Consider the following 117,504-nt stretch of genomic DNA (forward strand, 5'->3'; position numbering starts at 1 on the left):
GCACGAGCGAGGGGCACGAACCACTCGCGGGCGAGGGGCACGAACCACTCGCGGGCGAGGGGCCCGAGCCACTCACGGGCGAGGGGCATGAACCACTCACGGGCGAGGGGCCCAAGGCACGAGCGAGGGGCCCGAACCACTCACGGGCGAGGGGCCCAAGGCACGAGCGAGGGGCACGAACCACTCGCGGGCGAGGGGCACGAGCCACTCACGGGCGAGGGGCACGAACCACTCTAAGCTTGGTCGCCAGGACCTAGATATAAATATGAAAATGATTCTCTTCTCAGTGAAGATGCTTGTCCACATCTGATCCTCCTGCAGATGGAAATACTGGGCTGGACTGTCCTCCCTGCGTCATCCACTGTTACTCAGTCACCAACCAGGAGGAGGCGCACTAGCAGGTGGACACTCCTAGTTTCTCCACACCGTCCAGCACTGCTCTGCGTGGCACTGTGTCCTGAACAAAGCAGAGCCACTTTGCAGGCAGCTATTTGACCGTGAGAATCACCTCCACAGTCTACAGATGGAGGGCAGTTATACTCCAACTTGGCGACCACCCAGTTTGAGAAATCATGTGACTTAAAAGGATGAACCCCTAATATCAACTCAACGATCTCAGCTCTGAGGCAGCACACTGCACCCAAACACCACACAACCCACAGAAATACCCGGTCACTGACAGGTCGTCAGTCTGACCGCCCCCAAACCCAAACCAGCCGTTCCCCCGTGAATCTGCTCCTTGCCACAGAACGATGGAGGAAGATGCCAGCTCCTACCATCTTCCAACTCCTCCAGGATGTCCAGAGTGGATGACCACACATATCTCTCTGGGATGAGACCATCGAGCTCCTCCAGTGCCGGCAAGCTCTCCAGCTCGTACGCTCCCCGTTTCTTCCAGTAAAGGAACATTTTACACAGGTGCTGCAACAATTCCCAAAGAGCGTTCCCAATCAGCCCTCAGCTCCGGCAGACACAGATCGAGGGCTCAGTCCTCCCCGACACACAGGCTGACTGTCGCACCGTCCTGCTGTCCCACCACACGAGCTATGCAAGCAGCACCGATCCACGGCCTGGAGGCTCCTTCACTTGGACAAGGAGCTGCATTCATCTGCTTAAAGAGTAGGACTGTGGGATTGCTGAGGGTGGCACTCCGAAAAGACTGGCCACTGTGGCACTGGCTCAAACAAAGAGGCTTTCTTCATCTTTGACAAATCGTCTTAAAAAATGGCCACTTTATAGTTTAGGAAGAAACAGGGGAGGGTTTAACTTTTCACCCTCATTAGTATTGATTTTATTTATTGCAAAGATTCAGTGCATTCTACAGCTGGACCAGCTCGGCAGCAGCTGACACGAGAGCTTGGTGTTGGAGCAATGGGTCCAGCTCAGAGAGGCACGTCGGGAGAGAGTGAGAGCCCAGCCTCTCGAGCAGGCTCAGGGCAAACAGCACAGGAGGAGGCGCACTAGCAGATAGACACGGCACAATCGCACAGAGAGAGGGAACACTCTCCCCACTGACTCAGAGAAGCACAGAGAGAGGCCAGAGATTATCATTCTCGTGTTCACAGAAACTGTACTAATGACCGCGATTCAGTGACATCGCAAACATTTGGGGATGGGGAACGGAGGGAGGGGGCGTGGGTGGGGACGGAGGTGGGGAGCGGGGGTGGGGAGGGAGGGGGGGCGGGGGGTGGGGAGGGAGGGGGGGCGGGTGGTGGGGAGGGAGGGGGGGGGCGGGGGTGGGGAGGGGGGGGCGGGGTGGAGACGGAGGGGGGGTGGGGACGGAGGGAGGGGGTGGGGACGGAGGTGAGGGGGCGGGGGTGGGGAGGGAGAGGGGGGGCGGGGGTGGGGACGGAGGGAGGGGGCGGGGGTGGGGAGGGAGGGGGGGTGGGGACGGAGGGAGGGGGGGGCGGGGGTGGGGAGGGGAGGGGGAGCGGGGGTGGGGAGGGAGGGGGAGCGGGGGTGGGGAGGGAGGGGGAGCGGGGGTGGGGAGGGAGGGGGGGCGGGGGGTGGGGAGGGAGGGGGGGCGGGGGTGGGGAGGTGGGGGGGGCGGGGGTGGGGAGGGAGGGGGTGGGGAGGGAGGGGGGGGGCGGGGGTGGGGAGGGAGGGGGGGCGGGGGGTGGGGAGGGAGGGGGGGGCGGGGGTGGGGAGGGAGGGGGGGGCGGGGGTGGGGAGGGAGGGGGGCGGGGGTGGGGAGGGAGGGGGGGCGGGGGTGGGGAGGGAGGGGGGGCGGGGGTGGGGAGGGAGGGGGGGCGGGGGTGGGGAGGGAGGGGGGGCGGGGGTGGGGAGGGAGGGGGGGCGGGGGTGGGGAGGGAGGGGGAGCGGGGGTGGGGAGGGAGGGGGGGGCGGGGGTGGGGAGGGAGGGGGGAGCGGGGGTGGGGAGGATTCCTTCTCCATCTTAGTCACCCTGCACCATCCTGTGTCATGTGACCTAATGCCGGACAATTTTCTAAGTTGCTTTGAAACAGGCTGTGGGAGGCCCCGGGGCCCGGACCCTCTGACTGCGGAGTAAGTATTTTTGAGTGATTGTTATTTCTTCTTAACGACCACAGGTGGGAGGACCCCTTCCTTAAGAAAGATGAGAAGTGACATTTTGATGAATTATCAAATATAAACATAATAAATTGAGAAAAATGGCTGGAAAAGAGCAAAGAAATAAAACAGATCCAGTTAATGGGATCCTCACACCCGGCCCCGTCACACCCGGCCCCGTCACTGTCACCGTCACACCTGGCCCCGTCACACCTGGCCCCGTCACTGTCACCGTCACACCTGGGCCCGGTCACACCCGGCCCCGTCACTGTCACCGTCACACCCGGCCCCGTCACAGCCCGGCCCCGTCACACCCGGTCCCGTCACTGTCACCGTCACACCCAGACCCGTCACACCGTCACTGTCACCGTCACACCTGGCCCCGTCACACCTGGCCCGTCACTGTCACCGTCACGACCTGGCCCGGTCACACCCTGGTCCCGTCACTGTCACCGTCACACCCCGGTCCCGTCACTGTCACCGTCACACCCGGTCCCGTCACTGTCACCGTCACACCCAGACCCGTCACACCCGGCCCCATCACACCCGTTATCATCACCGTCACACCCGGCCCCGACACCGTCACTCCCGTCACCATCACTCCCGTCACCGTCACACCCGGCCCCGTCACATCCGGCCCCGTCACATCCGGCCCCGTCACTGTCACTCCCCGTCACTGTCACTCCCGTCACCGTCACTCCCGTCACCGTCAACCCGGCCCTGTCACATCGGCCCCGTCACACCCTGTTACCGTCACCGTCACACCCGGCCCTGACACCGTCACTCCCGTCACCGTCACTCCTGTCACCGTCACACCCGGGCCCCGTCACATCCGGCCCCGTCACTGTCACTCCCGTCACCGTCACACCCAGCCCCGTCACATCCGGCCCTGTCACTGTCACTCCTGGCCCCGTCACACCCGTTACCGTCACCGTCACACCCGGCCCTGACACCGTCACTCCCGTCACCGTCACTCCCGTCACCGTCACACCCGGCCCCGTCACTGTCACCGTCACACCCAGACCCGTCACATCTGGCCCCGTCACACCCGTTACCGTCACCGTCACACCCGGCCCTGACACCGTCACACCTGTCACCGTCACACCCGGCCCCGTCACACCCGGCCCTGTCACTGTCACCGTCACACCCGGCCCCGTCACTGTCACCGTCACACCCGGCCCCGTCACATCCGGCCCCATCACACCAGTTACCGTCACCGTCACACCCGGCCCCGTCACTGTCACCGTCACACCCGGCCCCGTCACATCCGGCCCCATCACACCCGTTACCGTCACCGTCACACCCGGCCCCGTCACCGTCACACCTGTCACCGTCACACCCAGCCCGTCACTGTCACCGTCACACCTGTCACCATCACACCCAGCCCTGTCACCGTCACTCCTGGCCCCGTCACCGTCACTCCTGGCCCCGTCACCGTCACTGTCACTCCCGGCCCCGTCACTGTCACTGTCACACCCGGTCCTGTCAATCACTTACTGAAAGGCATCTCTCTTATTTTTCCACTACTGGCTTCCAGCCTGCTGCACTCCCACAGAAAGCTCCCATGCTGCCACTGATCTGCTTCAGGCACGTCAGGCATTTCATATTCACCGAGCCAAGAAGTGTTCTGCCTACTCCAGAAACCTCAACACAAGAATTGGGGGGGGGAAAGAGAGAGAGGATGGGAGGGGAGAGAGAGAGAGACAGAGGGTGGGAGGGGGAGAGAGAGAGAGAGAGAGACAGAGGGTGGGAGGGGAGAGACAGAGGGTGGGAGGGGAGAAGAGAGAGAGAGACAGAGGGTGGGAGAGGGGAGAGAGAGACAGAGGGTGGGAGGGGAGAGAGAGAGAGAGAAACAGACAGAGGGTGGGAGGGGAGAGACAGAGGGTGGGGAGGGGAGAGGGAGAGAGAGAGACAGACAGAGGGTGGGAGGGGAGAGACAGAGGGTGGGAGGGAGAGAGAGAGAGAGACAGACAGAGGGTGGGAGGGGAGAGGGGAGAGAGACAGACAGAGGGTGGGAGGGGAGAGACAGAGGGGTGGGAGGGGAGAGGAGAGAGAGAGAGACAGACAGAGGGTGGGAGGGAAGAGAGACAGACAGACAGACAGAGGGTGGGGAGGGGAGCAAGAGAGAGAGAGACGGAGGGAGGGTGGGTAGAGAGGGAGAGCGAGAGGACAGAGGGTGGGAGGGGAGAGACAGAGGGTGGGAGGGGAGAGACAGAGGGTGGGAGGGGAGTGACAGAGGGTGGGAGGGGAGAGACAGAGGATGGGAGGGGAGGAGACAGAGGGTGGGGAGGGGAGTGACAGAGAGAGAGAGACGGAGGGAGGGTGGGTAGAGGGAGAGAGAGAGAGAGAGAGAGACAGAGGGTGGGAGGGGAGAGACGGAGAGTGGGTGGGAGAAAGAGGGAGGAGGACATGGAGAGAGGGGGAGAGAGAGGGAGGTTGATGGAGAGAGGGATGGAGAGAAAGGGAGTGAAGAAGAGGGAAAGAGAGAGCAGGAGGAGGAGGGCAGGAGGAAAAGATGGAAGTGGAGAGAAATAGGTGAGGGAGGGAGAGAAAGGGCAGGAAAGAGGAGAGAGGAGAAGTGAAGGACAGAAAGAGGGAAGGGGTGAGAGAGGGGCAAGTGAAGAAGGCAGAGAACAAGATGGAGGGAGCGAGAGTGGAGGAATATGGAAGAGGCAGAGGGAGGGAGAGAGAGAAACGGAGAGGGAGCGATGAAGAGATAGAGGGAAGGATTAGGGAGAGAGAGGGAGAGAGGAATAGTGGGAGGACAAGGTAGGTAGAAATAGGGAAAAAGAGGGAAGGAGAGAGAGAAAGGAGAGAGTGGTGGAGGAGAGGGAGTGAGTACATGAGTGAGGGAGGGAGGGAAGGAGGGAGGTAGAGGGATGGAGAGGGGAAATGTGGGAGGGAGAGAGCAGAGGAGAGGGAGACAGAGAGGAAATGAGAGGGAGGGAGAGAGGGGTAGGGGGGACAATGAAAGAGGGAGAGGAAGGGAAGCAGTGGGAAGGAGAGGGGGAGGCAGAGGGAGGAGGGAGAGGAGAAAGAAAGAGGAGGATAGAGGTGGACAGGGTGGGAGTCAGAGAAAGGAGGGAAAGAGCGAGGGGGGAGGTGAGGTGAGGGGAGTGAGCAACAGACCCCATTGCAATGGGTGTAAAGCCATGGTGCAAATCAGATTTCTGAATAACGCAGTCAGTCCACAGGAAACAGGAACCCATAAACTCAACAGACACACCCAACGCCCCTCCAATAGCCTGTAATTCACCCGGCATTCGTGCTCCTGTCCACTATCCTCTCACCCCTGCTCAACAGAGTGAGTGGCTGGGCATCGAGTGTGAACAGGATGGGCTATTCCACTGTGATGGCCTCTCTACTTGAATGCGCAGTCGACACTCGCTGTCGAAGTCCACACATGAAGAGAGGCTCACAGGACAGGTATGACAGTGCTCCCGGCTCCTTCCCACCACTCCCTGCCCAGTGAGCACATCAGCGCAGATGGGCTGCCACTGGGGAGGCACCGAGCAAGGCGTCAGTAAAGAGAGAGAAGCTGGAGAGTGACGTAGTCCACTGCACTCTTGGGCATGTCCAACAACCAGGAACACTGCAATTATCTCAGCGACCTGCAGAGAGGCAGAATACAGGGACAATATTTCAGCATCAGGGAGCCAGCCCAAGGACAACAGGATCCCACAGGCTGAACAAATCACCGCTTCTAAATAAAACACTTTTGATGTTGGTCGGCAGGAAGAGAGCTGTCCCTGTAATTAGGTGAATCATTTCTCCGAACTCATCCCAGCCAGCGTCTTTACCTCATTCACTTCCAGCTGTGTAATCAGTGACGGCCATGAAAACATCTTCCAGATGGGTGAGGGCACCCCTCCCCCACGGGAAACACGACCCTTCATTTAAAATCTTTCAACTTCTGTATTGTCTGGGGAGGGGAGAGAGAATCAGCTTGGGTTCTCGAGCAATGGAACAGCTTCCACCCCGAATCCAGCAGGAAGAGTGCTGCATATCACAAGATCAGTATGGGATGAGAAGAGGCAATTGTGCCCATCAAAACCCATCCACCTGGTACCCTAACCCGTGCTGTACCTGCCCTGGGAGTGTTTGATGGGACAGTGTAGAGGGAGCTTTACTCTGCATCTAACCCGTGCTGTACCTGCCCTGGGAGTGTTTGATGGGACAGTGTAGAGGGAGCTTTACTCTGTATCTAACCCGTGCTGTACCTGCCCTGGGAGTGTTTGATGGGACAGTGTAGAGGGAGCTTTACTCTGTATCTAACCCATGCTGTACCTGCCCTGGGAATGTTTGATGGGACAGTGTAGAGGGAGCTTTACTCTGCATCTAACCCGTGCTGTACCTGCCCTGGGAGTGTTTGATGGGACAGTGTAGAGGGAGCTTTACTCTGTATCTAACCTATGCTGTACCTGCCCTGGGAGTGTTTGATGGACGGTGTAGATGGAGCTTTACTCTGCATCTAACCCTGTACCTGCCCTGGGAGTGTTTGATGGGACAGTGTAGAGGGAGCTTTACTCTGTATCTAACCCGTGCTGTACCTGCCCTGGGAGTGTTTGATGGGACAGTGTAGAGGGAGCTTTACTCTGTATCTAACCCGTGCTGTACCTGCCCTGGGAATGTTTGATGGGACAGTGTAGAGGGAGCTTTACTCTGTATCTAACCCGTGCTGTACCTGCCCTGGGAGTGTTTGATGGGACAGTGTAGAGGGAGCTTTACTCTGTATCTAACCCTGTACCTGCCCTGGGAGTGTTTGATGGGACAGTGTAGAGGGAGCTTTACTCTGTATCTAACCCGTGCTGTACCTGCCCTGGGAGTGTTTGATGGAACAGTGTAGAGGGAGCTTTACTCTGTATCTAACCCATGCTGTACCTGCCCTGGGAGTGTTTGATGGGAGAGTGTAGAGGGAGCTTTACTCTGTATCTAACCCATGCTGTACCTGCCCTGGGAGTGTTTGATGGGACAGTGTAGAGGGAGCTTTACTCTGCATCTAACCCTGTACCTGCCCTGGGAGTGTTTGATGGGACAGTGTAGAGGGAGCTTTACTCTGTATCTAACCCATGCTGTACCTGCCCTGGGAGTGTTTGATGGGACAGTGTAGAGGGAGCTTTACTCTGTATCTAACCCATGCTGTACCTGCCCTGGGAGTGTTTGATGGGACAGTGTAGAGGGAGCTTTACTCTGTATCTAACCCATGCTGTACCTGCCCTGGGAGTGTTTGACAGGACAGTGTAGAGGGAACTCTTACACTTTGCAATCAAGCTTGTGCTCTGCACTTTGGGCCTTGACCTTTGACTTGTGTTTCTCAAAAGAAAATTCTTTTGGACACTCGGAAAAACATTTTTTTTCTGAAATGCTGACCTGGAGACAGGGGAAGGAGCTTTCGGCGCTGGATCCAAGGAGCATGAACACTGAACCTGATGGAGAGGTGAAACCGAATGTGTTTTTCCCTTTTTTGGGAGGAGGATGAGGAGAGTAGAATGACTTCACTGTCTGGTTAGCTCAGCCTTCCGCCGCTCGTATTATTTTCTGTTTCTTCCGAGTCTCACGTCCAATTTCTTTTGGCTCGGGAAGTTTGGGTTTGCATCAGATGAGGTTCTCAAAAAACAGGAATAAAATACCTGAGCAAAAAAAGCCCAGACGGAGGTGTTAACCCAATCAGAAGAACGAAGCATTGCCAGGAACTCTGGTCATGCCTCACTGGGGCTGCAAAATGTGGGGAGCAGGAGTCGGACTCCCTGCCAGCCCGAGCCCCTCTGCCCTCTCGTACAGTCTAACTGCCCTTTGCCCCCTGGCAGGGACAGTGCGGGACAGTCAGGGACGCAAAAGGCCCAGAGGCCCAGAGATTGGCAGAACTTGTCGGTTTCAACTGTTGTTGGTCGAGTGGAAGGAGCCACTCCCCTCACCCCATTTGTCCCCGGTTTAACCCTCCAGTGAAGTTACTGGAGTGAAGATCAAGTGTTGTCTTCAAGTGAAGTGGGGTTAGAGAGCAGAGATTGGACCAAGGCGAGCAAATGTGATACAATCTCCATTTTAAAGTTATACACTCTGTCCTTATTTTTATGATGTGGAGATGCCGGTGATGGACTGGGGTTGACAATTGTAAACAATTTTACAACACCAAGTTATAGTCCAGCAATTTTATTTTAAATTCACAAGCTTTCGGAGGCTTCCTCCTTCCTCAGGTGAACGATTTTTATAAAACACTTTGATTTTATATTACTGTTAAAAAGCAAAACCTACAGCAATTTGTGAAGCACAGCTGGTTACAACATCGGATTATCTCCCCGTGTTGTACAGGAGCTGGAAAGCAAGAAAATTAGGCACTATTGTGCCTCCATGGGCAGGAGGGTGGAATTACAGTGTGAGTTTACATAGGACGTTCCCTTTATAAATATATACATCATTTATAATAGAATAATTGACAGGAAGTGTGCGCAGATATATACAGGCATTAGAGAACCTCCCATGGCATTGCTCATGATCCCATTAATCACAGGAGACGGAGTCTGGGAAGCTGTGCTCGCTGTAACATGCTGCGAGGAGTTACAGCCCCACCTCTGGAGGAATTACAAAGAACAGGCATTATCTCTACAGCGTGGGGGGCATCACCAAGACAAGGATTTAAAATGTTTAAATAAAATAAGATCGTTTGATGTATAGAATTTCAAGATGAAAAGCTTGAAAGGAATCAAAGCTGTTTCCTTCAATTCTTAATCATTTCTATAACTGCAGGATTGTGTTAATGGGAACCAGCTAACAAGAATCACACAGGGGTTAATGAAGACAAGGGTCGATTGCTGAGGTTTATCATCTCACTAAAACCACCACATTCCAAGGGGGCACGGGATCTGCCACTACACAGGCCCCAGCGTGAACACAAGGAGGCCCATTCAGCCCCCTCGAGCCTGTTACACAGGAACAGGAGGAGGCCATTCAGCCCCTCGAGCCTGTTACACAGGAACAGGAGGAGGCCATTCAGCCCCTCGAGCCTGTTACACAGGAACAGGAGGAGGCCATTCAGCCCCTGAAGCCTGTTCCACCATTCAATTAGATCATGGCTGATCTGCACCTCAACTCCATTTACCTGACTTTATGCCATATCCTGTTGATACTCACACCGAACAAAAATCTATTAATCTCAGTCTTGAAATCTCCAATTGACCCCCAACATCTACAGCCTTTTGGGGGAGAGTTTTCTAGATTTCCACTACCCTTTGTGTGAAAAAATGCTTCCTGATTTCACTCCTGAATGCCCTGGGTCTAATTTAAAGATTGCGCCTCCTTGATCTGGACTCCCCCACCAGAAGAAATAGTTTCTCTGTATCTATGCTATCAAATCCTTTTTATCATTTTAAACACCTCAATCAGATCATCCCTAAATCTTCGATATTCAAGGGAATACAAGCCCAGTCTACGTAACCTGTCCTCATAATTTAACCCTTTTAGCCCCGGTATCATTCTGGTGAATCTGCGCTGCCCCCCCTCCAAGGCCAATATATCCTTCCTGAGGTGCGGTGCTCAGAACTGAACGCAGTTCTACAAATAAATGCTCAGCCCAGAGCAGTTTGGATGGAGATGAGCCTTACTGCGAACAGGCCTTTCAAATAAAATCTTTGTTGTGAATTGGCGAATGTTATTCCTTCTGCCCTGGTGTCCTGTTTCAGCACAAAGTCACGGGCGGAATGTCAAGGTGACTGAGGTTTGACAGCAGCCAACAACACACTCTGTGTACACCACCCGGAAACTCCACATTCCAAATGGCTTCTCCCCTTTTGCAGTTACACAGAAAACAGGAAGGAGAATGTCCTGGCTGGAACATAGAGCAGTGTTGACCAGTACATTAGCCACATCTGGCTAATTGAGAATCCAGATGTGGCTAATTGCATTTCTGATTAGTAAATAAAAACATTAATAATGGACAATGTCGTTGGGCCTGTGATCTCGAAACTCATATTAGCATGGTGTGTGCATGTGAACTTTAACCTTTGAGCATTTGTTGTTAAACGGTAAGACAGAAAGCAGAGTGCGAGAGTGTTTTTTGATCATTGAGTGCTTTACACAGTGAAGTACATTTACCTGTGTTGTGTGTGAGGTGTTTTTTGCTAAAATTAGTGCCTGTGGCTAAAATAGAGTCACTGTGGCCTCACCTGTGACTAATCAGAGATTTCTATTGGTCAACGCTGACAGATTGCCTTCTTTTTGTCGGTGCTACAGTTCAAGAAATGATTTACAAGAAGCTGCAGTTTGTTCCCCACCTTCTGTCTCCATCTCCACCCCTTGTTGTTTGCTGTCTCACTCGTTTTGCTTCGTCCCCTCCTCGTTCACTCCCTCCCCCACCCCGGTGCTGTTTGTTGCTGGGGTGCGGGTACCACAGACGCCGATCACTCTTGCGATGTCACCCAAGTGAGCCGAGATCATCAGGCAATTTGACTGTGGAGGGCATCATGTCCAAGCCCTAACCCATCCTTCAGGACGGGAGGAGACCTGAACCCCAGGGAGAGTCAGTACATTCAGGAGAGGGGGGGGGGGACCTGAACCCCAGGGAGAGTCAGCACCTTCAGGAGAGGAGGGGACCTGAACCCCAGTGAGAGTCAGCACCTTCAGGAGAGGGGGGGACCTGAACCCCAGTGAGAGTCAGCACCTTCAGGAGAGGGGGGGACCTGAACCCCAGTGAGAGTCAGCACCTTCAGGAGAGGGGGGGACCTGAACCCCAGTGAGAGTCAGCACCTTCAGGAGAGGAGGGGACCTGAACCCCAGTGAGAGTCAGCACCTTCAGGAGAGGCGAGGAGAAAATTTAAAAACCAGCTGGTCCCAGAATTGTTTCACTGAACATTAATCTTACTTGCATGGAGATATACAGTGGCTGTCCATCAATGTCTGTATGATTCTATCTCAGTTTAAATGCTTTCAGCTGACAAGATTCCCTCGGTAACACAACAAAGCATGCTGCTCATCACAGAGATCATGTGAAACCTCATCAACAGTAATCACCAATCATCCCGGGTACTGCACAGTCCTATCAGTAATAGTCCGCTCACATTCGCAACACCAGGGCACAGGTGAAGGGATTCCTGCACTGCAGGATTAGAATAATAGAACCATAGAGTCACACAGCACAGGAGGAGGCCATTTGGCCCATTGTGCCTGTGCCGGCTCTTTGAAAGAGCTATCCAATTAATCCCACTCCCCTACTGTTTCCCCATAGCCCTATAAATTTTTCCTTTTCAAGTATTTATCCGATTCCCTTTGAAAGTTATTATTGAATCTGCTTCCACCGCCCTTTCAGGCAGCGCATTCCAGATCAGAACAACTCGCTGAGTAAAGAAATTCTCATCTCCCCCCGGTTCTGTTAAAACCAACACTGTCGCGTTACCAGGGATCAATCATAGTACTTACTTGGCTGCATTCGGAGGCGCAGGTTGAGCCAGTTGCGAGGTGGGGATCCATATTTAGTGAGGACAGAGTTCATGGTCTGTGCTGTAGGCGATGCCACCTGTAGCCGAATACCGAGCTCCAAATGCCAGCTGGACAGACTGTGGTTTTAGTAACTTCCTCTCCACACATCAACCCCAAAATATTGGCAAAAAGCTGCAGCACGCAGGGCACAATTCTTTTCATTGAGCTTCTCTGTTTCTTTTCTCTCTCTCTCTGTTATGCTGACAGTCTTTCTGATTTAGTTTCTGTCTCACTTTGTCACTACCTCTCCCTCTGTCTTTTTCATTTTGTTGCTCTCTCACTTTCTACCTCTCTTGCCTACCTGTGTGTCTCTTATTCACCCTTTATATTTGTGGCTTTCTTGCTTCTCTCATCTTTTTCTTTTTCTTCTGTCTGTCTTCCTTCTCCGTTCTCACTGCTTTGCTCGTCTCTCCTTCTCTCTGCATCTGCTGCTCTTCACATCTCTCATTCTCGTTGTCTCTCCCTTGCTTTTTCTCTCTGTGTCGCTCCCAGTCTTTTCCTGTTGCTCCTTTTCGCTCCCACTGAAACTGAACCCTCCGATATCTGATCACAATTCAGAAAGTTCATTCTGTTGAGCATCATGCGGCTGATGCCCATCACCATGGCAGCAAGAGTTTCTGCAGCCCAGCAAAGCCATTCAGTGGCCCGAGCTCTACCTCTCTGTGCAGACTCTGAAGTTTCTCTCTCTCTGTCTGGAGCTCCTGTTCCTCTGACCAGACTGCAGATTAATTTCCTCTCGTTTACCCACTCATATCTGTTTGCCTTTACGGGGTCTGTCTGAAGGGGCCCAAATATTTCACAGATGGAATTTTCTCCCCAGCCACAAACATACGGTGCCCATATTTATTTTCTGCCACTGTGCAGTCCGATTACTGTGCCAAGTCCTCCCACAGCAGCCAGGAGCAGCATATGGAGACGATTAAATCGGCTGAAGCTCTCACAGTCCCTTAAAAAGGCAGCACAAAGGTTTCCTGGAGATTATTCTGCATTCTGAGCTCTAAAGCTCTGAGATCCCTCTCCAAAGTTCTCTGATTAAATAAAACCTACAGCAATTTCACCAGTTCATCCTTGAATCAGTTTAAGTATTGCAAAAATTCTGCAATTTGAAAAGGATTCTTCCAAGACTTTTGTTTTTGAAAAGCGTGCTTTAAGTAAATGAAGAACAAAGAGATTCCTGTGGATTGAGCCTCATTACAGTCGCAAAACAGCAACGGCAGCTAAAACATTGAGCTGGTCTGTTATTTGAGCCAAGACTTCACTGAGGGTGGACCGGAGGGGATCCTGGTCGGAATATATTGCCTCTTTGGTCTATCGTATGCAATGATCCAGCTCACATTTCGGGACCCCGACTCCCCCCCAACTCCAAGTGTAAACAGGTAGAACTCAGCACTGGATTCTACTGACAAAACACAAGAATTCACACCACAAATCATTTCTCCTCCTCTCCTGAAGGTGCTGACTCTCCCTGGGGTTCAGGTCCCCTCCTCTCCTGAAGGTGCTGACTCTCACTGGGGTTCAGGTCCCCTCCTCTCCTGAAGGTGCTGACTCTCACTGGGGTTCAGGTCCCCTCCTCTCCTGAAGGTGCTGACTCTCACTGGGGTTCAGGTTCCCTCCTCTCCTGAAGGTGCTGACTCTCACTGGGGTTCAGGTCCCCTCCTCTCCTGAAGGTCCTGACTCTCACTGGGGTTCAGGTCCCCTCCTCTCCTGAAGGTGCTGACTCTCACTGGGGTTCAGGTCCCCTCCTCTCCTGAAGGTGCTGTTTCTCTGAGTTATGGCTGACTCACCCTTGTGCCATTCATCATGTGTGAGCCCAGACAGTAAGTGTCCATTATTTGACTGGGTGGCATCATGCTGAGCACCATCCTGGCCACACACCGTCAGCAGGAATCACTGGTCGGGATCAGGAGTGGGAACTTTGGGCTGATTTGTCTTCCTCCCTTAACTCACGGCCTCTGAGGTCAAACTACTGGGAGGGGGGAATTCCCATGATAAGTCTGAAATCAGTGACTGAAAGTTAAACCCGATAAATGTATGTAAAACAGAAATTATGTCTATTGCTGCAGTAACATCGATCTACAGAGAATAAGGAAAATATTCACATTAAATTAAAAATAAACATAGATGCAAAGATCAGATATTTACTAAATTATGAAGGATTTTGATAGAGTAAATAAGGAGAAACTGTTTCTAGTGGCAGAAGCACTAACCAGGGACACGGATTTAAGATAGTTGGTAAAAGAACCAGGGGGGCGATGAGGAGAATCTTTTTATGCAGTGAGTTGTGATGATCTGGAATGCGCTGCCTGAAAGGGCGGTGGAAGCAGATTCAATAATAACTTTCAAAAGGGAATTGAATACTTGAAGGGGAAAGATTTTTAGGGCTATGGGGAAAGAGCAGGGGAGTGGGGCTAATTGGAAAGCTTTCAAAGTGCTAGCACAGACATGATGGGCCGAATGGCCTCCTTCTGTGATGTAAGTTTCTATGATTCTATGATCAGAGTGGGGAAGAGGCAGCCAGCATGGTATATCAGAGCGGTAAGGCGAATGTGAATGTCTAGATTCTACAGTGTCAGCCCCAGGCCGGAAGCAATACATCAGAGGGCAAGACCGGCCTGGGCTACTATCCACATGTCCTCAGTGACTGGTACTTAGGGCAAACCTGGCACAGGACTGGGAGCAGAACCCAACCCGTGCCCTTGGACAGGGAAACTGTGTAGCATAGGGAGGAAAAAATATCAAACATTTAAATCACAAACACAAATAACAGAACCGCACAGCTCCTCACAGGAATAGACTGACTTCCAACTGTATCACTAACAGTCAGCCAATGGGCCTGCTCCAAACACGCTTCCCAACTCTAACTTGAGGTGAAGATTGGTGGTTACTAAGTTCATTAAACATCGAGGAAGGTGGGGACATTTTGTTCCCAGACTATTTCTCCATCTGTGATCAACAAAAGAGAAACCTCACCACAGCCAGCAACCTCGGTCTGAGTTTCTACAGTTTTAATTTTGTGCCTTCAAACTATGGAATTATAGTGTTCAGAAAAAAAACTTTCAAGTTCAGGCACCCATAGCAGGTACAGCATGGGTTAGATACAGAGTAAAGCTCCCTCTACACTGTCCCATCAAACACTCCCAGGGCAGGTACAGGGTTAGATACAGAGTAAAGCTCCCTCTACACTGTCCCATCAAACACTCCCAGGGCAGGTACAGGGTTAGATACAGAGTAAAGCTCCCTCTACACTGTCCCATCAAACACTCCCAGGGCAGATACAGCACGGGTTAGATATAGAGTAAAGCTCCCTCTACACTGTCCCATCAAACACTCTCAGGGCAGGTACAGCACGGGTTAGATACAGAGTAAAGCTCCCTCTACACTGTCCCATCAAACACTCCCAGGGCAGGTACAGCACTGGATCTTTTACATCCACCCTAGAGGGCAGATGGGGCCTCGGTTTAACATCTAATCAGAAAGATGGCACCTCCGACAGTGCAGTATTCCCTCAGCACTGCACTGGAGTGTCAGCCTAGATTATGCGCTCGAGCCTCTGGAGTGCCACTTGAACAACCTTCTGACTCCGAGGCCAGGGATACCCACTGAGCCACGGTTATCACCTACCTTTACATCTTTCCAACAATCAGCTCCAAGAGATGCATCTCTCTCCCACAATGGGTCAAAACTGTGGGTCATAGACGGCGAGACTAACACCCCCCAACCAGTGTCGGGAGGGCAGGCAGCGCGCGTGTAACCCATATCCCAGTGAGAGTCGGTGCCCGGGGAACCGTTCTCCGGTAAGAGTTGGTGCCCGCGGAACGCGTACCCCATGGATCCCGTACCCCAGTGAGAGTCAGTGCCCGTGGAACGCGTACCCCAGTGAGAGTCAGTGCCCGTGGAACGCGTACCCCAGTGAGAGTCGGTGCCCGTGGATCCTGTGCCCCAGTGAGAGTCAGTGCCCGTGGAACGCGTACCCCAGTGAGAGTCAGTGCCCGTGGAACGCGTACCCCAGTGAGAGTCGGTGCCCGTGGATCCTGTGCCCCAGTGAGAGTCGGTGCCCGTGGATCCTGTACCCCAGTGAGAGTCGGTGCCCGTGGATCCTGTGCCCCAGTGAGAGTCGGTGCCCGTGGATCCTGTGCCCCAGTGAGAGTCGGTGCCCGTGGAACGCGTACCCCAGTGAGAGTCGGTGCCCGTGGATCCCGTACCCCAGTGAGAGTCGGTGCCCGTGGAACCCGTACCCCAGTGAGAGTCGGTGCCCGTGGATCCCGTACCCCAGTGAGAGTCGGTGCCGTGGATCCTGTACCCCAGTGAGAGTCGGTGCCCGTAGATCCTGTACCCCAGTGAGAGTCGGTGCCCGTAGATCCTGTACCCCAGTGAGAGTCGGTGCCCGTGGAACGCGTACCCCAGTGAGAGTCGGTGCCCGTGGATCCTGTACCCCAGTGAGAGTCGGTGCCCGTGGATCCTGTACCCCAGTGAGAGTCGGTGCCTGTGGATCCTGTACCCCAGTGAGAGTCGGTGCCCGTGGATCCTGTACCCCAGTGAGAGTCGGTGCCCGTGGATCCTGTACCCCAGTGAGAGTCGGTGCCCGTGGATCCTGTACCCCAGTGAGTGTCAGTGCCCGTGGATCCTGTACCCCAGTGAGAGTCGGTGCCTGTGGATCCTGTACCCCAGTGAGAGTCGGTGCCCGTGGATCCTGTACCCCAGTGAGAGTCAGTGCCCGTGGAATGCGTACCCCAGTGAGAGTCGGTGCCCGTGGAACGTGTACCCCAGTGAGAGTCGGTGCCCGTAGATCCTGTACCCCAGTGAGAGTTAGTGCCCTTTGGGGGTTTGTGGGAGGGAGAGCAGAAAAATTTGCCACAGCACAATACAACCAGTCACTGAAGTTACTGCAATTCCAACATTTCCTCATGTCACCGTTACATTTGTACAAATAACTCGGTGTTTCTTGGCCACTTTCCAGAAGGGTTTGAAGAATTGAAACTTTCTATTGACTGGCAGGAGAACGTTGAACTCTCCACCCCGGCCCAAGCTCCATCAATAGCACTTGTATTTCTATAAACCCCAGCTTCCTGTCCAAGGTAAATGCCAACAAGCCAGAGATCAGCAGCAACTAGAAAACAAATTGCAGTAGGAATTTGAGCGTGAAGCACAGGCCATAGAAATACCGGGAAATAGTAAGAGGGAAACAGGGTCAATGCACATACCCAGATACAGAGAGCGGGAGAGAGAGAAAAAAAGAAACAGAGACATACAAAGAGAGCAAGAAAGAGAGGGGAGAATGAGAGTCATGGAGAGAGACAGAACCCGAGAGAGAGACAGTCAAGGAGAGAGACACAGAGGTACAGACGCAGACATTAACTTTCGGGTTTGACTGACGAAGAGCGCTGGACGAGCGCCTGCTCCTGTGGGTGACAGTCCTGAGCCATAATCGAGGTGCGGGCCTCACCTCCCTGCTGCCAGTGAGCTGCACGCCCCAAGAGGGCGCCCCACAGCAGCTCGCAGGTTTTGGGACGGGCAATATCAGGCTGCTCAGACACCTTGCAAACCTGCAGGTGGGTCCTGGATGGGGAGCAGGGGAGAGAAGGGGGGCAATCGCAGGCCGGCAGTGACCCACACTGTTTTTGTGGAGCCGGGAGGTGTATGCCCTGCCCGTATGTCCCTGAAAATTGCAATGGGGGTTCTAACTATGTCATAGGACCTGATTTGCACAGTAACAAGGCCGATCGCCTGATATATTCAGCCCTCCATCCGCTTGTGGGGCAGCCCTTTTAAAAATGGCAGCAGCCAGCGTGGATGAAATACTGACTCAGTTACCGCCTCAAACACTGATTTCCGCAAGTTAAAATCAGCCCCAGAAAGACAGACATCCAGCGCCCGGCACCTGGCGGGGCCCACTGTAATAATATTAATGTCCTTCCTACCTCCTCCCCAAGTTGCAGACTCTCTGGGGTTTGGAGTCCATTAGCACACCCACCCACCAGTATGTCACCAAGGAGGCTAGTCTTTGTGTGGGAGCCCACACAGTGAGTGTTGGCAGGGTGTTCAAGCACGTTACAGGTAAACTCAATCCTGACATCCACACACAAGCACTTTCCAGCAGGAGTCATGGAACAGTGACTGGGTTGATGTGACTGTGACCCGTGGCTGATTCCTCTCCTCGTTTGCCCATGGGTGCTGAGGCAGATTTAGCAGCCCAAACTGATTGATATCAGCACCAACAAAATTTTCTGTTAAATAAATCACATTTAATAACACTTCTAAAATGAGGCCCAGTCAGATGTTTTTTTTGTTACAATATCCTAGTCTGTGAGCAGACTGCTCTCTCGTTTCTTTAGTGCCACCATCTCCTTTGTCTGGAACATCAGTGGCCTTAACGCACGGAGAGAGCAGATTCTGCGGTGAGAGATGACACCACAGCACCGCCTTGTGTTTGTCTTTGTGACTACAGCAAAGGTTACCTCTGGCCCCAGCACAGCTGGTCTACACCAGTGTTGCCCAATATGTTAACCACTCGCAGCATCTGGCTAATTGAGAATCCAGATGTGGCCAATTGCATTTCTGATTAGTAAATAAAGAAATGCGTAATAAAGAAAAGACTTGCGTTTATATAGCACCTTTCACAGCCTCAGCACGTCCCAAAGCACTTTACAGCCAGTGAAGTACTTTTTGAAGTGTAGTCACTGTTGTAATGTAGGAAACGTGGCAGCCAAGGTCCCACAAACAGCAATGTGGTCATTACCAGATAATCTGTATTAGTGATGTTGGTTGAGGGATAAATATTGACCCAGGACAACAGTGAGAACTCCCCTGCTCTTCTTCAAAATGGTGCCCTGGGATCTGAGAGGGCAGACACCAACAGCCCTCCCCAAGAAATAAAACCGCCCTAAACTCGACACATGACAAAATAAAACCAGAGCAGGAGTGTCGAGTGATCCTTTATTTACAACAAATGCTCAACAAACTTTAAAACAAAGATTTCCCATTTGGGTCTGGACTGAGCAACATTCTGAGGCTGGAGAAGGGGGTAGGGGGAAAAGGGGCTAAAACAAACATTAAAAAGGGTCTGCAGAACCTTGCACTTCACCCCTCAACCCCCATGTATTGAACCCTAAACGCTGCAATAAGGCACAGTGCCCATTAACCCCCATTACCAAACATTGCCCGTATACCCTCCCCCATTATTTCAACTTGAATTGATGTTCCCCCCCATTATGTAAACATGAGGAGATGTTCTCCCCCAATTAAGACGCAGCTTTAAGATGCTCCCGTCTCCTCAGCTGTTTACAAACTTTAATTTTCCCAGCTCCAGAAAGACTGAAGGAATAGTCGGACGTCAAATACGGCACCTCTCCCACCGCTCCAGGCTGAAAGGGAAACAGAAACACAAAAACAGTCAGCAACAGCAGGGACTCTCCTGGGCCAGACAGATCCAGGTCACTCTGCTCCACAGGCTGGAGATGGAACCGTGGTTTACCATCACCGGAATCCCTGCTTCCCGGTTTAACTTCGATTCTCTCCCACTCTTTTCAATCCTGGCACTAAGGACCTGGGCCCTTCATTGGGCCAAAGAAGATGGAGGTAACCCAAAGCTGAAGAGGACAGGGCCATCCCTCCTCAGTGAGGGGATACAGCAGCAAACGATAAACTACCCTCACCAGATACACTGATCACACCCCCAGAGTCAAACAGCCCAGCAGGTCCTACCTAGAGTCACACAAAGAATGGCCCAATAGGTGATGCAGCTGGAACCTATGGAACCCGTGCCCCGAGGAGTGTTTTATAGAGGTGTATAAGATAGTTAAGGGAATGGAAAAGATTAATCTGGAATGTTACATTACATTTTGAGAGGACAAGGAGTTACAGGTTTAAACGAGTAAAAGGCAAATTTAGCACTGATACACGGAGAGAAACCGACACAAGAATGGACTTCCGGATAGAGTAGGGCAGGCAAGAACCCTGGAAACATTTCAGAAACAATTGGGTGCTGCAGTGGGGGATATCTGGATAGATGAATGACCTCCCTCATCCATCATTATCTTATCAGCACCATCAGAAAATGGCCAGCAATTGTTGGACAAAACTGGTGCTGATCCCTACACGCTCCGGAACAGTTCAGTTTACACCTGCCACAGGCCTGCACTGATCTCTCTGCCGATCCATGTACTCACTGTTGCTCCTGGGCTGCCACAGTCTGGTAATTGAGGACAAGCCCCAGTGCTGTGATAAGCTCCATTCTCTTGCAGTGCTGCAACAATGCAATTCACACTGGGCTGCAAACCCTGTTTTTGGAATGTGATTTTCCCCTCGCACTCTCCCCAGCCCTTCCATCCTCCCTCCCACCAAACGGGGAATAAGCTCTGAGGCAGAATCACTTTCTGTCACTGTGAAGGACCATCCACCTCCGCAATATAAATAGCAGGAGCAAGCAGCGAGTTAGATACATTTGAAGCACACGTATATCGAGCAAACAGACACCTTGCAGTAACTTCTCCATCAGAGTACGGGGTTACAAGCAATACCCGCGCCCACCCAAATAAATCAGCACCCCGTTATCCCCAGATATACCAGCGCCCCGTTACCCCCCCAGATATACCAGCGCCCCGTTACCCCCCCAGATATACCAGCGCCCCGTTACCCCCCCAGATATACCAGCGCCCCGTTACCCCCCCAGATATACCAGCGCCCCGTTACCCCCCCACAGATATACCAGCACCCCGTTACCCCCCCACAGATATACCAGCACCCCGTTACCCCCCGCAGATATACCAGTGCCCCGTTACCCCCCAGATGTACCAGCGCCCCGTTACCCCCCCACAGATATACCAGCACCCCGTTACCCCCCGCATATATACCAGTGCCCCGTTACCCCCCAGATGTACCAGCGCCCCGTTACCCCCCAGATATACCAGCACCCCGTTACCCCCCACAGATATACCAGCACCCCATTACCCCCCCAGATATACCAGCACCCCGTTACCCCCCACAGATATACCAGCACCCCGTTACCCCCCCAGATATACCAGCACCCCATTACCCCCCCAGATATACCAGCACCCCATTACCCCCCCAGATATACCAGCGCCCCGTTACCCCCCCAGATATACCAGCGCCCCGTTACCCCCCGCAGATATACCAGCGCCCCGTTACCCCCCCAGATATACCAGCGCCCCGTTACCCCCCCAGATATACCAGCGCCCCGTTACCCCCCGCAGATATACCAGCGCCCCGTTACCCCCCGCAGATATACCAGTGCCCCGTTACCCCCCAGATATACCAGCGCCCCGTTACCCCCCAGATATACCAGCACCCCGTTACCCCCCCAGATATACCAGCACCCCGTTACCCCCCCAGATATATCAGCACCCCGTTACCCCCCCAGATATACCAGCACCCCGTTACCCCCCCAGATATACCAGCACCCAGTTACCCCCCCAGATATACCAGCACCCCGTTACCCCCCCAGATATACCAGCACCCCGTTACCCCCCAGATATACCAGCACCCCGTTACCCCCCCCAGATATACCAGTGCCCCGTTACCCCCCCAGATATACCAGCACCCCGTTACCTCTGTCTTACCTGGTTCCTGAAAAGTGAATGGGGGACGGTGACTGCCCCAATCAGCAAGCAGTTAACCTGCCTCAGCTTGGCCACAGGTACCGAGGTCAGTACATAATACAATCTCTTCTCCAGGTTAATACCACGAATAATTCCTAAAGAGAAAGGGTCAAAAATTAGTTCTAAGTACACAACATCCAGAAACCCTAAAGATTAAAGACCGGGCTGTGCCTGTGATACACAATTGCTCAATACTGTCCACATTACTGTGGCTCTGCTTAAAGACCACTGGAGCCCGGCACACTCGTGACAAGGGAATGACCCCCTCACACACCTGGACTATCCTGGAGACAATTATTTACCTTTCAGGCCGGCCTCGGAGTGAGATTTAGAGGCACATCAGGGGCAGTTTTGTGCTGTGGGACAGCACCCATTGCTGGGTTGAAACTGCCCCTAACTCGTTTCACGTAGGATCCTTGCAGCCAGTGGAGAGAGAGAGAGAGAGACAGCCAGCAGACATCCATGCCATTGGTCTAAGCAGGATTTAGAAAGCAATGTCATTCTAACAACACTCATTGTAACAAGATCGTACATCAGCTTAGCTCAGCGGATAGCACCCTTGCCTGACGCCACTCCACAGAGGTGAGCACATTATCTAGGCCAGCACTGCAGTGCAGTACTGAGGGAGCGCTGCACTGTCAGAGGTGCCACCTACGCAGGAGACATTAAACTGAGCACCCTTCAGCCTGCTCACATGGACGTAATTCTCCCAGTGTCCCGGTCAACATGCCTCCTTCAACCAATATCATAACTGCTGTTTGTGGGACCTTGCTGTGCACAACTTGCTGCCATGTTTGCCCATATAACATCGATGATTGCACATAAAAGTAACTGGGAGATATGGATACCCCTATGGCTTGCATCTGAACATGAGTGACCAGAGTGTGTCAGGGATGCCCAGTTCATGAATTAGAACTGATCGTTCAGCTGCAGAAAGGATTCACTAATACAATACGTACACAACTGATGCTTATCCTGCACCTCAGCTCCATAAAACTGCTCACCTTCCAACCCGTACTCTGGCAGTATTAGGAGATTGGGCTGTGAACAGCGCACTTGTGACCCGTAGTGTGTGATCTGGTACAAGTCTCTCACAACACTTACCGACACCAAAACAGTCACATATCGGAGCCCGTGGAAGTAACACCGGCCTATCTGCCTGGGAGCTGATGCCATCTGGTATTCTGCATAGCCCAACCAAACTGGCATTGGCTGCGTACAAGATGTGGGTGGGAGTCACATCACAGTGCAACACGTGCAGAGCGACTGCACTAAATGGCACCTGGAAAACAAAATGCACCCATTTTCACAAAGTGGAACAAACCTGCACCCAGCGCCTGACACCAAATACTGCTCGCACAACGAACCGAGCATTACCTGTTGGGCACAGCACCCAATGTGATTCCCAAAGCTACCAGCATGGCACGTTACTTAACACCACCTGCTGATTAAAAGGGAAACCAACCCGAAACACCTTGCTTTAAAAATGTATCTCCTCAACCGTAGTTTAATTTTATATACTGATGTGCTTTTCCAGACACCCTGGTCCTGACTGTTTAAAATGCTGGACCCTAGTTCCCTCCCCCTCTAATACTTGAATATGTAGCTCACTCAATCATAACAAGTTGTAATGCACATGAAAGCACCAGGTTTAGGGTTCAATCAGGCAAAGATTAAACAATGTCTGTTCATTGATGATAATGTCTTACCCCTCAGAACCCATGTACCAGCCCTGCCCATCACAAATCCCACTATTACCTCCACCTCTCAGTCTTTTGTTCTCGCTATCCTGATGGATGGTGAACTAGTTATGAGGACATACTTGAGGACAACTTCTATAAGGGCAGAGGAGATTTAATAGAGGTTTTTAAAATTATGTGTTTCCCGTTTTTTTTAAACTTACCTCAATGTGAAGACTGGAAGAGTAGGAGTGCTCCTGGCACCATATTAAACCCACAGGCCGCTGCCAGCGGCTGTTCATCCCTCATCCCTCCTCCCCCCACCCCCGACCCAGGATTCACCCGAGACCCTCGGCCAGCGTCCGAGCCAACTGAACTGACTACCCCGTGACTGGCGAGCTGTCTCTGGGGCCAGGACTGGAGCCCGCAGCTAGCCCGTAGTTTCCTAATGAGGTCGGTGCAGCAATGTGCCGCAGTCTTACCACCGGCCTCTTTAGGCGCATGCACTGCACTGGGATCACACCCCAAGTCCAAAACGATCCCATTTCTAGACTGTGATGTCCACGATCCTGAACTGCTTGCTGATGGATTGATGGCTGATCCGAGAGTCAGAACGCTGGCTCTCCAAGAGGGGAGCAACCAAACTAAAAGCTCTCCTACGAGGCAGGAGCGTTAACCTAACTTCCCACAGAAAGATGCGCGCTGTACCAAACTGCGCTACACAACTGGAGCTCAGAGGAATGCCCGTACTGTGGATCGAACACCCAGCTGACAGAAATAATCAGAGATGAATGTGAAAAGGAGACTCTTGGGGTGGTGATTACCTGATAGGGCAGCATGCTGTGCAAGGGCACGGCTCGCCCAGTGTCCGATGGCTGCATGTGGCTGAAAGAACCCAGAAGAGCCAAATCTCTCAGCACGTTGCTGCGGGATTTCCTGAAAAACACAATCAGCAGCAACAAGAGGACGTCAGGACAGCAAGGTTTGGCTGTTGTTTGTACCCAGAAACACACACCCAACACCCAACCCTGCCCGTACCGGAGCCCTGCCCCACACAACCCTCTCAGCCTTTCCCATCGCTCACAAACATGGAGGGTAAGGGGGTCTTGCATCAAATCAGCAACATATATTTCCAAATCAGGATGGTATGTGACTTGGAGGGGAACGTGCAGGTGGGAGCGAATGTTTAAGCTAAATACTCTGCTTTTACATTTTGGGTTAATGTGAGCACATTAACACAATAAGATAATTAACTCAGTTTTACACTTACAAACAGCTTCCATCTCCTGCTCCAGGGAACTCGGACTGAATGCGCATCAGCCTGTGCCCCTGGAGTCCTGGAACCAGATTCAGACCATCCTCCTGCTCATCCTCCTCCTCTGACGAGTTCAAGTGCATCCTGAGGTCCACCGGCTTTTGCTGAATTTGATGCTTTCCCTTGGTGTGCCACCCGGCAGCTGTTTGCACGAACTCGGGTGTGAGAGCAGCTGGATCCTGGCTCCCCTCGGTGGTACCGAGCTGCACCACATGTGTTGGGGCCAAGAGCCGAATCAGGTCAATCAGAATCGACAAACCGAACCCTATCAGGGGGAGAAAGAGGGAGACAAAGAAAGGTCAGACGGATTTGCGAGGGGCTGAGGCCATAAACATCAGACAGACCCGTGGGGCTGTTTCTGCTCAGTACCTGGGGCTCCAAAAAAAAGGGACTTGTTTTTTTAAAATTTCTCAGAGGGCAGTTAAGAGTCAATGACGTTGGTGTGGGATTAGATACACATAGACTAACCCGGGTAAGGATGGCAGGTTTCCTTGCCTAAAGGACATCAGCTGGGTTTTTCCAAGAATCCAGTCATTTTTTTTTTACAATACCACATTTAACAAACTCAGTTTTGCAACTTGCCACGGTGGGATTTGAACTCATGACCTTCGAGTTGTTAGTTCAGTACCTGAACTCGTACACTACCGTACCCTTTCCAGCAGGAAAACAAGGACTTGCAGCACCACACAGCGGCGAGATACACAGGAGCACTCTGCTGTTGGCAAGGTGGTAACTGTAAGAAGCAAAGAAATGGCAGAAAATCAAACCTCCCAACTGGAAAGAAATCCAGAAACGCGTGGTTTGATTGCCTGCAAGGAAACCTGAGCTGGCTTCCAGGTGTCTGGACCAAGATCCTTGGGAGGTCCCTAAACCTTGGGTCTGCCGACTTGTGCCTAATCTCTCGACTTCCAAAAGTGGGATGTATCCCTACAGAGTGTGTGTACTGCATATCGTGCAGACAGGGACTCTACAGGGAGAGTGTGTGTGTACTGCATATCGTGCAGACAGGGACTCGACAGGGAGAGTGTGTGTGTACTGCATATCGGGCACACAGGGACTCTACAGGGAGAGTGTGTGTGTACTGCATATCGTGCAGACAGGGACTCTACAGGGAGAGTGTGTGTGTACTGCATATCGTGCAGACAGGGACTTGACAGGGAGAGTGTGTGTGTACTGCATATCGTGCAGACAGGGACTCTACAGGGAGAGTGTGTGTGTACTGCATATCGTGCAGACAGGGACTCGACAGGGAGAGTGTGTGTGTACTGCATATCGGGCACACAGGGACTCTACAGGGAGAGTGTGTGTGTACTGCATATCGTGCAGACAGGGACTCTACAGGGAGAGTGTGTGTGTACTGCATATCGTGCAGACAGGGACTCGACAGGGAGAGTGTGTGTGTACTGCATATCGGGCAGACAGGGACTCTACAGGGAGAGTGTGTGTGTACTGCATATCGGGCACACAGGTGGCAGTGAGCTGCTCAATATTTTGAAGATACTGCTGGGTTTTTGCTTGTGTCATTTAGCAGACCGAGAAACATGGTCAGTACACCGTGAACCCTCAACCCATCACGGACTGAGCAGGTGGTCAAAACCCAACAGCAGCAGATCCAGGTAAGTAGCAGTGACGGCACAGCGACACAGCGAGTCGGCACAGCACAGGCTCCTCCTGCACAACAGCAGCACCTGGCTCACATTCCACAAACAGTAACGACAGACTGGGGGGGGGGTGGTGGGGGAGCAAGTGCCATCGGGGGCAAAGGAAAATGGGGGAAGGGAGGGGAAGCACGAGTCAGCACCCTTGGAGAGGAGGGGAGACAAGGAAAAGGCTAAAATGAAAATCCATCAACAATAGTCATTAGATTTTACAGGAGAGCTTTAATCTGACCTTTGACCCAGCCCATGGTGTTTATGACCAGTGGTGTTTCCTTCTTGTATCCCATGTATAGATACTTCGCAGCTTCCACATATCGATCCAGGTCCCGCTCACAGGACACGTCACCATAATACACCATCTTACGGGGCTCACACTGGTGCATATAAGGAGGGCCTGTTGTGGAGACAGAGCAAAGGAGTGGTAACCAGACGATAATAGAAAGGAACAAGACAGACAGACAGACAGAGACAAAGACAGGGGCAGAGAAACAGATAAAGAGAGCGCGAACGAGAGCGCAACACACATACACTTGTCAGAAGGTGCTGCAGTGTTGAAGGATAGGTCCAGAGTTATGTTATTGCTAAGGGCTATCACCTTACCCCAAATTAAAAACCTGAAGTGGGCAGGTAGTGGATCAGGGTTTGTACTCCGTGGTTTGCTTTTAAGAACATAAGAAATAGGAGCAGGAGTAGGCCAATCGGCCCCTCGAGCCTGCTCCGCCATTTAATAAGATCATGGCTGATCTGATCCTAACCTCAAATCTAAATTTTGCAGCTAATGAAAATTCATTGATAACATTCCTAACTAATGCCACCTCTGGCTATCTGGCTTAGATTGCGGAAATTTCGAGATACTTAAAAAACGTTGTTCCAGTCTAGAAGCAGACTATTCGGAAACCTTACTGCACAGCACCGTCAGATACCCCACTCCTACTCTGTGAATACAGTACAACAGTGTACACCATCTACTGAACATATCGCCCAAAGCTCAGGCTTAGTACTGGAGCAATGGAAAGGAAGGGAGTGAGTATTCTTGTGTCAAACTGACCTCCCAGGGTTGCCTGTCAGGTTCGTGCAAAACAGAAAGGCCTTAATATTACTCCAAAAATAATTAGTCATCGCTTTAAACCAATTGGGTTCTTTGTCATTGATGGGCGCATGTGACAGACCCCTCACTGACGGGCACACGCTCGTGCACTGACGGGCACACGCTCGTGCACTGACGGGCACACGCTCGTGCACTGACGGGCACACGCTCGTGCACTGACGGGCACACGCTCGTGCACTGACGGGCACACGCTCGTGCACTGACGGGCACACGCTCGTGCACTGACGGGCACACGCTCGTGCACTGAAATCCTCTTACGCTTTAGAATAAGAATCAAATCAGACCATCATTTTTTTTTTAAAAGCGTGACGACTTGACACAAAGGTGTGACGGGGGAATGACCATAACATTCTGGCACAAATCAGCTCAGAATAAAGACGGGAATAACAGGCAGTGAGATTACTGCAGTCACATGCAATAAATCAATATCAGAGAGCACTCATCACTGGCTGGCTGGCAACTACAGGAGACAATAATGATGTAAGGCCAGGCGGGTTTCATTCCTCTCTCCCTCCTCAGTATCGAGTTATTTGCTGCAAGATACTGGAGGGGAAAACCCCTGTATGAGCCACACTGAGTGATGCGGAGACTCACAGACACCAAGCAGGTACACACTACACCTTAATTCACTCCCGCTCGGCGTTGCCTGACATGGATGAACACGGGGCTCGACAGAACAGCCCCACAAACAAAACACAAAATATACTTTTCAAAATATAAAACGCCTTTGGGCCAGCACAGTGCTGATGTCACATTGGAGCAAGACAGGGCCGCAATAGAATGGAGGGGTAAGGTTTGTCCCTGTTGTCCCATTTCTCCCCACACGAGATTGGAAGTTGATCTGAGTATCATGCTCCTGACCAGCCTGTCCCAGAAAGAGGGCGAAGGGGAGGGGAATTTGGAGAAGCAGTCACTCCAGTCTATTATGCGAGGTTCCCGGTGGCAGTGATGGTACTTGGTCGCAGGGTTACCTTCTCCCTTAATCTGTAACCTCCTTATGCTCTATTCGTGAGAGCGCGCACCAACACTCTCAGGGCATTCTACAGCCTACTGGCGTTAACGCTGCTCTGTAGTCTACTTACTGAGGGTAGGCTCGGTCACCAGGTGTAGTGCCATGCAGCCAGGAGGACTGAACTCTGTCTGACCCAAGTCAAGCTCCAGAAACTCCACACATGGGATACTGGGGGAAAGAGGAGAGGAGTCACTTTTTATTAGGCCCTGCAGTAACATTTCACAGATAGGACTAACCCTGCAGGTAGAGAAAACCATAAAAAGAACAACCTTTTGGGTTTTAGAAGTAGGGCACAGAATACAAGAGTAAATAACTATTGATAAATTGATACAAAACATTGGTTAGGTCACAGTTAGAGTACTATCTGCAGTTTTGGGTGCCCCCATTATAGAAAGAACATTAAAGCCATAGCGTGTACAGTGTAGATTCACCAGGATGATGGCTAGGGATGGGAAACTATAGTTCTGTGGAGAGACTCGAAATACTAGGATTATTTTCAATGGAGCAGAGAAGGGTAAGAGGAGATTTAATAGGAGGTTTTTATAATTATGAAGGGTTTTGATAGAATAAACAGGAAAAGCATTCCCTCTGACCGGAGAGTCAGTGATGAGGGTCATCAATTTAAAATTATCAGATGGAGAGCAAAGAGAGAGACCATAAGAGACAGGAGCAGGAGTCGGCCATTCGGCCCCTCGAGCCTGCTCCGCCATTTAGTGAGATCATGGCTGATCTGATTTTTACCTCAACTCCACTTTCCCGCCCTTTCCCCATATTCTTTGACTCCCTCGCTGATCAAAAAAATTGTCTAACTCAGCTTTGAATGTATTCAATGACTCAGCCTCCACAGCTTTTTGGGGTAAAGAATTCCAAAGATTCATGACCCTCTGGGAGAAGAAATTCCTCCTCATTTCCATCTGAAACGAGCAACCCCTTATTCTGAGACTATGCCCCCTAGTTTCAGATTCCCCCATGAGGGGTAACATCCTCTCAGCATCTACCCTATCGAGTCCCCTCAGAATCCTGTATGTTTCAATAATATCTTCTCTCATTCTTCTAAACGCCAATGAGTATAGGCCCAACCTGTTCAATCTTTCCTCATAAGACAACCCTTCCATACCCGGAATCAACCGAGTGAACCTTCTCTGAACTGCCTCCAATGCAAGTATGTCCTTCCTTAAATAAGGGCACCAGAACTGTACGCAGTACTCCAGGTGTGGTCTCACCAGCACCCTGTACAGTTGTAGCATGACTTCCCTGCTTTTATACTCATCCCCCTAGAAATAAAGGCCAATATTCCGTTTGCCTTCTGGATTACCTGTTGCACTTGTATGTTGACTTTTTGTGTTTCATGTACGAGGACACCCAGATCCCTCTGTACCGCAGCATTTTGTAATATTTCTCCATTCAAATAATATTTTGCTTTTTTATTTTTCCTCCCAAAGTGGATGACTTCACATTTTCCCACATTATATTCCAATATAGAGGTTAGGAGAAATTCCTTTACACCGTGGATTGTTGGTACCTGGAATGTTTTGCCATAGGGAATGGTTGAGGCAGAGACCACTGCATCTTTTAAGGGAAAATTAGATAAATATTTGAAGCAAAGGAAGATACAGGGCTATGGGGAGAGAGGGGGGCAGTGAGATTAGTTCTGGATTGATGCAGGGCTTTGGGGAGAGAGGGGGGCAGTGAGATTAGTTCTGGATTGATGCAGGGCTTTGGGGAGAGAGGGGGGCAGTGAGATTAGTTCTGGATTGATGTTGATGCAGGGCTATGGGGAGAGAGTGGGGCAGTGAGATTAGTTCTGGATTGATGCAGGGCTATGGGGAGAGAGTGGGGCAGTGGGATTAGTTCTGGATTGATGTAAAGAGCCTGCACAGGTATGATGGGTCGAATGGCCTCTTTCTGTGCTGGAACCTTCTATGGAGCCCGATCTTGTCCTCATGTGCACCTTCCAGCAAGAATCACAGAATGGTGATCAGGAGCAGCAATCCTGGCCAATTATGTCATCTCCTTTGCTCAGGAGCTTTGAGGCCAATTACAGCACATGACCTGCTGCCCCAGCTAGGCTCTGCTAACTCTGCACCGATCAGGGACTGAACCTGGGAGCTGTGGGTCTGCGTGGTTCAGCGCCACACCTGGCAGTACAGTTACCCCCTCAGCCCTATCCTATCCCTGAGTACCCAGGACTTTAGCCACCTGCAACAGTTCAACAGGAGACAAATCACCTATCCGCGGGGACCAAAGCCCAGGCTTTACAATCGCCGTAGCAACGCAGGCGGTAATCCATCTAAAATGAATTCGTTAACTCAGTTACAGGGACAACAAAAATTAGCTCAGGCCCTTCCACGTGGATATTGGAGCGAACGCTCACCATCTCAGAGAGGCATTCTCATGTGAAAACGAGGTAGTCAAAAGTTAAATTTAATAGCCCAACTAATAATTTTGGTAGCTGTAGGTCACCAGTAGTTCTATTATCCTTTGGTGATGCAGTGTGCCCAAAAAATGTAAATTCTAAACTTGGGCCAGTGTTTGCCGGTCATTGAAGGGTTAATGCCAGGGATCACAAGACTTGGAAAACTCACTGGTTCAGGAGCGAGTTCAGGAGATGTCGGTTAAAGGTCGACTTCCCAACGTTCTTCCCTCCACACACCAGGATGATGGGACAGCCTTCGTCATCTTCTACAATCAAACCAAAAGGTTTACAGAGACACACGATCAGTTCTCAACAAGGCAGTCTGGACCCCCCCCCCCACCCACCGCGAGGCAGTCTGGACCCCCCCCCCCCCACCCACCGCGAGGCAGTCTGGACCGCCACCCCCCACCACGAGGCAGTCTGGACCCCCCCCACCGCGAGGCAGTCTGGACCCCCCCTCCACCGCGAGGCAGTCTGGACCCCCCCTCCACCGCGAGGCAGTCTGGACCCCCCCCCCAACCGCGAGGCAGTCTGGACCCCCCCTCCACCGCGAGGCAGTCTGGACCCCCCCTCCACCGCGAGGCAGTCTGGACCCCCCCTCCACCGCGAGGCAGTCTGGACCCCCCCTCCACCGCGAGGCAGTCTGGACCCCCCCTCCACCGCGAGGCAGTCTGGACCCCCCCCCCCAACCGCGAGGCAGTCTGGACCCCCCCCCCCACCACGAGGCAGTCTGGACCCCCCCCCCCGCGAGGCAGTCTGGACCCTCACCCCCCCCCCCCCACCGTGAGGCAGTCTGGACCCCCCCCCCCACCGTGAGGCAGTCTGGACCCCTCCCCACCGCGAGGCAGTCTGGACTCCCTCCCCCCCCCCCCCCCAACCGCGAGGCAGTCTGGACCCTCACCCCCCCCCCCCCACCCCCCACCGTGAGGCAATCTGGACCCCCACCCCCCACCGCGAGGTAGTCTGGACGCCCCCCCCTCCACCCCGGAGGGCAGTCTGGACCCCCCCCCCACTCCATGAGGCAGTCTGGAATCTCCCCCCACCCCCCACCCGCACGATTTCACACCAGGATCGGTATGGTGTAATGGCACAGGTGTATAATTTTTTAAGTTTGTCCTCTTGAACGGTGTAAAGTTCCCAGTAATGTTCTTATGGAGTTAAATAAATGCCTGCCTGGACGTTTGATTGGGTGAAACCTCGACACAGCTAGTCCGAAGGGGCAGGGTGAGCAGCCACACCACTCAGTGTTTCACATGCAACTTGTACCAAAATCCTTCTTGCCTCTACATCACGTCTCTACCAGCTCACCCAGACACGTCTTTATGAGTTCCTGCACAGTGGTCATCCAGCTCTCCGACATATTCATCCCCTGGTCATCAGGGAGAGGGACCACCCCAATAGAGGTCAAAGGTGAGCATTCAAGGAATGGGCGTTTCCCAGAATTCATCCTTTTCTGAAAGGGGAGAAACATTAAAAAAATTAACTTCACCATACGATTTGTATTGGAAATGTCGAACTGTGCACAGAGACGGGGCTGGAACAGGGGCAGGGGCCTGGTTATCAACAGTAAACTGCTACAGGACAGAGCGTCAGACAGCAGACTGCAACCGAGGCTCAATACTGAATAAACAGACAGGTGGCTCACTATAGTTTCGGCACATTCTGTGGTGTGGTGCCCAGAATTGCCCACAGTATCCAAGTGATCATCGACCAGCGTCAAATCCCAGCACAACCTCTGGACACTTGTTTCTCCTGTTGGGGATGTGTTGGCTTTTCTTAATTCCTTCACCATCTTTTACAGGCACTGAAAGCAATGAGTCTTCTGTTAATCCAGGCCCCTGTTTAAGACTTACAGCGATAACTGAATCTCATTCATTCGATGCTACTGATGGACATTTTTATGTCTAATGTGCAATACTTTACTTCCTATATTACCACACTTCAAAAGTACTTCACTGGCTGTAAAGCACTTTGGGACGTCCTGAGGTTGTGAAAGGCGATATATAAATGCAAGTCTTTCGATCTTTAATCAGTGTTTTAATTTACCATTTTTCACTCAATCCCATAACCAATCTAAATGCTTCTGTAAATCTTTTGCTGCATCCTCGGTCTCCACTGATCTCCCTATTTTAATTTCACCAGGAAATTGGAAAAGCTTTTAATTAGTTTTGGTATCTAGTTGCTGCAAGACTCCAGTCAACACCTCCCCCAGACTGATATTACACATCTCACAAGCACTCTGTTTCTTATTTTCTATCAACTTCTGATGCCTGTGAGTTTTAGTTCAATTACAAACAATGGTTAGTGATCAGAAGCTCTGGCCAGTTTCATCCCCCTATCTAGCCCAGCGATACTGAGACCAAAAATCTCAGACCGAGGTCAGTTAACTTAGCGCAGACCAGACTGAATCTGGCTCAGTACCAAACAGGGAGACCAACAAAGCTTTGTACCTCATGTCCTGAACACACATGCACACATACAACAAGGTCCAGAAAGCATGCTCAGTATGTGCCTCCAAATCTCCTGAATAACTCACCGAAAGTGAAGCAAAGACTTCCTTATACTCCGGGAAGCTAGAGAGAAAAACAGTGTCTGGGGTGTCCAGACGCTCGAACAGCAGAACTGAGCACGAAGAGGTCACCTCCTTCATCAGAGTCTGTCTTGAAGCTGCAATGAAGAGGCACAGAGGTTAGGAGTGCGACTTCATCACAGAAAGGTCATTGTGTGTGTCCCAATCAATCACCCCCAGGGCAGGTACAGCACAGGTTAGATACAGAGTAAAGCTCCCTCTACACTGTCCCAATCAATCACCCCCAGGGCAGGTACAGCACAGGTTAGATACAGAGTAAAGCTCCCTCTACACTGTCCCATCAAACACTCCCAGGGCAGGTACAGCACAGGTTAGATACAGAGTAAAGCTCCCTCTACACTGTCCCATCAAACACTCCCAGGGCAAGTACAGCACGGGTTAGATACAGAGTAAAGCTCCCTCTACACTGGGCTTTAAACTACTCAAGGCTTTACACTAATCAGAGGTGGGCAGGGCTCAGGTGGGGCGAAGTTTAGATTGATAAAGAGAAAAGACAAGGAAGTAGTACAGGAAAGTGATGGGAGTAATGATAAACAGAGTGTGTCAGGAAGGGACAGAGTGTACAAACATAAGAGTGAACGAGCAAATGGGGCCGGGGTAGGAAAGAATGGTAAAAAGACAAAATTAAAGGTTCTTTATCTGAATGCGCGCAGCATTTGTAATAAGATAGATGAATTGATGGAACAAATAGAAACAAATGGATATGATCTCGTGGCCATTACAGAGACGTGGTTGCAAGGTGACCAAGGTTGGGAGCTAAATATTCAGGGTTATTTAACATTTCGGAAGGATAGGAAAAAAGGTAAAGGTGATGGGGTAGCTCTGTTAATAAAGGATGAAATTGGTATAATAGTGAGAAATGATCTCGGCTCAGAAGATCAAGATGTCGAATCAATTTGGGTGGAGGTAAGAAATAGCAAGGGAAATAAATCACTGGTGGGAGTAGTATATAGGCCCCCTAACAGTAGCTACACTGTAGGGCAAAATATTAATCAGGAAATAAGGGAGGCCTGTAAAAAAGGTAATGCAATAATCATGGGCGATTTTAACTTTCACATAGATTGGACAAATCAAATTGGCAAAAATAGCCCTGAGGAGGAGTTCATAGAGTGTATTAGGGACTGTTTCTTAGACCAATACGTCAGGGAACCAACCAGGGAACAGGCCATTTTGGATCTGGTAATGGGGAACGAAACAGGATTAATTAATGATCTCAAAGTAAAGGATCCCTTGGGAAGCAGTGATCATAACACGATAGAATTTCACATCCAGTTTGAGAGCGAGGATCTTGAGTCTGAAACTATTGTATTAAACTTAAATATGGGCAATTATAAAGGAATGAGGGTGGAATTGGCTAAAGTGGACTGGGTAAACAGATTAGATGGTATGATGGTGGATAAGCAGTGGTAAACATTTAAAAAGATATTTTATGACTCGTAACAAAAATATATCCCTGTGAGGAGGAAAGACTCCACAAAAAGGGTGAACCAACCATGGCTAACTAAGGAAGTCAAGGATGGTATCAGGTTAAAAGAAAAAGCATACAACATGGCAAAGATTACTGGTAAGCCTGAAGATTGGGAAAACTTTAAAAACCAGCAAAGGATGACTAAAAGAATAATAGAGGGAGAAAATAAATTATGAGAGTAAACTAGCAAGAAATATAAAAACTGACAGTAAAAGCTTCTACAAGTATATAAAAAGGAAGAGGGTAGCTGAAGTAAACATTGGTCCCTTAGAGGATGAGACTGGGAGAAATAATAATGGAAAACAAGGAAATGGCAGAGGAATTGAACAGATATTTTGTATCTGTCTTCACAGTAGAAGACACTAATAATATACCAATAATAGTAGAACATCAAGGGGCAAAGGGGAGGGAGGAACTAAAAACAATCACTATCACTAGAGAAAAAGTACTAGGTGAACTAATGGGTCTAAAGGCTGACAAGTCCCCTGGACCTGATGGCTTGCATCCGAGGGTCTTAAAGGAAGTGGCTACAGAGATAGTGGATGCATTGGTTGTAATCTTCCAGAATTCACTCGATTCTGGAAAGGTCCCAGCGGATTGGAAAACCGCAAACGTCACACCCCTATTCAAGAAGGGAGTGAGACAGAAATCAGGTAACTATAGACCAGTTAGCCTAACATCTGTCATTGGGAAAATGCTAGAATCCATTATTAAGGAAGTAGTAGCAGGACATTTGGAGACTCATAATACAATCAAGGAGAGTCAACATGGTTTTATGAAGGGGAAATCGTGTCTGACAAATCTATTGGAGTTCTTTGAGGAAGTAACGGGCAGGGTGGATAAAGGGGAACCAATGGATGCAGAATATTTGGATTTCCAAAAGGCATTCGATAAGGTGCCACATAAAAGATTACTGCACAAGATCAGAGCTCATGGTGTTGGGGGTAATATACTGGCATGGATAGAGGATTGGCTAACTAACAGAAAACAAAGAGTCGGGATAAAAGGGTCATTTTCAAAATGGCATTCTGTAACTAGTGGGGTGCCGCAGGGATCAGTGCTGGGGGCCTCAACTATTTACAATATATATCAATGACTTGGATGAAGGAACAGAGTGTCTTGTGGCCAAATTTGCTGATGATACAAAGATAGGTGGAAAAGCAAGTTGTGATGAGGACACAAAGTGTCTGCAAAGGGATATTGACAGGTTAAGGGAATGGGCAAAAATTTGGCAGATGGAATATAATGTGGGAAAATGTGAAGTCATCCACTTTGGGAGGAAAAATAAAACGCAAAATATTATTTGAATGGAGAAATACTACAAAATGCTGTGGTACAGAGGGGTCTGGGTGTCCTTGTACATGAAACACAAAAAGTCAACATACAGGTGCAGCAGGTAATCCGGAAGGCAAACGGAATATTGGCCTTTATTTCTAGGGGGATGGAGTATAAAAGCAGGGAAGTTATGCTACAACTGTACAGGGTGCTGGTGAGACCACACCTGGAGTACTGCGTACAGTTCTGGTGCCCTTATTTAAGGAAGGACATACTTGCATTGGAGGCAGTTCAGAGAAGGTTCACTAGGTTGATTCCGGGTATGGAAGGGTTGTCTTATGAGGAAAGATTGAACAGGTTGGGTCTATACTCATTGGAGTTTAGAAGAATGAGAGGAGATCTTATTGAAACATACAAGATTCTGAGGGGACTCGATAGGGTAGATGCTGAGAGGATGTTACCCCTCATGGGGGAATCTAAAACTAGGGGGCATAGTCTCAGAATAAGGGGTTGCTTGTTTAAGACGGAAATGAGGAAGAATTTCTTCTCCCAGAGGGTCATGAATCTTTGGAATTCTTTACCCCAAAAAGCTGTGGAGGCCGAGTCATTGAATACATTCAAGGCTGAGTTGGACAAATTTTTGATCAGCGAGGGAGTCAAAGGATATGGGGAAAAGGCGGGAAAGTGGAGTTGAGGTAAAAATCAGATCAGCCATGATCTCACTAAATGGCGGAGCAGGCTCGAGGGGCCGAATGGCCTGCTCCTGCTCCTTGTTCTTACACTGTCCCATCAAACACTCCCAGGGCAGGTACAGCACGGGTTAGATACAGAGTAAAGCTCCCTCTACACTGTCCCATCAAACACGCCCAGGGCAGATACAGCATGGGTTAGATACAGAGTAAAGCTCCCTCTACACTGTCCCATCAAACACTCCCAGGGCAGGTACAGCACGGGTTAGATACAGAGTAAAGCTCCCTCTACACTGTCCCATCAAACACTCCCAGGGCAGGTACAGCACGGGTTAGATACAGAGTAAAGCTCCCTCTACACTGTCCCATCAAACACTCCCAGGGCAGGTACAGCACGGGTTAGAGACAGAGTAAAGCTCCCTCTACATAGCCCTAATAATCTTTCTTAACTTCCCAGAAGAGCCCAAGACCGTCCAGCAGTTCTATTTTCTGCACCGACCATCCTGTGGCCTCCTCAGGAACACTGCCAGCTTTTAGTGCCAATCACTCCTCAGTTGAAAGCCTGTTTTATGCTATAGATTCATCGCCACTCCGCTAGACTGCCCCATGCTCATCAGGGACGAGTCTAAGTGACGCTCATCGCCAACAATGAGGAGATTTTCATCCCATCAGTGTGGATGTAAACCAGGGTCTCAGAGGTGAAGGGGCAGTGTCCAAGCACGGTTACCTCCTGTTTTGCTATCTGCTCAACTCCAAACCTGCTCAATCGTGAAAGTTTAGATAGATCACATTATCTACATTTATCAAAATGGGGCAGTGAAAACAGCGAGTTGGGGAGCCCAGCTGTCCCTGATGTGGATTGTGTGGTGACCACTGATAATTGCCTTGGACATTAGACCAGCCTCCTGCCACACTGACCAGTAGAATGTATATATGAAGTATCCTGGTCGAACAGCAGGAGGCCTGATTCATTCCATGTACACTTGACCCTCACCTGCAGCTACGTGCTGTCGGAGAATCGCCTTCACCTCCAGTTTCATCTCCCGCTTGGTGCGGCCTGGTTTATAGTAAGGCAGTGCCTCGATGCTCAGGGCAGCGTGTGTCGGTAAGGAGTACAGGTGGCACGCAGGCTGGCCCTGTCCAATTGTAAACCCCAACACCTGGACACTCCCGTACAGACACGTCACGCGACACCTTCCTCGGAAGGTCAGCCTCTGCAGAGAAAGCAGCGACAACGAACACGGTGAAAACTGTGATAAAGGACACCTTCAATTCTGGACAAGGAATCCTTGGTTATATCGGCTTCCAAAAATCAAAGCACACACAGGCGGAGCAGATATTGGGAAAGGCATCGGAAGGGCCACCATACCCCAGTGAGAGTAAGCACCTTCAGGAGAGGAGGGCACCTGAACCCCAGTGAAAATCAGCACCTTCAGGAGAGGAGGGGGCCTGAACCCCAGTGAGAGTCAGCACCTTCAGGAGAGGAGGAGGCCTGAACCCCAGTGAGAGTCAGCACCTTCAGGAGAGGAGGGGACCTGAACCCCAGTGAGAGTCAGCACCTTCAGGACAGGAGGAGACCTGAACCCCAGTGAGAGTCAGCACCTTCAGGAGAGGAGGGGACCTGAACCCCAGTGAGAGTCAGCACCTTCAGGAGAGATGGGGACCTGAACCCCAGTGAGAGTCAGCACCTTCAGGAGAGGAGGGGGCCTGAACCCCAGTGAGAGTCAGCACCTTCAGGAGAGGAGGGGGCCTGAACCCCAGTGAGAGTCAGGACCTTCAGGAGAGGAGGGGACCTGAACCCCAGTGAAAATCAGCACCTTCAGGAGGGAAGGAAGAGAAAGAAAACTGCAGAAAATGAAGTGATTTCTCCTACCTGTGCCGGGGTCATGAGGACGAGACTCTGCTCATTCCCGGTGTTCACAGCAGTGAAACACAGCCTGGCACTGGCTCCAGGGGAAGCAGCTTCATAGTCGATGGAATCTTGAGTGGAATCACCGTTGAGTACCCCATTATGTGGAAATGAGTCTGCACACATGCTCCAATACTCTGCTTCTCCATCTACCTCAGCGGCTACGCAGGCCAGCTTTTTCTGAGTCCTGCTCTTTTTAAGTGAACCGTTGACCTTTCCCCCTGTATTACGAGGGGGGAGCTCCGTTATATTTTCTTCCTCCTCCTGCTCGTCATCTTCCTCCTCGGCATTTGATCTCCGAATCTCGTCCTCCTCACACATCTCCTCTGCACTTTCCCAAACGGCAGCATTCTTTGTGCTGTGTCTGTGGCGCGGTCTCTTCACTCCCCGGCGACAGGGTGCGAGCAGGCAGCAGCGCCGGGTCAGCACACTCAGCTGCTTGGCCCCCGACACGTCAGTCAGCACCAACATGGCCTTTCGCTTCCACCTTCGGCGCCGAGCTGCTGTGGGAACAGCCTGCTTTGGACACGCTGCTCCTGGACTATTGACCCTCATCTTCTGACAGTCCCAGCACAATCCAGCTGCTTAAGAGGAGAAATAATATTAGAATCAGTCACTCATACAACTGGACTATCCAGCTTGTCCAGTCGCACCCAAGTGATGAATGGATCAATAGACGTCACAGAATGATTCCACGGGTATTCCAAGGACCAGGATAACAGCACTCCCTGCCCACAATTCCCAACACCGTCAGGCTTCAGCATCTCTCTGGTTACTGTGCTCTCAGACTTCTGTCTGTTTCTCAGTTAACCACTACACTAAAACAGTTAAACCAGAGAGAGTCTAACCTGAGCCCAGGGGTGGCGTTGGGAGGAATGCTGGATAGAAAGCCAGACGGCACTGGTGAACCTCTTCAAAGCTGCACACGGAGAGAGCTGGGAGCTCGTCCCTCACCCATCCCTTCATCTGGGCAAGAACGAATGAACTTGCATTTACATAGTGTCTTTCACATCCTCAGGATCACCCAAAGCACTTACAACCAATGGGTTACTGTCCCTGGCCTCTACGAACCCACAGCAGCACTTTGGATTTTAAATCCTAAGTGATTTCACTGGTCAGTGTGGAAACCATAGCCTGCCGAAAGATAACACTGCTGAGTACCGTTACTTCTGGTCTCGGGCTGTTCACCTCTCAACGACCCAGTTCAGTGTGCGAAAGGCATCAAGCTGTTTCAGAGATGTGATAAGGTGCCGCACAAGTCCATCTCATTGTTCTTCAGTTTCTGGTTACCTGCTGACCACAGCTAGCGTTAAGTCGATTACCTGCTGCCCTAGTGACCGTGTCCCTCTGGTTAATCAGTCCCCCTGTTAGTAATTACCCAGTGCACTGGGGCTCTGGTTCCTGCGCTTCCTGGATACCCATCCCCAGCCCGCAGCCCCTGGCCTCAATCCAGCTCATGGACCCATACACCAGCCCAGCGCGGTGACTCTACCCAATCGGGCAGCCCATAAACCGCTAACTCCCTATAATGCTTGGTTACTCCCTGCTGCCCCATAATCTCCTGTAGTTGCCGATAATGCCCCAAAATCTCCAGTGACTCTCTGCAGCCCCGAATACTCCCCATAATCCCTGCAACTCAATAAATTCCAATTGCTCCCTGCTCCTATTCCCCGTGTCATTATCACCCCATAACCCCCTGTACCTCTGAAACATTACCCCCACAACCCTCTTTACCCCTGGAACCCCCACGACCCCATTACCCCCTACACCCCCCATTACCCCCTACATCTCCCACTGCCCCCTACACCCCCCACTACTCCCTACATCCCCATTACCTCCTACACCTCCCACTGCCCCCTACACCCCCCATTGCCCCCTACACCTCCCTATGCACCCTACACCCCCCATTACCTCCTACACCTCCCCACTGCCCCCTACACCTCCCCACTGCCCACTACCTCCTACACCTCCCACTGCCCCCTACACCTCCCACTGCCCCCTACACCCCCCATTACCTCCTACACCTCCCCACTGCCCCCTACACCTCCCCACTGCCCCCTACACCTCCCCACTGCCCCCTACACCTCCCTATGCCCCCTACACCCCCCACTGCCCCCTACACCCCCCACTGCCCCCTACACCCCCCACTACCTCCTACACCTCCCCACTGCCCCCTACACCTCCCACTGCCCCCTACACCCCCCCACTGCCTCCTACACCTCCCTATGCCCCCTACACCTCCCCATTACCCCCTACACCCCCCATTGCCCCCTACACCTCCCACTGCCCCCTACACCCCCACTGCCCCCAACACCCCCACTGCCCCCAACACCTCCCCATTGCCCCCTACACCCCCACTGCCCCCTACACCCCCCACTACCTCCCCATTGCCCCCTACACCTCCCCTGCCCCCTACACCCCCACTGCCCCCTACACCTCCCCATTGCCCCCTACACCCCCACTGCCCCCAACACCCCCACTGCCCCCAACACCCCCACTGCCCCCAACACCTCCCCATTGCCCCCAACACCTCCCCATTGCCCCCTACACCTCCCCTGCCCCCTACACCCCCACTGCCCCCTACACCCCCCATTACCTCCTACACCCCCCATTACCTCCTACACCCCCCCTATGCCTCCTACACCTCCCTATGCCCCCTACACCTCCCATTACCCCCTACACCCCCCCATTGCCCCCAACACCCCCCACTGCCCCCGACATTCCCCAATGCCTCACACTCCCGATAACCTCCCCGCCCCCACTTAGCCCCACAAGGCCCCAGATCCCCACCCCCCGTGAGCGGCTCCCGCCTCCGCCGCTCCCCAACTGGCCGACAACAAGCGGCACGGGAGCAGCCGCGCAATATAAATCCAGGCCTGGGCCCCTCTTACCGGCACTGGCCCTGATCCCGGCCCGCCCGCCACCGGCTCTCCGCAGCTCCACACACGGTGCGGGCCGAGGGCTGCGGGTGGCCGATCGGCACCGAGCCCGGGGCTGGGTCTATGTGGCGGCCCCTGGTGGTGGGAGGTCGCAGCGGGAGGACCGAGCCCGGGGCTGGGTCTATGTGGCGGCCCCTGGTGGTGGGAGGTCGCAGCGGGAGGACCGAGCCCGGGGCTGGGTCTATGTGGCGGCCCCTGGTGGTGGGAGGTCGCAGCGGGAGGACCGAGCCCGGGGCTGGGTCTATGTGGCGGCCCCTGGTGGTGGGAGGTCGCAGCGGGAGGACCGAGTTCGCCCCCAACTCACAACCGGCAAAACTTCACCAATTCGGGCGTTCCCAGGACCAGGGCTCCCGGCACGGTGGAAAGGGTTCGGGAGCAGGAGGCTCCTGATTCAACCCAGACAGCGGACAAATATAGGCGGGAGCAAAAATAACAAACAGCAGCAATAAACCTGCAGATATACAGGGTGCACCTACCCAGAGTCAGGTATATTAAACCTGCGGATACACAGGGTGTACCTACCCAGAGTCAGGTATATTAAACCTGCAGATACACAGGGTGTACCTACCCAGAGTCAGGTATATTAAACCTGCAGATACACAGGGTGTACCTACCCAGAGTCAGGTATATTAAACCTGCGGATACACAGGGTGTACCTACACAGAGTCAGGTATATTAAACCTGCGGATACACAGGGTGTACCTACCCAGAGTCAGGTATATTAAACCTGCAGATATACAGGGTGTACCTACACAGAGTCAGGTATATTAAACCTGCGGATACACAGGGTGCACCTACCCAGAGTCAGGTATAGTAAACCTGCAGATACACAGGGTGCACCTCCACAGAGTCAGAGTCAGGTATAGTAAACCTGCGGATTGGAAGGTAGCAAATGTTACCCTGCTATTCAAGAAAGGAGAGAGAAAACAGGGAACTACAGGCCAGTTAGCTGGACATTGGTCATCGGGAAAATGCTGGAATCCATTATTAAGGAAGTGGTAACAGGGCACTTAGAAAATCATAATATGATTAGGCAGAGTCAACATGGTTTTATGAAAGGGAAATCATGTTTGTCAAATTTATTGGAGTTTTTTGAGGATGTAATTAGCAGGGTAGATAAAGGGGAACCAGTGGATGTAGTATATTTGGATTTGCAAAAGGCATTCGATGAGGTGCCACATAAAAGGTTGTTACGCAAGATAAGGGCTCATGGGGTTGTGGGTAATATATTAGCATGGATAGAGGATTGGTTAACGGACAGGAAACAGAGAGTAGGAATAAATGGGTCATTCTCAGGTTGGCAGGCTGTAACTAGTGGGGTGCCTCAAGGATCAGTGAATCATAGAATCATAGAAGTTACAACATGGAAACAGGCCCTTCGGCCCAACATGTCCATGTCGCCCAGTTTATACCACTAAGCTAGTCCCAATTGCCTGCACTTGGCCCATATCCCTCGATACCCATCTTCCCCATGTAACTGTCCAAATGCTTTTTAAAAGACAAAATTGTACCCGCCTCTACTACTGCCTCTGGCAGCTCGTTCCAGACACTCACCACCCTTTGAGTGAAAAAATTGCCCCTCTGGATCCTTTTGTATCTCTCCCCTCTCACCTTAAATCTGTGCCCCCTCGTTATAGACTCCCCTACCTTTGGGAAAAGATTTTGACTATCGACCTTATCTATGCCCCTCATTATTTTATAGACTTCTATAAGATCACCCCTTAACCTCCTACTCTCCAGGGAATAAAGTCCCAGTCTGTCTAACCTCTCCCTGTAAGTCAAACCATCAAGTCCCGGTAGCATCCTAGTAAATCTTTTCTGCACTCTTTCTAGTTTAATAATATCCTTTCTATAATAGGGTGACCAGAACTGTACACAGTACTCCAAGTGTGGCCTCACCAATGCCCTGTACAACTTCAACAAGACATCCCAACTCCTGCATTCAATGTTCTGACCAATGAAACCAAGCATGCTGAATGCCTTCTTCACCACCCTATCCACCTGTGACTCCACTTTCAAGGAGCTATGAATCTGTACTCCTAGATCTCTTTGTTCTATAACTCTCCCCAACGCCCTACCATTAACGGAGTAGGTCCTGGCCCGATTCGATCTACCAAAATGCATCACCTCACATTTATCTAAATTAAACTCCATCTGCCATTCATCGGCCCACTGGCCCAATTTATCAAGATCCCGTTGCAATCCTAGATAACCTTCTTCACTGTCCACAATGCCACCAATCTTGGTGTCATCTGCAAACTTACTAACCATGCCTCCTAAATTCTCATCCAAATCATTAATATAAATAACAAATAACAGCGGACCCAGCACCGATCCCTGAGGCACACCGCTGGACACAGGCATCCAGTTTGAAAAACAACCCTCGACAACCACCCTCTGTCTTCTGTCGTCAATCCAATTTTGTATCCAATTGGCTACCTCACCTTGGATCCCATGAGATTTAACCTTATGTAACAACCTACCATGCGGTACCTTGTCAAATGCTTTGCTGAAGTCCATGTAGACCACGTCTACTGCACAGCCCTCATCTATCTTCTTGGTTACCCCTTCAAAAAACTCAATCAAATTCGTGCTTGGGCCTCAGCTATTTATAATCTATATTAATGACTTTAGATGGAGGGACCAAGTGTAATGTATCCAAGTTTGCTGATGATACAAAGCTAGGTGGGAAAGTAAGCTGTGAGGAGGACGCAAAGAGTCTGCAAAGGGATATAGACAGGTTAAGTGAGTGGGCAAGAAGGTGGCAGATGAAGTAAGGTTATTCTCTTTGGTAGGAAGAATAGAAAAACAGAATATTTTTTAAATGGTGAGAAACTATTAAATGTTGGTGTCCAAAGAGACTCGGGTGTCCTGGTACAAGAAACACTAAAAGTTAGCATGCAGGTACAGCAGGCAATTAGGAAGGCCAATGGCCTATTGGCCTTTCTTGCTAGGAGGTTGGAGAACAAGATTAAGGAAGTCTTACTACAATTGTACAATTGTAAACAATTTTACAACACCAAGTTATAGTCCAACAATTTTTATTTGAAATCTACAAGCTTTCGGAGGCTTCCTCCTTCGTCAGGTAAATGTTTCCTGACAATTGTACAAGGTTTTGGTGAGACCTCACCTGGAGTACTGTGTACAGTTTTGGTCTCCTTATCTAAGGAAGGATATATTTGCCTTGGAGGGGGTGCAACAAAGGTTCACTAGACTATTCCTGGGATGAGAGGGTTGTCCTATGAGGAGAGATTGAGTAGAATGGGCCTATACTCTCTGGAGTTTAGAAGAATGAGAGGTGATCTCATTGAAACGTAAGATTCAGAGGGGGCTTGACAGGGTAGATGCTGAGAGGCTGTTTCCCCTGGCTGGAGAGTCTAGAATGAGAGGGCATAGTCTCAGGATACGGGGTCGGCCATTTAAGACTGAGATGAGGAGGAATTTCTTCACTCAGAGAGTTGTGAAATCTTTGGAATTCTCTACCCCAGAGGGCTGTGGATGCTCAGTCACTGAATATATTCAAGGCTGAGATCGATAGATTTTTGGACTCTAGGGGAATCAAGGGATCTGGGGATCGGGCAGGAAAGTGGAGTTGAGGTCAAAGATCAGCCGTGATCCTATTGAATGGTGGAGAAGGCTCGAGGGGCCGTATGACCTACTCCTGCTCCTAATTCTTATGTTCTCACACAGTGTAACTACACAGTCAGGTATAGTAGATCTGACAGTGCACCTATCTAGACTCATGGGAAGAGGCCAGTCCACTTAAAGGTGCAAACCCACCTGGATTAATTAGTAAGGGCGACAAAAATTAGGGAAAGCAAAACCTCGTCCCATTAAAATCAGTCACAATTTATCAGTTGTAAAAGTAATAGTTTGTACTTCAGCTAATTGTAATTTGTGAATGGGTTTCATAGCAATATCTAAACAAATAACTATACACAAGTAATGGCTATATAGAAGTAGTAACTGTGCATCGTAACTATATAAGATCTATCATAACTATAGAAATAAGAATGATATATAGTTATCTATAAACAATAAGTATAAATAGTAACTATATCTAAATGATAACTATATCAATACCAATATATAATTAAATAGCTATATATGCATGACTATAAATCTATATATGAATAGGTAACTATATATAAACAGATGACTTTGGTCAGGAAGGCTAAACCATAAGAACTTAATTTACGCTGCAAAATATTTTTCTTTTCTTGTACATTTTTTTTCTATTCACTTAAATCTATTGCATACAGCGGTGAAAGTTTATTTTTTCCATCATTTTATTATTGGAAGGCCAAGCACTGTTGTGTTTGAGGCCGTGGGACTTTATATCGAGTTGGATTTAACTTAATGGCTACATTTGCCGATATCTTAAACTAGTTCACATTACACATATCAAAATGTACAAACTGTTGAGAAACACAATGCCGTATCCCCGAGGGTTTCTCCTGATAATGAAACACTATCAGTGACGGGTGGAGGGTCTGATGTCCCTGATGTGTGGAGCCCTCCCCCTGACCCGAGGACATGGTGTGGGGAGAGGAGTGGACGGAAATCAAAGTATATCCGCAACAAGGCGACAGGAAATGGCATTTTCCTTAAATATCCAAACATTGTTTTATTTTTTGCTTCTCCTGCCCGTTTCTGACGATCGTTAATCTATTGGCCGAGTTTTATTCTCAGCGAAGGCCGCCTTTAAGAAGTCCTCAAACTGTAACACGAAGTTTCTTTGTGACGTTTGCGGCCCCCACAATGGGGGGTGGGGGGGTCGGGGGTGGGGGGGTCGGGGGGTCCCTTGTCCCTTGTCCCGCCGCCAGTCTCTCAGTTAACCCTGGGGGAGCCTGTCTCTGATAGCCCTGCACTGTCAGTGGCAGAGCTCCGAGATGTGTGCTTACTTAGTCATTCTTACTGTATGTCTTATGATTTCCCAAAGGAAGGTAAAAGGTTAGTCATTAACAAACAACTCAATCTGTAAATAGATGTTCCAATCAGAGCTAAATGTGCACTCACCTTTTAAAAATGTTTTTCTCAGTGACCATCTCCATTTGATATGATTAACCTTTCACCCTGTTTTCCTCTCCCTCCTTTCCTGCTCATTCTGGCGACTGTTTCTCATATTTTCTTGTGTTAACTCTCTGTTTCCCTCCTTCTCTCTCTCGCTCTCTCTCACATGCAGGAGATCGCCCATGCACTGTTGGTTCACAGTGTCAATTGAACAAGAACAGTGACCAAGCTGATGATGAGAGGCCAGTGAAGACCTTGAGTGACCAGTTATTACATTTCACTAACTCATTGCTGAGGACGTCTCAGATCGCAGATCCCATCCACCAAGTCTTGGGAAGAGAGGGAGAGACAGGTAAGACACATCATCTCTGGTCTGGCTTACTTTTATATTTAGAAACCTAGGTGAAGAGCCAAAGTTCATAATGCACAACATCACCAAGGTTAAAAAAAGGTGGACGTGTCTAGTGACATCATTGGGTCAATAGCAGTTTCTAACCATAACCCTAAAACACTGTAGCTCTAACCCCCTCATCGTAACTCCAACTGCTGACCTTAACCCTAACTATTAACCCCTAACCCTAACACCATAACCTCAACCGCTAACCTTAACCACTAACCCTAACCACCAACCCTAACACCATAACCCTATCCACTAACCTTAACCCTAACCACTAACCCTAACAGCATAGCCCTAATCCTAACACCCTCACCATAACCCCAACCGCTAACTTTAACCCTAACACCGTAACCCTCACCACTAGTCCTAACCCTGAACCTAATGTCTAAATCAAACATTGTCACTAGCATGGTGCAGGGCTGACTGCGGTGTTAATAAACACTTCAGAAAGAAGTAGGAAAGAAAACGAGGTGGATCTGAAAACAGAGATTAGATGACACCAATCTTGGGTTTTAAACGCCTGTAGATTGTAGAGGGAGACTGAGGGAGAAAAAGGTCAGTACACTCTTCCCAACAAGTGACATTCGCAGTGTTGATGCTAGTTAAATTGTTCTCTTAACTAGTTAACTAATTTCATGTCTAGGCTGACCAGGCCAGTTTTGATGAAGGGGTCCCACCCAAACCATTAACCTGTGTGATGTGGGACAGCAGTCAGAGCTCTAATAGTGTCAGCCTCAACTCAATGGGCAGCACTCCCGCCTCTCAGTCATAAGGTCGTGGGTTCAAGTGTAGTACTGAGGGAGCGCCGCACTGTCGGAGGGTCAGTACTGAGGGAGGGCCGCACTGTCGGAGGGTCAGTACTGAGGGAGGGCCGCACTGTCGGAGGGTCAGTACTGAGGGAGCGCCGCACTGTCGGAGGGGCAGTACTGAGGGAGCGCTGCACTGTCGGAGGGTCAGTACTGAGGGAGCGCTGCACTGTCGGAGGGTCAGTACTGAGGGAGCGCCGCACTGTCGGAGGGTCAGTACTGAGGGAGCGCTGCACTGTCGGAGGGTCAGTACTGAGGGAGCGCTGCACTGTCGGAGGGTCAGTACTGAGGGAGCGCCGCACTGTCGGAGGGTCAGTACTGAGGGAGCGCCGCACTGTCGGAGGGTCAGTACTGAGGGAGGGCTGCACTGTCGGAGGGTCAGTACTGAGGGAGTGCTGCACTGTCGGAGGGTCAGTACTGAGGGAGCGCCGCACTGTCGGAGGGTCAGTACTGAGGGAGGGCTGCACTGTCGGAGGGTCAGTACTGAGGGAGTGCTGCACTGTCGGAGGGTCAGTACTGAGGGAGCGCCGCACTGTCGGAGGGTCAGTACTGAGGGAGCGCCGCACTGTCGGAGGGTCAGTACTGAGGGAGGGCCGCACTGTCGGAGGGTCAGTACTGAGGGAGCGCTGCACTATCGGAGGGTCAGTACTGAGGGAGGGCCGCACTGTCGGAGGGTCAGTACTGAGGGAGCGCTGCACTGTCGGAGGGTCAGTACTGAGGGAGGGCCGCACTGTCGGAGGGTCAGTACTGAGGGAGCGCCGCACTGTCGGAGGGTCAGTACTGAGGGAGCGCCGCACTGTCGGAGGGTCAGTACTGAGGGAGCGCCGCACTGTCGGAGGGTCAGTACTGAGGGAGGGCCGCACTGTCGGAGGGTCAGTACTGAGGGAGCGCTGCACTGTCGGAGGGTCAGTACTGAGGGAGCGCCGCACTGTCGGAGGGTCAGTACTGAGGGAGGGCCGCACTGTCGGAGGGTCAGTACTGAGGGAGGGCCGCACTGTCGGAGGGTCAGTACTGAGGGAGGGCCGCACTGTCGGAGGGTCAGTACTGAGGGAGCGCCGCACTGTCGGAGGGTCAGTACTGAGGGAGCGCCGCACTGTCGGAGGGTCAGTACTGAGGGAGGGCCGCACTGTCGGAGGGTCAGTACTGAGGGAGGGCCGCACTGTCGGAGGGTCAGTACTGAGGGAGCGCCGCACTGTCGGAGGGTCAGTACTGAGGGAGCGCCGCACTGTCGGAGGGTCAGTACTGAGGGAGGGCCGCACTGTCGGAGGGTCAGTACTGAGGGAGCGCTGCACTGTCGGAGGGTCAGTACTGAGGGAGCGCCGCACTGTCGGAGGGTCAGTACTGAGGGAGGGCCGCACTGTCGGAGGGTCAGTACTGAGGGAGGGCCGCACTGTCGGAGGGTCAGTACTGAGGGAGGGCCGCACTGTCGGAGGGTCAGTACTGAGGGAGCGCCGCACTGTCGGAGGGTCAGTACTGAGGGAGGGCCGCACTGTCGGAGGGTCAGTACTGAGGGAGGGCCGCACTGTCGGAGGGTCAGTACTGAGGGAGCGCCGCACTGTCGGAGGGGCAGTACTGAGGGAGCGCTGCACTGTCGGAGGGTCAGTACTGAGGGAGCGCTGCACTGTCGGAGGGTCAGTACTGAGGGAGCGCCGCACTGTCGGAGGGTCAGTACTGAGGGAGCGCCGCACTGTCGGAGGGTCAGTACTGAGGGAGCGCCGCACTGTCGGAGGGTCAGTACTGAGGGAGCGCCGCACTGTCGGAGGGTCAGTACTGAGGGAGGGCTGCACTGTCGGAGGGTCAGTACTGAGGGAGTGCTGCACTGTCGGAGGGTCAGTACTGAGGGAGCGCCGCACTGTCGGAGGGTCAGTACTGAGGGAGGGCTGCACTGTCGGAGGGTCAGTACTGAGGGAGTGCTGCACTGTCGGAGGGTCAGTACTGAGGGAGCGCCGCACTGTCGGAGGGTCAGTACTGAGGGAGCGCCGCACTGTCGGAGGGTCAGTACTGAGGGAGGGCCGCACTGTCGGAGGGTCAGTACTGAGGGAGCGCTGCACTATCGGAGGGTCAGTACTGAGGGAGGGCCGCACTGTCGGAGGGTCAGTACTGAGGGAGCGCTGCACTGTCGGAGGGTCAGTACTGAGGGAGGGCCGCACTGTCGGAGGGTCAGTACTGAGGGAGCGCCGCACTGTCGGAGGGTCAGTACTGAGGGAGCGCCGCACTGTCGGAGGGTCAGTACTGAGGGAGCGCCGCACTGTCGGAGGGTCAGTACTGAGGGAGGGCCGCACTGTCGGAGGGTCAGTACTGAGGGAGCGCCGCACTGTCGGAGGGTCAGTACTGAGGGAGCGCCGCACTGTCGGAGGGTCAGTACTGAGGGAGGGCCGCACTGTCGGAGGGTCAGTACTGAGGGAGGGCCGCACTGTCGGAGGGTCAGTACTGAGGGAGGGCCGCACTGTCGGAGGGTCAGTACTGAGGGAGCGCCGCACTGTCGGAGGGTCAGTACTGAGGGAGCGCCGCACTGTCGGAGGGTCAGTACTGAGGGAGGGCCGCACTGTCGGAGGGTCAGTACTGAGGGAGGGCCGCACTGTCGGAGGGTCAGTACTGAGGGAGCGCCGCACTGTCGGAGGGTCAGTACTGAGGGAGCGCCGCACTGTCGGAGGGTCAGTACTGAGGGAGGGCCGCACTGTCGGAGGGTCAGTACTGAGGGAGCGCTGCACTGTCGGAGGGTCAGTACTGAGGGAGCGCCGCACTGTCGGAGGGTCAGTACTGAGGGAGGGCCGCACTGTCGGAGGGTCAGTACTGAGGGAGGGCCGCACTGTCGGAGGGTCAGTACTGAGGGAGGGCCGCACTGTCGGAGGGTCAGTACTGAGGGAGTGCTGCACTGTCGGAGGGTCAGTACTGAGGGAGCGCCGCACTGTCGGAGGGTCAGTACTGAGGGAGGGCTGCACTGTCGGAGGGTCAGTACTGAGGGAGTGCTGCACTGTCGGAGGGTCAGTACTGAGGGAGCGCCGCACTGTCGGAGGGTCAGTACTGAGGGAGCGCCGCACTGTCGGAGGGTCAGTACTGAGGGAGGGCCGCACTGTCGGAGGGTCAGTACTGAGGGAGCGCTGCACTATCGGAGGGTCAGTACTGAGGGAGGGCCGCACTGTCGGAGGGTCAGTACTGAGGGAGCGCTGCACTGTCGGAGGGTCAGTACTGAGGGAGGGCCGCACTGTCGGAGGGTCAGTACTGAGGGAGCGCCGCACTGTCGGAGGGTCAGTACTGAGGGAGCGCCGCACTGTCGGAGGGTCAGTACTGAGGGAGCGCCGCACTGTCGGAGGGTCAGTACTGAGGGAGGGCCGCACTGTCGGAGGGTCAGTACTGAGGGAGCGCTGCACTGTCGGAGGGTCAGTACTGAGGGAGCGCCGCACTGTCGGAGGGTCAGTACTGAGGGAGGGCCGCACTGTCGGAGGGTCAGTACTGAGGGAGGGCCGCACTGTCGGAGGGTCAGTACTGAGGGAGGGCCGCACTGTCGGAGGGTCAGTACTGAGGGAGCGCCGCACTGTCGGAGGGTCAGTACTGAGGGAGCGCCGCACTGTCGGAGGGTCAGTACTGAGGGAGGGCCGCACTGTCGGAGGGTCAGTACTGAGGGAGGGCCGCACTGTCGGAGGGTCAGTACTGAGGGAGCGCCGCACTGTCGGAGGGTCAGTACTGAGGGAGCGCCGCACTGTCGGAGGGTCAGTACTGAGGGAGGGCCGCACTGTCGGAGGGTCAGTACTGAGGGAGCGCTGCACTGTCGGAGGGTCAGTACTGAGGGAGCGCCGCACTGTCGGAGGGTCAGTACTGAGGGAGGGCCGCACTGTCGGAGGGTCAGTACTGAGGGAGGGCCGCACTGTCGGAGGGTCAGTACTGAGGGAGGGCCGCACTGTCGGAGGGTCAGTACTGAGGGAGCGCCGCACTGTCGGAGGGTCAGTACTGAGGGAGGGCCGCACTGTCGGAGGGTCAGTACTGAGGGAGGGCCGCACTGTCGGAGGGTCAGTACTGAGGGAGCGCTGCACTGTCGGAGGGTCAGTACTGAGGGAGCGCCGCACTGTCGGAGGGTCAGTACTGAGGGAGCGCCGCACCGTCGGAGGGTCAGTACTGAGGGAGCGCTGCACTGTCGGAGGGTCAGTACTGAGGGAGCGCCGCACTGTCGGAGGGTCAGTACTGAGGGAGCGCCGCACCGTCGGAGGGTCAGTACTGAGGGAGCGCCGCACTGTCGGAGGGTCAGTACTGAGGGAGCGCCGCACTGTCGGAGGGTCAGTACTGAGGGAGCGCCGCACTGTCGGAGGGTCAGTACTGAGGGAGCGCCGCACCGTCGGAGGGTCAGTACTGAGGGAGCGCCGCACTGTCGGAGGGTCAGTACTGAGGGAGCGCCGCACTGTCGGAGGGTCAGTACTGAGGGAGCGCCGCACCGTCGGAGGGTCAGTACTGAGGGAGCGCCGCACTGTCGGAGGGTCAGTACTGAGGGAGCGCCGCACTGTCGGAGGGTCAGTACTGAGGGAGTGCTGCACTATCGGAGGGTCAGTACTGAGGGAGCGCCGCACTGTCGGAGGGTCAGTACTGAGGGAGCGCCGCACTGTCGGAGGGTCAGTACTGAGGGAGCGCCGCACTGTCGGAGGGTCAGTACTGAGGGAGCGCTGCACTGTCGGAGGGTCAGTACTGAGGGAGCTGCACTGTCGGAGGGTCAGTACTGAGGGAGGGCCGCACTGTCGGAGGGTCAGTACTGAGGGAGGGCCGCACTGTCGGAGGGTCAGTACTGAGGGAGTGCCGCACTGTCGGAGGGTCAGTACTGAGGGAGCGCCGCACTGTCGGAGGGTCAGTACTGAGGGAGTGCTGCACTGTCGGAGGGTCAGTACTGAGGGAGCGCCGCACTGTCGGAGGGTCAGTACTGAGGGAGCGCTGCACTGTCGGAGGGTCAGTACTGAGGGAGTGCTGCACTGTCGGAGGGTCAGTACTGAGGGAGCGCCGCACTGTCGGAGGGTCAGTACTGAGGGAGCGCCGCACGGTCGGAGGGTCAGTACTGAGGGAGCGCTGCACTGTCGGAGGGTCAGTACTGAGGGAGCGCTGCACTGTCGGAGGGTCAGTACTGAGGGAGTGCTGCGCTGTGGGAGGGTCAGTACTGAGGGAGCGCTGCGCTGTCGGAGGGTCAGTACTGAGGGAGCGCTGCACTGTCGGAGGGTCAGTACTGAGGGAGCGCCGCACTGTCGGAGGGTCAGTACTGAGGGAGCGCCGCACTGTCGGAGGGTCAGTACTGAGGGAGCGCCGCACTGTCGGAGGGTCAGTACTGAGGGAGCGCTGCACTGTCGGAGGGTCAGTACTGAGGGAGCTGCACTGTCGGAGGGTCAGTACTGAGGGAGGGCCGCACTGTCGGAGGGTCAGTACTGAGGGAGGGCCGCACTGTCGGAGGGTCAGTACTGAGGGAGGGCCGCACTGTCGGAGGGTCAGTACTGAGGGAGCGCTGCACTGTCGGAGGGTCAGTACTGAGGGAGTGCCGCACTGTCGGAGGGTCAGTACTGAGGGAGCGCCGCACTGTCGGAGGGTCAGTACTGAGGGAGCGCCGCACTGTCGGAGGGTCAGTACTGAGGGAGCGCTGCACTGTCGGAGGGTCAGTACTGAGGGAGTGCTGCACTGTCGGAGGGTCAGTACTGAGGGAGCGCCGCACTGTCGGAGGGTCAGTACTGAGGGAGCGCCGCACTGTCGGAGGGTCAGTACTGAGGGAGCGCTGCACTGTCGGAGGGTCAGTACTGAGGGAGCGCTGCACTGTCGGAGGGTCAGTACTGAGGGAGCGCTGCACTGTCGGAGGGTCAGTACTGAGGGAGTGCTGCACTGTCGGAGGGTCAGTACTGAGGGAGTGCGGCACTGTCGGAGGGTCAGTACTGAGGGAGCGCTGCACTGTCGGAGGGTCAGTACTGAGGGAGTGCTGCACTGTCGGAGGGTCAGTACTGGGGGAGCGCTGCACTGTCGGAGGGTCAGTACTGAGGGAGCGCTGCACTGTCGGAGGGTCAGTACTGAGGGAGTGCTGCACTGTCGGAGGGTCAGTACTGAGGGAGCGCTGCACTGTCGGAGGGTCAGTACTGAGGGAGCGCTGCACTGTCGGAGGGTCAGTACTGAGGGAGTGCTGCACTGTCGGAGGGTCAGTACTGAGGGAGTGCGGCACTGTCGGAGGGTCAGTACTGAGGGAGCGCTGCACTGTCGGAGGGTCAGTACTGAGGGAGTGCTGCACTGTCGGAGGGTCAGTACTGGGGGAGCGCTGCACTGTCGGAGGGTCAGTACTGAGGGAGCGCTGCACTGTCGGAGGGTCAGTACTGAGGGAGTGCTGCACTGTCGGAGGGTCAGTACTGAGGGAGCGCCGCACTGTCGGAGGGTCAGTACTGAGGGAGCGCTGCACTGTCGGAGGGTCAGTACTGAGGGAGCGCCGCACTGTCGGAGGGTCAGTACTGAGGGAGTGCCGCACTGTCGGAGGGTCAGTACTGAGGGAGCGCTGCACTGTCGGAGGGTCAGTACTGAGGGAGCGCCGCACTGTCGGAGGGTCAGTACTGAGGGAGCGCTGCACTGTCGGAGGGTCAGTACTGGGGGAGCGCTGCACTGTCGGAGGGTCAGTACTGAGGGAGCGCTGCACTGTCGGAGGGTCAGTACTGAGGGAGTGCTGCACTGTCGGAGGGTCAGTACTGAGGGAGCGCCGCACTGTCGGAGGGTCAGTACTGAGGGAGCGCTGCACTGTCGGAGGGTCAGTACTGAGGGAGCGCCGCACTGTCGGAGGGTCAGTACTGAGGGAGTGCCGCACTGTCGGAGGGTCAGTACTGAGGGAGCGCTGCACTGTCGGAGGGTCAGTACTGAGGGAGCGCCGCACTGTCGGAGGGTCAGTACTGAGGGAGCGCTGCACTGTCGGAGGGTCAGTACTGAGGGAGGGCCGCACTGTCGGAGGGTCAGTACTGAGGGAGCGCCGCACTGTCGGAGGGTCAGTACTGAGGGAGGGCCGCACTGTCGGAGGGTCAGTACTGAGGGAGCGCCGCACTGTCGGAGGGTCAGTACTGAGGGAGTGCCGCACTGTCGGAGGGTCAGTACTGAGGGAGCGCTGCACTGTCGGAGGGTCAGTACTGAGGGAGCGCCGCACTGTCGGAGGGTCAGTACTGAGGGAGGGCCGCACTGTCGGAGGGTCAGTACTGAGGGAGCGCCGCACTGTCGGAGGGTCAGTACTGAGGGAGCGCCGCACTGTCGGAGGGTCAGTACTGAGGGAGCGCCGCACTGTCGGAGGGTCAGTACTGAGGGAGGGCCGCACTGTCGGAGGGTCAGTACTGAGGGAGCGCCGCACTGTCGGAGGGTCAGTACTGAGGGAGTGCCGCACTGTCGGAGGGTCAGTACTGAGGGAGTGCCGCACTGTCGGAGGGTCAGTACTGAGGGAGTGCCGCACTGTCGGAGGGTCAGTACTGAGGGAGTGCCGCACTGTCGGAGGGTCAGTACTGAGGGAGTGCCGCACTGTCGGAGGGTCAGTACTGAGGTAGCGCTGCACTGTCGGAGGGTCAGTACTGAGGGAGTGCCGCACTGTCGGAGGGTCAGTACTGAGGGAGTGCCGCACTGTCGGAGGGTCAGTACTGAGGGAGTGCCGCACTGTCGGAGGGTCAGTACTGAGGGAGCGCTGCACTGTCGGAGGGTCAGTACTGAGGTAGCGCTGCACTGTCGGAGGGTCAGTACTGAGGGAGTGCCGCACTGTCGGAGGGTCAGTACTGAGGGAGTGCCGCACTGTCGGAGGGTCAGTACTGAGGGAGTGCCGCACTGTCGGAGGGTCAGTACTGAGGGAGTGCCGCACTGTCGGAGGGTCAGTACTGAGGGAGTGCCGCACTGTCGGAGGGTCAGTACTGAGGGAGTGCCGCACTGTCGGAGGGTCAGTACTGAGGGAGCGCCGCACTGTCGGAGGGTCAGTACTGAGGGAGCGCTGCACTGTCGGAGGGTCAGTACTGAGGGAGCGCCGCACTGTCGGAGGGTCAGTACTGAGGGAGGGCCGCACTGTCGGAGGGTCAGTACTGAGGGAGCGCCGCACTGTCGGAGGGTCAGTACTGAGGGAGTGCCGCACTGTCGGAGGGTCAGTACTGAGGGAGTGCCGCACTGTCGGAGGGTCAGTACTGAGGGAGTGCCGCACTGTCGGAGGGTCAGTACTGAGGGAGTGCCGCACTGTCGGAGGGTCAGTACTGAGGGAGTGCCGCACTGTCGGAGGGTCAGTACTGAGGTAGCGCTGCACTGTCGGAGGGTCAGTACTGAGGGAGTGCCGCACTGTCGGAGGGTCAGTACTGAGGGAGTGCCGCACTGTCGGAGGGTCAGTACTGAGGGAGTGCCGCACTGTCGGAGGGTCAGTACTGAGGGAGCGCTGCACTGTCGGAGGGTCAGTACTGAGGTAGCGCTGCACTGTCGGAGGGTCAGTACTGAGGGAGTGCCGCACTGTCGGAGGGTCAGTACTGAGGGAGTGCCGCACTGTCGGAGGGTCAGTACTGAGGGAGTGCCGCACTGTCGGAGGGTCAGTACTGAGGGAGCGCTGCACTGTCGGAGGGTCAGTACTGAGGGAGTGCCGCACTGTCGGAGGGTCAGTACTGAGGGAGTGCCGCACTGTCGGAGGGTCAGTACTGAGGGAGCGCCGCACTGTCGGAGGGTCAGTACTGAGGGAGTGCCGCACTGTCGGAGGGTCAGTACTGAGGGAGCGCCGCACTGTCGGAGGGTCAGTACTGAGGGAGCGCTGCACTGTCGGAGGGTCAGTACTGAGGGAGTGCCGCACTGTCGGAGGGTCAGTACTGAGGGAGCGCCGCACTGTCGGAGGGTCAGTACTGAGGGAGTGCTGCACTGTCGGAGGGTCAGTACTGAGGGAGCGCCGCACTGTCGGAGGGTCAGTACTGAGGGAGCGCCGCACTGTCGGAGGGTCAGTACTGAGGGAGCGCCGCACTGTCGGAGGGTCAGTACTGAGGGAGCGCTGCACTGTCGGAGGGTCAGTACTGAGGGAGCGCCGCACTGTCGGAGGGTCAGTACTGAGGGAGCGCCGCACTGTCGGAGGGTCAGTACTGAGGGAGCGCTGCACTGTCGGAGGGTCAGTACTGAGGGAGCGCTGCACTGTCGGAGGGTCAGTACTGAGGGAGCGCTGCACTGTCGGAGGGTCAGTACTGAGGGAGCGCTGCACTGCTGGAGGGTCAGTACTGAGGGAGCGCTGCACTGTCGGAGGGTCAGTACTGAGGGAGCGCTGCACTGCTGGAGGGTCAGTACTGAGGGAGCGCTGCACTGTCGGAGGGTCAGTACTGAGGGAGCGCTGCACTGTCGGAGGGTCAGTACTGAGGGAGCGCTGCACTGTCGGAGGGTCAGTACTGAGGGAGCGCTGCACTGTCGGGGGATCAGTACTGAGGGAGCGCCGCACTGTCGGAGGGTCAGTACTGAGGGAGCGCCGCACTGTCGGGGGATCAGTACTGAGGGAGCGCCGCACTGTCGGAGGGTCAGTACTGAGGGAGCGCTGCACTGTCGGAGGGTCAGTACTGAGGGAGCGCTGCACTGTCGGAGGGTCAGTACTGAGGGAGTGCCGCACTGTCGGAGGGTCAGTACTGAGGGAGTGCCGCACTGTCGGAGGGTCAGTACTGAGGGAGTGCCGCACTGTCGGAGGGTCAGTACTGAGGGAGCGCCGCACTGTCGGAGGGTCAGTACTGAGGGAGTGCCGCACTGTCGGAGGGTCAGTACTGAGGGAGCGCCGCACTGTCGGAGGGTCAGTACTGAGGGAGCGCTGCACTGTCGGAGGGTCAGTACTGAGGGAGTGCCGCACTGTCGGAGGGTCAGTACTGAGGGAGCGCCGCACTGTCGGAGGGTCAGTACTGAGGGAGTGCTGCACTGTCGGAGGGTCAGTACTGAGGGAGCGCCGCACTGTCGGAGGGTCAGTACTGAGGGAGCGCCGCACTGTCGGAGGGTCAGTACTGAGGGAGCGCCGCACTGTCGGAGGGTCAGTACTGAGGGAGCGCTGCACTGTCGGAGGGTCAGTACTGAGGGAGCGCCGCACTGTCGGAGGGTCAGTACTGAGGGAGCGCCGCACTGTCGGAGGGTCAGTACTGAGGGAGCGCTGCACTGTCGGAGGGTCAGTACTGAGGGAGCGCTGCACTGTCGGAGGGTCAGTACTGAGGGAGCGCTGCACTGTCGGAGGGTCAGTACTGAGGGAGCGCTGCACTGCTGGAGGGTCAGTACTGAGGGAGCGCTGCACTGTCGGAGGGTCAGTACTGAGGGAGCGCTGCACTGCTGGAGGGTCAGTACTGAGGGACCGCTGCACTGTCGGAGGGTCAGTACTGAGGGAGCGCTGCACTGTCGGAGGGTCAGTACTGAGGGAGCGCTGCACTGTCGGAGGGTCAGTACTGAGGGAGCGCTGCACTGTCGGGGGATCAGTACTGAGGGAGCGCCGCACTGTCGGAGGGTCAGTACTGAGGGAGCGCCGCACTGTCGGGGGATCAGTACTGAGGGAGCGCCGCACTGTCGGAGGGTCAGTACTGAGGGAGCGCCGCACTGTCGGAGGGTCAGTACTGAGGTAGCGCTGCACTGTCGGAGGGTCAGTACTGAGGGAGCGCCGCACTGTCGGAGGGTCAGTACTGAGGGAGCGCCGCACTGTCGGAGGGTCAGTACTGAGGGAGCGCCGCACTGTCGGAGGGTCAGTACTGAGGGAGTGCTGCACTGTCAGAGGGGCAGTACTGAGGGAGTGCTGCACTGTCGGAGGGTCAGTACTGAGGGAGCGCTGCACTGTCGGAGGGTCAGTACTGAGGGAGCGCTGCACTGTCGGAGGGTCAGTACTGAGGGAGCGCTGCACTGTCGGAGGGTCAGTACTGAGGGAGCGCTGCACTGTCGGAGGGTCAGTACTGAGGGAGCGCCGCACTGTCGGGGGATCAGTACTGAGGGAGCGCCGCACTGTCGGAGGGTCAGTACTGAGGGAGCGCCGCACTGTCGGGGGATCAGTACTGAGGGAGCGCCGCACTGTCGGAGGGTCAGTACTGAGGGAGCGCCGCACTGTCGGAGGGTCAGTACTGAGGTAGCGCCGCACTGTCGGAGGGTCAGTACTGAGGGAGCGCCGCACTGTCGGAGGGTCAGTACTGAGGGAGCGCCGCACTGTCGGAGGGTCAGTACTGAGGGAGCGCCGCACTGTCGGAGGGTCAGTACTGAGGGAGTGCTGCACTGTCAGAGGGGCAGTACTGAGGGAGTGCTGCACTGTCGGAGGGTCAGTACTGAGGGAGCGCTGCACTGTCGGAGGGTCAGTACTGAGGGAGCGCTGCACTGTCGGAGGGTCAGTACTGAGGGAGCGCTGCACTGTCGGAGGGTCAGTACTGAGGGAGCGCTGCACTGTCGGAGGGTCAGTACTGAGGGAGCGCTGCACTGTCGGAGGGTCAGTACTGAGGGAGCGCTGCACTGTCGGAGGGTCAGTACTGAGGGAGCGCTGCACTGTCGGAGGGTCAGTACTGAGGGAGCGCTGCACTGTCGGAGGGTCAGTACTGAGGGAGCGCTGCACTGTCGGAGGGTCAGTACTGAGGGAGCGCTGCACTGTCAGAGGGTCAGTACTGAGGGAGCGCTGCACTGTCGGAGGGTCAGTACTGAGGGAGCGCTGCACTGTCGGAGGGTCAGTACTGAGGGAGCGCTGCACTGTCGGAGGGTCAGTACTGAGGGAGCGCTGCACTGTCGGAGGGTCAGTACTGAGGGAGCGCTGCACTGTCGGAGGGTCAGTACTGAGGGAGCGCTGCACTGTCGGAGGGTCAGTACTGAGGGAGCGCTGCACTGTCGGAGGGTCAGTACTGAGGGAGCGCTGCACTGTCGGAGGGTCAGTACTGAGGGAGCGCTGCACTGTCGGAGGGTCAGTACTGAGGGAGCGCTGCACTGTCGGAGGGTCAGTACTGAGGGAGCGCTGCACTGTCGGAGGGGCAGTACTGAGGAAGCGCTGCACTGTCGGAGGGTCAGTACTGAGGGAGCGCCGCACTGTCGGAGGGTCAGTACTGAGGGAGCGCCGCACTGTCGGAGGGGCAGTACTGAGGAAGCGCTGCACTGTCGGAGGGTCAGTACTGAGGGAGCGCTGCACTGTCGGAGGGTCAGTACTGAGGGAGCGCTGCACTGTCGGAGGGGCAGTACTGAGGGAGCGCTGCACTGTCGGAGGGTCAGTACTGAGGGAGCGCTGCACTGTCGGAGGGTCAGTACTGAGGGAGCGCTGCACTGTCGGAGGGTCAGTACTGAGGGAGTGCTGCACTGTCGGAGGGTCAGTACTGAGGGAGCGCTGCACTGTCGGAGGGTCAGTACTGGGGGAGTGCTGCACTGTCGGAGGGTCAGTACTGAGGGAGCGCTGCACTGTCGGAGGGTCAGTACCGAGGGAGCGCTGCACTGTCGGAGGGTCAGTACTGAGGGAGCGCTGCACTGTCGGAGGGTCAGTACTGAGGGAGCGCTGCACTGTCGGAGGGTCAGTACTGAGGGAGCGCTGCACTGTCGGAGGGTCAGTACTGAGGGAGCGCTGCACTGTCGGAGGGTCAGTACTGAGGGAGCGCTGCACTGTCGGAGGGTCAGTACTGAGGGAGCGCTGCACTGTCGGAGGGTCAGTACTGAGGGAGCGCTGCACTGTCAGAGGTGCCGTCTTTCAGATGAGATGTTAAACTGAGGCCCCATCTGCCCGCTCAGGTGGATGTAAAATATTCCGTGGCACTCTTCCAAAGAGGAGCAGGGGGGAGTTCTCCCCGGGGTCTTGGGCCAATATTTATCCCTCATCCAACATCACTAAAACAGATTATCTGGTCATTATCACATTGCTGTTGGTGGGATCTTGCTGTGCACAAATTGGCTGCTGTGTTTCCTACATTACAACAGTGACTGCACTTCAAAAGTACTTCATTGGCTGTAAAGTGAGGTCGTGAAAGGCGCTATATAAATGCAGGTTCTTTCTTTTTCTTTAAATGAAACCTGCCAACACTCAATGGCTCGATGTATATCTGAAACATGGTCACCTGGGCAATATACCGGAGGATTCCTGTGAAATCTTCGGGAAAGGAGGGAAGTGTTGGAAAATTGTGGACGTTATTGACATTTGTCACAGTAAACATGAGGTGTCTCATCTTGTCTTTCAGTTGAAGTTTTGATCCCGTTGAGAGGATCCCCTGTCGCTATTTACTGTCTGACCCCTGAGTTGAGTCAGACCACCATCAGCAATCCCTCCACTTACTGGTGGAGGGAGGGGGAGTCCTGGGCACATCAGATAGGTACGTTAGTGACAAGTGAGACGGAAACTGATGTTGGGGTCAGGCCTGACATGAGGTCTGTGAGTGATCGGGGAATGATTTGGAGCCAGTCTGGACAGCGGTCAGACACGGCCAGCTTTAGTCCCTACCCTATCTTGTTTACATTGAGAAAAAGTTTCTCATGATTTTGTGAATTCATCATTCAGCTGTCTCTGTGGTTATTCCAGTCCTTGTGGCTCCACATTATTTCCTTGGGGGAGCGGGGAGGGACATTGGGGTAGGAGGAGGGGAAACAGATGATTCCCCAGTGGTTTTTGGCACTCTCTTTCACTGGTTTCTGACCACATCAGTGCCCCAACTCCCTCAGTAAAAGAGGCAAATATATCACAGCGAGGCAAACTATGTGAGTGAGAGAGTAAACAAAGGAATGGTAAAGAAAGGCCATTTGCTACAGGAGTGCTCGCCCTATTGCAGGGTTGTACAATTATTGAAAACAGGTGTATAGGTGTGTGTGCGTTTGTACAGGTGTGTGTGTGCGTTGTACAGGTGTGTGTGCGTTGTACAGGTGTGTGTGCGTTTGTACAGGTGTGTGTGTGCATTGTACAGGTGTGTGTGTGCATTGTACAGGTGTGTGTGTGCATTGTACAGGTGTGTGCGTTTGTACAGATGTGTGCATTGTGCAGGTGTGTGTGTGCGTTGTACAGGTGTGTGTGCGTTGTACAGGTGTGTGTGTGCATTGTACAGGTGTGTGTGCATTGTACAGGTGTGTGTGCGTTTGTACAGGTGTGTGTGCATTGTACAGGTGTGTGTGTGCATTGTACAGGTGTGTGCATTGTACAGGTGTGTGTGCATTGTACAGGTGTGTGTGTGCATTGTACAGGTGTGTGCGTTGTACAGGTGTGTGTGCGTTGTACAGGTGTGTGTGCGTTGTACAGGTGTGTGTGTGCATTGTACAGGTGTGTGTGCGTTTGTACAGGTGTGTGTGCATTGTACAGGTGTGTGTGTGCATTGTACAGGTGTGTGCATTGTGCAGGTGTGTGTGTGCGTTGTACAGGTGTGTGTGCGTTGTACAGGTGTGTGTGTGCGTTGTACAGGTGTGTGTGTGCGTTGTACAGGTGTGTGTGTGCGTTGTACAGGTGTGTGTGTGTGCATTGTACAGGTGTGTGTGTGTGCATTGTACAGGTGTGTGTGTGCATTGTACAGGTGTGTGTGTGCATTGTACAGGTGTGTGTGCATTGTACAGGTGTGTGTGTGCATTGTACAGGTGTGTGTGCGTTGTACAGGTGTGTGTGCGTTGTACAGGTGTGTGTGTGCGTTGTACAGGTGTGTGTGCGTTTGTACAGGTGTGTGTGCATTGTACAGGTGTGTGTGCATTGTACAGGTGTGTGTGTGCGTTGTACAGGTGTGTGTGCGTTGTACAGGTGTGTGTGCGTTGTACAGGTGTGTGTGCGTTTGTACAGGTGTGTGTGTGCATTGTACAGGTGTGTGTGCATTGTACAGGTGTGTGTGTGCGTTGTACAGGTGTGTGTGTGCGTTGTACAGGTGTGTGTGTGCGTTGTACAGGTGTGTGTGTGCGTTGTACAGGTGTGTGTGCATTTGTATAGGTGTTTATGTTTGTTTGTTTATGTGTGTGTGCGCTTGTATGGGTGTGTGTGTTTGTATGGGGTGTATCTATTTGTATAGGGGTGTGCTTGTGTGGGTATAGGTATGTGTGTTTTACATAGCATGTAAATTCGGCCCAACAGGTCTATCCCGGTGTTTATGCTCCACATGGGCCTCCTCCCACCCTTCTTCATCTCACCCTATCAGCATTTCCTTCTACTCCTTTCTCCCTCATGTGTTTATCTAGATTCCCCTTAAATGTATCTACACTATTCACCTCAACCACTCTCTGGGTAAAGAAGTTTCTCCCGAATTCCCTATTGGATTTATTAGTGATTATCTTATATTGATGACCTTCAGTTCTGGTCTCCCCCCAAGTGGAAACATCTTCTCTTTGTCCACCCTATCAAACCCTTTCATAATCTTAAGGACCTCTTTCAGATCACCCCTCCTATAGGTGTGTGTGTGTGTACAGGGGGGTGTGTGTGTGTGTACAGGGGGGTGTGTGTGTGTGTACAGGGGTGTGTGTGTGTGTGTACAGGGGGGTGTGTGTGTGTGTACAGGGGTGTGTGTGTGTGTGTACAGGGGTGTGTGTGTGTGTGTACAGGGGTGTGTGTGTGTGTGTACAGGGGTGTGTGTGTGTGTGTGTGTACAGGGGTGTGTGTGTGTGTGTGTACAGGGGTGTGTGTGTGTGTGTGTACAGGGGTGTGTGTGTGTGTGTGTACAGGGGTGTGTGTGTGTACAGGGGTGTGTGTGTGCGTACAGGGGTGTGTGTGTGCGTACAGGGGTGTGTGTGTGCGTACAGGGGTGTGTGTGTGTGTGTACAGGGGTGTGTGTGTGTGTGTACAGGGGTGTGTGTGTGTGTGTACAGGGGTGTGTGTGTGTGTGTACAGGTGTGTGTGTGTGTGTACAGGGGTGTGTGTGTACAGGGGTGTGTGTGTGTACAGGGGGGTGTGTGTGTGTGTACAGGGGTGTGTGTGTGTGTGTACGGGTGTGTGTGTGTGTGTGTACAGGGGTGTGTGTGTGTACAGGGGTGTGTGTGTGTACAGGGGGGTGTGTGTGTGTGTACAGGGGTGTGTGTGTACAGGGGTGTGTGTGTACAGGGGTGTGTGTGTACAGGGGTGTGTGTGTGTGTGTGTACAGGGGTGTGTGTGTGTGTACAGGGGTGTGTGTGTGTACAGGGGTGTGTGTGTGTGTGTACAGGGGTGTGTGTGTGTGTGTACAGGGGTGTGTGTGTGTGTGTGTGTACAGGGGTGTGTGTGTGTGTGTACAGGGGTGTGTGTGTGTGTACAGGTGTGTGTGTGTGTGTGTGTGTACAGGGGGGTGTGTGTGTACAGGTGTGGGTGTGTGTACAGGGGTGTGTGTGTGTACAGGGGTGTGTGTGTGTACAGGTGTGGGTGTGTGTGTGTGTGTGTACAGGGGGGTGTGTGTGTGTGTACAGGGGTGTGTGTGTGTGTGTACAGGGGTGTGTGTGTGTGTGTACAGGGGTGTGTGTGTGTACAGGGGTGTGTGTGTGTGTGTACAGGGGTGTGTGTGTGTGTGTACAGGGGTGTGTGTGTGTACAGGTGTGTGTGTGTGTGTACAGGGGGGGTGTGTGTACAGGGGTGTGTGTGTGTGTGTGTGTGTACAGGGGTGTGTGTGTGTGTGTGTACAGGGGTGTGTGTGTGTGTGTGTACAGGGGTGTGTGTGTGTGTACAGGGGTGTGTGTGTGTGTGTACAGGGGTGTGTGTGTGTGTGTGTACAGGGGTGTGTGTGTGTGTGTACAGGGGTGTGTGTGTGTGTACAGGGGTGTGTGTGTGTGTACAGAGGCAGGTGTGTTTGTACAGGGGGGTGTGTGTGTTTGTACAGGGGTGTGTGTGTGTGTACAGGGGGGTGTGTGTGTACAGGGGTGTGTGTGTGTGTGTGTGTGTACAGGGTGTGTGTGTGTGTGTACAGGGTGTGTGTGTGTGTGTACAGGGGGGTGTGTGTGTGTGTACAGGGGTGTGTGTGTGTGTGTACAGGGGTGTGTGTGTGTGTGTACAGGGGTGTGTGTGTGTGTGTACAGGGGTGTGTGTGTGTGTGTACAGGGGTGTGTGTGTGTGTACAGGGGTGTGTGTGTGTGTACAGGGGTGTGTGTGTACAGGGGTGTGTGTGTGTGTGTACAGGGGTGTGTGTGTGTGTGTACAGGGGTGTGTACAGGGGTGTGTGTGTGTACAGGGGTGTGTGTACAGGGGTGTGTGTGTGTGTACAGGGGTGTGTGTGTGTACAGGGGTGTGTGTGTGTGTACAGGGGTGTGTGTGTGTACAGGGGTGTGTGTGTGTGTACAGGGGTGTGTGTGTGTACGGGGGGGATGATTGTACAGGGGTGTGTGTGTGTGTGTACAGGGGTGTGTGTGTGTGTACAGCGGGGGGGGTGTTTGTACAGGGGTGTGTGTGTTTGTGTACAGGGGGGGTGTGTTTGTACAGGGGTGTGTGTGTTTGTGTACAGGGGGGGTGTGTTTGTACAGGGGTGTATGTAAAAATTTGATGCCTGTGTTCACTATAATTTTAGTTGGTCTGACTGCTTACAGTAAATGAGTTTATTCAGTTCAAAAGGTCCAACTGTTCCCTACTGTGGATTCATACTGGGGGTACAGACTGTCCAACTGTTCAATAATGGGGGTACAGACTGTCCAACTGTTCAATAATGGGGGTACAGACTGTCCAACTGTTCTGTAATGGGGGTACAGACTGTCCAACTGTTCAATAATGGGGGTACAGACTGTTGAACTGTTCAATAATGGGGGTACAGACTGTCCAACTGTTCTGTAATGGGGGTACAGACTGTCCAACTGTTCAATAATGGGGGTACAGGCTGTCCAACTGTTCTGTAATGGGGGTACAGACTGTTGAACTGTTCTGTAATGGGGGTACAGACTGTCCAACTGTTCAATAATGGGGGTACAGGCTGTCCAACTGTTCTGTAATGGGGGTACAGACTGTCCAACTGTTCAATAATGGGGGTACAGACTGTTGAACTGTTCTGTAATGGGGGTACAGACTGTCCAACTGTTCAATAACGGGGGTACAGACTGTCCAACTGTTCTGTAATGGGGGTACAGACTGTCCAACTGTTCAATAATGGGGGTACAGACTGTCCAACTGTTCAATAATGGGGGTACAGACTGTCCAACTGTTCTGTAATGGGGGTACAGACTGTCCAACTGTTCAATAATGGGGGTACAGACTGTCCAACTGTTCAATAATGGGGGTACAGATTGTCCAACTGTTCAATAATGGGGGTACAGACTGTCCAACTGTTCTGTAATGGGGGTACAGACTGTCCAACTGTTCAATAATGGGGGTACAGACTGTTGAACTGTTCTGTAATGGGGGTACAGACTGTCCAACTGTTCAATAACGGGGGTACAGACTGTCCAACTGTTCTGTAATGGGGGTACAGACTGTCCAACTGTTCAATAATGGGGGTACAGACTGTCCAACTGTTCAATAATGGGGGTACAGACTGTCCAACTGTTCTGTAATGGGGGTACAGACTGTCCAACTGTTCAATAATGGGGGTACAGACTGTCCAACTGTTCAATAATGGGGGTACAGATTGTCCAACTGTTCAATAATGGGGGTACAGACTGTCTAACTGTTCTGTAATGGGGGTACAGACTGTCCAACTGTTCAATAATGGGGGTACAGACTGTCCAACTGTTCAATAATGGGGGTACAGACTGTCCAACTGTTCTGTAATGGGGTTCAGGTCTCAATGACTTACAGGGAGAGCTGGGGTAGTTCTGTGTAGAACATTGCATTTGTTGATCAAGGTTGAATGAAGGCGAAATGAGGGCTGTTCTTTGTTAGTCGGTAATACTCGGCTGATGCCTCTGTGGGCGCGTTTTGCCTGATGGAGAAACTGTATTACTTTACCAACAAGCTACAGGGGGGCACTGTTCTGAGCTGCAGTGTTGGAGCCTCTCAGCTTCCTCTGGGCAATCTTCCTTCCCTTTGGCCCACCTATACCTGTATCTGGACTTGTTAGGGTTCGGTTCTATACTGGCCCAGGTGACCTTGCTTCACATGTCTTGGCAGTCTATGCGACCATGGGGGGCATCACAGCTGAGCCCAATCCTGTCCCCATCTGATATCCAATCTGACACACAAACCTTCCAGCGAGGGACATTGGATAGAGATCAGGAGCAGGGACCCTGTGTGATTTCCTGCCCTCCTCTAACACAGAGGCACTGAGCCCAGTTGTAGTTCCCAACCGATATCTGGCTGAGATCAGCTAACTGAGCACAGATCAGGAGCCGAACCTTGCAGCAGAGAAGGGAAGAAAGTTGAAGGGGTTTAAAAAAATCCGTGCTCTCAGTATTGTGGTTAAGCAATGCAGGAATATGGGGAAAGAGCAGGGGAGTGGGACTAATTGGATAGCTCTTTCAAAAAGCCGGCACAGGCATGATGGGCCGAATGGCCTCCTTCTGTGCTGTAAGATTCTATATTTTGATCCCTACATCTACTTGTCTGCCAGGAGAGGGCGATCAGTACAGAGTGCGGCTCGACGGGAGCTTGATGCTGTTAAACTGGGAAACTTCGCAGGCCACTGGCTTCTATTTCTGCACTATGACACATACCAGATACCAGGAGGAACACAGCCTGACTCTCCGCTTCTGCCTCGTGGGTGAGTGAAACCCCACCGTCATTTACTTGCATAAAAAATTTACAGAACCATTCTCTGCTTCCCAAACCACATCTTACCATGTCCCAGGGATCAGACAACCTGATCCCAGGATTCTGCCTCCGTCTTGAATGAATGAGCGCAGTCCGGCGAGACTTGGTCCGGGCACGGTCCGGTGAGGCGCGGCGAGGCTCAGTCCGGCGAGGCGCGGTCTGGCGAGACTCGGCCTGAGCGCGGTCTGGCGAGGCTCGGTCTGGTGAGGCTCGGCCCGGGCGCGGTCTGGCGAGGCCCGGCCCGGGCGCGGTCTGGCGAGGCCCGGCCCGGGCGCGGTCTGGCGAGGCCCGGCCCGGGCGCGGTCTGGCGAGGCCCGGCCCGGGCGCGGTCTGGCGAGGCCCGGTCCGGGCGCGGTCTGGCGAGGCCCGGTCCGGCGAGGTCTGGCGAGGCTCAGTCCGGCGAGGCCCGGCCCGGGCGCGGTCTGGCGAGGCTCGGTCCGGCGAGGCTCGGTCTGGCGAGGCCCGGCCCGGGCGCGGTCTGGCGAGGCCCGGCCCGGGCACGGTCTGGCGAGGCCCGGCCCGGGCACGGTCTGGCGAGGCCCGGTCCGGCGAGGTCTGGCGAGGCTCAGTCCGGCGAGGCCCGGCCCGGGCGCGGTCTGGCGAGGCTCGGTCCGGCGAGGCCCGGCCCGGGCGCGGTCTGGCGAGGCTCGGTCCGGCGAGGCTCGGTCTGGCGAGGCTCGGTCCGGCGAGGCTCGGTCTGGTGAGGCTCGGTCTGGTGAGGCTCGGTCCGGCGAGGCTCGGTCTGGCGAGGCTCGGCCCAGGCGCGGTCTGGCGAGGCTCGGTCCGGCGAGGCTCGGTCCGGCGAGGCTCGGTCCGGCGAGGCCCGGTCCGGCGAGGCTCGGCCCAGGCGCGGTCCGGCGAGGCTCGGTCCGGCGAGGCTCGGTCCGGCGAGGCTCGGTCCGGCGAGGCTCGGTCCGGCGAGGCTCGGTCCGGCGAGGCCCGGTCCGGCGAGGCTCGGCCCAGGCGCGGTCTGGCGAGGCCCGGTCCGGCGAGGCCCGGTCCGGCGAGGCCCGGTCCGGCGAGGCCCGGTCCGGCGAGGCTCGGTCCGGCGAGGCTCGGCCCAGGCGCGGTCTGGCGAGGCTCGGTCCGGCGAGGCTCGGTCTGGCGAGGCTCGGTCCGGCGAGGTCTGGCGATATGCAAGAGCAGGGCGGGGCAAGGAACTGTTCTGACACCTCCTGTTTAACTAAAGTGAATCTTTCTGGACAATGTGGGATGTAATCTGCCTCTCCCCCTGCTCCAGCCTACCATTTGCCATTTCGAAGCCTCCATGTTGGAGCGCAGCTGAAGACCACGACCTGCGAGCAGCACTATGTGAAGAATTCCGTTACATCCGTGAAGTCGGTGCTGGGCTCTCTGTGCGAGCAGCTGTCCTGTGAGATATCAAACTCAGCCTTCGACTGCACACAGTGGGGGACATCCTCAGACACAATGGAGCATCACATCCAGCTCAATGTCACAGGTATGTGGGCTAAGTGTCAGGGGTCACTGCACAGTGCTGCAATCACATCCCAGCACGAGGACGGGCACCCTAACTAGTTAATGCACCGCCCGGTGTGGGACTGAGCCCTGCAGAGCAGGAGAGCACCGTCCGGTGTGGGAATGAGCCCCACGGAGCAGGAGAGCACCGCCCGGTGTGGGACTGAGCCCCATGGAGCAGGAGAGCACCGTCCGGTGTGGGAATGAGCCCCACGGAGCAGGAGAGCACCGTCCGGTGTGGGAATGAGCCCCACGGAGCAGGAGAGCACCGCCCGGTGAGGGACTGAGCCCTGCAGAGCAGGAGAGCACCGCCCGGTGTGGGACTGAGCCCCATGGAGCAGGAGAGCACCGCCCGGTGTGGGACTGAGCCCCACGGAGCAGGAGAGCACCGCCCGGTGTGGGACTGAGCCCCATGGAGCAGGAGAGCACCGCCCGGTGTGGGACTGAGCCCCACGGAGCAGGAGAGCACCGCCCGGTGTGGGACTGAGCCCCACGGAGCAGGAGAGCACCGCCCGGTGTGGGACTGAGCCCCATGGAGCAGGAGAGCACCCCCCGGTGTGGGCCAAGCCCTGCAGAGCAGGAGAGCACCGTCCGGTGAGGGACTGAGCCCCACGGAGCAGGAGAGCACCGTCCGGTGTGGGAATGAGCCCCACGGAGCAGGAGAGCACCGCCCGGTGTGGGACTGAGCCCCATGGAGCAGGAGAGCACTGCCCGGTGTGGGAATGAGCCCCACGGAGCAGGAGAGCACCGCCTGATGTAGGACTGAGCCCCACGGAGCAGGAGAGCACCCCCCGGTGTGGGACTGAGCCCCACGGAGCAGGAGAGCACCCCCCGGTGTGGGACTGAGCCCCACGGAGCAGGAGAGCACCGCCTGGTGTGGGACTGAGCCCCATGGAGCAGGAGAGCACCGCCTGGTGTGGGACTGAGCCCCACGGAGCAGGAGAGCACCGCCCGGTGTGGGACTGAGCCCCACGGAGCAGGAGAGCACCGCCCGGTGTGGGACTGAGCCCCACGGAGCAGGAGAGCACCGCCCGGTGTGGGACTGAGCCCCATGGAGCAGGAGAGCACCGCCCGGTGTGGGAATGAGCCCCATGGAGCAGGAGAGCACCGCCCGGTGTGGGGTTGTGCCATACAGAGCAGGAAGGTCCCAAATATAATCAGAGAGTTATAATTTACAGGCTGTGATAATTTTCTTTTCCAACACAGTGCAGTCACAAGGTGAAGATGTAATCATTCCATGTAAAACAGGCCAGGAGTGCCACAGTGAAGAAATACTGAGGAAGGTAAGGACCACACAGGGGATGGATTCAGGAACTCCTCAACCCCTCACCAAATAATTTTTACCATCGATCTAACCCATGCTGTACCTGCCCTGGGAGTGTTTGATGCGACAGTGTAGAGGGAGCTTTACTCTGTATCTAACCCGTGCTGTACCTGCCCTGGGAGTGTTTGATGGGACAGTGTAGAGGGAGCTTTACTCTGTATCTAACCCGTGCTGTACCTGCCCTGGGAGTGTTTGATGGGACAGTGTAGAGGGAGCTTTACTCTGTATCTAACCCGTGCTGTACCTGCCCTGGGAATGTTTGATGGGACAGTGTAGAGGGAGCTTTACTCTGTATCTAACCCGTGCTGTACCTGCCCTGGGAGTGTTTGATGGGACAGTGTAGAGGGAGCTTTACTCTGTATCTAACCCGTGCTGTACCTGCCCTGGGAGTGTTTGATGGGACAGTGTAGAGGGAGCTTTACTCTGTATCTAACCCGTGCTGTACCTGCCCTGGGAGTGTTTGATGGGACAGTGTAGAGGGAGCTTTACTCTGCAGGGATTTGAGAACAATGATGAGAATTTTAAAATCGAGGGGTTGCCAGACCGGGAGCCAATGTAGAACAGCCATCTCATGGGTGATGGGTGAACGGGACTCGGTGCGAGTTAGGATGCGACAAGCAGACATTTGGATGAGCTGAAGTTTACGGAGGTCAGTCAGGAGAGCATTGGAATAGTCGACTCTTGAGGTAACCAATGAGCTGAGGCGGGGCGGAGACGGGCGATGTTACGGAGGAGGAAGTAGGAAGAATCAAATAAATAATTTTGCAAGCCAGGATTTATATAATTAGTGAACTGGCTGGGCTGGTTGTTAGGCAATAAAGATGGAATTTATTTAGTCACTGGCAATTCTTTAATTAAATAAGAAAATGGCAGCGTAGAATGAGTTAAATAAAAAGAGGCAAAATCAGCAGCAATTGTGGTCAAGTGCTGGAGGCCTGAGGGAAGAGAAACAGCAGCTGATCATAATGTGAAATATTTAAAGTGACAAATTGGGGAAATGAAGGTGACACGACACGGGGAAAAACAAAATGGCGACAGAGCTGGGCAGCACCCCCAGTGGTGGGAGGCCAGCAACCACAACGTAACAGGCAAATAGAATAAATAGATGTTAACACAAAAAGCGTGACAAGAAGGACCTTAATAGGGAAATGTGGGCAGGAAGTGTGCGCTATGCATAAGACCGTTAAAATATTATAAAGGATGTTGAAAATGTTGTGTGGTTTTATTGCAGATTAGGAAGCAGCAGCTGGCCAAGCTGTGGGGTGTAACTGATTTTCTAACTGCTCCCTTTGCAGGCGTACGAGAGTATACGTGCGTTTACAACCCAGTCTCGCTCCATCCTGGAGGCTTCCAATAATGTGCCTCCTCTCTACTATGTGGAGGGAACCTTCAAGGCAATGAAGATGGACCACTGCCTCGCAGGGATGGGGAAGCTGTCAGGGAGGAGAAGCCCCTGCGTGGATTGCTGTGGTAAACACTTGCTCCTTATGAGTAAATTAGACCCCCAGCCCCACCCCACCGACCTCAATATTAGAGCCTCATGCCCCCTGGGGCAGATAATTCCCAGAATGGGGAATGCGCTGTAAGCAGACTCACCCTCCCCGTTCAGACCAGACAGTCTAGTGTTCGAGTGCGCTGTCTGAACGTTACTAAATACATACAAGCTGTGGTCTGATTGGTTATTAATGTTTCAAGTTTTCAATGAACTGCCACCAGTAACATAACAAATAGCGGAACTGGAACCCTCCCCTGAGACAGTTTAGTGACCATTTATCTCAAGGGGGTTGGAATACAAAGGGGAGGAAGGGATGCTTCAGTTGGACAGAGCTCTGCTCAGACCCCATCTGGAGAGACTGCGTTCAGTTCTGGGCCCTGCACCTCAGGAAGGATATACTGGCCTTGGAGGGGGGGCAGTGCAGATTCACCAGAATGATACCAGGGCTAAAAGAGTTAAATTATGAGGACAGGTTACATAGACTAGGCTTGAGGGGTGATCTGATTGAGGTGTTTAAAATGAAAAAAGGATCGATAGGGTACAAAGAAATTATTTCCTCTGGTGGGGAATTAAGAACAAGGAGACATCGTCAAAATTAGAGCTAGGCCATTCAGGAACAAAATCAGGAAGCACTTTTTCACAGAAAAGGTAGTGCTGCATTGGAGTGTTAGCCTAGATTTTATTTTCGAGTCTCTGGAGTGGGACTTAAACCCACACCCTTCTGACTCAGAGGCGAGCCTGCTGCAACTGATCTACGGTTGGCATCAGTATAGATACGGAGCAAAGGTAAGAAAATGGAGTTGAGGTGCAGATCAGCCATGACCTAATTGAATGGCGGAGCAGGCCCGAGGGGCTGAATGGCCTCCTCCTGTTCCTAGTGCCCATTCCCACAGGAACAGGGTGGAGACTGGCCAAATGCACGGGACCCTTACAGCCAGCAGACAGGGAGATTTTCATCCCATTGGAGTTGAATTGAACCCAGTCTTTAGAGGTGAAAGGCCAGCCTCTAACCCAGTGTTACCCATCCCCGTTAATCCAGGTGCACATGTAGTATTGAATGGGTCAACTGACTGCTTACCCTTTCCACACAGTGACGTGTGGGCCTGGTTCTTACAGCCCCAACTGGACATCCATCTGTATTCCATGTCCGATCAATTATTACCAGCATATGTTCGGCAGGACTCAATGCCAGGCCTGTCCAGTCGGCCTCCGAACAAATGGAGAGGGAGCAGTGTCTTCAACTGATTGCAATAATAATGGAATTCAAGGAAGGCTATTGGACATCGACAGCAAGGTAACAAGACGAGAAAAGGCTCCAGAGAAAGCAGCTGAAGATCGAACAGGTAATAGTGGGATTAAAGTAAAATAATCTGGGAAAAAAGCTCCTATAAAGAGGTACCACCATCTGGGAATGAGTATTCTCCTCCCAGCCTCATGGTTCGGGTGGGAAAATCAGCCCTGGTGCCTGCTGCTGATCGATGTGCAGGGCTGGAAAGTGCCTGTGTGTGAAAATTGGGTGACAGGACCGAGCTTGTGATGCCTCCCACAGCACAACAGCCAGCTGACGGTTACTATCCTGGGTCAGACATGAAGAAAGGGCCTCAAGTACTGGAGGGCAGTTCCTTGCTTAGAGCCATAGAGAGAGTTAGCACCTTCAGGAGGGGAGGGAGGGGACCTGAACCCCAGTGAGAGTCAGCACCTTCAGGAGGGAGGACCTGAACCCCAGTGAGAGTCGGCACCTTCAGGAGAAGAGGGGACCTGATCCCCAGTACCCCCTCTCCTAATCCCCCAGTACCCTCTCTCCTAAATCCCCCAGTACCCCCTCTCCTAAATCCCCCAGTACCCCCTCTCCTAATCCCCCAGTACCCTCTCTCCTAAATCCCCCAGTACCCTCTCTCCTAAATCCCCCAGTACCCTCTCTCCTAAATCCCCCAGTACCCTCTCTCCTAAATCCCCCAGTACCCCCTCTCCTAATCCCCCAGTACCCTCTCTCCTAAATCCCCCAGTACCCCCTCTCCTAAATCCCCCAGTACCCTCTCTCCTAAATCCCCCAGTACCCTCTCTCCTAAATCCCCCAGTACCCCCTCTCCTAAATCCCCCAGTACCCTCTCTCCTAAATCCCCCAGTACCCCCTCTCCTAATGGTACATTACCCCCTCTCCTAATGCCCCAGTACCCCCTTTCCTGATCCCCAGTACCCCCTCTCCCAGTCCCGTGTATTTTGTGAAAGGGGAAGGGTAGAGACTGGAAGTCCTTTTTAAAGCAAGTCCCAAATATAGGGGAGGGGAACAGGCAGCTGTTGTTGTTCTGATTTGTAATTTACCAGATTTTCAGCATTCCAGTTTTCCTGCCTCTCTCCTACAGCTCCGGCGAAAGATGGCCAGATCCTCAGATCCACTCACCTCCTGGTAACTATTGTCGTGTGCAGTCTGGCGTTCCTGGGAGCCACAGTGTTAACAATATATTGGTGAGTGAATCCTGTGATCAACAGATATTTGCTTTGCTGTGAACTCTGGGTTGATATGGAGTCGGGGGAGGGGACCTTCCTCCAGTCCTGAGAACAAGATCGGGGCTCGAGGACGGACACATCGAGCTTTGGTGAGGTCCTTCTCCTCACGGGTGGAGGGAGAAATATCAACTTGTATTTAGACTGCGCCAAATGTCCCAAGGCACTACTCAGAGATGACACCAAACTTTAGGAGGGGTGGCTGAAAGAGAGAGGGAGGGGGAGAGGCAGAGCAATTTAGGGAGAGAATTCCAGGACGTGGGGCCCAGCTGACTGAGAAAGAAAGATTTATATCACGTCTTTCACGGCTTCAGGATGTCCCAAAGCGCTTTACAGCCAATGAAGTAAAATCTTTTTGAAGTGCCGTTACTATTATAATGTAATAAACGCCCTGTTCTGTCCTGTATCCCATGCTGGATTTGACACAAGGTGGTAGCATTGTAACTTGCTGCAGCTGCCTGGAGAGTGGTCGGGGATGGGGAGGAGGTGGATGTCTCAAGAGGAGAGAAAGTAACAAAACAAAGAACTTCAATGGACGTTGCATGTCTGGTAAGTCAGAGGCTCAGCCGCTCGGTGCTGCAACATTCCTGCTTTCTCACAGTACAATCTTATCAAATGGTGTACGGCTCCCTCCAGTGCCACATATCACTCACTGCAAGCTACAGCAGCACCACCTCTCCCTGCAGGGAGGTTCTGAAGGTGTTCTCTCACACTCAGCACAAGCCTGTGCGCTTGTGTGTCCGCGTCTATCTACATGTCTACTCCTTGTCAACATCTGTCTGTGTGTGTCTCTCTGTGTTAGTGTCTGTCTATCTGCATAAATGTCTGTCCGTGTCAGTGTCTGTGTCTGATTCTCTATCCGTGTCAGTCTCTCTGCATCTGTGTGTCTCTATCCGTGTCAGTTTCTCTGTGATTCTTTTTTTTAATTCGTTCACGGGATGTGGGCGTCGCTGGCGAGGCTGGCATTTATTGCCCATCCCTAATTGCCCTTGAGAAGGTGGTGGTGAGCCGCCTTCTTGAACCGCTGCAGTCCGTGTGGTGACGGTTCTCCCACAGTGTTGTTAGGAAGGGAGTTCCAGGATTTTGACCCAGCGACAATGAAGGAACGGCCGATATATTTCCAAGTCGGGATGGTGTGTGACTTGGAGGGGAACGTTCAGGTGGTGTTGTTCCCATGCGCCTGCTGCCCTTGTCCTTCTAGGTGGTAGAGGTCGCGGGTTTGGGAGGTGCTGTCGAAGAAGCCTTGGCGAGTTGCTGCTGTGCATCCTGTGGATGGTGCACACTGCAGCCACAGTGCGCCGGTGGTGAAGGGAGTGAATGTTTAGGGTGGTGGATGGGGTGCCAATCAAGCGGGCTGCTTTATCTTGGATGGTGTCGAGCTTCTTGAGTGTTATTGGAGCTGCACTCATCCAGGCAAGTGGAGAGTATTCCATCACACTCCTGACTTGTGCCTTGTAGATGGTGGAAAGGCTTTGGGGAGTCAGGAGGTGAGTCACTCGCCGCAGAATACACAGCCTCTGACCTGCTCTCATAGCCACAGTATTTATATGGCTGGTCCAGTTAAGTTTCTGGTCAATGGTGACCCCAGGATGTTGATGGTGGGGGATTCGGCGATGGTAATGCCGTTGAATGTCAAGGGGAGGTGGTTAGACTCTCTCTTGTTGGAGATGGTCATTGCCTGGCACTTATCTGGCGCGAATGTTACTTGCCACTTATGAGCCCAAGCCTGGATGTTGTCCAGGTCTTGCTGCGTGCGGGCTCGGACTGCTTCATTATTTGAGGGGTTGCGAATGGAACTGAACACCGTGCAGTCATCAGCAAACATCCCCATTTCTGACCTTATGATGGAGGGAAGGTCATTGATGAAGCAGCTGAAGATGGTTGGGCCTAGGACACTGCCCTGAGGAACTCCTGCAGCAATGTCCTGGGGCTGAGATGATTGGCCTCCAACAACCACTACCATCTTCCTTTGTGCTAGGTATGACTCCAGCCACTGGAGAGTTTTCCCCCTGATTCCCATTGACTTCAATTTTACTAGGGCTCCTTGGTGCCACACTCGGTCAAATGCTGCCTTGATGTCAAGGGCAGTCACTCTCACCTCACCTCTGGAATTCAGCTCTTTTGTCCATGTTTGGACCAGGGCTGTAATGAGGTCTGGAGCCGAGTGGTCCTGGCGGAACCCAAACTGAGCATCGGTGAGCAGGTTATTGGTGAGTAAGTGCCGCTTGATAGCACTGTCGACGACACCTTCCATCACTTTGCTGATGATTGAGAGTAGACTGATGGGGCGGTAATTGGCCGGATTGGATTTGTCCTGCTTTTTGTGGACAGGACATACCTGGGCAATTTTCCACATTGTCGGGTAGATGCCAGTGTTGTAGCTGTACTGGAACAGCTTGGCTAGAGGCGCAGCTAGTTCTGGAGCACAAGTCTTCAGCACTACAGCTGGGATGTTGTCGGGGCCCATAGCCTTTGCTGTATCCAGTGCACTCAGCCGTTTCTTGATATCACGTGGAGTGAATCGAATTGGCCGAAGACTGGCTTCCGTGATGGTGGGGATATCGGGAGGAGGCCGAGATGGATCATCCACTCGGCACTTCTGGCTGAAGATGGTTGCAAATGCTTCAGCCTTGTCTTTTGCACTCACGTGCTGGACTCCGCCATCATTGAGGATGGGGATGTTTGCAGAGCCTCCTCCCGTTAGTTGTTTAATTGTCCACCACCATTCACGACTGGATGTGGCAGGACTGCAGAGCTTTGATCTGATCCGTTGGTTGTGGAATCGCTTAGCTCTGTCTATAGCATGTTGCTTCCGCTGTTTAGCATGCATGTAGTCCTGAGTTGTAGCTTCACCAGGTTGGCACCTCATTTTTAGGTACGCCTGGTGCTGCTCCTGGCATGCTCTTCTACACTCCTCATTAAACCAGGGTTGATCCCCTGGCTGGTTGGTAATGGTAGAGTGAGGAATATGCCAGGCCATGAGGTTACAGATTGTGCTGGAATACAATTCTGCTGCTGCTGATGGCCCACAGCGCCTCATGGATGCCCAGTTTTGAGCTGCTGGATCTGTTCTGAATCTATCCCATTTAGCACGGTGGTAGTGCCACACAACACGTTGGATGGTGTCCTCAGTGTGAAGACGGGACTTCATCTCCACGAGGACTGTGCGGTGGTCACTCCTACCAATACTGTCATGGACAGATGCATTTGCGACAGGGAGATTGGTGAGGCCGAGGTCAAGTAAGTTTTTCCCTCGTGTTGGTTCGCTCACCACCTGCCGCAGGCCCAATCTCGCAGCTATGTCCTTCAGGACTCGGCCAGCTCGGTCAGTGGTGGTGCTACCGAGCCACTCTTGGTGATGGACATTGAAGTCCCCCACCCAGAGTACATTTTGTGCCCTTGCTACCCTCAGTGCTTCCTCCAAGTGGTGTTCAACATGGAGGAGGACTGATTCATCAGCTGAGGGAGGACGGTAGGTGGTAATCAGCAGGAGGTTTCCTTGTCCATGTTTGACCTGATGCCATGAGATTTCATGAGGTCCAGAGTCAATGTTGAGGACTCCCAGGGCCACTCCCTCCTGACTGTGTCTCACTGTACCACCACCTCTGGTGGGTCTGTCCTGCTGGTGGGACAGGACATACCCAGGGATGGTGATGGAAGAGTCTGGGACGTTGGCTGAAAGGTATGATTCTGTGAGTATGGCTGTTGCTTGACTAGTCTGTGGGACAGCTCTCCCGATTTTGGCACAAGTCCCCAGATGTTAGTAAGGAGGACCTTGCAGGGTCGACTGGGCTTGGTGTTTTGCCGTTGTCGTGTCCGGTGCCTAGTGGTCCGATGCCGGGTGATCCGTCCGGTTTTATTCTTATTATGACTTTTCGTAGCGAGATTTTACAACTGAGTGGCTTGCTAGGCCATTTCAGAGGGCAATTAAGAATCAACCACATTGCTGTGGGTCTGGAGTCACATATAGGCCAGACCGGGTAAGGACGGCAGGTTTCCTTCCCTAAAGGACATTAGTGAACCAGATGGTGATCCGTTCTCTATCCATGTCAGTTTCTCTGTGTCTGTGTGTCTCTATCTGTGTCAGTCTGTGTGATTCTTGATCCGTTCTCTATCCGAGACAGTCTCTCTACATCTGTGTGTCTCTCTATCCGTGTCAGTCTCTGTGTCTGTGTGTGATTCTCTATCCGTGTCTCTCTGTGTCTGTCTATGTCTCAATGCGTGTCAGTCTCTGTGTCTGTGTGTGTCTCTATCGGCACCGGAGTCGATGGGCCGAATGGCCTCCTTCCGTGCTGTAACCGTTCTATGATTCTATCCGTGTCTCTCTGTGTCTGTGTGTGTCTCTATCCGTGTCAGTCTCTCTGTGTGTGTCTCTATCCGTGTCAGTCTCTCTGTGTCTGTGTGTGATTCTCTATCCGTGTCTCTATCCGTGTCAGTCTCTCTATCTGCGTGTGATTCTCTATCTGTGTCAGTCTCTCTGTATCTGCGTGTGATTCTCTATCCGTGTCTCTATCCGTGTGATTCTCTATCCGTGTCTCTATCCGTGTCAGTCTCTCTGTGTCTGTGTGTGATTCTCTATCCGTGTCTCTATCCGTGTCAGTCTCTCTGTGTCTGTGTGTGATTCTCTATCCGTGTCTCTATCCGTGTCAGTCTCTCTGTATCTGCGTGTGATTCTCTATCCGTGTCAGTCTCTGTGTCTGTGTGTGATTCTCTATCCGTGTCTCTATCCGTGTCAGTCTCTCTGTATCTGCATGTGATTCTCTATCCGTGTCAGTCTCTGTATCTGCGTGTGATTCTCTATCCGTGTCAGTCTCTGTATCTGCGTGTGATTCTCTATCCGTGTCAGTCTCTGTGTCTGTGTGTGATTCTCTATCCGTGTCTCTATCCGTGTCAGTCTCTCTGTGTCTGTGTGTGATTCTCTATCCGTGTCAGTCTCTCTGTATCTGCGTGTGATTCTCTATCCGTGTCTCTATCCGTGTCAGTCTCTGTATCTGCGTGTGCGAATGCATTGTGCTAAAAGTGCAACTTGAACACATTTGCCGCTGACTCACCACTGCCTGTTCCTGAGCTTTAGTGCAGATGGTTTAGTTGTGATGGGCTTGTTACTTCAGTGTCAGTCTGGTTCCCATCGCCAATCACACAGTTCAGGTGAGGATATCGGATGATCTTCCTGGTCAGTTTTGAGCTAGACAATCAGTTTTATGATGGTCATCTGGAAATTGGCCATCTCTGGGACCTTTCTACTTGCATGCTGTCTATATGGTCGTCTCTAACCACTTCCTTGTATCCTTTACCACCCACATCGTCCTATCCCCTTCCAACCCCACTTCCTTCTGTGTCTGTCCCTGGAAAAACCTCTCCCCAAAGTCACTTTACAACTGCACTTCCAGATTCCCAACTGTCTAGCCTTTGGCCCTCTATACACCACAATATTTCTGCATCTCCCGATCTGCTTAACAACTCCCTCACCTTTATTGCCTTTGTCTCCAGCAAAACCCTTACTCTCTCCTATCCTGGTCATTCCCCTTGGCCCCCATCTTCGCTCCCTCAAGTCCAAGAGGTGCAGACTGGAGCATATCTGGCGAACAACCAGTTTAGCCATTCATCGCCAGATCTGGCTGGACCACATCAAGCACTATCCGGTCTCAGTCTCCGCTGCCAAAACCGTCCAATGCTCCAGATCATCCTGGACAGCAAAGATAATCTCCGGCTTCTTTCCTCCACTGCCAACCATCTCCTTTAATCCCTCTTCGCCCCCTCCACCCTCACCTCCAACAACAACTCATGGACTTCTCTGTCAGTAATATTGAGACTGCTCAGCCGCCTCTGCCTTATCTCTCCCTTCCCTTTGCGCACCAACCTAACTCTCCGCCCCCAGGTCCCCCTCCTGCCCTAGCCCTGAACCCGTTTCTTTCTCTCCTATCTCCCCTCATGCACTTTCTGGGCTCACCTTGTCCATGCGACCCACCTCCCGCTCCCTTGACCCCCATTACCACTAAACTGCTGACCACCCAACTTCCCTTCCTGGCCCCCATGCTAGCTGACATTGGAAATAGTTCCCACTCCTCAGCATTTTGTGTGTTTTTATAAACTGTTGATAAGAATTTTGCAGGAACAAAACAATAACTAATGCAGAGCTCAAGTTTAAGAATTTGAATTCAGTGTAAAAAATCTGGAAATAAAAAGTTGGTATCAGTGACCATGAAGCTGTCGGAATGCCATAAAAACCTAACGAGTTCACTAATGTCCTTTAGGGAAGGAAACCTGCCGTCCTTACCCGGTCTGGCCTATGTGTGACTCCAATCCCACACCGTGGTTGACCTTTAATTGCCCTATGAAGTGGTTTAGCAAGCCATTCAGTTACCTTCTCGGCAAGTAGGGATGGGTAATAGATGCTGGCCTTGCCAGCGGCGCCCACATCCCGACATTGAATCAAAAAACCACAATCAGTACAAGCAAAAAATTAGAAACGTAGACTGGAAATATTCAAAGATTCACAATTACTGTACAAACACTCTCACACCAGTCCTCAGCCAACCTTGTAATCTGTCTGTCTCTCTGTCTGTTTGCAGCCTGGTAACGCTCCTGTGTAAGGAGGCCATTGCCGATCGACCTGTGCTTAGAGTGAAGCAAAATGCAAACCTGAAAAGCATCAAATCCTCCCCGTATCACCTGGCAATGAGAGAAGATCAGAACAACAACTGGGGAACATGGATAAAATAAACAGAGGCAAAAGGCAGCACTCGGTGAGAGGAAGGGGATAAAGAGGTGGCAGACAGCTGACCTGGGGAAAAAACTGCAGAAAAACACAGAGCAAACCAGGAAATGAAATGAGGACAAGAGTTCACAAGGGATGTAGACAGCGGCTGCAGCGGAGTGCAGTTAGGCGAGGGAGAGCTACAAGAAGCCAGCAGAGAGCAACAGAATTAAAGCAGCCCTCACATGCTTATGTGTGTGTGCGTGTCCCTGTGTTTGTATGTCTGTGTGTGCATGTATCTGTTTGCGTGTGTCTTCTTGTGGCTGTGTGAATGTTTGTCTGTGTGTGTCTCTGTCTGTGACTGTGGGTTTGTGTGTCTGTCTGTGACTGTGGGTTTGTGTGTCTATCTGTGACTGGGTTTGTGTGTCTGTCTGTGACTGGGTATGTGTCTGTCTGTGTCTTTGGATCTGTCTGGGTGTGTGTGTCTATCTGTGACCGTGGGTATGTCTGTCTGTGACTGGGTGTGTGTGTCTGTTTGTGACTGTGGATATGTGTGTCTGTGGGTCTGTCTGTGACTGGGTGTGTGTGTCTGTTTGTGACTGTGTCTGTCTGTGACTGGGTGTGTGTGTGTCTGTCTGTGGGAGTGTGTGTGTGTGTGTGTGTGTGTGTGTTTGTGTGTGTCTGCCTGTGAGTGTGTCTGTCTGTGTCCATTTACCTCTCCTGTTTGTTTCTGATTGGTTGGGGGTGAGAGCTGAGCACTGTTTTTATATTCCTACCCCGATGTAGATAGTTAACTCCAATCATGGAGACATGGAAAAATAAACTGAAATTTACATACAATGAACATTTCTATGATTCTGTATTTTATCCTAATTGTCCTTTCTGAATTTGAAATCTGAGCAGATTTCCCTCCCATAGTCTGTTTTATCACACTAGAAGTTTTATGGCATGTACTGCACAAGGTATTATGCTCAGGGGCACTGATCAACGGTTACTGAACTGGAATTCAGTTCTGCCAAACCAATAAAGTGTGACGGGGAAAGTTGCTACAGGAAGTAAGTGTGACACACAGAGGAAATACACACAAAACATCAGAGTTTTTAATATATACAAGTAAATAAGCCTGTGGCACTGCCCACAGTTATTTGATGAATTTAAGATTTTATATACAAGATGGTGATGGAGTTGGGAGAGACTTTAGGAACTTGCTCCATAGAGCCACCTAGTGACCAGAACTTACAACTACACCGTGACAGTTGACATAGCAAAATTGAACAGGAAATGTTGACATAACAATTTACAGTGGGAAACTTTGACAGAAAACTGTGACCAAAAATCATGACAACAGGAAGTGTGGCTTGTGGACGGGAAGTGCTCACTAGGATTGTAAATAATATACATAGATAGATTAAAAACTGGCCTTTTACCACTAGGGAGTTGCATTTGAATTCAGCTCAGAATGAAGGGATGAAAATCTCCTCTCTCTATTTGTGCAAGGATTCTATGTGCATGAGTGTGAGCAATCTCAGTGCAGCTGTACAGCACCAAAGTGCCACAGGTTCTCCATACATTGTGACTAAATTGTGAATCTCAGTCACAAAGGCCACAAGAATACTGGGAAAAATGCAAAATTGATATACTGTGCTACAGGCTGGAATAGCACATAGGTAACTTTACTCTGTATCTAACTCGTGCTGTACCTGCCCTGGGAGTGTTTGATGGGACCGTGTAGAGGGAGCTTTACTCTATATCTAATCCATGCTGTACCTGCTCTGGGAGTGTTTGATGGGACAGTGTAGAGGGAGCTTTACTCTGTATCTAACCCGTGCTGTACCTGCCCTGGGAGTGTTTGATGGGTCAGTGTAGAGGGAGCTTTACTCTGTATCTAACCCCCCTGTACCTGCCCTGGGAGTGTTTGATGGGACAGTGTAGAGGGAGCTTTACTCTGTATCTAACCCGTGCTGTACCTGCCCTGGGAGTGTTTGATGCTTATGTTGATAACTAAAGCTGATATTCCTCCTTCAAAGTGCAGGGATAAATGGGATGGCTCTGAACCTCTAGTAAATGTGCTGTGTGGATATTCTTAACCTTCCGGCCCAGTCTGTCACCAATTATATGAATATAAAAAATGAAGATATTCTCTTAAGCCATTACTGGATCCATGTGTGCGTACAGGGAACAGTTTAGTGGAAAGGATTCAGAGAATAACAGATCGTTGGTAAATGAATAGAGGTTGCACAAAGGGATTGGTGGTAGTGTACTGTCCGAGTAAAGATGGCAAGGTGATGTATAAAGCCCGGATAGCGGCAGCGCAGGATACATGCAGCAGCGGGTAAAAGAGGGAGGTCTGAGAGGGAGAAGATTGGAGGAGGAAAAGGAGAGAATACAATTGGAACTGAATGATACCACAAGGTAAACGTGACTTAAGGCATCACATGTTGGGGTGTTGGGTTATGGAATAACCTGTTGCAGTAAGCACACTGGATGGATTCAAAGAAGAACTGAACCAACCCCTGATTCAGCAGGGAGATGGGGGGATGGGTATTGTGGTAGGAAAAGGATGAAGTAATGGTTATACCAGGACGTGTGAAGGCACCTGGATGGCAGTCTGCCCTGGGCAGTCTGACAGGTCTTTTCTCACTCAGTTGACTTGTACAAAGAGTATTCCCTCCCAATGGGATCAAACAGTAGGAAAAGTGGCTCCAGTTCAAAACGTTACGACATTTTGAAATATTTATTAACTAACATGGAAATGATTAAAGAATTTATTATGTACTAATATTTCTTACATTACATTAAAGTGTTTGTAATAAAGGGTATTTTATATTGGTCATGTCACCTTCACGCCCATTTTTCTTTCACTTGGTGAGCGAGTTCCTGGAACAGACTCACTGCAGAAACGTGCGTATTGTGGGAGAGATCCCTGCATTGGATGAGCTGTCACTGTTTTTCCCAGAGCCCAACTAAGCATTGGGAAGACCGAAGCCACCAACACCGGCCACCACAAACTCTGTACCCTCCCTGGCCATTTTCTCAGTTTGAACCAGAACGTTTGCAAACTCAGTGTCCCTATCAACCCTGAGCTGAACTTCTGACCCTACTTCCTCTCCATCACAAAGACCATCTACTTCCACCTCCCTAACCGCCCGCCTGTCCTTGCTTACTTACTTGGCCCACGTCCCCCAATGCCTCCAATTTATAATTCTCGGGATAGAACTTCACTAGTGTGGTGTGTGAGATCACTGTCGAGGTCGCGTGTGCCCAAGGATCGATGGAAATTGATCCTGGGGCCTCGTCTGCAAACTTGGAGTGAGCTGGCAGCACTGGTCACGCCACCAAAGCCAGGTCGCCCAATGGAAGACTTCAGTTTCAGGCCACCTCTCTCGCTGGCCCTCGGGTAAGCCCCGAGAGAGGGGGTTGGAGCGGCCTACATGGAGAAGGCCAATCACCACCCCAATGGAGTTGGGGGGAGCACTCCTCTCAAAACCTTTCTGACTGAGATTCCAATGTATGATGAACCTGTGACAGCTTGGAGCTGGGTTGAGATTGCTCACTCTCACTTCACGTAGAATCCTTACAGCATGCAGAGGGAGAAAGCTTCCTCTACACTGTCCCATCAAACACTCCCAGGGCAGGTACAGCACAGGTTAGATACAGAGTAAAGCTCCCTCTACACTGTCCCATCAAACACTCCCAGAGCAGGTACAGCACGGGTTAGATACAGAGTAAAGCTCCCTCTACACTGTCCCATCAAACACTCCCAGGGCAGGTACAGCACGGGTTAGATACAGAGTAAAGCTCCCTCTACACTGTCCATCAAACACTCCCAGGGCAGGTACAGCACGGGTTAGATACAGAGTAAATCTCCCTCTACACTGCCCCATCAAACACTTTCCCCTCTGTGTCAATCTAAGATGTCTAACTCTGGTTTTCTCATTCTTACAGCCTTTCACTAATCTGTCGTTGTTATTGCCACTTTAACATGCGTCACAGAGGGGTTTACATATTTATTTCCTTTTATATCTATTTCACATGGAGTCGATGATGGTCTTGTATCTCTGTGGTGGTCAGGGGCTATAGGCCGATTGTTCTCTGATAGAATCAGTTTAAACAGTGTCCTTTCACATCTTGGGTTGGAACCCAGACGGAATGACAGCACACCTGCAATAAGTCTTAACACGGATAGTGTATAGATGAGAGGTTATTTGCAATCGGTTCTTTGGGATGGAGGAGAACCAGGTTTACTATTTGCCGTCAGAGTTAGTGATGGGGTGGTTTATTTTGACACAAGTTCCATCACGGCACACTGTGCCTGGGCACAAACAAAGATTGATCTGCAAGCAGTTTGTTGCAAGGAAGGTTCTAGATGAGAAAAGGACAACTACAAACATCTCAAAGTGACTTTCATCTGGTCTGTCAGGGATGGATTTGAACATGTTCCAGAGGTAAAGACTGGCTGGTACTGTGCTTTCCAGTCTATAACACAAGGAAGGTGAAACAGCTACTCCCACATACACTCCCCACCCCTGCCTGGGGCCTATCTAAACATTTTCCTCTGGTGAAGGGAAAGTTACCCTAAATTCAAGCTGGCTAGAAATTAGTTTGAAACAATTGTGGCACAGAATCTAAATACTGGGCTGAGAGGAGTCTCACACACACCCCCTAGTGATCTGCACACCCTCAAGGATCTCACACACCCTCTAGTGATCTCACACACAGCCCAGTGATGTCACACACAATAGTGAGGTCACCATGATAATAATGGTAATATCACTGGCTTGAAAATGGAGAGGAATTAGCACTCATGGCTAGTGGTTTGGGTGATTTGTTCCATTGATGTGTAATTCATCCTGTATACGGGATTAAATAGTGATTTACGCACCAATTGTTGTTTAAATTGTCATAGTTCCCATCTTATCCCTTCACAGTGATTTTAAAAGCATATTCAAAAAACAAACCCACTGGCGTTTTGTGGTACTCGTATCATGGGGAGACAAGAAGAACTCACCTTTTTTGTGTTATTTCTGCTGCAGCAGCACAACACATCTGAGGAGAGGGGAGACCCGCTGAGCGCCCCTTTGAAGTGGAACATGCTTGCTCGTAGCCCACGTCGAGCCTGCAGGCCAGCTTCTGGTAGGAGGGAAGCAGCTGCTGAGATGCGGGCTGTTTGAGGGAGCTGTGTCGATCTGGAAGTTATTACACTAACGACCCTACAAAAAACTACACATGTGTCAAACTCACCTTCCAAAATCTTTCAAAGAATTTACACAGCAGTCCGAGCGTGAGAAACCTGCTGTACTTTCCCAGTGGAATGTGCCCTCTTGATACCTTCATGAACAAACCCTGTAAAACTTCAGCACCCAAACTTCATTCTGCAAAGAAAGACTAGCTAGGATACTGAGACAAAACCTCTTAGATCAGCAGTTACATTAGTGACAGATATGGTGCAAAACTCATTTGTATGTTTTGTTTTATTCATTCTTGGGATGTGGGCATCCTTGGCAAGGCCGGCATTTATTGCCCATCCCCAGTTTCCCTGAGAAGGTGGTGGTGGGCCTTCTTCTTGAGCCACTGCAGCAGTTTGATACAACTGAGTAGGCCACTTCACAGAGCAGTTAAGAGTCATCCACATTGGTGTGGGACTGGAGTCAGGTTTCCTTCCTTAAAGGACATTAGTGAACCAGTTGAATTTTTAGTTCAACAACTTCATGGTCACTTTTACTGAAACCATCTTTTTATTTCCAATTTTTAAAAACAAAATTCAAATCTTCCAGCTACCACGGTGGGATTTGAACTCATGTTCTGCTAGATTATGACTCCAGTAACATAACCGTTACGCTACTGTACCCATTCACTTTCTGAATCGTGTGAAGTATCACCTCACATACCCTGCACTGAGTTTTATTAATGTCAGGGTTCCAGGCTGTGCGGAGACGAGATGAAGAAAATGAGATAAAAAGAAAAGAAACTGTGAAATGGAATCTGAACTAAAAACAGGAAGTGCTGAGAGCACTGCAGGTCAATCAGCGTCTGGAAGGGAAAATGCAGCCTGTCATCGCCCAATGAAACAAACTGTCCTTTCTGCTTCCAAATGCTGTCACACCCACTGTGTATCCCAAGCATTTACTGATTTATTTTTCCTCAAAAAATGGAAGTGATGCATTCCCCAAAAATGTCAACCAGTGTGTTGGTGGAGAAACCCATCCACAATCAAAATATTCCTGTCTTGCTCACAATTAATTCATTTGCATATCAAAAACCATCATTTGGAGAGGAGTTTTCTCCCTACTTATTGGGACGTATCAGGCTGCAGTGCAGCTGGGAGCATTGCTATGATAAGGGAGGTGTAGAGCTGAGCCCAAAAATACACGGGACGCAATCCCAGCAGTTACACTGGTAATATGCCCACTATGCCCTCCAGGGCTGACCCCGCTGGAGTTACCCATCCCCGTCCCCAGAGACACAATTCATGGCCTCTGTACAAAGGAGGCTGATACTAAACTTTTTATAAAATAAAATTCTCATTATTGGGGATCCGGCTCCTTCCTTGTGGCCCACATGTGCCCCTCCGAAGGTCCATATGCCTCATCTCACTGGGCGTACTCCAGGCGTGCAACGGATCCTATAGGGGCCAAGAAAACAGGAACCTCCAGTGCTTATGGTCCCGCCTCTGGCCCCACCCCCTCTGTGTCACTGGCCTTGTAATGGATGGGTAGAGGCTCTGCCCCTTACACGACCAAGTGGGAAACCTGGTTTAGGTATCCAGAGTTACAACGGGAGAATCCAGGAGAGCGCACGAGTAAATTGATGCCCAGTACCAGTTCAACTTGGTGCTCGACTGACCCATTCTCCCCCAAGCATCATAGGCTCCACACAACTCTCCTGAAGGTGCTGACTCTCACTGGGGTTCAGGACCCACCTCTCCTGAAGGTGCTGACTTTCACTGGGGTTCAGGACCCACCTCTCCTGAAGGTGCTGACTCTCACTGGGGTTCAGGTCCCCTCCTCTCCTGAAGGTGCTGACTCTCACTGGGGTTCAGGTCCCCATCTCTCCTGAAGGTGCTGACTCTCACTGGGGTTCAGGACCCACCTCTCCTGAAGGTGCTGACTCTTACCAGGGTTCAAGCAGTGCAGAGAAGATCCATGGATCTGATCCTCAATATCAGGGGTTTGAGTTATGGGGGAAGACTGGAGAGACTTGGGCCTTTTTAGCCTGGAAAGGGGCCATCTGAGAGATGATCTTATAGAGTGTTGTAAGATAAGGGTATAGAAATAGTTAAATTAGGAATATCACTTTAAACTGTGGGAGTAAAACTCAGGGACACTCAAACTGGTAAAAGCTAATTTTGGGAGAGATATCAGGAAATTTCACTTCACACAGAGTAATCAATACGTGGACTAAATTTCCAGATAGAAAACAGGAATCATTTAAGAAATTATTGAATGTTGCAGTCAGGGATGTTTTCCTTATCCATAATGATCTGATAAGCTCTGTTGTGAGACAAGACCAAGTGTGAACCAATGAGATGATTTATTTGACATAAAGTGTATGAATGAACAGAATACAATTTTCTTTAAGATTCAATCAATTTCTTATTACTCCTCATAACATGGCAAAATAATAAAATACAATGTAATCCTATGATAGCATGAGATAGTTGAGAGAGATAGTGGAACAGTAGGTCTGGATGTCAACATGTGATAGCCTTTGCTCAGTGGTTTCTGAGTCAGAAGGCTGTGGGTTCAAGTCCCACTCCAGAAACTTGAGCACATAATCCAGGATGACATTTCAGTGCATTACTGAGGGAGTGCAGCACTGTCAGAGGTCTTGTCCTTCAGATGGCATGTTAAACCAAGGCCCCATCTGCCCTCTCAGGTGGATGTAAAAGAACCCATGGCACAAATTGAAGAAGAGCAGGAGAATTCTCCCCAGTGTCCTAGCCAATATTTACCCCTCAACCAACATCACTAGAGCAGATTATGTGGTAATTTATCTTATTACTTACAGCAGTAACAATACTTCAAAAGTACTTAATTGGCTGTAAAACGCTTTGGGGGTGTTGTGTTTTGAGGTTGTGAAAGTCGCTACGTTGAAGCTGACCCCATGCCTGTGGATGATGTCACCGAGGGGCAGCATGTAGATGAGGAAGAGGAGGGGAGCAACAGTAAATCCCTGGGTATGCCTGTGATGAGCTCATAGTGAATCTGGTTTGGACTCTGTATCTCATTAAACTGGGGTGAGGGATATGAAGTTCAGAGTGGGCTGCAGTCCACGTGCCATTGTGACACCTGCATCTCACGTGGGTATGAAGCCTTGCCAATCAAGCTTTGGATTTCCTACAGTTCCGATATAGGGCCAGCTGACACCAAAGATTGGCTCTAATATGCTTATATGATTCCTAGTGACAGGGGGCACCAGTTACTTGAAGCTATGGTGCAATGTACTTGGCAAAAGGTGGGTGTCACATTGGTACCTGGAGTGCAGCTCACTCTGAACTCCATGCCCCTTTACCTCATCGGCTAACATCAGTTAAAGATAAACTCTTAGAATCCATAATAATTTGAGATAAAACTAGTGAGCATCTAGAAATGTGTGGGTTAAACAAGGACAGCCAGCATGGATTTGTAAAGGCAAATCATGTTTCAGAAATTTATTGGAATTTTTTGAAGTGACTGGATGGATAAAGAGAATGAAGTAGAAATAGAATATATGGATTTTCAGAAGGTGCTCAGTAAGGCGAGTCCAAAGAGGCATATGGTATAAAAGGAAGTGTAGCAACATGGATAATAAGTTGGTCGATGGACTGTAAATTGGTGTTATTTGGATTGGAGAAGGATTGGAAATGGTGTACTCCAGGGATTAGGATTGGGGCCATTATTGTTCTCAGTAGATATAAATGATTTGGACTTGGTGATAGAAGACACGATCTCAAAATTTACTGATGACACAAAAGTAGCCAGGAGGACTGTAGAAGACATCAGGAAGACAGATTAGTGCAATGGACAGACAAGTGGAAGGTGCAATTTATTGCAGATAAGTGTGGGATAATGGATTTTGGGAGGAATCACAAAGAAAGGGAGTATACACTCAATAGAAAGACACTGGAGGGTGTGGATGGGGGTATGATGGTTATGGTACTGGACTAACAGCCCAAAGCATGAGTTCAAATCCCACCATGGCTCGATGTGAAGCTAAATTCAATAAATGTGGTAGTTTGTGGGTTAGCATCAGAAAAAATGGGAGTTAAATCTGTAAAAATTCAACTGGGTCAATAATGTCTTTCAAGGAAGGAATCTGCCACCCCTACCCGGTCTGGCCTTCATGTAAGACCAGTCCCACACTATGCAGTTGCCTCTTAATGCCCTCAAGACAACAAGGGATGGACAATAAATACTGCCTTACACCCCAAGAACAAATAATAAATATTGGAGTGAAAGACTTAGGGGGTTCAAATACATAATGGCTAGAAAGTGAGTGCAGGTAGCTAAAGGCCACTGCATTTTGGATTTTACAAATGGACAAATTTGTACAAAACATTGGTTAGGCCACAGTTACAGTACTATGTGCAGTTTTAGATGCCCCATTATAGAAAGGACATAAATCAAGGGAGTGTACAGTGTAAATTCACTAGAATGATGTCAGGGATGGGAAACTATAGTTATGAGGAGAGACTTGAGATAATGGGACTATTTCCACTGGAGTAGAGAGAGCTGAAAGGAGATTTATCGGGTTTAAAAAAAAGTTTTGATGGAGTGAATAGGAAAAGACTATTTGCTCTGGTTGGGGACTCAGTGATGAGGGGCCATCAATTTAAAATGATCACTGAGAGTGAGGAGAGAGGTTTTTTTATACTGACGGTTGTTGGAGCAAGGAATGCTTTGCCACATGAGGTTGACGCAAAGACCATTGCATCTTTTAAGGTAAGATTGGATATATATTTGAAGCAGAGCTATTGGGTGAGAGTGCGGCAGTGGGATTAGTTTTGAATTGCTCTAGCAAACAGTTGGCACAGACACAATAGCCCGAATGGCCTCCTTCTATGCTGGAAACCTCCATGGTCCTATGGTAAATATGGCAGAGTAGCCAACAGGGGAGCAGTTACCAGTTCAACTGCAAATGAGACCAGATTGGATCTTAAACCAAACACTTGTTTCCAGCTAGCATCCTGGTACTATCTCTTTCCAGATGTTCGTGTTAGAGACGATGAAAGGCCCGACCTACTTTATTTAATCATCTGACACCGTTTATGCACGACACAGCAGCAGCTGTTGATTGCCATGAAGTAACACTCCTCACTCAGCATCTCCTACAGAAAAGTCTCTTGGCTACAAAAACACAAACGTGTCAAGACCTTAGGAGCCAATAACAAGGCCTAACACTGGATCAAGGTTGTGGCATTGCCGAATTTCTCTTAACCATTTCACCACTCAGGGCCTGGCTCTGCACAGCACAAAATCACCCAAGAGAATGCACAATATCAGATTGTGTCAGAGGAAGAGGCGGTGAAATCAGTGTCAGCAGATTGATCTCTGAAAGTCCCCTGTACAGTCAGACGCCGTGACACTTCCACTAGATGTAGTTTGTGTTCTGGGGCAAGGTCAAGCAGATTGCATGCATGGAAAAAGCAGCTGAAAAAATGTGCCACATACTATATCCACAGGTAGGCTGCATCCTGGTCATACACTATCGCGTTTCCACATCCCACACCCTTTTACTGCCTGATTGATGCCAATCAATATAACATACACCCCTCACTGTAACACTCAGATATAACACACACCCCTCACTGTAACACCCTTTATTATATCCCACTCCCCCAGCAGAATCACTCTCTGATATAACATACACCCCTCACTGTAACACTCTGATATACCCCACACCTTTCACTGTAACACTCTCTGATATAACCCACACCCCTCATTGTAACACTCTGATTTACCCCACAACCCTCATGTAATATTCACGGATATACCCCATACCCCTCACAGTAACACCCTCTCATATACCCCACACCGCTCACTGTAGCACTCTGATATATCCCACAGCCCTCACTGTAACACTCTCGGATAACCCCGGCATCTATCATCCCTTTGCTCTTCCTCATTGCTTATAAAAGCTTTAATCTGTGCCGTAGTGTTTTCTATCTGAGGTTTGTGGGTAATTGCCCCCTGGTTGTTATGATTACTCAGTTTTCTCCCCTCTCCTGAAGACGCTGGCTTGCGGTGGGGGCTCTGTTCAACAGGCATCTATCGTCCTCCAATATCTCACCATAATGGTCCTTACTCATATGACAGCCCAGGCAGGGAGAGTCAGCAGAATATTTGAGGGTTTCAAGGCCAAAACTGACTCTGTCCTCATCTGGTTTCCACAAACACCAACTTTCCAATCAGAGTCAATGGACAATGTGCAGGAGCAGGAACCTTGGCCGAATTTCCCCTATAACCAGGGCACTGAGGCCAACTATTGCCATCCTATATGAAAGTAGCCCAGGGATCAAACCTGAGACCAGGGGTGTCAAACTAATTTTCTATGGTGGGCCTGATCTGATATTTGGCATTTGGTGTGAGCCACAAACAGCAAAAGTTATTAAAATCGAAATAGATGAAGTTAAAATATTGGCACGCACTTACATTTAGATTTTATTTACTGCTACTGCTGCTCCCTGATACCTGGCACCTCTTAGCTTGAACCACTGCATCAACACTTGGAGCAAATGACTGGGCTGAGGCCTGTCTTGGATAAAAACATGAGGACCACTTTTCACTACAGAACTTTGTGCCCCAAACACTAACCCTGGAAGTGAATTCCACTGCCTCACAACTCTCTGTGTAAAGAAGTTTCTTTTAATCACTGTTCTAAATCTTTTACATTTAATCTTCAACCACAGTAAACAGCCTGCTTCTATCTACCCCATCAACCTTTTAAACATTTCTATCGTATCACCCTGGAATATGTGTTGAATATGAGAAGGATGAGTCCGAACAGAAAGGGCACAAAGTCAGAATGGGCCTGAGACTGAGCCATAGATCTTTCTGGTCAGGAATGCGTCTGTCTTGTTTGACTACCCGTATTCCTGATCTGTTATACAACCACAACTAGCTGCCTTAGTGATTATTAACTATAAGCCACAAACACATAACACTCTCTGCTGCACACACCATGTAAGCATTATTTCTGAGTCCTCCACAATGGGAGGAAAACTGCAAGAAGATAACCTTTATAAAACACTGGTTCGGCCACAACTGGAGTATTGCGTCCAGTTCTGGGCGCCGCATTTCAGGAAAGATGTGAAGGCTTTAGAAAGGGCGCAGAAGAGATTTACGAGAATTTTTTTTATTATTCGTTCATGGGATGTGGGCGTCGCTGGCAAGGCCAGTATTTATTGCCCATCCCTAATTGCCCTTGAGAAGGTGGTGGTGAGCCGCCTTCTTGAACTGCTACAGTCCGTGTGGTAAAGGTTCTCCCACAGTGCTGTTAGGAAGGGAGTTCCAGGATTTTGACCCAACGGCGATGATGGATCGGCAATATATTTTCAAGTCGGGATGGTGTGTGACTTGGAGGGGAACGTGCAAGTGGTGTTGTTCCCATGTGCCTGCTGCACTTGTCCTTCTAGGTGGTAGAGGTCGCGGGTTTGGGAGGTGCTGTCGAAGAAGCCTTGGCGAGTTGCTGCAGTGCATCCTGTGGATGGTGCACCTGCAGCCACAATGCACCGGTAGTGAAGGGAGTGAATGTTTAGAGTGGTGGATGGGATCCCAATCAAGGGGGCTGCTTTGTCCTGGATGGTGTCGAGCTTCTCGAGTGTTGTTGGAGCTGCACTCATCCAAGCAAGTGGAGAGTATTCCATCACACTCCTGACTTGTGCCTTGTAGATGGTGGAAAGGCTTTGGGGAGTCAGGAGGTGAGTCACTCCCCGCAGAATACCCAGCCTCTGACCTGCTCTTGTAGCCACAGTATTTATGTGGTGGGTCCAGTTAAGTTTCTGGTCAATGGTGACCCCCAGGATGTTGATGGGGGATTTGGCGATGGTAATGCCGTTGAATGTCAAGGGCAGGTGGTTAGACTCTCTCTTGTTGGAGATGGTCATTGCCTGGCACTTGTCTGGCGCGAATGTTACTTGCCACTTATCAGCCCAAGCCCGGATGTTGTCCTTGTCTTGCTGCATGCGCGCACAGACTGCTTCATTATCTGAGGGCTTGCGAATGGAACTGAACACTGTGCAATCATCAGTGAACATCCCCATTTCTGACCTTATGATGGAGGGAACATCATTGATGAAGCAGCTGAAGATGGTTGGGCCAGGACACTGCCCTGAGGAATTCCTGCAGCAATGTCCTGGGGCTGAGATGAATGGTCTCCAACAACCACTACCGTCTTCCTTTGTGCTAGGTATGACTCCAGCCACTGGAGAGTATTCCCCCGATTCCCATTGACTTCAATTTTACTAGGGCTCCTTGGTGCCACACTCGGTCAAATGCTGCCTTGATGTCAAGGGCAGTCACTCTCACCTCACCTGTGGAATTCAGCTCTTTTGTCCATGTTTGGACCAAGGCTGTAATGAGGTCTGGAGCCGAGTGGTCCTGGCAGAACCCAAACTGAGCATCGGTGAGCAGGTTATTGGTAAGTGCCGCTTGATAGCACTGTCGACGACACCTTCCATCACTTTGCTGATGATTGAGAGTAGGCTGATGGGGCGGTAATTGGCCGGATTGGATTTGTCCTGCTTTTTGTGGACAGGACATACCTGGGCAATTTTCCACATTGTCGGGTAGATGCCAGTGTTGTAGCTGTACTGGAACCGTTTGGCTAGAGGCGCGGCTAGTTCTGGAGCACAAGTCTTCAGCACTACAGCCGGGATGTTGTTGGGGCCCATAGCCTTTGCTGTATCCAGTGCGTGAATCGAATTGGCTGAAGACTGGCTTCTGTGATGGTGGGGATATTGGGAGGAGGCCGAGATGGATCATCCACTCGGCACTTCTGGCTGAAGATGTTTGCAAACACTTCAGCCTTGTCTTTTGCACTCGTGCTGGACTCCGCCATCATTGAGGATGGAGATGTTTACAGAGCCTCCTCCTCCTGTTAGTTGTTTAATTGTCCACCACCATTCACGACTGGATGTGGCAGGATTGCAGAGCTTTGATCTGATCCGGTGGTTGTGGAATCGCTTAGCTCTGTCTATAGAATGTTGCTTCCGCTGTTTTACATGCATGTAGTCCTGAGTTGTAGCTTCACCAGGTTGGCACCTCATTTTTAGGTACGCCTGGTGCTGCTCCTATCATGCTCTTCCACACTCCTCATCGAACCAGGGTTGATCCCCTGGCTTGTTGGTAATGGTAGAGTGAGGAATATGCCAGGCCGTGAGGTTACAGATTGTGCTGGAATACAATTCTGCTGCTGCTGATGGCCCACAGCGCCTCATGGATGCCCAGTTTTGAGCTGCTAGATCCGTTCTGATTTTATCCCATTTAGTATGGTGGTAGTGCCATAGTGCCACACAACACGATGGATGGTATCCTCAGTGCGAAGACGGGACTTCGTCTCCACGAGGACTGTGTGGTGGTCACTCCTACCAATACTGTCATGGACAGATGCATTTGCGACAGGTAGATTTGTAAGGACGAGGTCAAGTAGGTAGCATAGTGGTTATGTTACTGGACTAGTAATCCAGAGACCTGGACTAATAATCTGGAGTCATGAGTTTAAATCCTGCCATGGCAGCTGGGGAATTTAAATTCAATTAATTAAATAAAATCTGGAATTAAAATAAACTATTATCAGTAATGGTGGTCATAAAACTACCAGATTGTCGTAAAAATCCATCTGGTTCACTAATGCCCCTTAGGGAAGGAAACCTGCCGTCCTTACCTGGTCTGGCCTATATGTGACTCTAGACCCACAGCAATGTGGTTGATTCTTAAATGCCCTCTGAAATGGCCTAGCAAGCCACTCAGTTCTAAAATCTCACTTAAAAAAAAGTCATAATAAGAATAAAACCAGACAGACCACTAGGCACCGGACACGACAAAGGCAAACCAAGCCCAGTTGACCCTGCAAAGTCCTGCTCACTAACATTTGGGACTTGTTCTAAAATTGGGACAGCTGTCCCACAGACGAGTCAAGCAACAGCCTGACACAGCCATACTTACAGAATCATACCTTTCAGCCAATGTCCCAGACTCTTCCATCACCATCCCTGGGTATGTCCTGTCCCACCGGTAGGACGGACCCACCAGAGGTGGCGGTACAGTGATATACAGTCAGGAGGGAGTGGCCCTGGGAGTCCTCAAAACATTGACTCTGGACCCCATGAAATCTCATGGCATCAGGTCAAACATGGGCAAGGAAACCTCCTGCTGATTACCACCTACCATACTCCCTCAGCTGATGAATCAGTCCTTGGAGGAAGCACTGAGGGTAGCAAGGGCACAGAATGTATTCTAGGTGGGGGACTTCAATGTCCATCACCAAGAGTGGCTCGGTAGCACCACTACTGACCGAGCTGGCCGAGTCCTGAAGGACATAGCTGCCAAACTGGGCCTGCAGCAGGTGGTGAGCGAACCAACTGGAGGGAAAAACCTACTTGACCTCGTCCTCACAAATCTACCTGTCGCAGATGCAATGATTCCAGGGATGAGGGACTTTAGTTACTTTGAGAACTGGAGAAGTTGGGGTTGCTTCTCCTTGGAACAGAGACGGTTGAGAGGAGATTTGACAGAGGTATTCAATATCATGAAGGGTCTGGACAGAGTAGAGAGAAACTGTTCCCATTGGCGGAAAGGTCAAGGACCAGAGGATCATAGATTTAAGGTGAATGGCAAAAGAACCAAAGGTGACATGAGTAAAAACTTTTTTACACAGCAAGTGGTTGGGATCTGGAATGCACTGCCTGAGGAGGTGGAGGAGGCAAATTCAATCATGACCTTCAAAAGGGAACTGGATAAGTACTTGAAAGGAAAAAATTTGCGGAGGTACGGGTATAGGGCAGGGGAGTGGTACCAGCTGGATTGCTCTTGCATACAGCCGGCGCAGACTCAATGGGCCGAATGGCCTCCTTCTGTGCTGTAACCTTTCTATGATTCTAAGATTACCGTCCCATTGTAATCTGCTTGCTTTACTCTGTAACCTTTACTGTTCAAATAAAATAACTCCCTTCAGGCTTTTTTCAAGCTTTTTTTGGATGACCTTCCCCTCCCCTTCTCCCAGGGCTTGGAGTGACTATTGATAACACGGTCAACCTGCATCACCGGTGACACCACAACACAGCCCTGCATCGTGCTATTGACATGGCATCATTTAGGGTTAGTGGTTATTTGGCGATAGTGGTTTAGGCCAGTGATTGGGGCTGGGGTTAGGGGTGTTAGGCATAAGGGTTCATGGTTAGGGTTAGCATTGGTGGTTTGGGGCTGGGGTTAGGCTTAAGGGTTCGTGGTTAGGCTTAGGATTAATGGTTGGGGCCTGGGGTTAGGGTGTTAGGCTTAGGGGGTTCGTGGTTCGGGTTAGGATTAGTGGTTGGGGGCTGGGTTAGGGTGTTAGGCTTAGGGGTTCGTGGATAGGGTTAGGATTAGTGGTTGGGGGCTGGGGTTACGGTGTTAGGCTTAGGGGTTCGTGGTTAGGATTAGGATTAGTGGTTGGGGGCTGGGGTTAGGGTGTTAGGCTTAGGGGTTCGTGGTTTGGGTTAGGATTAGTGGTTGGGGGCTGGGGTTACGGTGTTAGGCTTAGGGGTTCGTGGTTAGGATTAGGATTAGTGGTTGGGGGCTGGGGTTACGGTGTTAGGCTTAGGGGTTCGTGGTTAGGGTTGGAAGCCACTATTGACAACACCATTGTCATTATATGCAGACTTTTTCATTTCCTGTTTTTACGTCATGCAGACAAAGCACAGAACTCCCTGCTTTCAAATCTCTACATTTCTCCGAAAAAGACATCAGGGACATTAGACTCTGGGATTTTGGCACAAGGACAGGCGGATCCAGGTGTTGCGCTGGTTGCATTCCATCATCAGGCTGTCTACAAAGGAGCTCTGACAATAACCTGTCATCGAGCCCCACCAGCACCATCTGATTCCACCGTCATATCTTCACCCATTACCCGCCTTTCGCCTTCACTAGAGCTGGTTTCGCCACCAGTGTAAGTGGTCTCTGGATTTGGTCTCTCGGTGTAAGAGGTCCCTGGATTTGGTCTCTCGGTGTAAGCGGTTCCTGGATTTGGTCTCTCGGTGTAAGAGGTCCCTGGATTTGGTCTCTCAGTGTGAGTGGTCCCTGGATTTGGGGTCTCGGTGTGAGCGGTCCCTGGATTTGGTCTCTTGGTGTGAGCGGTCCCTGGATTTGGTCTCATGGTGTAAGTGGTCCCTGGATTTGGTCTCTCGGTGTAAGCGGTCCCTGGATTTGGTCTCATGGTGTAAGAGGTCCCTGGATTTGGGGTCTCGGTGTGAGTGGTCCCTGGATTTGGGGTCTCGGTGTGAGCGGTCCCTGGATTTGGTCTCTTGGTGTGAGCGGTTCCTGGATTTGGTCTCTCGGTGTAAGAGGTCCCTGGATTTGGTCTCTCGGTGTAAGCGGTTCCTGGATTTAGTCTCTCGGTGTAAGAGGTCCCTGGATTTGGTCTCTCAGTGTGAGTGGTCCCTGGATTTGGGGTCTCGGTGTGAGCGGTCCCTGGATTTGGTCTCTTGGTGTGAGCGGTCCCTGGATTTGGTCTCATGGTGTAAGTGGTCCCTGGATTTGGTCTCTCGGTGTAAGCGGTCCCTGGATTTGGTCTCATGGTGTAAGCGGTCCCTGGATTTGGTCTCATGGTGTAAGCGGTCCCTGGATTTGGTCTCATGGTGTATGCGGTCCCTGGATTTGGTCTCATGGTGTATGCGGTCCCTGGATTTGGTCTCATGGTGTAAGCGGTCCCTGGATTTGGTCTCTCGGTGTAAGCGGTCCCTGGATTTGGTATCTAGGTGTATGTGGTTCCTGAATTTGGTCTCCGAGCCAAAACTCGTGGTCACCGCCTCCCCATCCCCAGTCCCTTCACTCAACGGGTTTTGATCTTTTTCTCGGCTTTCTTTCTTCAACCTTCGTGTTTTGCTCCTTTTAATTCGGTGAAGCGGGGCCTTTCCCCGTCGAAGCCCCTCTACTTTTCCATTTCCCTGCTCCATTTCTATCATCAGATATGTCTAATTTTAAACGGTGTTTAATTGTAAGGCGGGGGAGCGCGAGGCCGCGCTGCTGAGTGACGGGCGCGCGCTGCGCGCTCAAAACCCAACGGCAAAAGCGCGAGCGGCCGGAGAGCGGGAAAAGGGGAGGTTGTGATTGGAGGAGCAGCGAGCGGGAAGCGGTTCGTGGTGTGTGGGAGGCGAGGCGGCGAGGAGCCCCGAAAAGGCCTCAGAGCCCCGGCACAGACCGGCTTCAGAAGGTTAGAGCGCTCCGAATTCAGCAGTCAGGGTTTAGGGGGGCACTCGGGAAAATTTCCCGACAGCCAGTCCAACTCTGAGGGGAAGTCTGGGGCCCGATCCGGGCCGCGGGGACCGTATGTTTGACACTCCTGCCGTAGACCGCCACAGCAGGCAGCACGGCTGCATACTGGGCCATGGGGGCAGGTCTCCCTCGCAGTTTGGATTCAGGTTTGTACAGCTACTTAATGCAGGTAAAGGTGAGCTGGAGGATCGAGGCGTCTAGTGGAGGCTGTGGAGAGTGTTGGGATAGCCACTCAATGCGGTCCCAGGGACTATGAAAGGAGAGTTATTAGCAGTGAGAAGCTATCAGTTGCTTCTTATTTCTTCAGTTTCCAGTTGGGTTTATGGGTCTGAAATGAAATAAATTAATGAGGAGTGGAGCAGCGATCCAGTCTGGGAGCAATTACCTGCTATTAAATGAACACGAAATGATTACATTACGCTTTTAAGTATAATAGGGACTATTGTTTGTTTTAACCTTGTTTTTTTATGCTTTCTTTTTATTGAACAGTTTTCAAAAGATTTGCTGTCATAAAACAGATCCTGACAGTTAGAAAAGGGATAAAGGGGTGTGAAGTGTTGGAAGTGTGGGGCACACCAGGAACATGGGTCCAGTCACAGTGGGGTAGATCTTGATTTTGTGCTTGATTGTATAAATCGAGTAATAGCCAGTCGGCAGCCCATTTTACATCTCTTCTGAACATTGATGTCAATAGAAATAAAAATGGGGAGAGATGTAAAACGTGCTGCCGATTCACTAGCATCTGTTTTACATCATCTAAAAGAGGACACCTCCAACAGTGCAGCACTCTCTCAGTATTGCTCTGGAGTGTTGGCCTGGATTACGTGCTGAAGTTTCTGGAGCGGGTCTCAAACCCACAACCATCTGATTCAGAGGCAAGAGTACCACCAACTGAGCCACAGCTGACACATAAAGGCTGCGCACTTGGCTTATGACTCCTCTCATGAATCCACGCTTGCTGACTGCGCTACAGTCAGATCTGTGGGTCAACTAGAGCCCTCATCGAGCAGACCATTGACTGTCTGAACAGGTCTGGTGGCTTCCTGCAATACAGCCAGTGAAGAGTGTCCCGTATGATGGTGGTTTGCTCTGCAACAGGGATATTGCATGGAGTTACCGTTGGACAAGGACCTTCAGCATAATGAGGTAGAGGATACTGATGACATAGAGGATGGCGAGGAAGCAGGAGCTGCTCTTCAGCAGAAGCTCATTGAAGAGCACTTCAGCTGAACAATCCCTGCTCCCCTTCATTAGCAGTCATGTCCAACATCTCTCCCAGTCCTTCCACCCTCAAGTAAACTGCATCTGTCCAAAGACCAACATCAATATTCATGTCAGCTAACAATGCAAGGTCACCAGCTACTACAGGAACAGTCTCTGCACATAAAGATTTCAAAAAGGATTATAATTCCCATAGTCTCCTAACAATTCATAATACTAATTATCACACTGGTGAAATCCTCTAGTGTCTACCTTAAGTGCCTCTGTAAAGTGCTCCCCCAGTGGCTGCAGCGTGGGAGGTGGAAGGCTGCTGTGGCTGAGCCAAGGGCTCTTGAAATGGTGGCTAAAATAGGTTTTAACTCCATATTGGGTCAGACGATTTTTCAGGCATCCAGGGCAGCCACCTAAAACAGGGTGTAAGGCCCCTTGCGTATGTTAACGAAGGGTTAACACCTGTTTTAGGACCTTTCTGGGAAACTGGGCTGCCCAGAGCAGAGCAGGCATGGAATCATCAGAGTGTATTAGAGAGAGATTGAGGTATACAGAGTGTATTAGAGAGAGGGTGAGGTATATCAGTGTAGTAGAGAGAGGGTGGGGTATATCAGTTTATTAGAAAGAGGGTGTGATATATCAGTTTATTAGAAAGAGGGTGTGATATATCAGTTTATTAGAGAGAGGGTGTTGTATATCAGAGTGCATTAAGGAGAGTGTTTGCTATTTCAGAGTGTATTAGAAAGAGGGTGTCGTATTTCATTGTATTAGTGTTGTACAGAGTAGCTATGGTACCTCCCACAAGAACTTGAAGTTTTTCTCTCTTTGTAACACAGTCTCCCCCCGCCCCACTATCCTCAGATTGTTGGACTCTCTTTTGTTTGTGGCATATTTTCAGCCCTGTTCAGACATTTATCGGCACATTCCAAGGAGCTTATTTCATTTTGGTGCATTGCGAATCCTGCTGATTCTACCAGTCTGCAGCATTCCTGGCCCTGTTAGAGATTCAGGGCTATCAGACCACAGCCGCAGCGAGACACTGAAACAAACAGCAGCATTGTGAGCCGCAGATCTTGTTGTCCAAACACACTGCCTTAAATAAGAGGCATCAGATTCACACAGGAACTGCTAAATAGCTATAGGAAAGTAATAAGCTTCAGGACAGAGAATGAGGAGGTCTTTTGTTAAAGAGCTGGAGCACTTCAGTGTGAGGCCAGCCCACGATCAGTATGTCATCGCCACCACTCTTTGTGACATTTGTACCTTGTAAAAAAAAATTCTGGCCTGAACTGTGAATTCTCTGTGACAAAAATAAGCTGGACAAGGGCCAAGTCAAACTGAACTGTCCCTCTAGCCCAAATTTGCCCCCCTTAACTTCTACATTCGGCCACTAATCGCAAGTTCGCAAGGGAGATCATTCTTTCAGCAACTCTTAGCTCATCCCCAGCACACGTTATCCACTGTATCCTGAATAGATCTCTACCCTACCCAAAGACCATTCCAAGTGTTGACCATCCTTTGGCCTAGATTTTCCTTTAGAACTTTGCCTATTTTCAGTTGGTGTAGAGGTAGTCTGACAAGTAAAATAGGGTAGAGGGGCCCTGCACCAAAATTCGCCCACAAAGTGGTTGTCATGTTTCCCCCTCCCATGACCCCGCTGTGACCTTGATCCGCTGGTAACAGCACACCCTGCTGCATACAAATGTAGGAGGGGCCGTGTCCAAGTGCCTCGCGAGATTTCCCTGCGTTTCTGCCCACTTACTGTCACTGTATAGGTGACGGTGCTGAGCCTGTATGGTGTCCCAGAGGAGGGAGGGGATCGGTAAGGTGAAAGGCCACATAGGATTGTGATTCTGCAACATTGTTCTGGCAGGTGCTCATGTAACTAAGGTGCCATGACGAAGTGGGTGAATCAGGTGGAGGAAGGGTCTTTCTGGAGGTTCCAGGTTGTTAGTCAGCTACCTCTTTTTGTTCAGCACCTATGAGGGACACAAAGGACATTCATTTTAAGCAGGTGCTCTCTGACTTGTGAATTAGAAGATGTGACTGAGCAATAACAGGAGACCTTTAAGATCGTCAGATTGCCTATAGTAGCAAAATCTCACAGTAGTGTAAATGTTCTCCAACCGTTACCAACCTGATGCTGTTAGCTCTCGTCCAGTTTCTCTTTGTCTTACTGCCCCCCCGTTGTGTCTGCCAGGAGTTGCCGAGCTTCCTCCTCGCCCACTGAGAGGCCTAATACTGGCCCTTCCTCCACCTGTGGGGGTCCTTTGCCTCTGGCGATATGAAGAAAAACTTATGTACGCAGCGAGTAGTTATGATCTGGAATGCGCTGTGTGAAAGGGCGGTGAAAGCAGATTCAATCGTGGCTTTCAAAAATGAATTGGATAAATACTTGAAGGGAAAAAATTTGCTGGGCTACGGGGAAAGTGCCGGGAAATGGGACTAACTGGATTGCACTTACAAAGAGCCGGCACGGGCTCGATGGGCTGAATCGCCTCCTTCTGTACTGTAACCATCCTGTGATTCTATGTTTTTGCTTTACAAAGAACATAGAGATTTAGACATGGAACAGACTAATTCATAATGTCTTTCTTGCTCACAAATTCTCTCTCTCTCCCTGTCTCTGTCTTCCTCTCTCTCTCTCTTCAAATCTACCTGCTGTGCTTCTGACCATTTCAGTTGCAGTAGCCCTTTAACGTCTGCAACCTGCCTCGATTCTGCTCTCTTCCAGCTGTGGAGACCTCGTTAGGGCAGGATTCCCATTCCAATCCTGTCCTGCGTACAAAATTAGCAAATTACAAAATTGTGGTCAATTGCTGGTGAGACCATATGGGTGGATGGAAGTGCTGCTCCATCATTTTTCCAATGATCTCAAGAAGATCCAACCCTTAGTGTGAATAAGGTCTTCCTGACATCAGTCGTCAGTGGTCCACTCACCACTTTTAGTCTCTGACTCCTTCTCATGTTTTGGCTTACCTTGAAGTTCTGCTGCGATATCCTTTAATAACTTGGATACTTCTAGAAGGTCGCTACTCACTTACCTACTTTCAAAGCTAGAGATCCTGCAGTCTTTCCTTTAACCCAATTCTTTAGATGGAAGGGGTCAGCCTCACACTATAAGAAGATTGTGTCATGTGAGAAAAGTGAGATATTAGCCTGAATGATTCTGTTCTTCTGAACCCATCATTGTGGATGACACATGTTTAGAGGCAAAATGCTTGACATCTTCTCCAAGTTCTCTTCCAAGTCACTCACCGTTCTGACTTGGACATATGTCGCTGTACCTTCATTATCGCTGGGTCAGTATCCTGGAATTTCCCACCTAACACCATTGTGGGAGCACCATCACCACAAGGACTGCAGTGGACCAAGGAGAAGGCCCACCCATCTTCCCAGGATAACTAGGGACGGGCAATAAATGTGACCTTGCCCACATCTTGAGAATAAATGAAACAAAGATTAGAAATCCTACGGGATAACCTCTGGAATGTGAACTCTGCTGGTCGTGATGTTCTTCCAAATTTCACTTTCATGAGATAAGCAAGATTATCTTAGAATAAATTTAAAAAGAATTCCATTTATCTCCACCTTGTTTGCAGAATGACGTTCAACTGTGACATTCCAATTTTTCTAGAAAAATTGATTTTCCTTATAATAGTTTCATACCTGTTTTCCTGCTGCCTTTAATTAAACCCAATGGGGTAGAGTTTCCGCTCCTTTACGCCAATAATAACGCAATCTGGGTGGAATCGGCCGAACCAGTGCAAAAGAGAGGGGAATTTTAAACAAGTGAGTTATGCCCAAAACCATTCATATTCTAGTTTCCGCGATCTTTTACGCTGGTTCAAGATCAGTTCAGCCAAATCAGGCCCTGCGCACAAAACTGTCCACACCCTGAGGTTGATGTTGCGAAATACCGCCAATTGTGCTGGTTAGGGAAGGCTCTTCAAATTGCGCTAATTTTCTTAGGCGCACAGGCACTAGTAGACATGTCTTCAAAGTTTTTTCATATCAAAAATTGTTTAATTTACTAAGAAACCGTGTACACCAATGAAAGTAAATGGTTCAGTCATTTTCAGTGATTTTAAATCAGCTTACTCACAGGTGGAGGACTGGACACTCTTATTAAAAATGCTTAATTTTTGTGATAAACACATTTTCAACTGTATTAATAAAAGTGGATGAGGTTACCACTCTTAGAGCATCTCAGCCTGAACATCACAGTATTTGTTTGCTGTTCCTCAGATGCTATCTCCACCTTCAAAGTATGCCATCCAGCTTTGACACAATGGAAGAATAGATTGAAAGAAGGTGTGTAGGTGGGGTTGAAAGATATGGTGGTTAGGTGGGGTTGAGGAATATGATGAGAAGGTGGGTAGGTGGGGTTGAGGGATATAATGAGTAGGTGGGGTTGATTTATAGGAAAGGGACGGGCTTGCTGGACTCAATGGTCTTTTCCTGTTCCTAGACATTATTGGGAGAGAATTTCCTTGAGTTCTACTGATCTACTGTTGTAACTTTGGTGGAAGATTAGCAGAATCCCTGGAGAAGCCACATAAAGGGCTGTTTTTAGCTATTAATGCTGTTTCTCCAGGAGTTCTGCTGATTTTCCGCCAATGTTATGGCAGGAGATCTGGAGAGCCTGCAGAAATTCCAGGCACTCACATTCACACATCATACACTGGACAAAATGGAGCAGCTTGTCCTGAACTCAAAAACTGACAGACAACTCACTCATCTTCCAGCATGCATGTTGGAGCTAACATTATATACATACATCACATAGACACCACTAAACTCTACCAGATGTGTTTATCTGATGTGTATTGCATATCAGAGAGAGCGCAGGTGCATATAGATTCAGCGAGAAACATAAAAATTTCAACAACTCCACCATCTGTTCATTGAAGTACAATCCGTTACTGAATTGGAAATCGGCCCACCCTTCATGACAGTTAGAAATTTAGAGAAAGAGCAGCCTCCCAATCTGCTCCCACTGACGCAGAGACGGTTGATTTGGAAACATGAGGTAAAATCCCAAACAATTACAGTTAAACGCTGCCTTTGAAATAATACTTTACCCACAAAAACATACTTTGAATAGTCTTCAATGTTATTGGCACAATTGTAAATTATAGCACAAGACCCACTAATTACAATCAGCCTCTCTGCCCTCAGCAAACTGCATTCATTGGGGTGGATTTTGAATTTGTGGGATAGTGTAAAATGAGTGAAAGCGTGTCGGCAGCCATTTGACGCTATATCATTGGAAATGAAAATCGTGAGAGATGTAAAACGGACTGCCGATTTCCTATTACCCTTTTTACATTATCGCACAAAGTCAAAATCTACCCCACTTAGATTTTTGTAAGATGCTCCTGAAGTTTATTCTCCTTTTTAGCTGTCAGCCGTGGCTCAGTGGTAACACTCTCGTTTCTGGGTCAAAAAGTTGAGGATTCAAGCCTTACTCCAGAAACTAGCACGCGTAGGGAGCAATTTTAACCTAACCAGCCCATTGGGAAATGGATGGGATTGGGTACAATGCTGGTTTTACACCCAGCCTGATTTTCTCTCCATTGAAGCCAATATATAGGGCGAAGGTATAAAACCGGCATGCCACCCAATCCCGTGGGTTTCCCGCTTGGTGAGTTAGGTTAAAATTACCTCCCATAATTTCACCTGAGCAGACAAGTCCCTTCAGTTTTTGCCAGGTAGGTGCACCAGGGCCTGTAGAAATGGTTGGTGGTATTTTGTCAAGTGCAGCTGACTGGGCAGTGTTGTCTATCGGTCACCTTGACGGGCCTTCAAGCATGACTTTTTTATTCGTTCATGGGATGTGGGCATCACTGGCGAGGCCAGCATTTATTGCCCATCCCTAATCGCCCTTGAGAAGGTGAGCCGCCTTCTTGAACTGCTGTAGTTCATGTGGTGAAGGTTCTCCCACAGTGTTGTTAGGAAGGGAATTCCAGGATTTTGACCCAGCGACGATGAAGGAATGGCGATATATTTCCAAGTCAGGATGGTGTGTGACTTGGAGGGGAACTTGCAGATGGTGTTGTTCCCATGTACCTGCTGCTCTTGACCTTCTAGGTGGTAGAGGTCGCGGGTTTGGGAGGTGCTGTCGAAGAAGCCTTGGCGAGTTGCTGCAGTGCATCCTGTGGATGGAAAACACTACATCCACAGTGCGCCGGTGGTGAAGGGAGTGAATGTTTAGGGTGGTGGATGGGGTGCCAATCAAGCGGGCTGCTTTGTCCTGGATGGTGTCGAGCTTCTTGAGTGTTGTTTTAGCTGCACTCATCCAGGCAAGTGGAGAATATTCCATCACATTCCTGACTTGTGCCTTGTAGATGATGGAAAGGCTTTGGGGAGTCACTCTCCGCAGAATACCCAGCCTCTGACCTGCTGTTGTAGCCACAGTATTTATATGGCTGGTCCAGTTAAGTTTCTGGTCAATGGTGACTCCCAGGATGTTGATGGTGGGGGATTCTGTGATGGTAATGCCGTTGAATGTCAAGGGGAGGTGGTTGGACTCTGTCTTGTTGAAGATGGTCATTGCCTGGCACTTGTCTGGCAAGAATGTTACTTGCCACTTATCAGCCCAAGCCTGGATGTTGTCCAGGTCTTGCTGCATGCGCGCACGCACTGCTTCATTATCTGAGGGGTTGCGAATGGAACTGAACACTGCAATCATCAGCGAATATCCCCATTTCTGACCTTATGATGGAGGGAAGGTCATTGATGAAGCAGCTGAAGATGGTTGGGCCTAGGACACTTCCCTGAGGAACTCCTGCAGCAATGTCCTGGGGCTGAGATGATTGGCCTCCAACAACCACTACCATCTTCCTTTGTGCTAGGTATGACTCCAGCCACTGGGGAGTTTTCCCCCTGATTCCCATTGACTTCAATTTTACTCGGGCTCCTTGGTGCCACACTCGGTCAAATGCTGCCTTGATGTCAAGGGCAGTCACTCTCACCTCACCTGTGGAATTCAGCTCTTTTGTCCATGTTTGGACCAAGGCTGTAATGAGGTCTGGAGCCGAGTGGTCCTGGCGGAACCCAAACTGAGCATCGGTGAGCAGGTTATTGGTGAGTAAGTGCCGCTTGATAGCACTGTCGACGACACCTTCCATCACTTTGCTGATGATTGAGAGTAGACTGATGGGGCGGTAATTGGCCGGATTGGATTTGTCCTGCTTTTTGTGGACAGGACATACCTGGGCAATTTTCCACATTGTCGGTAGATGCCAGTGTTGTAGCTGTATTGGAACAGCTTGGCTAGAGTCGCAGCTAGTTCTGGAGCACAAGCCTTCAGCACTACAGCCGGGATGTTGTCAGGGCCCATAGTCTTTGCTGTATCCAGTGCACTCAACCGTTTCTTGATATCACGTGGAGTGAATTGAATTGGCTGAAGCCTGGCTTCGGTGATGGTGGGGATCTTGGGAGGAGGCCAAGATGGATCATCCACTCGGCACTTCTGGCTGAAGATGGTTGCAAACACTTCAGCCTTGTCTTTTGCACTCTCGTGCTGGACTCCGCCATCATTGAGGATGGGGATGTTTACAGAGCCTCCTCCTCCTTTATTACATGCTGTAATTGGGGTCCTTCTGAAGAACCATCCAGCATGTTGGCTATCCAAGGATTCCCATTTGTCAAAACACTGACATAGGAGACCGTTCAGCCCCTTACGCCTATTCCACCATTCAATTAAATCATGGCCGATCTGTAACCAAACTCAATTTACCTGCCATTGCTCCATATTCCTTGATACCCTTACCCAACAAAAATCACACCTTTATCATCAGTGAGTATTCTAAAGTCTCTTCTGTCCCGAGGCCCCCCTCCTGGCAGGTTTCCTTGGTGTGCTGTGCGAAAAATACAGCGGCACCCTTCCACTAGTTTTGATTGCCGAAGGAGATCAGTGAGGAATTTTCCAGATTCCCCCCTCCTCCCAGGAGATTACATGGCTCCAGGTGGGTTGGAAAGTGTCTGGGTCATGATGCACAAGGCATCACAACTGTGTGGGACAGGCTGGATGGACCAGTAGGTCTTTTCCTGTCCATCATTTTTCATATGTTTGTATGTAATAGTCAAGAATGATTGTTTGGTCCAGGGAGTCTCATCCCTCTCAAATTCAATCTCTTGCAGCCTGCCATCTAACTGTGTTTTGAACGATACCATCATCTGTATCTCTACTCTGGGCCTGGCCAATTATTCCAGACATTTATTGGCCCTTGTGTGAAGTACTAGTTTAAATTGATTTTTCAATAGTTTATATTTATAACTTCTGCTCCTACTAAAAGAGTTAGGGCTGTTTTCTCTAGAAAAGAGAAGACTGAGATGTGGCCTGACAGAGATTTTGAAATTGTGAAGAGGTTTGATAGGGCAGATGTTGAGAAGATGTTTCCACTTGTGGGGGAATCCAAAACTAGGGGCCATAGATATAAGATAGTCATGAATAAATCCAATAAAGAATTCCAGATAAACTTTTTACCCAGACAGTGGAACTCGCTACCACGAGGAGTAGTTGAGGCAAATAACATAGAAGCATTTGAGGGAGTACATGAGGGAGAAAGTAATAAAAGGATATGTTGATAGGGTGAGATGAAGTAAGGTGAGAGGAGGCTCATGTGGAGCATAAACACCGGCATAGACTTGTTGGTCCAAATAGCCTGTTTCTGTGCTATAAATTCTGTAGAATCACAGAATGTTACAGTACAGAAGGAGGCCATTCAGCCCATTGTGCCTGTGCCGGCTCTTTGGTAGAGCTTTCCAATTAGTCCTACTCCCCTGCTCTTTCCCCATAGCCCTGTAAATTTTTTCCCTTCAAGTATTTACCCAATTCCTTTTGAAAATTACTATTGAATCTGCTTCTACCATCCTTTCAGGCAGTGCATTCCGGATCACAACAACTCACTGCTTAAAATTTTTTTCTTCGTGTCACCTCTGATTCTTTTGCCAATCATCTTAAATCTTTTTCCTCTGGTTACCGACCCTTACATAAGAACATAAGAAATTGGAGCAGGAGTAGGCCAATCGGCCCCTCGAGCCTGCTCCGCCATTCAATAAGATCATGGCTGATCTGATCCCAACCACAAATCTAAAGAACACAAGAAGTCGGAGCAGGACCCGGCCACATAGCCCCTGGGCCCTCTCCGCCACCCACAGGGCATTGACCGATCCGAACTCAGCTTCATGTCCAATTTCCTGCCCGCTCCCCATAACCCCTAATTCCCTTTACTTCTAGGAAACTGTCTATTTCTGTTTTAAATTTATCTAATGATGTAGCTTCCACAGCTTCCTGGGGCAGCAAATTCCACAGACCTACCACCCTCTGAGTGAAGAAGTTTCTCCTCATCTCAGTTTTGAAAGAGCAGCCCCTTATTCTAAGATTATGCCCCCTAGTTCTAGTTTCACCCATCTTTGGGAACATCCTTACTGCATCCACCCGATCAAGACCCTTCACAATCTTATATGTTTCAATAAGATCGCCTCTCATTCTTCTGAACTCCAATGAGTAGAGTCCCAATCTACTCAACCTCTCCTCATATGTCCGCCCCCTCATCCCTGGGATTAACCGAGTGAACCTTCTTTGTACTGCCTCGAGAGCAAGTATGTCTTTTCTTAAGTATGGAGACCAAAACTGTATGCAGTATTCCAGGTGCGGTCTCACCAATACCTTATTCATTCTAGTAAATCTCTTCTGCACCCTCTCCAAGGCCTTCACATCTTTCCTAAAGTGCAGTGCCCAGAACTGAACACAATACACCAGTTGTTGCTGAACCAGTGTTTTATGAAGGTTCAGCATGACTTCCATATTTCTGTACTCTGCCTCTATTTATAAAGCCCAGGAGCCCGTATGCTTTTTTAACCGCTTTCTCAACCTGCCCTGCCACCTTCAACGATTTGTGCACACATATCCTCAGATTTCTCTGTTCCTCTACCCCTTTTAGAGTTGTGCCCTCTAGTTTATATTGCTTCGCTCTTCCTACCGAAATGCATTACTTCGCATTTCTCTGTGTTAAATTTCATCTGCCACGTGTCCGCCCAAGCCACTAGCCTGTCTATATCCTCTTGAAGTCTATTGCTATCCTCTTCACTGTTAACAGGTTTTGTGTCATATGTAAATTTTGAAATTGTGCTCTGAAGACCCAAGTCCAAGTTATTAATATATATCAAGAAAAGCAGTGGTTCCAGCACCGACTCCTGGGGAACACCACTGTACACCTCCCTCCTGTCCGAAAAACAACCGTCCACCACTACTCTCTGTTTCCTGTCACTTAGCCAATTCCGTATCCATGTTGCAACTTCCCCTTTTATTCCATGATAACAGTACTGTGGGAGAACCTTCACCACATGGACTGCAGCGGTTCAAGAAGGTGGCTCACCACCACCTTCTCAAGGGCAATTAGGGATGGGCAATAAATGCCGGCCTCCCCACCATCACAGAAGCCAGTCTTCAGCCAATTCGATTCACTCCAAGTGATATCAAGAAACGGCTGAGTGAACTGGATACAGCAAAGGCTATGGGCCCCGAAAACATCCCAGCTGTAGTGCTGAAGACTTGCGGTCCAGAACTAGTCTGCACCTCTAGCCAAGCTGTTCCAGTACAGCTACAACATTGGCATCTACCCGACAATGTGGAAAATTGCCCAGGTATGTCCTGTCCACAAAAAGCAGGACAAATCCAATCCGGCCAATTACCGCCCCATCAGTCTACTCTCAATCATCAGCAAAGTGATGGAAGGTGTCGTCGACAGTGCCATCAAGCGGCACCTACTCACCAATAACCTGCTCACCAATGCTCAGTTTGGGTTCCGCCAGGACCACTCGACTCCAGACCTCATTACAGCCTTGGCCCAAACATGGACAAAAGAGTTGAATTCCAGAGGTGAGGTGAGAGTGACTGCCCTTGACATCAAGGCAGCATTTGACCGAGTGTGGCACCAAGGAGCCCTAGTAAAATTGAAGTCAATGGGAATGAGAGGGAAAACTCTCCAGTGGCTGGACTCATACCTAGCACAAAGGAAGATGGTAGTGGTTGTTGGAGGCCAATCATCTCAGCCCCAGGGCATTGCTGCAGGAGTTTCTCAGGGCAGTGTCCTAGGCCCAATCATCTTCAGCTGCTTCATCAATGATGTTCCCTCCATCATAAGGTCAGAAATGGGAATGTTCGCTGATGATTGCACAGTGTTCAGGTCCATTCGCAACCCCTCAGATAATGAAGCAGTGTGTGCGCGCATGCAGCAAGACCTGGACAACATCCAGGCTTGGGCTCATAAGCGGCAAGTAACATTCATGCCAGGCAATGACCATCTCCAACAAGAGAGCGTCTAACCACCACCCCTTGACATTCAACGGCAGAACCATCAACGAATCCCCCACCATCAACATCCTGGGGGTCACCATTGACCAAAAACTTAACTGGACCAGCCACATAAATACTGTGGCTACAACAGCAGGTCAGAGGCTGGGTATTCTGCGGCGAGTGACTCACCTCCTGACTCCCCAAAGCCTTTCCACCATCTACAAGGCACAAGTCAGGAGTGTGATGGAATGCTCTCCACTTGCCTGGATGAGTGCAGCTCCAACAACACTCAAGAAGCTCGAAACCATCCAGGACAAAGCAGCCCGCTGGATTGGCACCCCATCCACCACCCTAAACATTCACTCCCTTCACCACCGGCGCACTGTGGCTGCAGTGTAGACCATCCACAGGATGCACTGCAGCAACTCGCCAAGGCTTCTTCGACAGCACCTCCCAAACCCGCAACCTCTATCACCTAGAAGGACAAGAGCAGCAGGCACATGGAAACAACACCACCTGCACATTTCAGTCCAGGTCACACACCATCCCGACTTGGAAATATATCGCCGTTCCTTCATCGTCGCTGGGTCAAAATCCTGGAACTCCCTTCCTAACAGCACTGTGGGAGAACCTTCACCACACGGACTGCAGCGGTTCAAGAAGGTGGCTCACCACCACCTTCTCAAGGGCAATAAGGGATGGGCAATAAATGCCGGCCTTGCCAGCGATGCCCACATCCCATGAACGAATAAAAAAATAAAGAGCGTGTTATGGAGGGGCGTGTATAGATGGGTTTTTATAGGGGGGGCGTTTCTAGACTGCATGTTATAGTTGGGTGTGCTTAGAGGGGTGTGTTCTTGAGGGGTGTGTTCAAGTGGGGTGCCTTCTAGAGGGGTGTGTATAGAGTAGTATTTATAACAGGGTGTTATAGAGGGGTGATTCTGGAGTGCGTGTTATTCAGGGTGTGCTATAGATGGATGTGTATTGAGGGGCGTGTTATCGAAGGTGTATTGCAGAGGGGTGTGGCTACTGGAGCTTGTCTAGAGACGGGTGTGTCTATAAAGGGTGTGAAATAGAGGGGTGTTGATAGAGGGCGTGTTATCGAGGGGCGTGTTATCGAGTCGTGTCAGAGGAGTTTGGATTTGCGCCCCAGCCTGCAATGAGTTAGCTGATCTCATCAGGGCTAAACAGTAGGGGGCGTTGCAAATGGCCCCAGTGACCTTGGGTTGGGAATGGGGAAAAGATACCCAGAATCCTGGCTCCTGATTGTGATCCAGTGCCAGCGTGATCGCTGATTGGGACCTCCCGCTCTCCGTTAGCACTGCATGTTTTTCGGGAGTGTGTGTTTTTCTGATGCTCTAAAAGGTCGGGGAGAGATCTGATGAATTGCATGAAATTCTCCAAAAAACTATAGGAACATAGGAACAGGAGTAGGCCATTCAGCTCTCATGCCTGCTCCGCCATTTGATAAGATCATGGCTGATCTGTGATCTAACTCCATATACCTGCCTTTGGCCCATATCCCTTAATACCTTTGGTTGCCAAAAAGCTTTCTATCTCAGATTTAAGTTTAGCAATTGAGCTCGTATCAATTGCCGTTTGCGGAAGAGAGTTCCAAACTTCTACCACCCTTTGTGTGTAGAAATGTTTTCTAATCTCACTCCTGAAAGGTCTGGCTCTAATTTTTAGACTGTGCTCCTTACTCTTAGAATCCCCAACCAGTGGAAACTATGTAAAATATTTTTATACTCCCCACTCCCCAACTGTGGGGACTTTGTGGAAAATATACACCTCATGAACAGTGTACAGCTGTATTCACAGCTGAACATAATTTCTTTACCCAAAGAGTGGTAAGAACATGGAATGCGCTAACACAAGGAGGAGTTGAGGCAAATAGCATAGACGCATTTAAGGGGAAGCTAGATAAGCACACAAGGGAGAAAGGAATAAAAATGTATGATTAGATGAAGTAGGGAGGGAGGAGGCTCGTGTGGAACATAAATGCCAGCATAGACCAGTTGGGCCAAATGGCCTGTTTCTGTGCTGTAGACTCGATGTGAACAGGATTCAGAAGCCAAGTGGTTATGGTACTGGGCGAGCACCCAGAAATCTTGAGTTCACATCCCACCATGGCAAATTGTAAAACCAAATTCAATAAATCAGCAGACAGAAATGACCATGAAAGCTGCCGGATTGTCATAAAAACCCAGCTGGACACTAATGTCTTTCAGGGAATGGAACTTGTTTCCTCTATCCTGGTCTGGCCTACACGTGACTCCAGTCCCACCCTTTGTGGTTGACTCTTAATGCCCTCAGGGCAACTAGGGATGGGCAATAAACACTGGCTTATATCCCAAGAACAAATAATTTAAAAGCTATAGGCACTTGGGGAAGGCGCATGGGGAGCAGTCACTGTGCATGGAGGGGGGAGAGAGAAAAAATACACTAATATTGCCACATGTATCTGTTTTGTGAGAACCAAACCCACCAAAAAAACTATAGATTAACTGGTCATTCATCTCATGCTCCCCAGCCAAGTGTGCCCGAGGCCCAGTCCTAACTCCCCGGACAGGCCCATCCTGTGCCAGTGGCCTATTCAAATTAGGGGGAGCAATTCCTCTTGAAAAATTCAACATGCCATGGTATAGGATATGGTAGCGTAGTGGTGATGTTACTAGACGAATAATCCAGCTGTTTAGACTAATAATTGAGAGTCACGCGTTTAAATCCTGCTACAGCAGCTGGAGATTTTAAATTCAGTTAATTTAAAAATCTGGAATTAAAAAAACTAGCATTAGTAATGGTTGCCATGAAACTACTGAATTGTCGTAAAAACCCATCTGGTTCGCGAATTCCCTTTAGGGAAGTGAAACCTGCCATCCTTACCTGGTCTGGCCGATATGTGACTCCAGATCCACAGCAATGTGGTTGATTCTTAATTAACCCTCTGAAATGGCCTAGCAAGCCACTTAGTTGTAAAATCTTGCTTAAAAAAGTCACAATAAAAATAAAACCGGTCAGATCGCGAGGCACCGGGACACGACAAAGGCAAACCGAAGCCCAGTCGACCCTGCAAAGTCCTCCTCACGAACATCTGGGGACTTGTGCCAAAATTGGGAGAACTATCCCACAGACGAGTCAAGCAACATAGCCATACTCACAGAATCTTACCTTCCAGCCAACGTCCCAGACTCTTCCATTTAGTATCCTTAGGTATGTCCTGTCCCACCAGCAGGACAGACCTACCAGAGGTGGCGGTACAGTGATATACAGTCAGGAGGGAGTGGCCCTGGGAGTCCTCAACATTGACTCTGGATCTCATGGCATCAGGCTAAACATGGGCAAGGAAACTTCCTGCTGATTACCACCTACTGTCCTCCCTCAGCTGACAAATCAGTCCTCCTCCATGTTGAGCACCACTTGGCGGAAGCACTGAGGGTAGCAAGGGCACAGAATGTACTCTGGGTGGGGGACTTCAATGTCCATCACCAAGTAGTGGCTCGGTAGCACCACAGCTGGCCGAGTCCTGAAGGACACAGCTACCAAACTGGGCCTGCGGCAGGTGGTGAGCGAATCAACTGGAGGGTAAAACCTACTTGACCTCGTCCTCACCAATCTACCTGTCGCAAATGCATCTGTCCATGACAGTATTGGTAGGAGTGACCACCGCACAGTCCTCGTGGAGATGAAGTCCCGTCTTCGCACTGAGGATACCATCCAACGTGTTGTGTGGCACTACCACCGTGCTAAATGGGATAGATTCAGAACAGATCTAGCAGCTCAAAACTGGGCATCCATGAGGCGCTGTGGGCCATCAGCAGCAGCAGAATTGTATTCCAGCACAATCTGTAACCTCATGGCCCAGCCTATTCCTCACTCCACCATTACCAACAAACCAGGGGATCAACCCTGGTTCAATGAGGAATATAGAAGAGCATGCCAGGTAGCAGCACCAGGTGTACCTAAAAATGAGGTGCCAACCTGGTGAAGCTACAACACAGGACTACATGCATGCTAAACAGCGGAAGCAACATGCTATAGACAGAGCTAAGCGATTGCACAACTAACGGATGAGATCAAAGCTCTGCAGTCCTGCCACATCCAGTCGTGAATGGTGGTGGACAGTTAAACAGCTAACGGGAGGAGGAGGCTCTGTAAACATCCCCATCCTCAATGACGGCAGAGTCCAGCACGTGAGTGCAAAAGACAAGGCTGAAGTGTTTGCAACCATCTTCAGCCGGAAGTGCCGAGCGGATGATCCATCTCGGCCTCCTCCCGATATCCCCACCATCACGGAAGCCAGTCTTCAGCCAATTCGATTCACTCCATGTGATATCAAGAAACAGCTGAATACACTGGATACAGTAAAGGCTATGGGCCCCGACAACATCCCGGCTGTAGTGCAGAAGACTTGTGCTCCAGAACTAGCTGCGCCTCTAGCCAAGCTGTTCCAGTACAGCTACAACACTGGCATCTACCCGACAATGTGGAAAATTGCCCAGGTATGTCCTGTCCACAAAAAGCAGGACAAATCCAATCCGGCCAATTACCGCCCCATCAGCCTACTCTCAAACATCAGCAAAGTGATGGAAGGTGTCGTCGACAGTGCCATCAAGCGGCACTTACTCACCAATAACCTGCTCACTGATGCTCAGTTTGGGTTCCGCCAGGACCACTCAGCTCCAGACCTCGTTACAGCCTTGGTCCAAACATGGACAAAAGAGCTGAATTCCACAGGTGAGGTGAGAATGAGTGCACTTGACATCAAGGCAGCATTTGAACGAATGTGGCACCAAGGAGCCCTAGTAAAATTGAAGTCAATGGGAATCGGGGAAAACTCTCCAGTGGCTGGAGTCATACCTAGCACAAAGGAAGATGGTAGTGGTTGTTGGAGGCCAATCATCTCAGCCCCAGGACATTGCTGCAGGAGTTCCTCAGGGCAGTGTCCTTGGCCCAACCATCTTCAGCTGCTTCATCAATGACCTTCCCTCCATCATAAGGTCAGAAATGGGAATGTTCGCTGATGATTGCACAGTGTTCAGTTCCATTTGCAATCCCTCAGATAATGAAGCAGTCCGAGCCCGCATGCAGCAAGACCTGGACAACAACCAGGCTTGGGCTCATAAGTGGCAAGTAACATTCGCGCCAGACAAGTGCTAGGCAATGACCATCTCCAACAAGAGAGAGTCCAATCACCTCCCCTTGACATTCAACGGCATTACCATTGCCAAATCCTCCACTATCAACATCCTGGGGGTCACCATTGACCAGAAACTTAACTGGACCAGCCATGTAAATATTGAGGCTACAAGAGCAGGTCAGAGGCTGGGCATTCTGCGGCGAGTGACTCACCTCCTGACTCCACCATCTACAAGGCACAAGTCAGGAGTGTGATGGAATACTCTCCACTTGCCTGGATGAGTGCAGCACCAACAACATTCAAGAAGCTCGACGCCATCCGGACCATGGCAGCCCGCTTGATTGGCACCCCATCCACCACCCTAAACATTCACTCCCTTCACCACTGACGCACTGTGGCTGCAGTGTGTACCATCCACAGGATGCACTGCAGCAACTCGCCAAGGCTTCTTCGACAGCACCTCCCAAACCCACGACCTCTACCACCTAGAAGGACAA

At 51.4% G+C, this 117,504-nt stretch overlaps 2 protein-coding genes across 5 annotated transcripts; one reads left to right on the top strand and one right to left on the bottom strand.

The window, feature by feature from the left end:
* Positions 1-18,913: 18,913 nt before the first annotated feature.
* On the bottom strand, positions 18,914-41,732 carry nol9 (nucleolar protein 9). 2 transcript variants are annotated; one of them, XM_067970170.1, is made up of 13 exons: positions 41,622-41,732; positions 38,695-39,311; positions 37,816-38,035; positions 33,336-33,466; positions 32,108-32,252; positions 30,969-31,065; positions 28,454-28,551; positions 26,496-26,657; positions 24,561-24,870; positions 24,115-24,226; positions 22,716-22,893; positions 21,573-21,706; positions 18,914-19,358 (listed from the first exon to the last, which is right to left on the bottom strand). In XM_067970170.1, exons 2-13 carry the CDS (start codon positions 39,283-39,285, stop codon positions 19,236-19,238), a joined length of 2,301 nt encoding a protein of 766 aa, XP_067826271.1. In that variant the 5' UTR covers positions 39,286-39,311; positions 41,622-41,732; the 3' UTR covers positions 18,914-19,235. The 2 variants fall into 2 exon arrangements, with proteins under 2 accessions (XP_067826271.1, XP_067826270.1); XM_067970169.1 differs by having other exon boundaries at positions 38,695-39,314; positions 41,622-41,731.
* A 4,747-nt stretch (positions 41,733-46,479) lies between these two features.
* Positions 46,480-81,741, top strand: LOC137300910 (zona pellucida-binding protein 1-like). 3 transcript variants are annotated; one of them, XR_010958183.1, is made up of 11 exons: positions 46,480-46,622; positions 46,855-47,034; positions 60,995-61,126; positions 67,205-67,354; positions 68,645-68,863; positions 70,087-70,163; positions 71,500-71,674; positions 72,791-73,042; positions 74,063-74,165; positions 74,634-74,753; positions 80,777-80,865. XR_010958183.1 is itself a non-coding variant. In XM_067970171.1 (10 exons), the coding sequence occupies exons 1-10, from the start codon at positions 46,562-46,564 to the stop codon at positions 80,925-80,927; spliced, it is 1,500 nt and encodes a 499-aa protein (XP_067826272.1). In that variant the 5' UTR covers positions 46,487-46,561; the 3' UTR covers positions 80,928-81,741. The 3 variants fall into 3 exon arrangements, 2 of the variants coding, with proteins under 2 accessions (XP_067826272.1, XP_067826273.1); XM_067970171.1 differs by lacking the exon at positions 74,634-74,753 and having other exon boundaries at positions 46,487-46,622; positions 80,777-81,741; XM_067970172.1 differs by lacking the exons at positions 60,995-61,126; positions 74,634-74,753 and having other exon boundaries at positions 46,489-46,622; positions 80,777-81,741.
* The last annotated feature ends 35,763 nt before the right edge of the window (positions 81,742-117,504 follow it).

Source organism: Heptranchias perlo, chromosome 32 (assembly GCF_035084215.1).
Source record: "Heptranchias perlo isolate sHepPer1 chromosome 32, sHepPer1.hap1, whole genome shotgun sequence".
In the NCBI taxonomy this organism is placed as follows: domain Eukaryota; kingdom Metazoa; phylum Chordata; class Chondrichthyes; order Hexanchiformes; family Hexanchidae; genus Heptranchias; species Heptranchias perlo.

Bases quoted from the DNA above. Each gene is read 5' to 3' on its own strand.
- nol9 (XM_067970170.1), bottom strand. From the start codon at position 39,285: ATGAGGGTCAATAGTCCAGGAGCAGCGTGTCCAAAGCAGGCTGTTCCC. The intron at 32,253-33,335 runs GTGAGTTATTCA...CTCCCCTTTCAG, and splicing joins AAGTCTTTGCTTCACTTTCG to AAAAGGATGAATTCTGGGAA. The intron at 28,552-30,968 runs GTGAGTTTTCCA...TCTTTCCCCCAG, and splicing joins CTGAACTCGCTCCTGAACCA to TATCCCATGTGTGGAGTTTC.
- LOC137300910 (XM_067970171.1), top strand. From the start codon at position 46,562: ATGTGTGCTTACTTAGTCATTCTTACTGTATGTCTTATGATTTCCCAA. The intron at 68,864-70,086 runs GTATGTGGGCTA...TTTCCAACACAG, and splicing joins CATCCAGCTCAATGTCACAG to TGCAGTCACAAGGTGAAGAT. The intron at 74,166-80,776 runs GTGAGTGAATCC...GTCTGTTTGCAG, and splicing joins ACAGTGTTAACAATATATTG to CCTGGTAACGCTCCTGTGTA.